General features: G+C 46.6%; 1 protein-coding gene across 1 annotated transcript; it reads left to right on the top strand.

Annotated features, from left to right (window-relative positions):
- The first annotated feature begins 5,874 nt into the window (after positions 1-5,874).
- LOC144133874 (uncharacterized) lies at positions 5,875-111,290 on the top strand. The gene is made up of 21 exons (XM_077666942.1): positions 5,875-6,165; positions 9,195-9,251; positions 13,620-13,723; positions 23,405-23,443; positions 26,065-26,139; positions 37,934-38,104; positions 41,513-41,602; positions 46,404-46,430; positions 48,462-48,658; positions 60,315-60,491; positions 61,611-61,712; positions 65,600-65,733; positions 88,394-88,585; positions 91,983-92,028; positions 93,232-93,366; positions 98,507-98,575; positions 100,484-100,611; positions 104,393-104,448; positions 104,552-104,600; positions 105,132-105,199; positions 111,148-111,290. Exons 1-21 carry the CDS (start codon positions 5,894-5,896, stop codon positions 111,288-111,290), a joined length of 2,331 nt encoding a protein of 776 aa, XP_077523068.1. The 5' UTR covers positions 5,875-5,893.
- Positions 111,291-119,423: the final 8,133 nt, after the last annotated feature.

Below are 119,423 nucleotides of genomic sequence, written 5' to 3' on the forward strand. Positions count from 1 at the left end.
GTTTTTTTGTCACTTGCGCATATGAGGGTCCCCCTTGCCGTGGAGTCTGGCTGTGATCCGGCCGCTCAGGAACATGGACACTTTTTGCTGGAGGTCGAACAGCCGACTCGCGCGCACTGGGCCTTGGCGTCTTGCTGGACTCAGGTCTCTTAGGGAAATTGTTTGGCAACGCAACAACATCAGACTCCAACACTGGGAACTCGTCTAATCCTGGGGCAGGCGTCTCAGTCAGTGGGGTTTTTGGACCAGCAATAAAGGATATCCGACGGTGCAGAGCACTCACACGGAAGGGGCAGGCTCCGAAACTCGCCGGATGATCGCTACTGCACTTGGCGCAAGCCAAATCTGCCTTGCAGGTTTTAAAGTCGTGGTCGCTTCCACACCGCTTACAGCGTCGATCCTTTGTGCAAACTTTGGCCACGTGCCCAAACCGTTGGTATCTAAAACACCGTGGAGGAGCTTCAGTGAAATCTGCAACTGCGTGTTTTGTGAATCCTAGATCAATTTTTTTCGGGGCGCTCTGAGTTGGGAGTGAACGTCAACACGATAGAGCTGGTAGGTTTCGCAGCCGATTCTTTTCCTGGAGACTCCACACGACGCACAAGTCGTTTCACGTGCAATACACCTTGTGGTTTCAGATAATCAAGTAGGTCGCGTTCTGAATACCACTTTGGTACACCCTTGATAACACAGGTGTTCTTCATGTAGGAATGTGGCAACCGCACGTTAACTTTGATGCCAAAAATCTGAGAGCTCTGCAGTAGCTTGTCAACCTGCTCTTCCGTCGAGACACCCAGCTGAAGATCCCCGGGCATGGTGAACCGACTTCGAATCGGAGCTGATCCCCATGGTGATTGAATGGCCGCGAAAAGTATGATTGGATTATTCTCTCTCAAATCAACCCCCTTTTCTGCGGGCTCAACCACTACCGGGATCCCTACCGTTCGTTGCTTGCGTTGACTCACCAACTTGAAGCCCTCGTTGCGCACGTCAGCCATATCGGCCACTGACTCGTCGCCGCCCACGATCGTTGACTCAGCTCCACTAAGCGAAGAGGTCTCGCTGGACGGGTGGTCGTGTACATGTTCTGGTCGTTCTACAGCCTGGGAAGCCATGGCCGCCTCTTCCGAGCCAGCATCCTTTGAATGGCGTGGTCCCTTTAGGCTAGCCGGCGCTGGAGCATCCGTACTCTTCCCGTAAGGACAGTACCGCCTTGAAGATGCTGTCGTCCTCGAAATTTCAAATAAAACTAGGTAAATTAGGGAAAATTAGGTAAATAAACAGAGCTGAGGCGACAGGCAATCGAACAACCTCAGCGAATAACAACAACATCGAACAACAGCAGCGTCCCGGCTCCTCCAATGGCCGGCTACAAAACAACAGTGGCCTCCTGAATCGCTGCTAAAAAAAATGCTGACCAATTACAACGTACTTGCGGTTCTTCATTCCTTCCGTATTGTACAGCGAACATGAATGTTGGCGGCCTTCCGGTCTTCGCGATTGACGGTTACAGAAAATGGCAGCCACCGGTCTTCCCCCCTCCTCGCCTGCGCAGCAACAGGTTGCCCGCAATAGCGGTAAACTGTGTAGTTCCACTATTCTTAGCGACCTCCTCAACCGGCTGAAATCGAGGCGTCTCAAAACACAACCTCGCTAATTTTCACAAGAACACTCTTCACGCGTCTAAGAAACGCCGTTGATGAACGCACTCACTCGCTTTTCAAAGCTTCAGTACTCCGGGCGAACGCAGCCTTTTGGAAGCGGCCCGGTCTTCAATAGCGACGCAGGAGGGGGCAAGCAGACGCCGGTTCAACGATGAAGAAATTGCATTTGCCGCTGGAAATAGGACGCGAAGAAAATAACTGAAGACGACGAAACGTCGTCATATTTAAACTAATTCATGACGGTCAACACAAGTTAAGGCAGTGGGCCTAATAAATCCCGTACTCGTCTGCAATGTGATGTCGGCCTAGACGGCCGCAAGAAGGGAGTCGAGACTCAGCAAAAGTTGACGAATGACGTTTTATTAATGGCGGGATGAGTTTTTATATGGAACGATCACATGACAATCGGATGCACAGATGCACAAAGACAGGGCCAAATCCAATACAAGTAGAACTAAACTGAAACCCAGGACACACCAACCACCGAGACCACATCCAAGCCAGTGAAGAAGGTAATGCAGTCATGAGTCAGCCCACTAGGTCCAGAAGAAGAGGAAGCTCACCGAAGCTTTCTTAAGACCACAGCGGATCTTTTGCTTCCTGCAGGTGTCATCACCGCCTGACTACAGCACACCAAGATCTGTGATCTCAACGTCGACGTAGAACTGCCCCTAGGTAAAGTGCCTTGCTCGCCGCCTTTCGGTGCGTGCATACGCCGGTCGAATTTCAAGTGCCACATCATATTAATACCTTTCTTATCTATGCTCGCTTTTATAGGTAGCTCACAAAGCCTGGTTTTAGTAAATTTTTTATTAAGGAATGGCTGTAAAGAAATCAGTGGCCATGGTCTTCAAGGAACGAAGTGTCCGTTCAGCAGAATTCCCAGTTTCCATTCCAGACTTCTTACCGACGAAAAATTTGGTGTCTCCTAAAGAGGAGTTCTAGCTGTATGTACGTTTCTCGCAGTGATCTCCTTGAAACGTATACGCAGAACTGCTGAGACGTTAACGATGCACTGCAGAAGCACGCGGCACTTAGTGAATTTTATCTGTGACGCTGTGTTGCCTGACAGAGCATGTGCGCGCTTTGGAGATCCTGTAATATCACATATCAACGGCAATATTTTATTGACTGCCTGTTTTAGGATGGGCAACGTACGTATATTCTTGAGCACTAAAGCTTAAGTCAGTGATTATGCAACAGGGATATGACTGTTTAAATTTAAAATGACTGAAGTGGCTGTTACGTCAGGTAGGTAAAAGGGTACGAAACAGGTGCAATGCGGAGATGATAAATGCGAAACTTTCTCATGCTCGTCGATGCCATTTAGCTCGTACGTTTTGTATTCTAGTGGTATTTTGTGAAATTGTTGGCAACAAGATGAACTGTATGAATCACTGCAGCAGCTATTGCCCTCAGTATGCATCCCTGCTCACCAGTACGAACCCTGCCTGTCCTCGTGTTGCTACGAAGTAAAGTAGCAATAGAGTAGTTTCAAAACACGATGCAGAAACAGGGCGCTTAAGAAGTGATCGAGCAAATTCTATACTAGCCCGCTGCTGGTCAAATCAGCAGAAATTAACTAATGGAGAATCCTCATATCTACATTCGATTGAATTGTGATTACGAAGTTGGGCTTAACTGAAAAATTAGTATGCCTAGTTCTCAAATAATTTGACGGCGAAAGCATTTACTGGCTCATCGTTGCCCGTCCGTCCGTCCGCGAAATATGTCACACTATAGCTTTCAATCAAATAACGTCAACTCGATAAGCAAAAAATCCTTGTGCACGGCGGAATTCGAACCCCCATCCCTCCGTTCTGCGACCGAGCTAACGACTACGCTACTTCGCGCCAACGCATATGTAATTCTCCTTGTGATGCAACTTCCTCACGTGCGCGGGGGTGTGCAAGTCTGGCAGCCGACGCGCCGGTGTGGCGCCGCCAGTCTGGCGGCTGACCGCGGAGCCGTTGGGGTCATTGCGGGAAGCCGTGATAGGGAGGGGGGGGGGGGGGGGCGTAGCACAACTAGTGCGAAAACCGTCGATGTTGTGGAGTACCAATGAAGTAGGCCCGGGTCATCTCACCCTAAGCTATGTTCTTGGTTTGTGGCCCGATCAGCCCAGCCTTGAACACTCTCTCCTCAATAGGCGCGGAGCAAGCTAGGGGAGAAAATAAGTGCATGGTTGGTTGGTTAGAAGCGCAGGTGGTTAGGTCATGGTTCCGAGGGCTGATGGCCGATAGGCTGACAACCTAAGCTTCTATTGGCCGGATCACACCACACATATTTCCGGTGTCTGAAAAACCGCGAAAAGCACTCGACGGTTAGTAGCTCGTAGGTTGGAAACAAACACTGAAAGTCGTGGAGGGGCCGAGGTAGCTGACCACGGGTAAATTTCTTCTGTCTCCGGTGGTCGGAGCCCGTTGGGTTTGGTGGGTGGTCGGGTATCCCGTGAGCGGGGCCGCACCATTTGGCACTCTTGACGCCCTCGCTGTCCTGGCCAGGCAGGCCAGCAATAGAGTCAAAACATTAGAAGAATCAGAGCAAAAAACTCGCTGTCCCATTCCCATTCCTATGCCCATAACCCCTTTCCGGACAGCCATACAACCTATCCATTTCACCCATCCTCTCCGCTACGTCTTAGGGGAGATCAGGGGGTCTCCCCGGGTCCGCTCCCCAGGCTGTGGGTCGCCATGTAGCTTACCGCCTCTCATTTTTTCATTTTTCCCACACATGAGGGGGGGGGGGGGGTAAAATTACCAGTGCCCTCGGGCCTTTTCTTTCATCTTCAAATTGGATTTAGCCTGTTATAGTGGTGCAGGCAGGGGCTTATTATTTTTCAATTTTTTTAGGTGGCCCCAACATATATATGTGAAGAGCACGTACACTTTATTTTTTGTTCTCTTTATTGTCCCATTATAATGTTCGTCTAGAGGGCTGGGCAACATTGTTTTCCTTTCTTTTTACTGTGCACGCTAACATATGTCTAGCATATATTATAATGGCGCTGGAGAGGCGTCCGTCTAATGACGCTGGAGAGTCATCAGATTGCGTGCCTTCCAAACGGCCTCCAGTCTCCCCAGCATTTATATTTAACAAACAGTTGTGGAATCAATCAATCTCTTAACCACACATCAGGGACACAAGCAGCAACACCGCACTAAAGGCTTCCGCCTCACCGCAGTTTAGGACAACAAAGTGCCCCCTGAATTGTTTCCTCTGCAACATTACCTAAACTGTCTTGCTTTCACAGTCAGCTTGAAGCTGACCAAATAATGACTACTAACTTTTAAATAAAAAAAAATGCGAACACCACCACCGTTGCCAACTATAAAAAATTCAATTCACAGGGATTGGTAGAGAAAAAAACTGACCAGACGGTTAGCATCATGCAAGTCATAATTGAGCAATATGGTACACTTTTTGAGGCGATTTCATGGGGCAATATTTTGAGGTGAGGAGATTTAGAGCGACCTGCATAGGTGCAGAGTAATAAGCCAATAATTTTATTTTTCAGGCATAGTTGTTCTTCAAATAGCACTTCTTTTCCATTTCTTCATAGTTGCAAAGGAAGCCTTGGGATATGGTGAGTGCACGAGACGTTTGCGCCGGGGCGGATCGATGTTCGATAATGGAGGACGATGTGATAGAGGTTGTCACATAAGTGGGAAGATTTGCGCTGTCTTCTGGACGTTACTGGTTTGAGACCACTCACCGCGGAGCGTTGCAATGATTCGTGCCACGGATCTCATGAGTTACGTCATTGCAACTGTCCACTTTCCACAATAGGTACCCGAGGAATGTTTGCCATGGTAACCACCCTCCGGTTACGCTGCCTACTAGTGTTATTCTACTAACATTACTATCACTACTACAACACCACCGCTGGAATGTAACTACGAAAACCACCCTCTGGTTACGCTGACTGCTAGTATTCTACTTCTACTACGAAAACACCGAGTCTCAACACAGTGGTTGGTCCATTAAAAGATTTTGCTGCAAAGACAGCAAATTCCACTTTATTCATTACGACTTAGCACAACAATTTCAGGGGAACGTTTTCATATGTGATGATTTTAAAGCATTAGATGCATGCAGCGTAATGTAGATTTCAAATACCATCATAAGGTACAATGAAACAGGCCTGGTACTACCTTTTTAACGGCACCACTGCATTGAAAACACGCAGCGGCTTTCCAGCTCACAAAACCACTTTCAAGGAAGGAATTATGCACGGTGGAATGAAGCAGGTAAAGTCCCCAGATGATGGCACCACATCGGGCACAGGCTCAGGAGCGGGTTCACGTGCACCTTCCGCTCCGCCTTCCGGTGCTACTTCGGGCACTGCGTCATCTACTGTGACGTCACCACCCGAACGCCAAGCGCCTGCAGCAGCCGCAGCAGCAGCAGCAGCAGCAGCAGACTCGGCAGCCCCAGCGGCCACTAGCTCTGCTTCAAGCATTGATGAGGGGACGAAGAAGCGAAAGCGGGAAACTGCAGAGTGAGTGGCTTATATTTCTCGATAAGCGGTTGCAGCAGCGTCGTTTTGGTCACAGCACAAAAAGAACGGGACGGAAGATGAAACACTAACCCGAACAAGCGCTGACTATCGGCTGGTTTTTTATTGAAGAACGAAAGGCGTATGTATACAGACATTGAAAGACTTATCAAGACCACAAAATTATCTCGAAGGCAAGTGGGAGGTCAGATGACTCAGTTCCCTCTCGGATAACGCAATGGAATGGCTGCTGATACACATTCTGCCCTTGTGGTGGACACAGAAAGCCTCCATTACCTCGCGTGTTTATCGCTGTGTCGGAACATGACGCGCGTTTTCTTTCCAACTGGCTCAAATTTCCGCCTTGAACTAAGTAGCGTCTCACCTTTGGAAGGCCTGGATGCTTCAGTGAGATTCTACTTGCCCGTCTAACATGGCCGTCAGGGCAAGCTCTTAACAACTCTGAGATGCCATTACTACGGCTCCGCTATCTCTCTTGGCTAGCTAGCAATTTGAAAAGAGTATTTACTTGCCGTAGCAGCGAAGCGAAAAAGTTATGTAGAATGAGTTTTATCGGTACGGCGTTGCAGAACACTGAACTGCGAACAGGCTGAGCGAAGTTCTTTGCTTGTTGCAACATTGGCTGAGGATTTAGCGCGGTTAGGCGAAAGGCGGATTAGGAGCGCCAAGACTCCGCTTTTCACTTCGGTTTGGTTTGAGGCTCGGTGCTCATGGCCAAGCACGATTCAGATAAAGATCGGCAAAATCAGACTTCAGCTCAACCTTCAGGATAAATTACGGCAGCTTAAATTCATTAACGCTCATATATACTCAACTAGTAATTCACTTCCTTACATTCATGATTGCTGGGAGCCCTTAAACAACTACAGCTGCAGTACTTCTGCAGTTAATCGATCTTCCAACACTGATCTGCGATGGCAAGTGCTAACACCGGTAGGGCTTGCTAGACCCAGCCAGCTTTTTCCGAGCAACCTGAGGATCACGGAGAGAGGCTTCCCACAAACATGGGCGAAATTTGATACTATGGGTTTTAATGCTAGCGTAATAAAAACAACGACGATTAATAGACGTTGAAATGCACACTACAGATAAAGTAGTTAACCACTACTGCATGCCGTTTTCTGCCGCCGGATTGGCATTCAAAAATATTTTTAGCCTGATCCTCACCATGCAGAACTCGTTAACTATTTAAGCTGTGGAGTGCATATAAGTGCCTAAGACTAATAGTTTAGTGCGCTGGCACTAAATCGTCGTTTTTAGTGCGCACTTCCACTCAGCCACATTGCCGCTCTCTGCTCAGTACATTTGTCTGGACAGGCTCTGATATGTCAAGGCTGGCCGACCGCCCACCTAGATTGATTTCCCGAGAATGTTAGTGCGCTAGAGCCCCCTCTCGCCGATTTCAACGATATGTGTGCGCTCCCTCTGCTACCTTGAGGAGACGAGCGGCACGCTGCTACGCGCCTGAGAGGCAGGTCAGACACCTAGGTCACGTCACCTTGTGACGTCATGACAAACTGCTTACCAAATTGTCAGGCAACTCTCCGGCGCGTCAGGTAGCTGTGAATTAATAGTTAGTCGCGAGAGGTTGCTCGGTAAAAGAAATCTTGATCTCACAATCCCCAACGGGGACAGGACCTGTTATCGCAGGGCAGTGCGCATAACTTACCTGCTGCGCCACTGCATCGGAAGTGGTATGAGGCCTGCAAGGGATCTATGAATGTAAGATAGGGAATGACAACTGATAGAATGAAACTCATAATGACATAGCTCCTATTTCTCATCTGACCTGACCACGCTAAATCGTCCGTCATGTTTCAGTGCGGTAGCATTACTAAAACTGGAAAATAGGTTTTTGAGGAAAGGAAATGGCGCAGTAATTGCTCACATGTTGCTGGGCACCCGAGCCGCGCTGCAAGAGAAAGGAGGACAGTGAGAGTGATGGAAGAAAGAAAGAGGCGACATATTGGAGGGCGCCGGAATAATTTTGACTACCGCGACCCTGGACTCCGTATCGCTACGGCTCCTTATTCCTTCTTTCTTCTTTCACTTCCACTTTTCTCTCTTCCCTCACGGCACGGTTGAGGTGTCTACCAAAAAAAACAACCCATAAATGGCTGACTTCGTAGGTGGGAACTTCGAACCACGCACTGAGAAATAGCTGGATTTCACTCTCTCCTAACTCTTCACTGTCGCGGCCAGACTTCCTCCTTTCCCCAGTGTAACAAGCGATGACTGCGTGATGTGACATTACCCCGCCGCTGTACCCTTTCTGTGTGGCTCTTTTACTATGCTCTTACAGCTATCGCTGTAAAAACATTCCTTACAACACATTTAACAGGCATGGCTAGTGAGAAGCTCCTAAATGCTGCGGCAAGTGTTGCAGTGACGTAGTAAAGTTCCCACGGGAAGGGCCACGGACCGGGTTGCTAGCTGCACCGTCGTGCGTCCTATTTGGCAATATGGCGCAGTTAGGGACGCTTCACATTTGAGTCCTCGTTACATTTCTAAGAAGAACAGTTGCCGGTTGTAGGCGCGCTGGTGGGGCTCTCCATGCTGCAGTTCAATCATTGCTCGGCATCATGCCGACCGCACCACTTTTCTACGAGTGCTGCGCTATCGTCTTCAATGCTCTGACTCCATTTTTTAAAGGTAAATCACAAATACAGCTTGAGAATGTGACAAACTCGCTTGTTCACGCCAAGCTCAAGAAACACACGATGTTCAGTCAGCGCCCTGTTTTTGAATCATACTCTGAAAGCTGCAAGAGTTAGCGTGACTAACCACACGATCGCCAAGTTTAACGCTATGTACGATGAAGCCAAATAAAAGCCACTTTGTGTCTACTGTTCTGTTCTCTATGTTAAGTCTTTCATCAGCCTTTTTCGCTGTAACTTATGTACACTCTGGATCGACTACTTTCCGTAAACAAGCACCAGTTCGCAAAATATGAAAAACTTGCTTTACGTGAATTTGTACGCTGAAGCTTCAATTTGTTCTGCTTCTTCCAGTCAAGCCGTTCTGCCGACTTTGGTCCATATCATCCAGAGGAAGTTGAGAAAGCGCTTGTAAGTTGACATCTCTATTATTGGCCATCCTTCTTTTGTCAGGATGCAGAGCCAATGAATTTGAGAGTTATCTGGCTCGTCCAATCCTTCAAACCTTGGGGAGTTACTTTTTCAGTCGTGATCGTCGTATATGAAACACATATATGAAAGTGCATCAAAATTAAATAACAGATGTTCCCAGCAAACGTCCAAAAACCAAATGAGGCTCTCTTTTTTTCGGGGCAATACATCACGCGTTCAAGAACGGCAACTTTTTTCCTTTGAATATTCTCGAAACTGCAAAGCTGTAGGCATTGCCTGTGTCAATCGCTTACTAGAAATTCCCGTCGAAGCTACACCTACCGCCGTCCTATAAGGACGAGATAAAAGAGTACGTAAAATGAAAAAGCGCGCCTTACAAACTAGTAACTGGAGGGCACGCTTCGACTTATTACCGCTTTTCTTCTTGCCGCGAACGTGCGCACGTAGTGCAAATGCGCCGGGCATGGCGCATCGGCGTGAACGGCAAGTGGACGCGACTTTACGCTGTATGTTTGAGAAATCGAAATGTTCCAGCAAATATGCCGCCGCCACAGTAGTCTTCATGAAATAACGTCTCGATGGTACCAATTTCGCTGTACACAACCCGTGCTTTGTTAAAAACCCTGGTTTGGGAACACTATCTGCGACGCAAGGAGGAAGCTATAACAACGCACCCATCGAGCATGTGCCAATATGCAGCTGTCTTCCATTCAAAGAGTTCAAAACAAGCTTATGTCACGCGCATAGCATTTTGTAACGCTTTCTCTCCTTACGCCCCTCGTCTCGCAAAAGTGCCTTTTTGCATGCTGACCCCCCGTTACTACACCATTAGTAGACTCTTTTTTCCGGTGCACCACTTGTTCAGATTGCTGCGAATTGAAATCCTTATGCGAGCGTATTACTGATGTCATACTTATAAATTAGACACAATTAATCAATCAATCAATCAATCAACCAATCCATCAATAAACGTGCTATGAGTCTTCAGGAAGAACTCCAGCGCGACATGTCAGTGGAGTCAAAGAAAGCGGTCGCTAAACCTTAAGCATGCTCGCATATGCAGCTGCCTCGAAAACCAAACTAAAGAGGCTATAAATGCGGGCGCATTCTGAGAGGGCCAATGCTTACCTCTGATTAATTTGTGGCGTCATATATCAGAGACATCACTTAAAGTTGATGCCGATAAAGCTCTAGCCGTGTGCTCTGAACGAGAATTGGAACGGACATTTAATCTTCATCTTAGGCCTATGAAGAGACAGCGTAATTGGCTAATTTTGCTTTTAATTTGTTTGTAATTGGTTTTTCAAGTTCCTATGCCTGCACTTCTTCCTGTTTTTTTTTACATCTATTTCGGCCTTTCCTGTAGCAGCCTTTCGTAAGGCTAACGGTATGATCTAAAAATAAATAAAGGAAACAAATGAAAATTTACATCTATGCAGAAAGTCATTCGCAACATTACATTGCTAGATCCATGGGAGTCCTCGAAATTCTCCTGGCACAGCAGTGCAGCGGCTAACCAATGCGCAAATAACATGCGATGGCAGGTACTCCCAGTCATGGGTCGCATGCGGCCCAAGTTGCTCTTCCTGAGCGACCAGTCATTAATTTACCAGCCACCTGCCACTGTGAACAGTCTGATCGCTCTCCGGTGGGCAGGTTGTGACGAAGCGTCACATGACATAGGTCGCCCACCATACTGCTAGGTTGCTGTCTGGGCACCATCTGCCAGAGACATGTTCGTGACTTCTGGCTCACAGCGCCGGCGCCGGATTTTCTGAGTAACGAAGTTTTTAAAGCTGTCGCGTTAAAAGTGTCGACTCGAATTGCACCTTGCCCAAACCTGTCAGAGGGTAGCAGATTTAAAAGGTTCCTTTCAGCATGTGCCATTAAAATCAACTTCATCATCATCATCATCATAATCAGCTTTACTACACCCACTGCAGGACAAAGGCCTCTCCCATGTCTCTCCAATTACACATGTAATTTGCCATCGGTGGCCACCGTATCTCCGCGAACTTAATCTCATACGCACACCTAATTTTCGGCCGTCCCTTGCTATGATTACCTTCTCTTGGAATCTACTCCGGTTACCCGTAATGACCAGCTGTTATCATGCCTTCGTGTTGCATGCCATGCCCAACACCATTTCTTCCTCTTGATTTCGACTAGGATTCCAGTATCCCGCTTTTTTTCCCTCACCCGCTCTGCCCGAGCATGAATTTAGGAATGAAGTTTTCTGAGCGGTACCTCAAGAGGCCAATCGATACATCTTGAAAACTGTTGTGAGGATTCCCTGCCAAATGGTTATCAGTTTTTTCTCTTTATTACAAAAAAATCAGAGTTCAAGCACTGCTGCTGGCGCCCCATATTGATTATTGCAGAACACAAAGTTCGCGGGCGTTATTGCGCAAGAGTGATGTCAGAGCACCACAAAGCATGGTCAGAGGAACTACTAGATCGAGGTTTTGAAATCACGGTGATCTGCTTGCCTTGCGCTCGTGAACGCTGTTTAACCGTTGCAGCATTGACCAAAGAGAGCTCTCCTCGACCTGGACTCTGTGGCGTTTGCAGCAGGCCTCTATTTTTCTATCGAGCGCAATTCGTACACAGGCACCCAAAGCACTACAAAGAGATTGTATCGCACGTCGAACGTATTGTTCGCAGCTTCACGCAGTCCTGGCTCTGAATGCCGGGTTGCACAAAAGACCCTTCGGTTCTTCTCAGCGCGCCAATTCTTATTTCATGTTCATATTCTTAAGCGCATAGTCACGCTAAGCATTTTCATACGCTACGTAGAGAACTGTAGACAGATAGCTGAAAAATTTTCATGACGGTGTCATACAGGTAGCAGTGATTACATTGTTCTAGAGGAACTTGTTACCCCGATGTCAAAAGTGTTTAGTTTATGTCCCCTAGCGACCTGACGCCATAATATTTAGCTTAGCATCACAACATATGACGTAGTTCTGTTCTCATATTTCGTATCATGTGATGTTAATATCTTACGCTCGGCACGGCATTTTCAATTTAAATGAATAAATAAATAATTTACCTGCAAAGAGTGTTATTATAGCATACCGAGATTCTTATTGCTTAAAAGGTTCTTGTGCTTTAAGGTTGCAGTTTCCACCCATTAGGTAAGGTCGTCTAAAATTTGTGCTGCCATGTCTTGACCTAGAATTTTATGTATTGCGTTGCTAAACCGATTAGGTTTATTCAAGTCTGCATGTGGCGTTTAGGTTGAGCCGATTCTAAATTTTCTGTGCAAAAAAGCATGACTTCAAATTGAACGGGCCCTGTAGACGTGAATATTTTTTACATTGTGTTGCTACTATTACGAGGGCAGTACTGCAAAATTGTTGACATGCAGGCCCCCAGAAAGCCTGAGCATTAAATGTGGCAAATAAACCATTTTTTTATGTTTTTGCGTGAAAGTTCGACTTATATGTATGTCAGTGTAAAATTGTGCTTGTATGTGAACAACAATTAAGTTAGGTAGATATCCTCCACTTATCGAGTTATAGTAAGCAATGCCTTCAGAACGTAATTGAAATTTTGATAGATTCATGAATCAAGCTTCTTAGTGTATCTTTATGTATTTGTCTTCACAAAGGAACCATCTGTGTTATTAACCCGTTAGATACTTTTTCCCCCTAAATAGCCTTGCAAAAGGATGAAAGAAATCTTATTCCGCATGTTGGCCCGATATTCTTTCCTACAAAAAATAAGTAGGAAAGTAGTGTAGTAGTTTAAAGACCCACAGTTACCTTCAATTGCGATCCCTACAGCCTCAAGGCCCATTTTAAGTCGATAGGCGAACTTTATTTTCAACCATTCATCAACATTCGAGCGCTTTTAAAACAAAAACAGACGCCGACCTATAACAATGATCATTGAGGTTCCGGGGCCCAGCGCGGGGTCCTTGATCACAATAAAAGCATCACCAGGAGTGTGTCGTTTCTAAATAGGCTTGAATAAGAGCTTCAATCAGAGTGCGTATATCAAGTTTATATTTCTTTATTCTTATTCAAAGTGTGCAACGTGGTCCGTATGATTAGAGATTATCGATGCGACCGTGATGCGGTCAATTTTTTGTTGCGACAATGTTCGCCTTCTCCAGGTTAGTCTTGTGGCCCTTCATGGCCACGTGCTCTGCTAAAGCGTTATTACGATAGCTTTCATTTTTTACATCCCGAGAGTTTCGGCGTTTAACGTTCCGGGTGGTCGCCGAAACGTTATTACTAGGCGTCTCTGTTTTCGTTTCAAAAGTGCCCACCTGGGCAGACGGGATTCCGCCACACTCTTAACTTCATCGTTTCCTCTCCACCTACTTTGCTCTTCACCCAGCAAAGAAACCAGAGACTTCGTCATGTTCCTCGTGGTCGTCGTCTGTGCCATAATCTACCTCATCATCTCCTCCAAGTTGATACTCGACTACCTGGAGCTACCAGGTGAGATCTGGCTCCACCACTATAGAGAAAGAAGAGTGTTGCATCGCAGCTGCCACTTATATTTGGTTCTTCACGCGGAAGAACGGTCAAGTTTCCTATGTTGTTGTACTGCTTCCTTAGCACAGACAGGTCGCTGTTATCCCTTTCAGATAAGCATTATGTTCTACTATCGCGAATAACGTGAAAATCTATGTGTACAATTAAAACACGGTGTTTCACAAACGTAACATGGATGGCTCAAAAACTTTCCCAATTCAGACATATTTCACCCTTCCGCGCTTACGAAAGAGTGGCCTCGTTCTTCAGCGAAACATATTTGTGCCCGATTCCTAATTTTCTGCTATATTTGATGATGCTTTAACAATAAAAACTCAGCTAAATTACCCTGTACATTGCACCGCATGAGAGATACATGAAATTTAATCACGAGAAAGCACTGCCTAGGTGCACCGTAAAACTTCGAGCTTCTTTAAATCTTCCTTTTCAAGAACGAACCTTTTTTCAGTGCATGAATTTGCCCTACCATTGGGTCCAGCAGGGATATCAAATGTAGGCGGCATTATTGACTTCCTGAAAGCATGCATAGACGTTTCAAAAACTAATTGGAGAAGTCGAATGCACAAATGCGGAGGCTTTGCAGCAGGGGGGTCGTATAAATGCAGCAATAACTGGCAGGGTGTCGGTAACATAACTAATACAAACGCTAAAGAGGGACTAAGAAAATTAAATATAAGTGCCAGCACCCGTGCCACTAAGTATACCAAATTTGAAAAGTAACATTTATTAAAGCATTCTGTGTAGCAGAAACGAAGGGGACAAGAAAAGATATAAAGTTATTGGTACTGTGCGAGCCGAAGCCATTGCAACGGCTGTAAAGGAGATTTATTGTACTAGGAAGGTAAATAATGTTCTTTTTTTGCTAGGATGGCTTAGCTAGCGAAAATAAAAAGGTGCTATAAGCATGATTAGAAGCTTGGACTTCTGTCTGTTCGCTCCTGTTGGGCTGATGAGGAAGAATTTTAAAAAGATGGAGACAAAATGATAGTTGAGAATCTGCAGTGTTGCTTCCGTCTCTTGCGACATTGGTCATATATATTAGTTAAGGTTGATCCGAACAAGCACATTTAAGGTAATAAGGGCTCCCCCTTCCCCGTTGTGTAATGATTATGGTTGCATGAGCGCAAGAAAGGCGAATACTACAGAGAAAACGACAACTCGACACAAGCGCTCACTCGCAACTGAGCGTTTATTCGGAAAACAGTTATCGCACCCGGGACACCGTAATGTGGAGGTCGCTTTAAGGCCTCCGCGGCCACATTTTTCAAAAGACCTGCCAAATAAGAGATAGCGGCAGAGCGGCAGCAACAGCGTCCGCCCGAGACCAACGCCTCACATAAGCCTACATGACAAGCCTCACGGCGTGCTCATTCCCCTACCTCCGCCTAAAGTGGAAGGAGCGGGGCTGCATCAACGCGCTTCCCATGAGCTGCACGAAAGTAGCCCTCTGCCTGCCCCCCAGTACCTCTATTGCACCTCGGACCTCCTGGGACCGTCTCCTTGGACCGTCTGGGACCTGATGGAAGTTACAGAGCGTCGGGGTTCCCTTCAGCGGCCCTCTCAAGTCTATGCTAAACGCTTGTAAGTTCCTTCAGGTCCCAGACGACCAGCAATAGGTGCCAGCGTTAAAAAAAGAACGGTTTCTGTAATCCCGTACATTGATAGAACTTCACATTTGCTGAAAAACGTAGGCGTACGTTAGAATTTTGGCGCCGTTTTCTCTGCCACCGCCAAGCTATGTCGTCTGGGCGCGGCCGTCCTAAAGCGGGCGGACGTAACACCCTATTCCGTCAGTAATGTATGCTGCGTCAAGCATGTTAACAAATATTTTGGATGCTGTAAAATTGTAGTCTGCAAAATTGCTCTGACCTGCGACCATGCGCACATCGGTCAAACCAGCCGCTGCTTCAACATATGCTTTATGGAGCATAAGAATTATTTTAGCAAAGACTGCCCTAACCTAGCAGATCACTGCCGGTAATGTCATCGGCTAGGAAAACGTTAGCGATGGCGCCTAAATTTCAGAACAGCACTCTTCGTTTTACACACCATACCCAATTCACATGCGAGTTAAAGGAAGCGTGTTACAATAAAGGCTACTGAAACGTGCATCGCCACTATTCGGTCATCCTGACATGACATAAAATAGCTGTCAGAATCAGAATCAGTTCATTGGGATAGAAAAAATAAAATACAAGGTCACAATTTATGCAGAACGAGGTCCCGCAGTCAGTGACTGTAGTGGGACCTACTATATCAACAAGTAAAGCAATATTAAGTAATGAAACAGAGCAACTGCAATAAAAACTCATTGAACAGTTGTGCAGTTGTACAGTCTATAAAAAAAGGTGTGCAAATAAACATATGCTTATACAAGTAGAACATAGCTGAACAAGTTATACAAAACTTGAAACAACGGCGAGGAAAAATTAATCGGTAAACTTGCGCTTGGAACTTGTAATTAAACGTTCACAAGAGTTTTATTCGCTCCTATGCAGTTGATTTAAAAATTGTATGATCTGTTAAAGGGGATTAGTAATATAATGAAGAGTTAGGTTTTTTACGTCGTTTTTGAATTTATATAGCGTATTTGTATTTTTCGATTACACTGGCAAGTTATTCTAGAAAGAAATTGATGACGAATGAATTGTTTTCTTCGCCTAAATGGTGCGTACTTTAGGCAGAATTAGATTTCTCTTAATCGTAAATGTTGCGGCATTAGCGTTTGTAAGCTCTGGTTGTGGAAAGGAAGGAAATCAGATTTATCTCTTAGTTAGCTCGTAAATAAATATACAAGATTTTGTCTCATGCATTTCTTCTTTTTCACCGATGTTTACTGTTTTTTTTAGGTTTTTTGTTCATCCGCGTGTAACCCATTCCTGATTAGCATACCTGGTGCGGCTTCATTGAATTTTAACTTCGTGTTATCTTTGTTTTCGAGTTTTTTACGGATATATTGCATTTTGTAAATAAACGTTAAATTGTATGCGAACATTTGTGCCGTGTTATTGTCTTCTCTGCCGTCTCGGCTTTCTGCGCTCGTTAACCGTGAATCATTACCAACTATCCCTACCTCACCAGTGATTTTAATGATTCGTGTTACGAATACTAGGTTTTAGCTGGCTGTAAAGTTGGAGTGAGTGATGCTCGGCTTAATCTCTATATGGATGCTTGCAGCTTCGAGACAAGTTTTAAGCGTTATACACACGAAGCACCACAAGGTGGTCTAAAATTTCGGAGGTAATTTTCACTGGAAAATGTGTTAAGGATATAGTAGTGAGTATTTTAAAAAGGAGCGTATTTGCTAGTTTTATTCGGAATTATGTAATGAATATTTGTGCGGGTTGTCATTTGTTTGACGGTTTGAGATGTATGGCGCCCAAATTTAAGAATGAAAGGAGTGAGAATAAAAGCGCAATTCATACGGGACTTCGGATGAACACGATTGTTAGGATAGGTGCTTAAGTGAATGCGTTGCGCAATGCTTGCAGTTAAAGGAGTCCGATTCGCTTACTGGTGAAATGGGCTTTATTAATTGGTAGGCGAGTTTTACACGCATGCGCGCACGCACACCCGCACACACCCACAAAGTGATTGTAAAGTCACTTTCTTACTGTGGGCGGTGTTAGCTAAGCTTTCATTTTCTGGTGAGAAGGTGCGATGCAAGAAGAGAAGAGGAATATTATTATGGACACAATTTCAGAAAGATAGGCGATTATGAGCCACTGTTCATCCGATGTGCTTCGGAATTTACTCTTGAATGCCATTGACGATCTTTAGTTTCGCGTGGCTTGCAAACCTGGTCAGAGAAACACTATGAAGCGCCTCTTCTGGCCGAATGGATTTGTGAGGACGGTACCCCAGCCGGTTTAAGTGAGTCTTGAGGGGTTCCAGCCAATGTAATGGTGAGGCCTCGGCAGGATAGGTGGTGGTCCTACGGTCTGGGGTTGTTCCCCCGACTTGTCAGAAACCTGCCCCCATGCTTGTTGTTAGTGCAAGCATGAGGAACTTTTTTAAGAATGGCATTCCGGTCGAGGCCGCCCCTCTAGCTGCAACCTTAAACAACGAAACTGTTTCCCTGAAGCAGATGACTTGATGCCTAAAAGGTACCAGTTGTGTGTTGTGCGTCACTTAGGTAATTGTGCCGACAGATAAGCAAAACGGAGTGGCTTCCGTGAACCTTCCACTTTTTACACCTGTCTTGGTGCCGGAGCTTCTTGAAACATATGAACATAAGCATGAAACATTGTGGGCATGTAAGAGTGTGACCTTCGCTTCCTGGCTAACTTTTGGGTTCTTGTTGTGGGTGCTGTTTCATTTTCGTGGAGGTATTATAAATAGAAAGCGTTGATAAATGTCTCACTGCCGGCCGCCACAGTGTTCTTTCTGTTACCCATACCAGGAAATTATAAAAGTGCATGCGTTATTTTTATTGTTGCCAATACCTTTCCTGGCAAAAATAATGATCAATCGATGAGTATAAAAGCACGGAAAAAGCGAGCGGATTTGTAAGCAAAAGAAACTAGAACTTGTGAAAAAATTCTACCGCAACAACGCTTGGGTCAAGCTGTTCCTGCACCATAGGTCAACGTTCAGCGGTGACAATGCCAATGAAGGTCTCTACAAAAACCACTCCTGTCCATACGCAGAGCACTAAGCCGAGGTAATAATTTACGTTCCTTTCGGACTTGCCACCCGTCGCTATAAAGTATAAAGACTGCTGTGTTATTTCTCACGAAGCATAGCGGAGAAGATAACACCGAGGCAACAAGGAAAGTTAAATGTGGCTTAGCCATTCGCAGGTGCGAAAAATATTGGTTTCCTTGATTTTTGATCAGCAAATGGCACACGCGTCTTGCGAAAATCAATTTCAAGCAGCAGAAATAACCGAAGCTGCAAACAACAAACATTTCAACAGATGAAAACATAATCGTTGAATGGGTGAGTTAAATGACACATGTTAGATTTGAACCAGTCACACTTCAGTTTTGCTTGTTGCCGCTGTTTCATTGCCTTTCTCTACTCTCTAAACCATTCTCAAGTGGACACTAGGCCGGCAGGTCAGCTCTAAGAAGTCGAAAAAAGGGGGAGGATGTCATGCTCATGAAAACTCTCTGGGCCGCCTGCCGCTTTGCTTTACTCCACAAAGAGAGCTCAGAAAAGGTCCATTGCTATTAGGCGCAACAAAGAACAGTATGATATAAAAATAATATTAGAGATATACATTTCACTCATCATAAAGCTTCTGCGTAATCTTTATTTGTAAATTCCGCGGTCTGTGACATGACTCTGTAGGGGTGAGTAAAAAGAGCAATGCATGGGAAGACCGGATATCAGCATATATTAAAAGACTATAGATAGAGAAATTCTCGAGGCGCAAACTACGCAAAGAAAAGTAAAGGCCATTCAAAGAATTAGTGACCATAAAAAACGAAGTACTTGAAGCAGTCTAAACACGACGATAAATATAAAGGAAGAGCATAGTAAGATTAGGGATGTGCCGTGCACGGTGCAAAATGCGGCCGTCATTGGTAGCGAAGTGACGCACTAATAACGTGTCGGATTGACAGCTAGTATCTACAGTCCGCTTTGCACCGCTGTTCTAGAGTATTGCTAGGTGTTATCTTGGCGATGGAGGCCGCTGATTCCTTGCGTGCTCCGTCAGCTCTTAGGGTACGGAGGGATATGTGTCATTGTTCTCACTGCCCAATAACTGCGAACGCTGCGTGAGCTAGAAATGGTCTGCGCATTGCACGAACCCAGATGCTTTCCCTTCGAATCCCGGATTGTTCTGCCAAGAGCATTTTTACGTGATTACCACTGGTTGGGGCATCCATGTTTGTTGTGCGTGCTCTGTGAAGGGTGCACGCCCTGCAGCAGCGTGGACGCAACTGAGCATGATGAGCATAAACGTGTGCACTAGAATGAAGCGGGTAAACAAATATCAACTATCTGGCGGTAGAGAGTTGCTTGAAGCCTGTGCTTGCCGAGGCTACCGCCGTCTTCTCCGTCTTTGACAGCAGACATAACGTCTAATTTCCGTTACCAGTACAGCCTTAAAAGAAGTACGGATCGTCGACCGTGCCTCGTGACCCGTACTCGGCCTGTATAGTGGAAGGAGCCTTTGAGTTGAGGCGTCCTTGTTCTGGGTGTAGTCACATTATAATGTTGTAGACTCGCCGGTGGCCGCTCACTCACGACGAGGTGTTGCAACGGTGCCTCCCCAGTGAGTCGGTTTATGAAGGCGTCGTGTCTCCGGTAAGCAATGCGCCTCCGAGAGGGCAGGTCTTAATTCTCCTGGTTGGAACGGAACCAGCTTGCGCCGGTTCCACAGCAGGATAACTGGTCTTTCTCGTTCGACTGCGAAACACTTAAAATGTTGGGACGAACTGAGGACTGTTGTGATCTTTTCAAGTTGTATTCAAACCTTGGTACCTTCCATAAGCACTGAGAGGTCGCGATGTCGGCGATTAAAGTTAATCGTTTTTTCTTTCGCACCCACACTGTGTTGCGGTGCTCTTGATGGTGTCATTGCTTTCTTCTCCTTGAGGAGCCTTTGTTTGAAGTATTCTGAATATCGGAAGTTGCGCAAGACTGAACCCTGCGACCCCGACAGTATGCCTCTATTTCATTAAAGCAAAATAGGAGTCTGTTGCCTTGAGAACCAAGGTCTTCACGTGCGCACATTGAACTCATCTTCGCTGCAGGATTTAGGGTAGTATGGGTTTCTTGTGACGTGTGCGATTTCATATGATGTTATGATGTTTGCAAGTCCCTAGGACGGCAACGGAGACCTCCTGTCGGATCGGAACGTTTTCGAGATCCCCTTCTGTGATTTGATACTTTTACAGATTTAAATGGATCGCCAAGCTTTTGTCTTAAGGGTGATTGCCTAAGGCTACCGAGTATAACAGACGGCTTCAAGAGGGGAGGCCTGCGCATTCAGACGAAAAACGTACGTTTCAGCAACTTCCCTGGGAGTATTAAGAAACGGCGCACTGCAGGAGCGCTCTGGCAGATTCAAAAGACACGAAGCATACTGCTCACACCTTGAGACTATAGCCTGGATGTCTGCACGGAAGCCTTTCCGCCACACCAACCTACGTGCTTAGGACCTGCATCTTATTGATGTCTTGATGACCTTCATGGATCCACACCAGCACGCTTGGCCATAAGGTGGCTGGGACAACCATGCAAATTCTTTCAGAAGAAGGCCATTGCTGACAGACAGCTTGTTGAGAATAGCATCGTGCACCACGAAGTGCAAAAGAGTGTTATGTTTCCCTGGGAAGCCGCCGCGGTGGCTCATTGGTTATGGAGCTCGGCTGCTGACCCGAAAGACGCGGGTTCGGGTTCGATGCCGGCCGCGGCTGTTAAACTTCGACGGAGGCATAATGCAGGAGGGCTGCGTACTATGAGATGTCAATGCACCTTAAAGATTCCCGAAGCCCTTCAATATGGCACCCCTCAGAGACTGAGTCACTTTTGGACGTTAAACCCCCATAAACCACGAACCATATATTTGGGAAGCCCCTCTTACAGCGAGAAATCGCTCTACTGCACTCGCCATCATTGGCTTGTATCGCCTTGACCTCATCTGGAGGTAGCGCAGCTACTGTTTCCGAAACTTGCGAAACGTGTGCGCATAATGTACCATTCGTGACTGCGGGGTGAGGTAGTGCTTCGGGCTCCGTAGGGAAACCATAAGTTGTGTCTACTGGGGCACGCAGCATTTTTGGCATGTCCAGTATGCGGCAATGGTATCTTATCGTTTTCAGTCTCTAACGTTGGATGCGAGGTGACAATGCGTACAGATCGAAATTCCTAAATAGCACTACTAATGTAGCGATCTGTTCCAACCTCAAAAGGCATGCCCCGCAGAAACTCGTCAAGCCTCTGAATATACCACGCAGCAACTAAGATCGTTTCTGCTTGGCTGTACCTCGCTCTGCTGCTGTCAAGGAGAGGGAAGTAAAGGAAATGGGATTTTTCTCTCTTGAAGGTTTCATTAGAGAAGTGCCTCGCGGAGCGATAGCAGGCAGAAGACGCGGCTTTTTATGGAACGCAACACAACTCAAACAGACGTTGTTCTGGTGATGTATTCCAATGCCATGCGGCCACTTTCGCAAAGTCGAAAATGAGGCCTCAGCCGTTGTGTGACAACCCGAAAAAACGCCTACGAAAACCTTGAGGAGAGGGGCAAAAATAGACCCAGTCCTGCGCTACTACCCCTCCAGCACACCTGGTGTAAACGGCGGCAAGTATCAAAAGATCTACAGCTGCTCTCTTCGTTACCTCTTTTCTCATTTATTTATGAAAATTACGTGTATGACAGGGGCCTCCCTGGGCTTCAGTCTTTATAATGCTGAAGTCTCTAGGGCTTTTTTTTTTCCTCAAAAGGCACAGCAAAATATTTTTTCTGCACACACGTCCTGCCTATAAAGGCATGGTGAGAGCATTAAACATAGCTAGATGTGCGCAGTGTGGTGTTTTAAACCAGAGGATTATGCCACAGCTCTGTGCTGTAGCCGTTTCCTAGCCCCTAGAGTCGTAGCTGCACGCTTAGCAGCCGCTTCTCTCCTTATATCAAAGTTTCTTTGAAGCTGCAGAGCAGTAAAAAGATGTGGAACGACTCGAGTGGTATTTTGGTCTTGTGCGCTAACCCTGGCCATGCCTCTTGTTGCGAACACACAAATATACGAAACTGGTATGCAATTGTCCCAAAAGGTATGACATTTGACCTTTATGAGAAGCCTTCTGCGACCACAAAAATCAATATTTTCCCAGTGGTGCAATTTTATGCAAAATAAAAGTCAAATTCGAGCCATGGTATAACGTTCTTAGCGTTGCTAGTTTAGTTACAGCGTCGACAAGAAACAAGATCTATGCCACCCTAAAAGCGCTGTGGTGTGCTCCGGCATATAAATGCTGCACCGCATTCTCAAATGGGGCATGCAATTTCCGGTACATGTAATGAATTGGTGTCGGTATTGGCTATCATCTGGAGAAAGATTTTACATCGTTTGTGTCGAACAGCCGGGTGAAATCAGTAGTTATAAAACATTTGCATGGTTGCTTGTTTACAGCTTTAAATTATTAGTTTTGCGCTTCAAAAACAAAGCATTAAAGCGGGATTAATCGAGGTAAAATAAAGAAATGTCGTTTAATAGAAATCTCCTCTAGAAAAGACCGCACACTTTCCACCAACAGAGACCGCCCGTATGTAACTTTCATGGTTTTTAAAAGAAATAACTGTGTGAAAAAACTTCATGTTGGCAGCAGGAAAGCTTAGTGGTCATTTTTGTCCCAGCTGTTTGCATAGCATGCCCATATTTGCACCGCTGAAGCCTTTAATAAAAAGCGTGGTCATGCAGCATTTTCAGTATTTGGAGGCCTTCGCGTGCTCCTTCTGGACCTAATTCTCGTAGAATTTACTTCCCGTTTTTTTTTTTTACTCTCGACTGTTGTGCTCGCCGCGTTGCGGAATAGTCAGGTGCTGTATTCTTCCGGCTTGGGAATTCCTGTAGTCACCCTAGTGTGGAGATATGTACGCGAATTGTGATTTGATTTCCTGCTCTCGCGAAACCATGCGCTCTTCCTTTTCTTTTAAATCTGCAATATCAGATGACGAGAAAGGCTCCCTGCTAAACATCACCTCGACAGGTAAGTAGCAAAATTCACTGGCAATGCATCCTTGTCGAACTAAAAACATATTTTTTAGGCGGATAAAAAAAAGTTGTTGATAGCCAAGCGGGCAAAATAGTCATGCCGCTATTGGCAATGGTCTCGAGGCAATATTTCGATAAAATAAAAAAAGGAAAATTCTTTTTCGGGAGATGCATACTTTTTCGGCAGTTCGGAGGGGCAGAATAAAGTGAATGTTATGATTGTTACTTTGAAGATAGGAAAGCAAAATTGAAATTATTAAGCAGAAAAATAATCATCCTGATAGACCCTAAACAACCACAAATTGAAAGTTATTTATTGGAACCTTTTCAAAGAACTATTTTCTAGATTTGTTTCTTTACTCACGCCCCGGTTACCGGTATGTTCTAGTGATTCTTAGTTTTAAGAGCGTTAGCGCTCATTTATCACGTTTGTCGATTTCTTGAGGTCTGTTACCACCTCCCTTCGGCATGAAATTCTCCAAGTCCGAGGAATTCAAGATGGCGGCCCCCATAGTAAATCGATATAGCAACCCAACTGGTGATTGATTGCTGACTTCATTAGTATATCGAATTGGTGATTTATTGGTGATGTCACTTATTTTGTGACGTCATATTTAACTATTCACGTGACTATGTTTAATCGATTACAACTCTGTAATAAAGATTTCATAATAACACGAATTAGAAATTCGGAATCCTCTTGAATAGTAGAACACGGTAGACACCAAAACTAACCAATGAAGTTAATATTTATACATGGTTAGCCTTACATTTATTCGCTTATAATTAACAACTTGATAGCATTATGATATAACCACGATGGAAGGATATAACTAACGGGATATTCGTAACAAGCTCGACGAGTAGAACATGCTAGAAACAAATATACCCGAATTAGGTAATATTTAGTGATCGTTACGCTTAGCATGACCGCCGTGACTTTACATCGCATACTTGGTAATACATCGCAAGGACGATAGATGGCGCTACCAAACATGTAATGATCCATACTTCAACGTCTTCAAGACGGTAGCGGTACATTTTTTTTATGAATGCCGAGATTGGTACAACGTCGTAAACTGCTCGTTCAGGAACACACAATAAAAAAGAGATTTTACTGTCCCAGGGTGCACCGTTTAAAAAACTTAGAGCACAATAGCTAAGAAAAATGCTTGGTAGGGCATTTAACAAGGGCTCCAGCTATTTTGAATGCGTGACAGTCTGGTCGACTCTCATGATAACTACACGCAATGCTGACAGTACCGATTACTTGTACATTTCAACTTCAAAATCATCGTATCTTCGAAAATCGGATAAAGGTTAGCTCGGTCATTCCTAAAAGCGGATGCTTTCGGTTAAAAAAGAATTTTCTCCTTCGAATAATTCAGAATTGATCAAAATACCTCTAGTCTTCATAATAAAGTCAGAATGACTACTGAGCCGTAACTTGCCTCAAGTCTTATTCTTACCTCCGTAGACGCGGTTTTACAGCTGAAGCACGTTGCCCGATCGGAAAAGGAGAAATAGACCTCGTAGGCGAGGATTAAGAAAATGCGCAAGATGCGTCATTCGCCTTATTATAGAATATGTTCGGTACTACATTACTTAAATATGTTATTCACTTCAGCATTGCTAGAAAGCTAAAATAACTTAAGGTATATAACACGCGAATAAAACATTTTCTTTATTAACGTAAGACTTTATTAAATTCGTGGGCGGGACTCAGATATTTCTCTAGTACCTGCGCCACGTTTTGTAACGTATCACTTTTTAGTTCAGCATGAAGCCGAGTTTACAGCACATGTTTTCTGTTCATTATCAAGGTGTTGTAATCACCTTGTGTCTTACCTTGCTAGCGATATTTTCTCTCACTAGAGAACGCCACTCAAATTGAATTTATAATTGTGCTCAAAAAACCAGCTTTACCTTAGTTTAGATCATTTTGGTGTGGAGTAAACACCTGAATAAATTGGCAAATTACTTCTGTTTTACTGTTCTGAAAGTTGTGTAATTGCATGTGCTGTTTTTTTTTTACACTCAGCCTTTCCAAGTGAGTTTTCCAACTTTGCCGGTGCAGGTAAATATTAAAGGATGGAGACGAATAGCAACTCGTAACGGAATATGACCGTTGCATAAGAGCAAGATTTTTTCTGTATTTCTCCATTTCCCACAAAAGCGCACAGGATTTTTTCCTGTAGCTGATAGCACCAGAGCAGTGTCATACAAATCGTGCAGTTTATTTTGCTGTTTCTGCATCACGTGTTTCTTAAAGTCTTCGTGCTGAACAGGTCATCCTGCAGCTTTGATAAAAACTTTTCGCCTCATACTTTGTTTTGGAGAATTGTGTAGAACGTCTACGGCACTGCAGAAGTTTGAAATATCCAAAGGTTGAAGAAGCTCCTTGCGCTCTTTTATTCGGGCCTTTCGATAATTTGGGTGTTTCCTTGGTGCTCCGTTGTATTTCTCTGTATCTAGCTTTCTAACCTGGGTATTTTTTACCCATGCTGTGCATGCATATTGTAGTGACTTAGCCTGCGGGTAGCCGTTTGTCGGCTCCAGGCAATCCGGTCAGAACAGAAATCATGCTCTGCAGTAGTATTTCCCGCGATATTTCAGGTCCCACAGTAGTCGCCGTGACGTATCCACCGAGTTGCATCGGAAGCGATGGCACAATCGCCTGTCTCCCCGAGGGTGAGTTGACACGTGGGCCACGAAAATTGATTTCTGTGTTTCTTAACGCAGCCTCTCAACTGAAACTGAGGCCAACTTGTAAGCATGGGCGTTATTTCGATTTCTCTCATATCAGCTGTTATTGCACGCCTTTAAACACAGTCGTATACAAATGCACAAACGGAGGGAAATTATCCCCGGAAAAAAATTCATGAATGTTGACGGATTCCGTCCCGCAACTTGATGTTTCATGGGCGAGCAGAAGTAATTAACAGAAACAAGTTCTGACTTTACCTGCACTTTTTCTACTTGTTAAACAGCGGTGAGGTACTGGCGAATACTTGTGATGTTTTTCCTGGAGTAATACCCTCTCCACGGTATTTAACGAATAACCGCAAAATTGTTTGTCATTCGTTTTTTTATTTCGAGGACCTTTGATGCAGGGCGATTTTGCGTAAGAAGTGCAGTGTGTATAATCAATGAGCAGTTTCCTTCACGTAGTATATTATACAACAGATGTCTATACTCCTTGATTATGTCCCTGCTTTGATATCTGCCATATGCGCTGACGAGAAACTGTCTAGATGTGGTGCATGAAGTTCGCATCGGCTACGCTGTAACTTGTGCTATCTTGAGCCGCTGGAGGCACTATATGTCCCGACGCTTGAAGCCACAAAAGCACAGTTGCAGCTCTCCACATGTACAACTGGGGACAAAAGTTTCTGGGGCGAACCTTGAGAGAAAAAACAGTTCGGCTGGATTATCCTTATCTGTGCTCAAACCGGTCTGACCGACTGTTGTGCGAGCGAGGACCGCTCTTGGGAGAAGGAATAGTACAGGCACTAACGCGCTCTAAAACCCGCCAGCTCGCCGCTCAGTTAACACAGGACCTGGGACAGGGAGAGGCGGAAATCGGAGCAGGACTTGAAATCATGTAGCCAAACCTAGTGGCTGAACAAGGGGCCGAGGTTGTCCCTAGAGCAGGCGACATCAACGCAGCTGCGGCGCCAAGGGAACCGCCGGAAATAGCGCCCGCCGGAGAGTCAGTACTGCCCCCCCCCCCCCCTTCGCTCAGCTTTGTGCGACTTTTCGAGCTAGACAGAAAGATGCTGAAGGCAGAGCAAAAGAACGACCCTAGTTTGAGGCGCATGCATGCTACCGCGGAAAAGGGCGTGGCTAGGCGTAACATCACGATACTCGAAAAAGGCGGACTGCTGTACAGGCACTACAGAGGTGGCAATGGCAACACATTTGTTCAGCTAGTAATTCCGGAGAAATGCCGGGCTGACCTCCTGAGCTTGTGTCATGGGAACAGCTGGTCGAGACAATTGGGAATTAGCAAAACGAAAGAGCGACTTTTAATAGAGTACTACTGGCCAGGGTGCTTCAAAGACGTGGAGCGGTACGTGAAGTGGTGGGACGCATGTCAACGAGTCGGGAAACCAGGAGAAAAATAGAAAGCTCCACTGAAATTGATTCCACTGATCACCGAGCCTATTCGGTGGTTAGTGATCGATACTGTAGGGCCCCTACCTCAGTCGAAATCGGGATACAAAAATCTCCCTACCATGCTGTGTCCAGCAACACAATTCCCCGAAGCAGTCTCCCTCAAAGAACAGGGCTCTTCAGAAATAGTGGACGCTTTGCTCAGCACCATTGCACGAAGCGGTTTTCCTGCGGAGATTCAGGCGGATCAGAGGACCGTGTTCACCAGCGCCTTAACAACAACCTTTTCGAAGAAGTGCGGTATCAAGCTAATACACAGTTCGGTGCATCATCCCCAGTCTAACAGTGTCACAAATAATGCACACCGTGCTCAAAAGGGGTTCCTCCCGCGTTGTGCTATGAACGGAAAAAATAGTGGGAGAGCTACTTGCCATCAATGCTTTTCGCGCTCAGAACGATTCCCCATGAAGCGACCGGATACACTCCGGCTGAGCTTGTGTATGGGAGAGCTCTACGTTCTCCTCTCCAGATTTTGCGAGAATTATGGGAGGGAGCAGAAGAAAGCCAAACAGTTACATGTTCTAATGGCTAGACTGATAAAGTTCTACGCGTGCTCTAGTGGAAGAAAACTTTAAAGCGTCACAGCAGTGGCAAACGTCTATTATGACCGAAACGCAAGGCAACGCACATTTCAGACGGCCGATAAGGTAATGATTTTGCGACCATCCAGGAAAAACAAGATGGAAGTGCAGTAGGAGGGGCCGGTGGAAGTTCAGCACAGGCTGTCAGAAAAAAACTAAGTCCTGAAAATACCCGGCAAGAGAAATGAGGTTACAATCTACCACTGCAGTTTGATGAACCCTTATGTAGGCAGAGAGGAGGTTGTAAACATGATGTTAAAGTACCCGAGGAAGTACAGGCTGATCTATCCAAGTTAGGGATAGACAGCGATACGGACTGCAGCATCCAGGACATTCTTGCCTTCTCTGCGAGGACCGATGTTATGAAAGAAGGACAGGTACGTAGATGAACTTAACGGACATTTGTGTGAATTCAAGGAGATGTTTAGCAGTTCCCAAGGAAAAACTGACCTGATCACTCACGAGATCGAGCTGACCTCCTCCGAACCAATCAGGTCAAAAGCTTATCGAGTGTCACCACGTCAATAGCAGATCATGGAGGCAGAAATTAAATGAATGCTAGAAATCGGGGGTAATCTAACCAACTGAAAGTGATTAAACTTCTCCTACGATCCTCGTCGAAGTGCCAGGTGAAGAGCCTCGTCCATGCGTGGACTACCAAAAACTCAACGCAAGCGGCAGAGACCAGCTCTATCCGATTCCGAATATTGAAGAGAGAGTGGAGCGGGTAAGTGGGTACAGTTCATCTCTACGTCATATCTGGTGAGGGGGTACTGGCAGGTCCCTCTGTCCGACGCCTCGAGCCGCTATGCCGCCTTCATTTTATCCATTGGGACGTTCAGACCTCTCGTTTTAAGCTTCGGCCTCAAGAACGCACCGTATAGCTTCTAAAAATTAATGGATATTTTACCTAAAGCCAAGCAAAGCTATGCAGTCCCCTAATTGGACAATATAGCCATTTTTTCGAACATCTGGGAAGAGCATATCGTGCACCTGAGGAGCGTGTTGGCAAGGTTGCGTGACGCTTGACTTTCGCTGAAGTCTGAAAAATGCAATTTTTGTTGTTCCCAAGTGACCTACCTGGAACACATTGTAGGTCGTGGACCTAAGCAGCCTTCAGAACTAAAAATTGAGCCCATAGCTGACTTTCCAACGCCTTGAACAAAGAACGACATCCGCTCTTCTCTGGGGCTTGTTGTGTATTACCAGAGGTACATTCCTCGCTATTCTCAACGGGCAAGCCCATTGACAGATTCGCTCCGAAAGGGAGGGCCCGAAAAGGTTTTTTCGGATGAGTCAAAGGAGAGCGCCTTTCAAGAGCGAAAGAAAGTGCTCATTTCACGGCCCGTACTGCGGACGCCTGACTACACAGAAGACTTTGTAGTTAAGTGCGACGCTAGTAATAGGGAGATGGGTGTTGTATTGAGTCAGGTCGGAACACACACCGAAGAGCATCCCATCCTGTACGCAAGCCGGAAACTGACGCTAAGGGAGGAAGCTTACAGCGCCTCAGAAAAAGTATCCGCATGCTTAGTCTCGGCAGCACAAGAACTGTCACGCTACCTATATGGATCAAAATTCATTTTTGAGACGGATCACTTCCCGCTCACGAGGCTGCGGCAGATGTCTCGAAAGAACGGACGCTTGCTGCGGTGGAGCCTCATCCTTCAGGAATACAACTCCTCTGTGAGGTATAAGAAAAAGCGAAAATGGATGGCAATGCGGGTGGATTGAGGAGGCTATTCTGAAGGGCTAAAATAAACGTCCTCTAGCTTGTATGAGTGTGTGTATGTATTACTAGCGGACCTATGTATGTTTTTTATGTGTTTCACTACTCCGTCCATTTCATGCACGGCTCTGACATGGCTGTTGCGCAAAGGTCAGCGATACGTTACATAAATAGCTGAACAACTCTTGATCTAAATTTGTTATGTTATTGCCGTGTTTGTGGGGATAAGCCTGGTGAGTCAGTGGCAGAGACAGAGTGCCGCGTCGTGTGGATCCTTGTTGCTGGGGCCGAACTGTCCGCTGTTTGCATTGTGAGAGCTTTGGGGGTTGATTTAGTGCTCCCAGAAAAGAGCCGGTCTTCCCACTCCCAAGACAAGCCCCTCTCTTTTCGGCAAGGAATTGCTACCACATGCCGACCGATATTTTCATGGCCGCGGAGGAGTACATCCATTGGTTACCCTTTCTAATAATTTTCTCACTGATCCAATACGATGCTTCACTTCTACACTTTATGCAGGTATCTGGTTTTCTGTGTATTTCAGCTTCTGGTTCCCCCCTCTTCTTGGACTATCTCTGTTCCCTGGATGCTTCCTGACGTTTCTCTATGGCCTCCTTGACATCCTCATCCCAGCAAAACATGAGTTTTCGCCTTCTTTTCTTTTTTGGCTTGACTCGCAGTCTTGTCTAGCTCTAGCTCAAGTAATCGAGTTAATTTCGTGTAAGTTTGTTCTGTTTAATTGTCCTCCAAAATTACTTTCTACATTTGTTCGGCTGCTGCTTACATTTGCTTTTCTTAGAAAAAGTTCCCTTCTGTATGTTAATCTTTCTTCAGCCTTACATTGCTTTTTCGGCTGAAACTCAACTTGATGTTTTAGTGGTCATTACCTAGACTTTTGGAGCCATGTTCATCTATGCTCATTCCCCCATTCCCCCTAACCTATCATACATCTTATGTGACATAAGTGCATTAACTATCGTCGAGTGCAGACACCTTGCCTCCAATGTTATCAGCCCTTCACACTTTTCGGTACTGTTACATACAACTAAAGAATTCCTGTCACACATATCCAGCACCATACTTTCTGTGGAATCTGTGTACCCATCCAGGTCTTCTCTGTGTGCATTCATGTCGCCTAATATGATTATCTCGCCCTGTCCTTCTAGCTCATCAATGTCGCTTGCGATACATTCTATCATTTTCCCTTTTTCCTCTTTGGCAATAGGTCCTGTCTATTGATATACACAGCCAAGGAGTGTTTGCTCCCCTGCCATTTTTACTTTTAGCCATAAATGTTCCTTGCATTCCTGTTCAACTTTTTGAAAATTCATACTTTAATGAATAAATGCCCCAATTCTACAAGCCCTTTCTGCTGCCCTTTGCTCTATTGCAAGATTATCATGCGTATTTGGGTTACAGGTAGGTTGCTCCATGCCTCTAAGATGTGTTTCTACTAACCCATATACCATTATTCCTCCTGCCTTAACTTAACTTCTATTTCCTCCCATTGAAGCCTATTCCCACAATATAGCATATTAATGTACCTGATATCTGAATTCACTGGGCCCTGGCGCTTATGTCTATTTCACCTCCTATGGTTTCATAGTTTCTTTCACCTTGGTTCTTCCATTGGTTCATCCTTGTCTACACTGGTCTCTCAGAGCTCTGGGTCCCCCAAAAAAAGCTGTGTCCAGGCGACCTATCCTACTACCCACCCTCTTGCCAGTGGCACCACCGTAGTGAATGCCATCCTGTGCAAAAGGGTGGGGCCTCGCCTCGTACACGTCCCTGTTAACTTCGACCACCCCGTATCCAAGTCGTCGACTCATTAACCTAATTAAAAGGTTAGCTTCAACGACTCTCCTTTCCGTCCCACTAGACTGCCTCTGAACCTCTGAAATTGTCTTAAGGTAACATGCAGTCTACCAGAGGCCTCTCTAAGCCTACGCATCCCCACTTTAACTGCTTCTCGAGATTCTGGCTCCTACCCTTCAGCACCTCGTTGAGACCAGCATGGATAACGACAAGTGTTTGTAATCCATGTAGTCCCCCATCACCTCCTGTGCTTTGGCCATTGCATCTACTATGCACTTCCCTGACTGGGCCTCCACCTACACCCGCCTGTCCGCCTTCACTGCCGTTAAAATGGCTTCCTGAACTCTCGCCAGGCTCGAGTCACCGACTACCACAACCTTTCTGCGCTCCAACCGTTCGCTTCCTGCTTGCGAGTCTTGCCCTCCGGGTGATGCTACCTATCTCTCCAGCCTCTGTACGCTACTGTCGCGCGTCGCCATGCCCGTTATTACCTTTCCGTCTTCCCCACTCAAAGCCTGCTGCGCTGCCGCGCTGTAGGATCGGCGAGCCTCCTTGTTACTGCTATGTAGTTCTGCCTGAGGGCCAACGGTCTTAAGGTGCACCGCGCGGTTCTCACCCCCCACCTGACCCTGCCCCGAACCGTGGTGACCTGCCGGCCCCGACTTGAGCGCTTCCACCCGCTCTTCTAGCTGGGCCCGCTTTTACCGCTCTTCGTTAAGCTCGCCCACATTTCGCTCCGACAGGTCGCACTCAGCCTCCTCTCTCTTAAGCGACTCGGCGACCTGCGTTGCTAGTTTAATCCTTTCCTCTACCTCCACCTTCAGGTAATTTTTGATTTCCTTAATGCTAGCTGCCCATCCCCCTTCCAGCCGCCGAACGGCCTCCTCAAAACGCTTACATAATATGCACGCGAAGCTAGCCCCCTCTGCCTCGGCTGTGCTCCCGAATACCGTCTCTTGCAAGTAACACCACCGCTCATACTTCTCGCACTGCCATAGCTTCCCGTTCTCGCTGGCTTTCCAAGCTCGCCGACCTATCGTGCGGACTACTACGTAACGTAAAATCCCGACAAAATTCCTGCACAGAGCCCTACAGCACACAAGCCTACGCTAGCCTTCCTACCCGCAACACGGTTAAAAAATACCACCCCTACAGCATGTACAAAAACAAATACCAAAAGCACTTAGCTCTACGCGCACTTAAGCGCTTACGCGCGCCGCATCTGCTGGACCAGCGCCGCGCATTGCAAGGGAGGGGGGGGGGGGTATTCAGTTGGTGCTAGGTGATGGCGCTACGAGTGCACTCCAAGCACGGAGAAATTTACGGGAAACGTACATCTGTAATTTAGATGCTCATAATTACTCATCTACGCCTCGCTACAAATCTCAAACATACGTTGCTGACACATCTGTCGGGTAACTAGACTTTATTTTTGTTAATGAGTTCGTTTGCACACGCTCTGGCCACAACTTCCGTCCACAGCGCCTGTCCCCAGCTTCCGGTGACGCCAATCATGAACCGAGAAAAGCTTTTGGAATAATATGCCTTGCGGCAGCTATATTATGCTGACAGCATATCCTCCATAACCAGCCGTCAATACTGCATCCCTCTGTTAATGAACATGAGGGGCGCTCTTATGTCGCTCTTCGCTTTCGCATTGCCTGCAGCAACAATGCCCTCACGCCATCTTCATTCTCTAAACATTTCCTTACTATCTAACTTCGAGGAACACCTTACCTTGTTAAAGATTTAGTTTCATCACAATTTGGTGCCTCTTAGACACCAAAATTTAGCCTACTTTTTTCGAATAGAAAAGCTTTATAGGACACCGCCGCGTTTTTTGATTCCGCTAGTCAACCGATTTATTCACTAGCGGTGCTATTATCGTACTCCCACAAAAAATGTTTAAGTTGACACATTGCTGCGTAAATCGCGGAACTCGGCAAGAGCACACTTCACAGTGCATATAAATAGTTTTAATGCGAGAGCACTACTTGGCTAGTCATGCGTAAACCTCGCCGTCGCCACAAAGCTGTGGCCGAAACGCGTGGCAGAAACGCGGCCTGCGAATGACGTCATCAGACCTCTTGGAGCAAGAAGCCATCATAAGGCAGGGGTGGGCCGATAAAGACAAAACGACTTCCGCGGTGAATAGAAACAGGTTCGGAGGCGCCCCTCCTCATCCCGCAGTGGCTACGCTATACCCTTTCAGTGGGATGACAAGCATACCCCGCTCAATTTAGCAGCGGCTGGGGCTGTACCCCTTCCTCGCATTCACTGTGCGATGTGTCACCGTCAAGGTAGACTTTATGTGGTACATGCACAAGGTGACGTGTCGGCACCGCGACATACACTAGGTAGTACGACGCCTACTGTCGTATTTATGTGAACGCGCTTGCGTCTGTTGAATCCCTTGCATCTACATAACCAGGCAAGGAGCAAAGCGTGGCAGTAGCCTTGTCCTGTGTATTTTCGTGCCTCTCTTTTGTGCTTGCTGCTTTGCGCTGCCGCTTTCCATGATGATTCACCAACAAGCCTGCACCAAATTGTTAACCGGAGGTGGTAGTTTACTGCCGGTAAAATACGGGACCATCGCAACGCAGCGAAACGTTCGAAGCGGAACTGCTGCAGCGAAACAACGCTCACCCCCAAGTACCCGGCCACAACTCAGCGATTTTTTACACATCGTAACAATTGCTAGGAGTCCCCATAATTTTATTAAATTTCTGTCCGCTTTCATTCCTCCATCAATCCCTTTCTTCTTCGTACGACCCGGTGTCGACCAACTGAAAAAGTGTTACAAAGACCTACAATCAGCCATAGATATTACGTCGACTTTTGCTTCTTCAATTGGTTTGCAGCTTTCAGTGAGCAAAACCACATTCGTGTCAGTCGCCAACCGCTGGGGCGCCGTAAACTGGCTGCAACACCAATTTGTCTCCATCTATCCGGAGCTCCAGTTCAAGAAAGTACGACCGTAAAAATATTGGGCTTGACAATACACAAGTCAGGAACAGGTATTGCTTGGCTTTATCGGGCTAAAAAGCAAGCAATTCAGGCGTTGGGTCTGATTAGAAGCATTTCTCCTAAAACAGGCGGAGCCTGCTCTCATGTTGCACGACAGTTGGTGCGGGCGGTTGTGCAACCGCGCCTCGTTTCCCCAGCCTAATTTAAGCATTTGACGAGGGCTCAGTGGGATCGTCTAGAAGCTATTAATCGAGAGGCAATGAGGGTCATCACTTGCCTTCCCCGCATTACCCCCGTCGTGGCGCTCCAAGAACATGCGCAGATGAATACACTAGATGAGCTGGTGCAGCAAAGACGCGATGCTCGCCGCCTAAAGTGAAGCCTTACGCACACCACGCATATGCTTCATCGCACTCCATTCTACAGCCGCCCCCGCCAGTTCTTCCTCCCTGGCGTTTTTTGCAGCTAAGCGACAACACGCCAACTGATCTACGTCGGACATCATCTACCCGCGCGGCATCGTCGTTTCGCGACCGAATTACAGAGCAAGACGCCAATCTTCCGCGTGGCTCTATCGTTATGTACGTTGACGCAAGCTTTCAGGCCTGCGAAATAACAACAGCGGTTTACTGTCCCTGCAAGTCTGCTCTGAACAAAACCTCCTTCCTCCTTCTGTGCGGAGATGCTTGCGGTTCAAGAGGCACTTAGCTCTGTGGCCGCCGTTCCCATGCTACCCACGGCCTGCATTGTCATTCGCACCGACGCCCTTCATGTCATGCGCCTACTACGACGAGTCAGACGCAGCCCAGAATTCTGCCAAGACACCCATTGTCTAGCGGCACGCATCCCGCAACAAATCCGTATTGAGTGGGTCCCGCGTGACCTCCTGAGCGCACAAAGCCGCGCCGATTTTGCGACCCGCCTTTCGACCCCAACCTCGTCTTTGCCTCGAGTCCTCTCTCTGCATGACACCACCCTCTTTTTGACAAGAAAAGAACACCTCCGGCGTCGCACACGTGCTCTAATCCCTCCGTGTGCGGTAACCCTCCCCCGTGGTCTTAATGCGCCTCGGAGGTAACGGGTCGGGGTTGCCCTAACTCCAGCTGTGACACGCAAGTGGCCGCATTTCAAAGATTTATATCCCCGCCCCGGGTGCCCAGTCTGCAAGAACAGAGACTGTGAGGCGGATATCCACCACCTGTTGTGGGACTGCCCGGCGCTGAAGCCGAGGAGAATTCGGCACCTGGCGTCAGCCGGACTCTCACCGGACAATCCAGATTCATATATTCATATATTGCATGGACGCAGGGTCTATATCATCGTTCACTTCTTGATTTCATCAGATCAGCTCAACTTTTTTCATTTATTTAAGCATCTTACTCATCTCTCACTTCATAGTTTTTATGCCCTGAGGCAATAAACATCGCTTCAAAAAAAACTTAAAAAGTGTTCTACGCCTTTCCTTATGGCTACTGCAATCGCTGAGTCGCCGCGGTGGTTCATTGCTTGTGATGCTCGGCTGTTGTCAAAAAAGACGCGAGTTCGATCCAGGTCGCGGCTGTCGCATTTCAATGAAGGCGCAGTTCTAGAGGCCCATGTATTGTGCGATGTTATTGCACGTTAAAGAACCTCAGGCTGTTGAAGTTATCCAGAGCTCTCCACTACCGCGTCTCTCAGAGCCTGAGTCCCTTTTGGACGTTAATAACCATAACCCAATTCATATCTCAACACAGACGCGCAGAGAGCTTTGAGTGGTGCTTCAGGAAGATTAGTGGAGCCGTAAGACTGCGCGTCCTCCCCGAAAACAACGATAACACTCGAGGCGAGGCACGGTCTGCTCGCACTGCGTGGTCACAAGGTGGGGGCCGTCACTTGATCGTGGTCAAATTTGGCTTCGCAGCATGTCGCAGATACAGCTCTCGTTGTAAAATGATCAGGCTTGAGGGCAGAGGCGTGAGCATCTAGATGCCAGGGCAACCGTTCGACGACCGACTTCAGTAGGCACAATTCAATTAACAAGTTTGCGGGAAAGCTGGAGCGGCACTTAAACTTCGCCTTCAGGTTATGACGCGGTATAGTTTATGGGTGAATTCCCATACATGCTTAACTGCTAAATCTCCACTTTACATTCATCGATCGCAAGGAGTCCTCATACCACTCCTGGTGCCATGGTGCAGCGGTTAAGCGATACGCCACTGGACTGCAATGCCCTGCTGCTACCTGTGGGGCTTGTGATACCCAGGTCGCTCTTCCCGAGCAAACTGTCGCGACCAGTCACTAAAATACCTGCCATTTGTCACAGTCGCCAGGTTGCTCACAATACAACGGGCGGGTTGTGAAGACGCGACATAGTCACGTGACCTAGTTGGCCCACCTATGTCGCCAGAGCCGCTTGATGTTCCGGTCTCTCCGGATGCGAGGCTTCAGGTGGTCGCTACCGCCGAAGCCAACGCCGGACGACTTTACCGCGAGAGCGTTCAGGAGCTCGTGTCGCGGAAAATTTGTCGTCGACGTCGTTGACCGTGAGTGACAAAACTACAAAAAATACCCAGAGAAGCTGCCTATAGGAGGCAGGTGGGCCACCTAGGTCACGTGACTTTGTGAAGTCATCGAAACTTTTCCAGCGTATTTTGAGCAAGCTGCGCATCGTGGCAGGTGGCTGTAAAATTACAGAGTGGTCGTAAGGGCTAGCTCGGGAAGACCAACCTGGCTCGCACATGAGCCACCCGTGGCAGCGGCTGCCATCGAAGAGCAGTGGTGCATCGCTCAACCGCTGCACAACTGCGGCAGGACTGGTTTTAGAACTCCCTGGGATCTAGAAAGGTTAAGTAGAGAGGAATCATTCTGCATATATGGGCGTTAACCCCTTTCGCTATGGCGTCATATTCTTAAGAACTGTCCTTTCTGATTTTTTGCCCAACAGGGGGTACTTACACTCACGCGTTAGAAGATTATCTGAGCTGATTTTTTTTTCTGGCGCCGCTACTCGGTCTTTCAGGTAGGAAAATGCGCTTCGCATGCAAGCCAGATTTGCCTGAAACCGCGCCTAATTTTTCCTCTGCCGAACGCGACACGCTGTCACTTGTAACGTAATGTGCCCACCATGCATTTCGCTTCAAAACATTTCTGAGATTAGGTTTCAGCTTTCAAACCTAGCATGCTCTCCAAACTTTGGCAGTCAAAGTCAGTGGGCCTCTGCGCACTTATCATGACTCTACAGCCCAGTACATGGACGACCACCTGTCGAAGATGACACTGTGCTCCAACCCGTATGGCTCGGTCTGCAACGAGAACTACTTCCACAGTGGTGAGCGGAGAAACCCCAGCCTGTGGCCGTACCGTTACGCCAGCCTACAGTACATCTACGAAACCATCTGGCGAGCCATTATAGGTGCGCACATGTCTTTCATTCGAAAATGTTTGTGAGCTCTTTCTGAAGACAAATTTACTTTGCACTTGTCGTTTCCATCAACGTAAAAGCCAAAGCGCACAACTTCGCCTCATAGGTCACTCTTGGTTGAATATTAATTACCCTTATTTTCGGCATACAGTCAGCACTAAAGGTAAGTCCACAGGGTTAAGTTTTTTTCGGAAAAAAATTATTTTTCTTGTTTTTCCGGACTCTACGTATAATGTTTGCCAAAATGAACCAAGCACAGGTTGCTTGTTTCTTAACCGTGTTGCGAAGCATTTATGGCAGCCCTTAAGCTATGAATCTGCGTAAAGAAAGGTGAGTCCTCGTTATCACATTTTGACACATTTTGGTATTTAGCGGCGCCGCATGGCTCCGTTAAATGGTTGAGAAGCAAAAACATTTTGCCTCGCTACTTTTGGCAAATGTATTACATGGCGAGCAATAAAAATGTGGGCCAAGAAGTCGTGTAAATGTTTAAGCACGACAAAAGCATCACAAAACTTCGTAAGGAGATTCGAGGAGGTGTTTTTGTTAGAACGATAAGAACTGCAGTGTCCCTTATCCCGTCATTGACGCGCCGATGGGGCTGTCAAAACAACGCAGAACCCAGTACGTGCACGAAGTATTCCACGCCGAACCCTTAGGTGGATGTTTACCACTTGCAGTAGATTTGCGCAGGAAGAAGGCCTTCATGTACATGTACATTGCAACAAGTGCGACCTACGGCCAGAACAGAGAAAGGCTTCTCGAAATGGCTGGCGAACAAATATAACATATAATATAATATATTATATAGCTTGCTCTGGTTTTCGCTCGAAAACAGCCTACAAGATTTTATATTGAACCGCGCGCACCCAAATTAAGCCTAATTGGAAGTTTTACAGCTTTAAAACACGTAATATAATAATCGTTGTGAATTTCACGACATTTAGGAGGTTATTAAAACAAGTTGAGGAGGACAAGCGCTTAAATTGCGCCTTAAGAGTGGATGCGGTAGAACATTCTCATTCTTTATTTCTTTTTATTTAGTTTCTTTCTCATTTCTCATTCATTCCCTATCCAATATGACATAACCGATCACGGTTACCGATTACAATCCCTATTTCTGATGACATTATCGATTACCATCCACCAATCACAATTATCGGTAATCGAATGACAACTCATTATCACGGTTACACTGCGGAGCACACTGCGGCATATCTGCAAAGATGCAACGCATTCCAGGGCGATTCATACGTGGTGCTAGCCGTACTCCTGCACGGCCTGGTTTGCTGGCTGCTGAACGTGTCCGCAACTTCAACCGCTTCTGTTTTCTGAGCTATAGCTTTATGTGAAATGATATCTGTCAAGACTGCACAGCTGCCATAGTCGTTCATAAAGACTCAATAAAAGTCAAATAAGGAAGGGTGTCAGGCAGGGATACACGCTTTCGCCAATGCCGTTTACTGCCCTTTTACAGCAGATGTTGCGATGCCTGAATTGGGAACAGTTGGGGATAAGAGTTAATTTAAATTCCTAAGTAAGAATTGGATTCGCTGATGACATTGACGTGGAGATTTTGTTTTGAGCATTTATATTGCTTTTTTGTTTTGATTGTGATGCTAATTTTTGAAATGCTGTATTTAATCCTTTTTGATACTTTAGTTTTTGTTTCGACTGCCTCACCTGTAGCTGTCTTGTGAAAAACTGAGGCAATATGCTGCCTTGGCAATGCGGGCACAGGGTGCCTCTCAAGCTGCATCCAAGCAACTTTTTTCCATGCGTCCTCTCTCCCCTGTAATACCTGTACCACTAAGAGCGAGAAATAAACTTCAACTTCAACTACAAATCATGATCAATAACTTAGGCAGGAAGAGCAGAATGGTGGGTCTAAACATTAACATGCAGAAAACAATAGTAATGTTCAACAGTCTAGCAAGAAAACCACAGTTCACACTTGGAAGCCAGGTACTGGAAGTGGTAAAGGAATATGCCTACTTAGGCCAGGTAGTGACAGCTGATCCTGATTATGAAAGGAAAATCACTAGAGATGAATTGCAAGCCATGATTAATGAGTTAGACAATGAGAGCAAAACGGTGGGCCAAAAAATTAACATGCAGAAATCCTAAGTAATGTTCAGCAGTCTCACAAGGAAACGGCAGTTTACAATTGGCATCGAGAGGCTGCCAGTGGTAAGGGAATGCGTCTACTTAGGGCAGGTAGTAGCCGCTGATCCGGATCACGAGAGTGAAATAAATGGAAAAATAAGAATATGGTGGAGCGCATTTGCAGTTTCTCTCAGATAAAGAATGGCAGTTCACCAGTATTCCTCAAGAGAAGAGTATGCAACAGATAAATCTTACCGGTACTCACCAAGGTGCAGAAATGTGGAGTCTAATGGAAAGGGTTCAGTTTAAGACTGCGAGCTATGGAAAGCACAATAATATGTGTAACATTAAGACACAAGAGGGGGCAGAGTGGGTCATAGAATAAACGTGGGTTAATGACAATACACCGAAATCAAGAAAAGAAATGAGCTTAAGCAGGGCATGCAATGCGAAGGCATGATAACCGCTGGTCATTAGGGTAACGGAGGGGATTCCAAGAGGAGGCAATCATAGCAGAGGTGGCAGAAATTTATGTCGGGGGTTGAGATTAAAAAGTGTGCGGGGATACGGCGGCTGAAGTTGGCAAAGGACCAGGTTAATTAGAGAGACATGGGAGTGGCATTTGCCCTGCAGTGGGCCTAGTCTTGCTAATGGTGAAGGTGACTTCATTAGATAATTGGTTCGATTTGTGGCTCATGGGGGTTTAACATACCAAAGCGACTCAGGCTATGAGGGCGCCGTAGTGAAGGGCTCCGGAAATTTCGACCACCTGAGGTTTTTTAACGTGCACTGGCATAGCAAAGTACACGGGCCTCTAGAATTTCGCCTTCATCGAAATTAGACCGTCGAGGCCAGGACTGAACCCGCGTAATTCAGGTGAGCAGCAGAGCGCCACAAACACTGAGTAAGCGCATAATTATATACCCGATTAGGATGCACTTTGGTGTAAGTGACATCTGCCGCGGATGGAATTTTGTTACTGAAAGTGCTTTATTACTATTTCTAACTGTAACTATTTTGAGGGGCTTTTCAAAGTTGTTCCTGTAACACCAAGTAGACGACAGTGAAAACAAAGACGCATGTGTGCTTAGACATCAGTCCTTTTTATAGTGCTCCGATTGGTTGTGCCAAACTTTTGTCGACGTTATAATGTCCACCAAATAACACGTCTTGTCTTTCAATTGTACCTTTCTTAAACGTCGCTGTTGTCAAGAATGCGACACACTGCTTAGCAAGAAGCGTGTGCCGCCTAATCAATGCCACAATAATAGAGAAATGCAATCTATTTTTCAGTGGATTTCAACAATTTTACGCAACCAGTAGACCCGGCTAATGAAACACCGGTATATAAGACACTGTACTTCATCAAGAACTGCACATCCGGTGAGTACCGTAACGAAAATAGCGTGGGAAAAGACCGATTACAAAATGATCCTCAGGTAGCTTTTATGAATGGCAGCTGTTCTTGAGCATGTTTTTCACGAGCTTGCTCTTGCAGTTTTCTTCCCTGAATGGTTAATAGGTTTTGCATACTGGCAGTTCATGCAGATGAAGAGATGAACACAGTGGTAAAGCATACTTTTGACAGATATTTAAACAACGTTGAATGGTGAAAGGAGAGAGAATCCAAACCCAGCTGGTGAAGAAAAACTTAGTATGGAACAGTAAGGAGGCATTTGTTTATGGTATTCAAGCCGTCTAAGGAACATTGAAAAAAAATTTATGATTGCCGATATATACCTCTTCCATACGTAGAACACTCGTTTTTGACCACTCAGACACAGTATTTGTCGTTGGAATGAAAACAAACATTTAAAATTAATTTTTATTAGCCGAAATTTGTAAATTTCGCTGGCGATTGTTCAGCGCGCAGTGAAGGTTTGTGGAAGAGCTTTCTGCATTTCGTGCGCCACGAGTACCGGTGATGATGTGAGTGACAGGGAGCCCGGCGCTGCCATTAGATGCGAACATTGTATCACGGCTGCACTTCCAGCAGGGCAGAGCCTTGTGGAGTTGAGTTGAGTTGAGGTGTTGAATTCTACATGGGGGGTTAGCCTTGCTTTATCTTCCGGCAATTGCTCCACCATAACGTCCCTTCTATATTAACAATGTCCTAAAGCCTGTCGCATCTAACCCGCTATGCGCACAGTCTCTTGTAATAGCACACATTCTCTAACACGGTCACCATCTTTGTACACAATCAATCCATACAGTTCATATCACAGTCCACCCCAGATGTCACCATCTATGTACATATTCAGTCACAGTAGAACATAGGCCATTGTTGTGCCACAACCCATACACACATTCACTCCCAGTGTAACGTACTCCACTCCGGAAGACACCATCTACGCCACCATATTCAATCACAGTAGGCCATAGTCCGTTCCTGCTGTCACCATTTAGAAACAAGATCCGTGTCCTGCAGAAATGTTAAAACAAGGTGTGCAGCCTCCCTTCTGCATGTCTGGTTCCCACTCGGGTAGGCAATGCCCTGAAGTGTACTTTGACGGGTTCCTGTCTTCTTGAAGGAAGCGAACATCGCATATCTTTCCGCGTTGTACTCTGTGCAGTACACAATATAATGTTCGATATCCCCGCACACACCACATAAAGAGCAGAGCGGAGACGATGCTATGCTGGTCTTATGCATCCATGCAGGAGTGCGAGCAGAGGCCGTGCGAATTCGATGTATAAAAGTCGCCTGAGGTCTTCTCAGTCCCTTGGTCCCACATGGCTTGTGGGACGCACTGCACAGGGTACTGAAATGATCGACCACCGTTTTCCTGTAGTGGCATTTCCCATCTTGAGATACTTTTTCTGACGGAATCCTTGAGAGAGCTTTATGGGCGAAATTGTCTGCCACCTCATTAGCGTTGACTCCTATGTGAGAGGGCACCCATTGGAAATATAGAGTAAAGCCTCTGCTGTGCAGATTCTGCACTAAGCACAGAGAGCTTATAGACAAGGCATCATTAGGAAATCCGTGCTCTAACCTCTGAAATGCAGATTTTGAATCAGTTAGGATGGCAACCGGTTGAGCCGGGCAAGACCCTAACTTCCGTAAAGCGGCTTCAATAGCAACACATTCAGCCGTTGTGGAGGATACGACAGCAGTAAAGCGTACGGACCACTTACAGTCCAAAGAAGGAATGTAAAAAGCCGCTGCGCTATCTTGTTCGGCCTTGTCCACAGAGCCGTCCGTGAAAATTTGAAGATGGCGGGCATACTCTGTTTCCAAATGTTCAAGTGAAAGTACAGGAGCCTTGTGGAATCATCTCTACCGTCGTGCGTAGGCGCAATAAAGTTGAAGGACGCAGTGCGCTGCTACCTCCAGTCGACGATTCCCCCGATCTGGCACGTGCTTTTGCGGCCGTCGCCAGCGTTCAGAAGCGGCTTTCTACGCGTGGCGCATAAGTTGGGTTCGAAGTTCATCGCGGTGATCACTAGCAGATACGATGCCTTCACGACCCGGGTAAATGATGCGCTTGCAATGAAAGCCTGGACGGCACACAATCGATTGCGTCCAGGGGGGAGGAAGCCGATCCTGCCATCGGAATTAAAGAAACCGTGTGACAACGCATGTCGGATGAATTGACAGGCGCTGTCCAAATCGGTTTGCCTAATTTTAAATGCGACAGCATTCAGGTTCTCATCTCACAGAAAAATTCCGCTTTCCCTGAACGAAATTTCCTGATTGGTAAAGAAAAGTGACGGGGTCTTGCGACGTCATCACAACCTTAGCAACTTCGCCACCGGGTTGTGAGCTAACTGCCCACCCTGACAGCTGTAAGCAAATATCATTATGTTCGAGAAAAAGATCACGTGATCTTGCAATGCTATTCCAACCGGGCCACCATGAAAAGTGGCAACCTGCCCACCGTGTTGTGAGATACCTGCCTTCTGTGGCACGTGGCGGTGAAATTAATTCAAATAAATTAAATAAAACGTCAACCTGCCCCCTGTGGCGCTGCGCATCAGCCTTACGAAATCTCGGGAAGACCAACCTAGGTCTTACAAGCCCTACAGGTGGCTTTGTATCCAACAGGCTCCTGCCGGGGCACCGGTGCATTGCTTAACCGCTGTGCCACTGTGCCAGAAGTGGTATGAGGACTCCCCGCGATGTATGACTGCCGTTGAGGCAGTCGTGACGTCATCAGCACCGCGTGATCAACAGCGAACCGCGAACAGGGCACCGCCAAATTTGAAAATGTGAAGATCCCAAAATGTGAAAGTTGGGCCACCCCCGTATTCTAAAGGACTCCAAAAATTTTGAAAGCAGGCCAGCTCCAGAAAATGAATTAAGGTGAATTACGGAGACTAGTGCATGGGTTAGTGTAATTTGGCGGGTTGAATTACTATAATCACATGTAATATGTGGAACCCAAAGGAAGGTACTGAAAAATTATTGGATGTGATGTCTTATGCATTCCATACACAGGCAATGGAACCGGTTCTAAGCGGAGTTCTGGTGTAAGAATCGTAAGACATTAGACACGTATCGTAGGCACCATAGCAGGCAACCTAAATGCTTTCGCATCATTTTGCGAAGAAAACGGCTAAGAAGGCCCCAAACTTTTTTTTCCTTGCGAGTCAGAGTTTATAAGTTGAGAAAGGGGAGGAGTAGCGTGAGATTTTATCGCTGATACCTTCGGATTTAATGAAGCTAGCTGAAAAACATTTACGATGGGTTGATGAGTGGTACAATGTTTACCGGTCGTCCACTTTGCTTATCGTCTGTAAATATATTTCATTGTCATTTAAGATGTTGAATCTAACCCTGGCAGAACACATTGGTGATAGAGGACATCAACAGCGGAGCGATGAATTTCGGTAGTTTGTGATCAGTGGTTGGCGGCTGTAGAAGAGAAATAAGGGTAGACCGTTCGGTGAGGCCTGTCTCATGCAAAGGAGAACACATTGAGTCCCACTTGAAGGAACATCACTTGAACGAACCTTTCAGTTAAACAAACTTTGCTGATATCCTCGCATAGATCATATTGTACCGAAGGCAAATGTCTGCAACTTAACTGATGCGCAGTTCAGCAAGCAGGGTTTTCCGCGAATCACGTATGACCTCGAAAAAACGGATCAGCATATTATTGAGGAACTGCAATGCACTAATGCACATCTGCTGCTTGATCCTTTCAATATACGTTTTCTGTTGTTGTCCAAACCATGACTCCTGTCCCCTCAGCCTTCACTGTGCTACTAGCGAGATGTCCGCCTCTATGCGTGGTTAGCTGCGATGTGCAGGCATTGCTACCGGCTGAATTTTTAATCTGCCCCAGTGAAGGAACTTCCGTCCACTGCAACTTTAAGTTCGGTGAACATTGAGAGAAGCTCTAATGGACTGCTTTTAGGGAAGTATGCATAGTCCAGGCAAGCATGCAGGAAATTGCCGAAACTTCGGACACTGATACTAGAAAGGGCGCGGCTCTCATTACTAACCTATGTTAGTATGTTATGTATCTGGGCTATGTTGGTTTTTGTTTTTGAAAAAAATGGCGCTACAAGTACAGCACAAAAAGACGAGTCGAATGGCACATACCTTCACTATTTCAACTTTTGGGTGACATACCTGCCTCAGTGAAAAAGCTTGCAGCCTTTTCATTAGGCAAACGTATAGGACAGTGCACTCGCCTTTCAGCCAGTTTTAGCCAGAAATGAAAGAAGAATCCGTAATCAACGTATTTGTAAGGAGAATGTCAGCAAGAGAGCCAATAGCGTGTCATTGGAAGTTAAAAGGCTTTGTCTTTTAGCCGGTATTTCTATGCTACAAAAACGCATTGATGCGCAGACGTCCTCTGAAGTTTAAAAGGTTTACAAATAGTTAATAAAACATTCAAGTACGCAATATATGCTTGGGGTACGCGGTATTGAAAATAAATGCCTTAGGAATTATTACAGTTTTTGGAATTTACTATGGTTTCCCTAAATAAATTGTCGGCGTGCTCAATGTATTCAAAGATATTTCACTTAGGCGAATACTTCTTCAAGATCTTAGGAAGTTCAGTTAAGGGTATTCATTACATTTGGCGAAACATGGTGAACGTGCATAATTCTTGACTTGGGCGTCCTGTTATGAACTAAAGCTTAGTTTGGACGCTTTTGCACAAAATGACAGCTTCAATATGTGTTCGTATCAGCACATCTGACACAATTTTATGACTGATTTATACAGAGCAAGACCGAGCGAAGATACACGCAGGTAAGTGCGCACGTATGAAACTACTATTTACGGTCTTAATCTGTTGCCATTCATGTACACCGTTTGGCAGCAGAACGCACAAAGGGCTACACATGCTGTGCTAGAGATTTGTTCTGCATTTTCACCCAACTTATCAATCGTGCATGCGGGTGCTAAAATTTGCAATAGTCGCCATTCGTATAACTTGTATGCAAACTTAAAATATAAGCCAAACAGCGTACCATGCGCTATGAATTGAAGAAAGGAACCAAAGAGCTTCGTAAATTATGACAGAGGCTTTAAGTTTATCACTAACCTTGATATTCTATCGTTGATGACCGCGGATGATGCCTCCGCCGCACGGTAGGCAGATAATATTAATGAAGGCTATGACGCGCGTAAGGACCTATTCATTTTATTCAAAATGAAATGCGAAAGATTCGCCACAAGTTATAAGTACTGCAATAAGTCTCTTCGTCCAATCTTCCTAATGTGTCTACTGCTTTTTTATTCATTGAGTCAGCTGATACGTAATACCTAAACTTGGCGGTATTATGTTGCATGTAAACTGTTTCGTGCTGTCTTGGGAGGCGGATATACGTACATGTATGTGCACACATTTTATCTTGAGCCTATAAATTGTTGTGGTATAAGTTAAAATATTTTGCTTTAATTGCTGCCGTGTACAAAAGCACGTTTTTAGCCATGTGTTTCATTGGGTTTTGAATATTTGTTTTTCCTGTATACGGCATCACTTGGCAGGTATGTATGCGGAGTTTAACGTATCAGAGTAGCATATAGGCTTCATAGGAAGGATAGGCATAGGAGGGCTTCAGATTTATTTAGAGAATCTGGGGTTCCTTAGCGTCGGCGAGATCACGCAGATCAAAAAGTGTCTCACTAAGAACACAGTTATCCTAAATTTATGTCTATGACAAACAGATTCAGTGCGCTTCGAATAATGAGGTGGACGGTAGGGTACCAATTATTGGAGTAACCTCGGCGATATTTGAGGGTAGCCCTTAAGACATTTCGAAAAATCACAGCATCATCATCAGAAGTAGCAGCCTGAATACGCCCACTGCAGGGCGCTAAGGGGATAATCGAGTATCACGCTTTCTCTGTGCGCTAGTCATAACACTCGAAATAGCACATCGCTAATGCATTACGTATGACAGTCCAAAGAATGGCATAGTTTGGGAAACCTTTGGGAAAGATTTGGGAAACCTTTGCGCCACTCGTGTTTCTACGCCACTTCTTTTGAGGCCTCGGTCTCTGTGGTAACCGTTAATCAGCTAACCTGGAAGTGCCTACTTGTTAATATTTACAATGTGTGCGTTCACTGTGAGGCCTGTCCCGATGGACACGTTCAAAAACCTGCTTATAGACTCGAATAGATAAACCTAAGGCAAGCGAGAGAGAAAAAAACTTATTTTACTATCAGCTTTGGTTGGAGGCAGGCCGCCGTAAGGTGGTGCCCTTAGTACAGGGCCCTATTTGTCGTGGCTTTTTTGGTGGCCTGGACTAGAACGTCATTCTGGCTGTCCAGGGCTGCGCTATGACAAAATCATAAAATCACGAATAGCAGCTACGAACAGCCGCTCCCTGAGCTGAGCTACTCTATGTAACGTCACTAAGTTTGAATGTGTCACTATGAAATCTGTACTCGGTAATGTGCTTAGTATGCTTTGTTCTCGAGTTTAATTATTTAGAAAATTACAAGTACTTATTTTTATCTATTCTTAAAGCATTAAGTATTCTCTAGCTTTTTTAGTTTCTTTGTTCCTTTTGTAAGCTAATATACATTGCGTGTCGTCAATAAAATTTTTATCATAGCTTGCGTCATGTTCCTTTGCTATGTCTTTCGTCGGAGCTGGTAGTTTAAAATGTACCATTAAGGCGCACGTGCTGTGATTGTGGCAAAATTCCAAAATTTGCGTCAGGAGCCTTCCGAAGCGTGGCAACGCAGAACTTTGAAGAAAAATTAACACGGACTAGGTATAGCTTCGCCCTTTGCCATCACTAGCTTTGTACGCATGGGGCCCCTCACAGGTCACATCAAGCGTGTGCTCGCGAAGGTGGGCCTCCCCAGTAGCCCATACAGCTCCGAGCACAACGAGACATTTTTGGACGTGGCCGTCGCCCTCGGCCAGGTCATGAGAAGCCTCGGCCTGAAGCTGTTCTTCGTCGTCGACTTCGTCGCTGAGGCGAATTCGCCGGACGATGCCCCGTTCGGTAAAAAAGTGTTGGTACGTATTGAGCAACATGCACCCTCATTGAATGTGCTACGCATTCCCGGGCCGGTGTGATATATCGTTTCCATTCTGATTAGGCTGCTTCTGTTCTGCTTCCTATTGCTGGCAGCAGCGACGCCACGCCCTCACCATCGCAGTGCTTCACCCATTATCGGGAAGGTGAACACATGCGCGTGACGTAACTCTTCTCAAAGTGGAAAAGCGAGAAAAATGAAAATAGGAAGAAAATTGGAATGAAATGAAAATAAATCGGATTATTTTCCTTACACTGCAACGATTATAGCAGCAAGTTGGACAAGTTGGTTTAGGTGCATGGTGGAAAAAGCGCGTAAAGACGAAGACAGATCGAAGAAACAAGGACGAGCGCTGCTCGTCCTTGTTGCTTCGTGCCGGCTTCGTCTTAACGCGGTTTTCCACCACTTACCTTACATCGTTCGTAATGCTGTATCGCAGCTTCGACGACCGCAGGAACGCTGACGTGGATGGCAAAACATAAGGCCAGCGTTAAATTTGGCCTGTATATTTGGCGATCCTGTGCATGCAACCAAAACAACACTCCGCCGGCAATAGCAACAGCTGCGCTCTGCGGTGCCGAAGATCACGATGGGCGTCGCCCTCGGCTGTGTTCGTTTTAGTGCTTACAATGAACGTTTAACGTAAGGCACTAAAGCCATCGACAATTATCGAAAACGTTGTACAAACTATCGCACGTTGTTGCTACCATTTCATAGGAATCTCTTCTCTTCTCGCACTGCAGACAAAGTGATAAAGTTACATGCCGGCGGCTAAGATTAAAAGACATAAAAATGATCATTATAAAACTTCGTTTCTCAAAAACGACGGTGGTGTAATCTAGGAACGGTCAATGATGGAACATAGGTATCGCCATTACCAGCCGCTTTGTATGTGGGTAACTGAGGCTAGGGTACATCACCATTTCCTCCAAAATGGCGACTGCGATGTCCTTATCACTGTGTAATAAATACTATTGCCTTAGGGGAAAACACCGGCATGAGACTCTGCGTGGCCGTGGAGTGAAGCTTCCCGCGCGTGCAGTTAGCCAAGCGTGAGAAGCTCCCCCTGAAAAAATACCAATAAGAAAATCTGCGGATGGGGAGATTCATGTAATTACTGTACAGGCTGCTTAAAAAGCCAAAGTAGCGATCATGACCGCAGTATTTTTCTGTCAACCATTGAAGTAAAGGGAGAAAGTAATGATGCATGCTTCGTGCAGTAGTTACTGCTGGTGCACTCTGAAGCCGTTCACTTGTGGCTGATGAACTTGCTTTACTGTCGCACAAACGCTCCTTTAGTTGATAAGAGAGTTTTTAGTAATGCATTGGCTTCACCAAGACTTGCCTACATCAGTTACCAACAGCATACCCGCTTAATGGATGGACCGAAGACAGGAGCGCACCTTTGAAACGGGGTGGTAGCAGTTGCCACTATATTCGGCTTTTTACTTATAATTGTTTTGTTTAATTTTATGGGGTATAACATCCTAAACGAACTCAGGTTATGACGAATGCCGTAGTTGAGAGCTTTAGAAATTTCGAATACTTGGCGGTCCTTTAACGTTGCCTGACAATGCATATTACACGAGCATGAAACATTTCTCCTCCATCGAAATGCCCCACCAGCGGCTGTGATCGAACCCGTGTCTTCTGGGTCAGGAGCCGATTTTCATAACCACTGTACAACTGCGGCGGCTTAATATTTATTTAACGCTTTTTTTAAATTGTTCAATAAATTCACCATTTCCTTTAAATACCCTAGTCTTCCAACTTTTGTCACATGTCTGCTTTTGAGCCACAAATCTTCCAATCGCTTTATGCAAACTTCAACCGCAGATTCATTCACATCACCACTGTTACCGCTAAACCTTAGGTCTTGAGAGAGTGGGACTGTTCCTGCATCGACATCCGAATAGACATCACCACAATCGAATAAAACATGCTGAATTGTTTCTACGGATTTACCACGCACTGCAAATATGTCATCGTCGTGGTTAAATTTCTTTATGTACGTTCCCGTTGTCAGACAGATTGAGCTAGCTTCAAAGAATAGGGCACTGCCTATTGAGTTATAAGAGAACGATTCCTTCTTGACCACCCTTTTCCAGTTTCGATGCAGTTCTACACTCCGCTTCTTTTAAATTGAAGTAATACAGTTTTTACCATAAGCATTCTGAACAGTGAAGCTTTTTACTTCTCCATTATGGTGCCCTGCATAATTCCTCGTTAGTTTCCTATTCCTATTCTACCACTGTGAGTAAACGCCCTTTGTGTATAAGTATTTAAATAAAGTATAAGTATTCACCTGCGCAACTGGTATCGTTCGATTTCCTCAGGCATTATTTATATAATATTTTACTCTGAGCATCGCATGGTTCGCCCGATGCCCAGCCCATATCCCCTGTACTGCCTCGTTTGTGGTTTTCCCGTGGGTACCTAGTGCTAAACTTCGAACAGCTCTCTGATTCATTTCAAATATTGACTGAACTCCCGCCCTTAGGCACAAAACTTCATTCCAGAAACTAAGCCCCGGAACCATTATTCTTTTCCTAATACCTCTCAATACTTCATACTTGCTTTGCCTTCCTACTTCCCTATGCTTCATTATCGCGGCTTCTCTTCGCCCTTTCGCCAGTCTGTTCCAGCTTTTTCATGTATATCTGTCCTTCATTTACCCACAAACCGAGATGTTTGTACTCGGCCACTCTGGGTATTTTATGCCCTTGTAATGTAAGCACCTGATCAGTTGAACTGTTGAAAATCATCAGACCTGACTTCATTGCTCTAGAATTTAAGCTTAGAGCATCTCATCCGTCTTCACAAGAATTAACCAGTGTTTGTAAATCTTCCTTACTATCACCTAACAGTACAATATACCACTCTGCTTCTTCTGCGGACAACCTGGCCATGTGTATCGGTGCTGCCGCTACCGCCAAGAGGGGCAGGGGTTTCCGCCTGGTTCGGCTCGCCGCCATTTCGACGCTGGCCATGCCCGAATCGAGGACAAACAGCTCAGAGGGGAAGCCAACTCAACGGGCTTCCGCCGCCGCTCCCTATCTCCACAGCGTTATTCTTCGCCGACGCGTCGCACCGATGCTGACGTCAGCGGACGGCGGACGCCGAGACATAGCCGGGGAAACTAAAAGCAGCAACCTCGCGAGGGGGTGTTGCAGTCAGTCTAAGAGTTTCAAGGCCCTCACTACTTCCGCAACTGCCGACCGCAACCCGTGACTCTGACGCCGCTGTTCACATTGACACTGCCGCACTACCGCCAAAAATACCGCCTACATTACCGCCGAACATGTCGCACCTGATGAGCAGCCCCGACGACGAAACTGACAGCGCCGACCTTACTGCACTTTCGCCGCAAATTCCGAAAGAGACGAGCAACCCAGACGACGTTGTTAGCGCTGACCTCGCCGTTTGCATTGATGGGCTGGAAGTACACGCTCTGGTGGATACCGGGTCCGATTTTTCAATTAGCAAAAAACTGACTGACAGGCTGCGCACAGGAAAAACCGAATGGACTGGGCCAGTAATAAGAAGCGCTGAGGGTCAGCTACTGACACCGACTGGGAAGTGCACTGCCTGGATAGGAATAGGAAACTCAGTGTTCGTTGGCAGCTTCGTTATTCTCTCTGACTGTTGCAAAGACCTCATCTTGGGCATAGACTTTCTGTTCCTTCATGGGGCTGTAATCAGCTTTCGGGACAACGTCGTTGCCTTCACCAAAAATCATGGAGAACTTCGTTGTGCAAAAGTACCAATGATGCCCTTACGCGTCGCCAATGAGGCGGTGACATTACCTCCGCGATCATGCTCTCTTGTTCAAGTGAACTGCGACGTGGCGCATTCCAGCGATGGCGTCGCCGAACGAGCAGTCACCGTGATACTCATCCGAGGTGTTTCTATAGCTCGAGGGCTAGTCAGTTTGTCCAATGGGCACACCGAAGTGCTGCTGACAAACTTCAGCGACGAGCGTCAGCAAATTCCGAAAGCCACACCTGTGGCCTTTTTCGACAGCCTCCCAAATGCACAGGACTGTTTCTTGCTGCAACAGGAAGGATCCGTAAGCAAGGCGCCCGCACCCACCGTCGATATGAGCCCAAATTTGTCGTATTCAGAACGGGAACGACTTTTGAATCTGAGATCACTTTCGAGACTGTTTTGCTTCAGAATCGCGGATCGGCTAAACGCCTTCGACCAAACATCAAATTATCACGGATGACGCGATTCGCCCGATTCGACAAAATCATTACCGCGCGGCTCCGAAAGAGCGCGAAGCCATTTAACCTCAGGTGGCAGGAATCCTTAGAGGCGACGATATCCAGCCGTCACAAAATCCGTGGGCTTCCCCCGAGGTAATTGGCAAGAAAAGGACGGCAGCTTACATTTTGCATTGACTACCGCAAGCTCAACCAAGTGACCAAAAAAGACGTGTACTCTCTCTCTCTCGCATCGATGATTACCTTGATCAGCTACGAACTGCACGTTACTTCTCTTCGATGAATTTGAAAATTGGATATTGGCAAATTGAAGTAGATGAGAGGGATCGGCAGAAGACAGCATTCGTCACTCCCGACGGATTGAATGAGTTTAAGGTTCTTCCATTTCGTTTATGCTTGGAACTAGCATCATTTCAGAGGCTGACGGACACTGTACTCTCAGGACTAAGTGGTCAACATTCCTGGTGTATCCTGACGGCGTGACCGTGTTTTCGGCAACCTTCAAGGTGCATCTACGCCATTTGCTAGCTGTCTTTCAGGCCATACGATCTGCGGGCCTCACACTAAAGCCCGAGAAGCGCAACTTCGGTTACGAGAAGCTGCAATTCTTCGGACACGTCGTTAGCCAACAAGGTGTCCGGCCGGATTTCCAAAAGCTCGCCGCAGCCGCCAAGTTCGCTACACCTACGCACAAAAAGACGTTGCAGCGTTTCCTGGGGATTGGCACCTATTACTATCGATTATTGCTGGTTTCTCACGAATTGCCTGGCCATTAACTTCACTGACACGTGACAACGATGTCTTTCGCTGGGGTGAAGAAGAGCACCAAGCTTTTAATGAACTCCAGAGACGTCTACTGACGCCACCTGTCCTGGCGCACTTTGATGACGACACCCCCAAACTGCTTCATACCGATGCGTGCAATGTGGGTTCAGGCGCTGTATTGGAGCAGCGCCAGGATGGCGTAGAAAAAGTGATTGCTTATGCCAGCAGGACTCTGTCTAAAGCAGAAGCGAACTACTCGGCCGCAGAAAAAGAACACCTTGAGGTGGAATGGGTGGTTATGAAATTCCGCCCTTACTTTTACGCCCGCCCCTTTCAAGTCATTAGCGACCATCACTCTCTCTATGTTGGCTGACGAGCTTGAAGGACCCTTCACGGAGACTCGCGCGTTGGAGCATTCAGTGACAAGAGTTCGACGTGACGGTTATTTACAAATCCGGAAAGAAGCATGCGAGTGCTGACTGCCTTTCGCGAGCACCGGTCGAACCCTCCACCATGACCGATGAAGACACTGCTTTTTTAGGAGTCATCGATGACGCCGCTCTTTCCCAAGAGGACTAGGAATTGCTCCCTCTTATTGATTTCTAGGAGAAGCGAACTACGGCTGTGTCTAAGATTCTCGCACGCAGCCTCTCTTTGTTCTTTCTTCGCAACGACGTACTTTACAAGAACTTGCGTCGTGAGGGGAGAAGTCATCTACTCGTCGTTCCAGCAGCTCTCCGCACGGAAGTCATGCAAGCCTGCAATGACGAGCTAACCGCCGGCCACCTAGGCTACACCAGCTCGTTGGCTACAGTACAACGCGGATACTGCTGGCCCAAAGTGCCGGTGACAGTGAAGCACTTTGTACCGACGTGCGTAGACTGCCAACGTCGTAACTCACCCTCTGAAAAACCAGCCGGCCTACTCCACCCTCTTCAAGTGCCAAAGACCCCTTTCGAGCAAATTGGCATGGACCTCCTCGGACCATTTACGACGTCTAATGCCGGGAATAAATGAATAATTGTCGCCACCAGTTATCTAACTCGCTACGCGGAGATTAAGGCTCTGCCCAGGGGTACCGCCGCCGAAACAGCTGCTCGGTTCTACGTTGAGAACATTGTACTCAGGCATGGCACTCCAGCACTAATTATAACTGACCGAGGAACTGCCTTTACGGCCGAGCTTTTGGAAACCGTTCTCCGCCTCAGCGGTACCAGTCCTCGTAAAACGATGGCTTATCACCCTCAAACCAATGGACTGACGGAACGCCTCAATAAGACCATCGCATGCATGCTCTGTATGTACTTCGACGTGGACCACAAGAATTGGGACGAAAATCTTCCCTACGTCACGTTCACCCACAATACGGCAAAACAAGAAACCAATCGCATGACGCCTTTCAGCCTTCTTTATGGGTGACCAGTGACAACTATGCTGGGTGCCATGTTGCTCCCGAATGCCGACGGCGACGATGTCGATCAGGACGCCGAGGAATTCGCACAGCGCGCAGAGGAAGCTCGCCAACTCGAGCGTGTGCGCATCAAAACTCAGCAGGAGTATGTTGCACGACGCTGCAATCTTCGCCAAAGGCATGTAATGTATGATCCTGGCGACAAAGTGTGGGTCTGGACGCCTATTCGCCGCCGTTGACTCTCCGAAAAACTATTACGGCGTTACTTCGGGCCCTATGTTGTGCTGAGACGTTTAACCGACGTAACGTACGAGGTGGTGCCAGACGGGTTATCGACATCCAAGCGACGCCAGCAACAAGTCGACGTCGCCCGTGTTGTACGTATGAAGCCGTACTACTCGGGCCGATCTTAACCTCCTACTTCCTTTTTTCACCATCAAGACGATGCTTCCTGAGGAGGGGGGGGGGGGGGGGGGACACCGCATGCAAGAAGACGCCAAAGATTACGACTGGGTCTCTGAGCGCAAGGCTTGAAGAGGAAGAAGCTGAAATGCGCAGGGACACTTTCTGGTTGACCAGTTAACCGTTTTATCTTGAGCTCTTCTCGGAGTTCTACCGAGTCGTTACAACATCGCCTGGCTGCATTAAGTGAAGCAGCAGCTGCTCTATGACCTTCTGGCAAAATCTGCTTAACATTTTATGACCTAGATTACTTTCTTGCATCCTCCTCTCCGTATTTATTGTGTTAAGCATGAAAAACAGCGATGATAGAGGACTACCTTGCCTTCATCCTTTGCCTACCTCAAAAGTTGTACTTCTTATCCCTTCCAGTGTAACTTCAACTTAAATATCTGGCTACATTTCATGTAAAAATCAATTATCAAATGGCCGATACCTTCATCTTTGAGTATGCTCACACAGAACTTCCCTTTTCACGGTGTCGTACGCACCCCTTGTCCAGGAAAGCTAAACACAGAGGTCTGTTTTCCGCCCTAGCTACTGTTATGTATCGCGTCACCGCGTACAGGCTGTCATCTGAGCGCCTACCACTTATGAACTTGTTCTGAAATTCTTGAATATCTGTTTACTTTTCACCGATTACATCATTTTTAATATCACCAGCTACATTGCCAACCTGTATAACATTTGTTATCGCAATCGTTCTCAAGAGTTTTATATGCATTGTATTTTCTTTCTGTTTATAAAACAAATCAACCGTACTCTGTCGCCAGCTGTCCGGAATTTGCTTATTTGTTAGGCCTGCTTGCTTATTCTACCAAGTTGTTCCATCAGGTTGATTAGAATTTCGTTCATCCCAGTGGACGAGCATTTACGAATACTTGCTTCATTTTTTTCTGTTAAGACTGGTCAATTCGAAGCTGCTTTCTATTTTGCTGTCCGGAGTTGCTCCCTCATGAGGGGAGTTTACCCTATTGTCGCTCCTCTTGTCGATACTTTTATCAGCACCCTGGGACTTTCCCCTCTCTTGTTCACTTTGACAGTGTCGAGAAACCACCTGCCTACCCTTTCTGTACTATGGACTCGCCGCTATAACTAATCAAACGAACGTAATTAACAGAAATTTTCCCTTTACATCTTGAATCTACTGCGGCTTTCTTTGATTCTTTTTACCTAGCCAACTTATATAGGCTAAGAATATTCTCGACCCAGGTTTAGATGCATCACGAACTTCAGCTAACCGACGATCAGTGGAATGCTTTGTTTATCCTGGACGAGGGCCTGTGCTTCCTGTTCCTTTTGTCCATGAGATTCCCATCTTGAGATAACTGCACCTTCTTTGCATCCCTGTCTTCCCATGGGTGCCGCCATCTGTTGTAAACATGGTAAGGCACATGCGCTTTTGATTAATGCGAAAGCACTGATACGATCGCGACAGCAAACCAAAAATCTTCCTTGTGCATCTCGCTAGTGCATTTTGCTCGTGCAGCACTCGTTGCGAGAGTAACTGCGGCGCCAAGTGGCATGAATTTGGCCCATGGCACCCCCGAAAGTTTACCCTTGCCGATTTGTACCAAAATAGATGTCCAACCATAACTGGGCATTCCCAACACGAGGTCGCCTCTAAATTTTCCCTGGTTATTTCCAAAATCTAGCCCGGGCCACCGCTAAAATATGACCTTGGGCGATTTCAACCAAAATCGATGTCGAACCTAAATTAACCGTGCCCGACACGATGCTACCTCTAAATTTGGCTCCGGTCATTTCCAGAAATTTGGCCCGTGGCAACCTCCAAAATTTTACTTCGCGCGATATAATAAAATTCGTGTCGAGTCATAATTTAGCCTGTCCCAGACAATGACGACATCCAAATTTGGGCCGAGTAATGTCCAAAAATTTAGTCCGGGCGAAAATTGAAAATTGGTTCTCAGGAAAGAAAACGGCGCAGTAACTGTCTTATATATCTCGATAGACACCCGAATTGCGTAGTAAGAGAAGAGATAAAAGAGGGAGTGGAAGAAGAAAGGAAGGAAACAGGTGCCGTAGTGGAGGCAGGATTAATTTCTTCGCCCCATGGATCTTTATCGTGTACTGACATCGCACAGCACACGGGCGCCTTCCAAAATTTGGACTCGGGCTGTTTGAACCAAAATCGATGTCCAATCATACGTTTTCATGCCCAACACGAGGAGGAATTTCAACTCCTAAACGACACATGGATGTCTGTGTTTCCGGCGTGCACGGAAGTTTTTCAGCCATCTGAACGCTTTTGGCCAAGAGAGGCGTGATCGCCGCAGGCAAAAAAAAAAAACAAGAAACTCTTACTTCCGTACTAACTGTAGACAGCCGGGTGCACCGAAGTCCCCAGCTGAGGGCAAGCGGCGCCAAAAGTGAGCGCACGTGGCCGGATCACGTCGGCAAGCGCGCGTCAACGACTGATCCAACGCGGCGCTCAAAGTAACAGCATATGTACATAATGCCGCAAATGTAAAAACGTAGAAAGATCGTTATCAGGCTATCATGCCAGCCAAAGTAATGCAGAGTGCAAATGGTCAGATGTTTAGAAAAAGCCCCCCCCCCCCCCCGGAGGGGGGTAAATTTGTAATATGGGAGTAATTACTCGTCATCCACCCAAGCCCACCTATGCGGCAACAAAGAAAAGCTATCGAGCTTTCTGAGAACCTTCGCAGATAAAGAAAAATTCGTCCTGGTGCGGGGTTCGAGCCCGCGACCACCACTTCACCAGAGCAGGCACTCTGCCAACTGAGCTAACCCTAATGTCAAGCTTAGGGTAGAGGGAGAACGAATTGATCAATAACTCGAAGTGGGAACAGGCTGACGTTCCGTTTAGCTCTGTTCGTAGAGCGACTGCTCCGTTGAAGCGGTGGTCTCGGGTTCAAACCCCAGACCAGGACGAATTTTTCTTTACCTGCAAAGTTCCTGAGAGAGTTGTACCGCTTTCCTTTGTAGCCGTATGGCTGCGCTTGAGAGGATGCCAATGAATAATTACTCCTTTATTACAGAGTGCAAATGCTACAAATGTCAAGCATAAATTCAATAGTTAGCTTTAAAATTTAGGCAAAGTAAAGCGAAAGTAATGAGCGCATCATTCAGGCAATTGAATGCGGCAAAAGGAAAATCAATAAATGAAAAATGCATCGCACAGGGAGCAGATTCTGCTTGCGCATTTCACCGCATGACACCATATGCGTATCTTCTAATTACAAGTGCATCTTGCATTAGTGCTTCAGCATATATGAGTGCATTTGAGTGTATTTGTGAGTTTATTTTTCTAGCGTCCTATGCACAAGAGCGTACATAATGTGTATTATAATGGGTGCATTTACCGCTGTATAAAGGCTCTTCGTTTACTGTAATGATGAGGTACTTAGGTTCTGATTTCTTTTTTTTTTTTTGCGAACGATATTTCTAGCCTAACTGCCCGGTCCGCTCACAAGTCAACTTTGATTCGTTAAGCGGGCTGGAAGTAAATGTAAAATACTTAAGATTGAAGCACTATTATTATTGTTTCTTTAACTGCCATACAGCAATTTCTAATCGAGAGGTGGACTAAAGTGTTAATTTAATTCTCAAAAAAGAAGTGAGTTTTTAAATTTTAGATAAACTGAACACTTTACTCATAAAGTATTAAAAATATCAGAATAAAGGAATGAGAGCCGATGCGGCGATCATCTGCAAGAGACATTATTGGTACTAAAAATTTGCACTCATTTAAGTCCGGTGCGATTAGAATATGAGGAACTGGCAGGTTCAGTAACTATATGACTCTAGGAGAATGGTGAGTTGGGCGAGATGGATGTAGTTCATTTTTGCGGTAAAATTCAGCGCGAACGGACGAAGGACACAGAAAAGGGGAAAAAACAAGCGCTGTCTCGTAACCTTGGAGAACCGATCTCTGAATGTTTCAACAAACAGTTATAGTTTGCGTGGCTGGTACCTCGTGCCGCGCGGCTGAGGTTGTGGAAAAAACATTGCGGAAACCTTGAATTTCTGTAACACGCCACTGGTGTTCTACAGCCTTCAGTACAAGTCGGTGTGGGCGCAAGATTCGATTTATAGGCATGATTCTGCAGCTTGCGAGAAAAATCAACCGTCACTGCTAACATGTCTGCGCAGCATATCAGCACATTTTGAAATTTCCTGAAACAATCCGAACTGAAACGCACTGAGTTTGATACTGGCGGTCGACAGATAGCGCTAGCAGATGTCGGTATTGTCTGCCACAGGACATGAGACAGGAGTCAGGAAGAAATGCAGGTGCACTTGCTATGCAAGGTCTATGGCATGCCTCCTCGTTTGAGTCATCAGCAGGACTTTTCTGTAGGTTGGGACACACCGCTTATTTAGGAACAAGACTATAAGTAAAAGCAAACTAGACTGCTATTAACATGCGCTCTTACTCAAACTGTAAATATCGAACTAAAATTCTGCAAAATTTTCGACACCAATTTGCGAAAAAGTGGAGTAAATCCTGAGGTTTTATTGGCCCTAATTCGCATCGCAGAGTGCACACAAAGTGTTACAATTCACTCGCCACCATCCGATACTCGTCTTGCTTACCGCCAGTATATGTATCAAAGGGTTGCATTCGCCTAAAGAAAAGACAACACCAAGGTAACCGGGCACTACTGAGAAAGTTTCCACTACTATTTTCTTCCAGTACGCACGCAGTTTATGGAATGAGAGCCTTAACACTCTGTGGAGGTTATTGGCGTTGCATAACAGAATGTAATGTTCGCTGCGCTTCCTCCCAGCTGCGCAAGGTTCCGTACCACATCCCTACGGGGGAGCGTCGCCGCGACAACGAAGCCACCGAGGAGAGCGAGTACGTGTACACAATGTTGAAGACGCCTCATCTGCTGCGGAGAGACGAGCACCTCTACGACTACATCACCGAGGCGTTCTACTGGTTCGCCAAAACTGTCGCCCAGGTGCGATGTTTTCATTTACTACCTTCGTTTGCGCAAGCGAGCACTGCGCTTGACGCGGCTTTCAAGAACTTAATTGCAGGTTGGGCTGATTATGAACAGCTCGTAAGGATGGCTTAGGGCTGACAAGAGCCTCAGACAACTAGGTGTCCTCAAAAACTAAGAGGAGCAGATTTTAGGTGTTAACCTCGTCATGCGTGCCGCTATGTATACCTGCCTTGTCTAATTGAAGAGGTCACCAGTGATTATCACCTTAGTTCTTGCCTACATGAGCACCAAAATCCGAGATACTTTCGTGCAGCCGTCGTCTTCCTGGGCAGCGAAGGGGCGTGCCCCCCCCCCCTCCCCCGTCGAAAAAAGCTATGGAAATTCTATGCCCCCAAAGTGGCGTATGCAATACTGATATCGCTTTCTTAACAGGTGACGAGTAGGTCAATGACGTAGAGTGATCACAGACTGTACAGCCTTTAAAAAAATGGACGTTATTTCATTGCTGCTCGTAGTTGGACATTAAGGGTCTTTGAATTGAAAGCATTGGTTCGTCTTAGTTGGACACCTCGTACTGCGCCTTTATTCCATACAGCCCACGTTTCGTCCACTGTGTTGTGCATCTCTACTCTTTTCGGGGCTGTTCGTCGTGGCCGAAACTCAGCCGAAGGCATGAGTACATTTGACATTGTTTGCTTTTAGTCAAACACTGTCATCGCGCAACTTCGCAAGGAAAAATAAATATTTCCGCCAGAGATTTTACAGAATATGTTGCAAGAGAAGAACCAGCTGTTTGCAACCTTGTGCAAAGGAACCTCCTTTCTTATATACTAATGCATTCAATATCGCATTTAGCTATCAAATTCCTCACGAAACGTGCCGTTTGTTGCTTTCCGTCGCTGTCTAATCGCTCTGTCCTGCAGATCCAATAAATATGAGAGATAAGCTAGTCAAACGAGAAAGTGAGATCAGCGAGCTCTCTTTAATGCAATTAGAGGGCTGCTATAGCTGCTGTTATTGCAGTAGTAACCTTTTTCTCGGGCATGATGACGTAACCGACCAACATTATAACATTTTTCCTCACTGTGGTGGTGCAACTACTCCTTAAGCGAGATTTTTTGGGCATTTTTTCAGGAAAGACATAAATGGACAGAGGACGAAGAGAAGAAGAGCGTCACACTTGCAGAGCTCACAGATGCCACCGCGATCAAAGAGCAAGGCACCGTAATATACAAGGTAAGAGCAAGTGATGCTAAAGACATTTCATTTATTATTTTTATAATTTCGGAATACTATCAATCATTTTTATGGATTGTTACAGTCAAGGACAAGGACATACGGTATTCACAAGTACAGTTTCATTATATAAAGTTCGTAGCTTAACGATGCGATGACACACGTGCAACACGTTGCATGGACAAAGAAGCAATCCAATCATAAAACAAGAATGGAACTTGAATATCAAAAAAATTAGAAGAAAGCACAGGAGTAAAAAAATGGGAAAAAATCAGATTCATGCGGAAATAACTTTATCAAGCGAGCTCTCAGCTAGCTTGAAAAGTTTGTCCACGGTTGACTGCACTGCATTTTATGGGTGCAACATGTTCCAATCTCGGACTACTAGCGTGACATAAGCAAGAAGTTTCGTATGACTTTTGTAACGTCGCAGGGCCGTTTTAAGGAACGAATTTTAGTCAGAAGTGAGCAGAACACCCAAGTAAGGATAATCAGTTATGTCTTAAATATTTGTATTATTCACCGAGTGCGCATAATCTAATTCAAATTTTTCCTTGAAATAGACATACAAACAGTTTTGTGTAATTTAACCGCCGTCCGCCATTTTTCCACCACATTGCGATTTTTCCTAAGGCGTTTTTTACTGTTCCCTGGTCATTAGTGCCCTTTATTTCATGGCATAGCACGCAATCGTAAGCGAAGAGCCGCATTTTCACTTCACTTTTGTTTGGTATGTCGTGCATAAAGAGTAGGAACAACAGCGGAGCAAAAAATTAACCTTGAGGAACTCCTGAAATGACAGGAACTAATTTCGACAATGCATGATGATTATATTGCACAAATTGATTGAGATCACAGAGATAAATATATATCCAACGTACCAGCGCTTTTTTAAAGGAAAAAATACAGCGCGAACATAGACGACGGACGAAGAAGAGGTGCACAACACAAGCGCTGTCTCGCAACTCTTAGTGCTCGTAGGCAACTCTTACGAGTGCTTCATCGCCAAATATATTTATGAGCTTAAAACGGAGTCTCTTACTAGAGACAGGAACGAAGTCCTTAGATAGACATAATAAAATTGCATCAATTTGGGATTAAATATTGAGACATTGCAGGGCATGTACTGCGAAGGCAAGATAACCGCTGCTCCTTAGGGGTAACGGAGTGGATTCCAAGTGAAGGCAAGCGTAGCAGGGGGCAGCAGAAGGTTAGGTGGGCGGATGAGATTAGGAAGTTCGCAGGCATAGGGTGGGCATAGCTGGCAAAGGACTGGGTTAACTAGAGAGACATGGGAAAGGCCTTTGCCCTGCAGTGGGTGTAGCCAGGCTGATGATGATGATGATTGAGACATTGTGCAAAATCATGAACAATTTCTACTAGTTGTGTAGTCGTCGACAAACCACTACGAAATCCGTTTTGGATTCTGTATTTACTGTCCTGAACAAGATTCCTCATAAGCTTTAAAATAATATTTTTTGAGTAATCTGCAACATCTACATGTCAGTGATATGGGCCGATAATTTGCTGCAGATAAAATATTGTCCGAGTTGTGCACTGCAATAAATTTTCCGACTTTCCACTAAGCCGGAAGGCGACACTCTTCGAGTGACTTTTGATATATTAGGCAGAGGTATTTACTGATAGGCTCGGCATAGCATTTAAAAATAGGTTGGGAATGCCATTAGGTCCGTCATCTTGTCATTAATGTTTACCAACATCGTAAGCACTCCCACTTCGGATACTGTGGGAGTGAGTGAATGTTTATATACACTTAATGAGGCGATCTTAGTAGAGACACTGCCACGTGTAAACACTGACTTGAAGTGTCTGCTAAAGGTGTCTGCGTGTATTTCTTAAGTGCATTAAGTCTTGCCGCTACATCGTTGGGAACTTTTAGTATCTGCAGAACTTTTTAGGCGAGGTTTTAATTATCCCACTAAACGTGGTACTACAGTAGTGTTCTTTAGCAGCCTTTACTCTTTAATGACTGGATGAGAGTATTCAGACGACAACGATTGTCCAGAATTGAGTGTGTCTTGTTCGATTGCTTTTAGCATTTGATTTTACCTTTTAGGTGAAGGGCATCGCATGTAATCAATCAATTCTGCTTCTTAGCGTATTTTGTTGCGATAGGATTACAGTTATCGATGAAATGTTTGGTATGAGCCTAAAACTGCACCCATATTTTATCAATCTTTGACTATTCACCATAACACATTTCAAATAAGCTAGGGTATTAATGAACAGGTTCTGTCATAATGGCCTCGTCATTTCCCTTCCCAAATGATAGTATCTGTGTTCTGTCACGTTTTGTTTCTAAACGTGCATTGAAAAGCACGGTGCACAGCACAACTTTATCGACCTAAAAAACTTGGAGTATTTGAATACCTGTTGGAGTTGTAGAAAATAATCACTAACAAAAATCAGATCAAGTATCCAGCTGGAGGACCTTGAGGATGACTAGGCGTGCGACCGAGTTAATAAGGTGAAATGTGAATATAATGCCCGGTTGAGCGTTGTTATAAAGTACTTTCATGATTTGGGAGTTCCTGTCAAGCTCCGGAAAATAATGTCGCCAGCACAAAGAATTTACACATTAAGAGGAATAGCTGCGCTCAATGTGTAAGGGCCACTGGCGCTAGCACAAGTCTCTGATTATTGCGGCACGTAAACAGCCTGTTTATGAGCATGTTTACAAATACTAGCCTGTTTATGAATACTGCCGAGTACTTTCCTAAATGATAGGCGTAAGTGCAACCGATGCAAGCAAAACCCTGCTCATCTGTACAATCGGCATTGAACCCCCAGACACCTTTGGAGGCATGACAACGCAACGCAAGCCAAAAGTTCAAACACGCGTTACTAGAAGCGCACTACAAAAGACACAACGAAAGAGCGGCAGCAGCAAAAACAAAGGATAGAAGCTGGAAATATACAAAGGAATTTTCAGCTGAGCTGCAAAAGTGCAGGAGAAACTTTCAGAGGTGGTCTACGAAGTTGCCGCTGCTGCCAAAATAATTCAGGCGAAGACACGTCGCCCTATTTTCCAATTGCATAAAGGGGCCCTGAAACGGGCTGTAACAAGATTGCCGTAGGCGTGCAAAGTTAAATCAAGCCGCTTCACGTAGATCATCCAGCGAGAATTATTTTCATGCGCTTTGTAGATGCTAAGTTATATGTAGTCAAAATTTTAATATCAGCGTCTTCGCGCCTTTCCCTCTCCTCTCATTACTTTTTGCACGCTGAAAGGTCGGCGATCCTGCACCGCTTCACCACCGGTGGCGGAGCTTCCTGACCCACCGAAGCTACGCCGCCTATTGGCCGCGGCTATGGTAGCATGCTTACGTCAGAAAGAATCTAACCAATAGCCATATTTGAATTCGTATACGCAGGAGTGGTGCGACGGTGGAGGATGTCAGCATGAAAAAGTCGCCAGAAGTACTGGGCAGCTTTCGCGCCTGATTGTGGGTTCTGTGATGCGTGTAGAAGTCAGTTATTTCGCTTAGGTGTTCATGACAACAAAATGCAGATAACATTCAGCAAGTTGATGTGCTCTCCTTTTAACTGTCTCCTATCTGAACCAATTTCCCTAGTACCGTTCTTCTCTAAAAAATAACTGCATGCTCTACTTGGTTTCAAAGAATGTCGCCTTCAGTGTATACATGTGGGATACTATTGGGAGGTCTCATGGTTGCAAGGCTGTAGTGTGACTGCCGTTGTCTTTCCGTGGCCGTGATGAAGGACAAGTGCCAGTTTTTACAATAGACTGACCAGGACATTCAATTTTTCAGAGTATCAGCCGGAGACCACGTCTGTCTTTCGCAAGAGCACCTAAACTTTTCTGACTGCATGGCGTGTTTATTGCCTTTTTCTTCTTTTTTCAGGGCTTCAACTGGACATTGTTTTTCAACACGTTGCTGTACAACACATCTTTCGTGTTCAAAGGTTCTACAAAAGTGAATGTAGAAGACTATGATTCCATCATCAGTATAATGAAAATGGTGCAAAACAGCTCAGCGTGAGTAAAAGTTTGTCTATGATTTTGGTCTTTAATAGTATTTCACACACCTTCATGTAACCTTTCCTGAATAAAACTCTATAGTGTTCAGACGAGAGAAGACAAACACGGCCAAGCACACAACACTATAGAATGAAGGCTGTTGCAGCGATCTTCCCGATTAAGACAAAGCGGCAAACAGTGATCAGCAGCGCTTTGGAACTTGAAACGAGAGTTGGTGCGCCTAAAGCCTCAATTACTGGCCTTGGAGCAATCGTTATACACAAAGGAAATTAGTGATTTTAATAATGGTCTGCGGATAGTCGGTCAAAATTTTTGAATAGCCAGTCAGAAGTTCTGCTGTTCGGCAAATATTGCATGATGGAAGTTAGCTGAAACGAATCGAATTTGGCTTCAAGATTCTGGGATATCTTTCGATAATTGGCACCGAGTTCGAATTATGTAAAGCGTAGTTTTCTTCCCCGACTAAATCATAAACAGGGCCCACTGCGACGCCTCAGAGCATGCTGCTGGGGTATCTCCACGCGGAATGGAGAAGTGAACTCCATGACGTGGTCCGTTCTTGTGGTGGGGTTCATAGGGCTCAAACACGGCCTCCAAAACTGGGCGATGCGAGAGGGCTCTGTGAGGCTTATCAGAGACTGCATGTACGCCCAAAGCCTGATTTCACGGCTCATACGTGGCTATCACCCCTCTCATCTACGGTGGCGCTACATTATTCATTATCGTCGTCAGGAGCAAAATGTAGTTTTACCTCTAAGTACAACATGATGGTAATGAAGTAAACATAGGGACGTTGTTTAGTGAACCCCCAAGTAAAGATCAGTGTTGCGCCTTTTGGCAGTTGTTGATATAACTCCATAAGTTTTAGCGCAGCAATGCAGCGCAGCCGATACCGCTTCGCTCTTACGTACGGTAATAATTTTCGAAGAATATTTCCTTGATTTCGCGAATATTCCTGGAAATATTCTATTCGTTTTCTTTTTGGTAGTGACACTACTTGATTCATACTCGAATTAGTTTGTATTCTATGAAGGGAACAACAATTTACAATTGGCAGCTAGGTGGTGCAAGTGTTAAGGCAATACGTCTACTCAGGGCAGGTAGGGGCCGCTGATCCCATAGAGTTTTTTACTATTACCAAGAGGGAAAGCTGACGCCGCGCCTATGGGAGTTTGCATGGAGCTTCCTCCAGACCACCTCAGCTACCATGGGCGCTCTGAGCATTATGGGGAGGATAGCTACCGACTGCAGAACCAAAACTTTTGGACAAAAAATACTTAAAAACAAACGTTGTCCGATAATCAAGAATGTCCTAACATTCAATATGCTGTCTATAAATTGCAACAAACGAGCAGAAAACATGTATATTGAAAAGGGGTTTAATAGCCCTGAGAACACCAGGCACTGAACGGGGTTCTTCTAAGCGTCGGCGGTTGTTCTAGAGCTAGCCAGCAGCACGCGCTCAGCGATAGCACTGCCGCTACCACGTTGACACATCTTCGTCGTTACAATTGCCCCGGGGACGAAATTAGCCGTCTTGGCGTCTGAAGGCGTTGTGCAAATCAAGGGTTCATGGTAATGCTTCAGACGACTGATATGCACCGTTTCACGGCCACGACAGGGAAAGCAGAGGAGGGTGTCAATGATTCGACGACATAGTTCACAGGGGAAGGTTGAGACAGAACACAATAAGGCCCTTGACATTTGGCTTGGAATTTTAACGACGGGCCAGGACAGCCAGCAGGGATCCAGAGCCATACAAGTGAGCCGGTTGGAAGGGGTACGTGAGTCTGACCACCAGAACCGGCGCTCTATTGTCGATTCTGTTCATCGGACGTGAGGGAACGGGCAAGCTGGCGGCCATCCTCGGCATACTTGGCAATTTGAGGAGCAGTTGCGCAGTCGGATGCGTCAGGATGGTAGGGAAGAATAGAGTCAAGCATACTTGTAGGTTCGGGGCCATAAAGAAGAAAGTACGGAGAATATCCGGTAGTGGACTGCACACCGGTGTTACATGCATAGGTGGCGAACGGAAGCACAAAGTCCCAGTTGGAATGGTCGGGACTGATATACGTGGTGAGCATGTCACCGAGTGTCCAATTAAACTGTTCGGTGAGGTCGTTGGTCTGAGGATGGCATGCTGTGCAAGGTTCTGTGAACGATGCGGCATTCTGTGAGAAGCGCCTGTACAACCTCTGATAAAAACACACGGCCGCGGTCGCTCAGAAGCTCACGAGGAGTGCCGTGGCAGAGAATGAGCTGGCGGAGAATTAAGAAAGCCATGTCTCGCGCTGTAGCCGCCAGAAGAGCCGCCATTTCAGCATAGCGCGTGAGATGGTCTATGGCGACTATAACCCAACGGTTACCAGAAGGGGAAGAGGCCCGGGGCCCGTAAAGGTTGATGCCGAAGCAATCAAAGGGATGGGCCGGGCAAGGTAATAGCTGCGACGGGCCACAAAGACGCTGTGCTGGGGACTTGCGGCGTTGGCAGTCAAGGCATGAGTGAATGTACTTGCGTAAAAAGCTGTACATTCCGGGCCAGTAGTACCGGTGCCGAAGTCGAGTGTAGGTTTTCAAAACAGCCGCATGAGCAGTCTGGGGTCGGCATTGAAAGAGGCGCCGACTTCAGCTCGTAGTTGGCGAGGAATGACGAGGAGCCATTTGTGACCGTCGGGCATGTAATTGCGACGATAGAGGAGAACGTCATGCAGAGTGAAGTGGCCGGCTTGTCGCCGAAGGGAGAGAGAGGCTGCCGCTGTAGAGCGCCCAGACAGATGGTGCACGAGAGATGTAAGCTAGGGGTCCTTACGCTGTTCCACAAGCATGTTTGGTGGGCGCAACGAGGAAAGCACTTAGTCAATGCTGGAGATGGTCGCAGTGTCGGAAGGCAGCGGAGGCCGAGAGAGGGCGTCAGCCTGAGAGTGCTTGCGGCCAGAGCGGTAGACGACTCTAATGTCGTACTCCTGACGGCGCAAAGCCCAGCGGCTAAGGCTACCCGATTGATCCTTCAACGATGACAGCCAGCACAAAGCGTGATGATCGGTGACTACGTCGAAAAGGTGACCGTAGAGGTATGGACGAAATTTGGTTATCGCCTACAGAATGGCCAAGCATTCCTTTTCTGTGACGGAGTAATTGATCTCGGCCATGCATAGCATGCGGCTTGCATAGGCGCGCAACGTATTCTTGAAATCCAGGTATTCGCTGGGTGAACAGAGCACCAATGCCCACGCCGCTAGCATCCGTGTGTATCTCTGTCGTGGCGTTAGGGTGGTAATGGCGAAGGATGGCGGGTGAAGTAAGGAGTGGACGTAAGGTAACAAAAACTTCATCGCACTCATAGGACCATGACGACAAAGAGCTCTGGGCTTGAATCCGCGTATAATGCGAAATTATGGTAGCGAAATTTCGCATGAAGCGCCGAAAGTAGGAAGAGAGGCCAATGAAACTCCGCACTTCTTTTAGAGTAGAGGGCTTTGCAAACTCGGCAACCGCGCGAAACTTTGCCGGATCCAGAAGGATACCCGCTTTGGATATGACATGGCCGAGTATCGTCAATTGGCGAGCTCCGAAGTGGCATTTCTTCAAATTTAATTGCAGGCCGGCGGTGGTGAGGCAGGTCAACACTGGGCGCAGGCGAGTCAGGTGTGTGGAGAAGTCGGCTGAGAAAACGACGATTCGTCGAGGTAGCAAAGACACGTCTTCCGGCGCAAGCCACGCAAGACGTTATCCATCATGCGTTCGAATGTTGCGAGGGCATTGAAACGACGAAATGGCATCACGTTAAATTCGTATAATCCGTCGGGCGTGACGAAAGCATTTGTTTTCACGGTCGCATTCGGCTATCGGGATTTTCCAGTATCCAGAACGCAGATCCCGGGAAGAAAATAAGTCCACACCTTGCAGGCAATCGAGGGCGTCATCGATGCGTGGCAGAGGATAAACGACTTTTCTAGTTATTGTGTTCAGGCGGCCATAATCCACACAAAATCTTATGGAGCCATCTTTCTTTCGAACCGGCTCGACCGGGATGACCAAGGGTTGTGCGACAGCTTTAAAATCCCACGCTCGAGCATATCATCCCCTTCCTCGGTGAGGACTCGACGCTCTGTCGTTGACAAGCGATATGGGCGCTGTCGCAGAGGTGGATGGGAGCCATTATAGATGGTACGGTGGACATCTGAAGAACACCCGAGGGGAGACTGGCACGCGTCAAGTGATGAACGAAATTGGTGCAACAGGTGGAACAGCTGGTCACGGTAGGGAGAAGTGAGATCTTGATCGATGGCGCTACACAGGATGTCAGACGGCGGTTGGGGTGACAGGGGAACAGGAGTAAGAGTGTCCAGCGATGGAGCAAAGAACAGTTTCTCGTTCGTCCACGACCTGCAGGAGTACAGCCGGTTCGACGCACACAAGGCATTCACCATGAATCAGGGTTACTGGAAATGACAGAGGGTTGCTAACGAGCATAACTGTCGTTCCGGAGGTCACTGTGGGGATAGCGAAGGGAAGCGGCATGTTCTTGCGGCGAAGAAATAACTAGAAGGGAGTAAAGAGTACAGGTACGGCGGGTTGGTCGCGTGGTGAGGAGCACGAAAGGGATACAAGGAGCGAAGAGTTTCCAGCGACTTCGTCATCGTGAGCCAGGTGTACTTTGGCTGGCTATTCAGGAGACGGTGTGGCCGTGAAGGCGTTGGGCAAGGCAAAGAAAGAACTTCAGTGTGGGCATAGTCGACGACGGCGGAGTTCTCAGCAAGAAAGTCCCATCCTAGTATTACGTCATGGGAGCAAGAGGAGAGGATCAGGAATTGAATGATGTATAAGACGTCTTGAGAAACGACTCGCGCGGTGCATGTTGCGACCGGCTCGACCTATTCGGCGGAAGCAGTGCGAAGAGAAACTCCTGAAAATGGTGCCATAACTTCCTTCAGTTTTCGACAAAATTTCGCGTCCATAATTGAGACTGCAGCTCCGGTGTCCACGAGAGCATAGGTTGCAACACCTTCGATAAAACACATCAATAACGTTGGTTGGGGACATCAGAGGCCATGTAGAGTCCACAGGGGACGCAGCTCTTGCCTCGGGAACTGCGCTCATTAGTTTTCCGCAGCGGGAAGGCTGGCCCGACGGCACAATGGAGAGATGGAACGGCGCCGCGGAGAAGAGGAGCGGCGAGAGGTGGCAGCCTGGCGGTCGGTGGAGATGGCAGGAGGCAATGGGTTCGCATGCACGTGGGGTGGCGGTGTATAAGACCCATACGCAGATGGCGGCAGGACGTCCGAAGGCGAAGAAGGACGACTGCGGCAGTGGCGGGCTACATGGCCGGCGAAGCCGCAGGCAAAGCAAATGGGCCTGTTGTCGCGCGTACCCCATGGACGACCGTAGTGAGAGACAGCCGGCGCGAAGCGAGGCGACGCTTGTGCCACCCGAGCCCGATACGAGAAAAGAGGCGGGGCGTCTAAGGTATAGCGGCGCTTGAGTGGCGTCTTGGAAAGGGCCCATGGGTTGGGATGGTGGTCGGGCCAGAACGGCGGCGTACGTAAAAGGGGCAGCCACAGGTTGCTGAGGCAGGGGTGGCGGGGCCTCCGCGACCTGGGCTCGGATCGTCTGCTTAAGGGTGGGAGTAAGCGCTGGGGGGGGGGGGGGGGGTCTCTAACTCCAGAGATGAGCGCGAGTTGACGTGCGATCTCTTCTCTGATGAACAGCTGAATATCGTGCCTGAGCTGCTGCCCTCCTGCGGTCACGCGTCAGCGGACAGGACCTCGGCATGCTGTGCGGTGTGACGAGTGAGGACGCGTTTCTTGCGGAGGTCCTCGTAGCTCGGGCACAAGCTGATGACGGAGGCCACGGTGTCGGGCTGCTTGGCCAGAAGCATTTGGACCGCATCTTCATCGATACCCTTGATGATATTTTTCATCTTATCAGCCTCGGACATATCACTGTTCACGGGCTTGCAAAGATCCACCACGTATTCAATATAGCTAGTGAATGTCTCGCCGGGCTGCGGAGCCCGCTCTTGTAAGCGCTGTTCGGCGCGAAGTTTGCGCACGCCAGGACGGCCAAATACCTCAGTGAAGGTTGTATTGAACGTGGACCATGTGGAGATATCCGCTTCGTGGTAACGGAAGCAGAGATTTGAGACATCAGCCAGGTAAAAGATGACGCTGTTAAGTTTCATAGCGTCCTCCTAGCGGTTGTGCGTGCTGATCCGCTCGTAGGAAGCCAGCCAGTCTTCGACGTCAGTCGCCGAACCCACTGAAGACAGCCGGGTCCCGTTGTCGAGGCGTGCTGGAGCAGACAAGTGGAGCAGGCGGTGGCTGGGCAGCCAGTACAGCGTTATTTGGCATTTCTGATGTTACGGTGCCGCTGCGCAGCTCCAGGACGGGACCAGGGGCAACCTCCACTACTTGAAAAGGTGTTTATTAGCCCTGAGAAACCCAAGCGCTGAACGGGGTTCTTCTAGGCGTCGGCAGTTGTTCTAGAGATAGCCAGCAGCACGCGCTCAGCGATAGCACTGCCGCTACCGCGTTGACACATCTTTGTCGTTACAATATCAATAAAGTTTGCCCATAATCTTCGAAGGCTTGCTCCCCTATCGGTCAAGTATTGCAGACCACAAAAGCCAATATTTCGCGCTTAACAGGCACTCTTTTAAAAGAAATATCATTCCAAAAAAATGTCGCTTCAGCAGTTTAAGAGGATTTTTCATGGAATTTCGGAAAACAAAAACCTTTTATTGGCGTCCTGTGCTGTTGAGTTTTCGCTACTGCGGGTTTTGCGCACTGCGTTCGCGCCAAAGTCGTATGCGCGTGGGGCGCGCCGCGGACGGAATAGGAAATGTCAGTAACGTCACTCTGTTAGTGAGCTTCAGTCACTCTGTGATCCTGCAAAAAAGCGACTGTCCCACGCGAAATGCTCATCGCCCAATGATGCTTTGAGCGCCCATGGTTGCTGAGGTGCAGGGCCGCCAGCTTTCTCTCTAATTAATAGTAAGAACCTGTACGGCTTATACTGATCATGAGAGGGAAAAACTATAAAAATAGGAATGGAGCGGAATGCATACGACAGGTTTTCTCGGATGATGAATGGCAATTCACACCAATATCCCTCGAGAAAGAAGTATACAACAGCTAAATCTCACCGGTACTTACCATGGGGCAGAAACGTGGAGGCTAACGAAAAGTGTTCAGATTACGTTAAGCATAACACAGCGAGCTATGGAAAGCAGAATAATATGTTTAACGTTAAGACACATGAAGAGGGCAGAGTGGGTCAGGGATAACACACGGCTTAATGACATCTTAGTCTATACGAAGTGAATGTAATGACCTTGGGCAAGGCATGTAATGCGAAGTCAGGATAACCGATGCTCCTTAAGGGCAACATACTGGATTTCAATAGAAGGGAATTGTAGCAGGGACGGCAGAAGGTTAGGTGGGCAGATGAGATTAAGAAGTATGCTTGTGTAGGGTGGATGCAGCAGGCACAGGACTGGGTTATTTGAAGAGATATGGGAGAGGCCTTTGTACTGTCGTGGGCTTATTAAGGTTTATGACGATGATGATAATTATTCGTATTCAGAATAGATGAAAGCTACGCTCTTGGTAATCGATTTTGTTTCAAACTTGTATTATTCTTGCACCCCTGGACTTTTTACACCATAAACGTGCTTGTAAAAGCCACCGGTCCAAAACGTCGTAGCTCATGTGGCCTTCCTGGCGCGCATGAGGAACATGCGACATTTTGATCGCGTGATCCAAACATACCTGGTATTTGACTCTCTGAGAGAGACTCTCTAAGAGAGCAAGAGGAGGGGGGATGTGCAGCACAGGCACTCGTGCTTCCAAAATTTTTAATAGCCAATGAATGTCTGATCTCGAGCATTCAGTCGTCTTTACGAATAATTGCGGTGGCCCTTGATCAGAACGACTAAAAGACAGTCACTCTGGTCTGTCATTTCCAATTCATCAGGCATTTGGGGTCGAAAGACGCTCTGTGATGAGAAGAGTGGGCCAGTTGGTCGTAAAACATAACGGCGCAAAACACGCAGGGGCAAGAAAGGGCATAATACAAGCGTTAACTTGGCTCTAGATTTTTACCTTTTTCTCCTGTCAGGTAACATGCCCTAATATAAGTTAGATTCTTGACTTTATTATCAGAGATTTGGCGTCTAACGACAAAGCACGCTTACGCAGCCTCCCCACTAGCTTTCTCGTCACCATTGGTGTAGCTTGCTCTTGCAATTGATTGTGCTCTCATATCGCCGCTCATATAGCCTTGTTTTCGATCCCTTGAGAAACAAGAGTTCTCGCTCTCTCTTCAACACCTGCACAGGTGCCTTTGCGCGTTTGAAGCAATGCGCAGCTGTCGTGGCGGGTGCTCAGCTGACAGGTCACACAAGATTCACAAGCTGCACAAGGAGGAGGAATATTTTTTATTAGGTCTTTTTTGTTCTCGTTAGGCCACTGTCAACCCAGGCGGCCTCCAAGAAGAGGAGACCTCGAGGATCCAATCTGCGATGTTCACTTGCACTTTCTTGTTTTCGTTGCATATAACCTTCCCCAGGATCAGATCTGGAGAAAGCAATGCTCTCTGAAGAGGCGAAGAGACGCGTAACGCCCAGGGGTTTTGAACTTGTGGTAACAAGTGAACGTCAGCTTCGTCGGTGCCCTCACGGTGCACGTAGACGCAGTGCGTCAAGGCAGGTGGTTCGGGCACTTCTCACTGAGTATTTCTCTATACACTCTCGAGTTGAGATGAAAATTAGATATGCATGTAGGTGATATTGTTCAAATTGCTTGCTGGCAAAAAATTTAGCAGCGCCGGCGTATGCACCCGCCGGACCCACCACGCTACACCCATTAAAACCCCTCGGGTACCCACAATTGCACACTACTAAAGAGCATTCCACACAACCTCCATAACACTTTGCCCGCCCCCCCCACCCTTTCCAAGAGCGCAATTCCAGACACACTCCTTCCTATTAAACCAGATTGTCCACTCCATATACACTACCCTCTTTGCACTCAACTGCACCATCTGCGGAGCTACGTCTCCAACTCCTTACGACTACTTCTGAGGATGCCCCCACCAGCTACAACGAGAACCTCCAATACCTAATCTCGATCGTTTCTCCCGAGGGGCATGCTTTCTGCCCACGCGGCCCCGCGAAATTCTCCGATTAAGTGCGCCGTACTGGAAGAGACAGTCAGAGGACTCCTGGACTGAGGAACTCTACCTTGCGAAAGCCCATCACTTAGGCTGCTACATTGCAGTTCTCCTCTTTTTCAATACCGTCTCTCGAAATTACATTTCGATACCAATCCGTAGAAGCATCTTACAAGCCCATACATCCGGCAAGAGGTACCGCTCTCAATCGGAGCACAATTCGGGTGATTGTCTTCTTTCTTTCAACCTTTGTACATGCACATTTCTCAAACATAAATATTAAAAGGACCTATATAAGCCCATAATTTCGTTACTTATAAACTTTAAGTATCCGCTTGAGGTCAGAGTTACGCCAGACAGAGCCGTCTTGGCCAAATACTCCTATATATATATATATATATATATATATATATATATATATATATATATATATATATATATGTTACGAACGTAGGTTGCGTTGGCTCCGCAGAATAAAGATTTAAGAGAAGTGGGCACTTCTACAAAGACACTTTTATTTATCAAAGTTTCGACCGCGGTGCGGTCTTCTTCAGGACTGTAGTGGTCTCGCGTCAGATGGACGTTGTAAGTTTGTGAGCTCAAGAGGAGGGAGAAAGGAGTGTAACACTCAAATAGCAACAACGGTTCAAAAAACTGAAAAAAAGAAAATAAAGATGGGGGTGCGGGGAGCAGACCGGGACAATATTGGGGGAGGAAGCAAAAAAATAGAAAAAAAAGAAAAAAAGGGGGGAAAACTAGTATAGTAAGGAAGGGTGGGGTACAAAAGGAGATGGCGAAACGAGAGAAAGGGAGAGGAAGACGGTGCGGGGGACATGGGCAGCACGGCAACAAAACACACAAACAAAATGCACAAACACAAAGGGCGCCGCTGCAGATGCGTGGCCAAAGGGGAGCCGCTGCGCAAATGACACTGGCAGTGACGAACAGGCCAAACCTTTTGGGGGTCTCACTAATTTCCGGTGAGCCGAGGGCTAGAACGTTAAGGAAGGAGTGGGCTACGTTAACGAGCACATGTCTAAGAACTTACTCACGGGGTCTGGGTTTCACTGAACGGTGCACCCCTCTCCGTGGGTAGGTCGTTGAACCGGCCTCGCCGGGAATACTTGTTTGTAGGGGAGGAGGGCTGGGCTAGCTGTGTGCAAAGATTTCAGATTGTCGGAAAATGTAAGGAAAGAACGTCAAAAACTTATCAATACTGCACGAGGCAGGATAGTGTAAGTAAGGAGGGGTATGATTGCCTGGGATATACACTAGGAGTTATAAAAGGTATATCTGAGTTAGCCAATTGACCATTTGCGGAAAAGCGAGCGCCGCCTGTCGTGCAAACAGAGAAGCTCCGCCGGTACCTTTGGTTGGAAAGGGGCTCTCGAGCAAGCATGCGCAAGGCAGCGTTCAGCAGCTCACGTGCGCTTGTTTTGTTGTTTTAGTATTGTTTATTTGCCGGAAACGTGTGTCACCTAACGAAAGAGTATGATGGAAGAGGAGAACATCCCATTTCCGTTTTTATAAACGGGGTGGGGCGAAGAGTTTGCGCGCTGTAGCCTGAAAAACGACCATGTGTGGCATTACCTGCACTCTGCTACCTCAACGGAGCGCCGAATGACAAAGTGAAAATGTGCGTGAATGTGCGCCAATGCGCGGGCGAGTGTGACAGTATAATGGGATGCAGTTTCCTAATGCGCACAGACGTTTACGTTTGCGCTTCCTTGATAGGGCAGGAGTTTCTGCTAACTTAACACAACACATTTCGCCTCAGGGCACACTTAGCTGATTATTAAAGGACCCGTTGTACTATCTCAATCCCGGCTCGTGCTGATACGGCAGAGCGTTGCTTTGCGTGCTAAAGGGCCGCGGGAGCGTTAGAATGCGCGGATATACGCGAGGCTGCGCTCGGCCGTGCTCCCGCTGTTCAGGAAGCACATTGTAGCATTAATGGTGAATGTTCATACTAGTATATATCATTCGGTTTTCCTGCGTCGGTGGCAAAACTCTTCTAGAACGACCCAGCAGTGTGTACTCGGCAGTAAGCGCGAAATAAAGCAGCAACACCCGTTTCGAAACGTGCTGGATGTGCGCATTACTGGCCCCATCAACGGGTTCGTCTTTTGCGCCTTGTATGTCGTCGCGGCCTTTATTACGTACAAGTCTCGCTGTTGCAAAACACGTGGTTAGCTTAGATAAATCGCGTTGCAGTTACATGTCAGTTACGTGGAAGTTGCAGCTCACATCAGTCGTCGCACTACAGCGCAGGAATGCACGGCTGGCTCATGTTTTCCAACCAAAAACCAAACCGCCCATAGAGGTCGCTGCCTGCGCCTTCACCACGCATGCGCAGAAACTTTTCCGCAAATGGTCAATTAACGAGAAGTGTAGTATTATTTTGTTTGGAGGTCGTGAATAAAAGAAAGGGTACCAGGCTTTTCGTTAAGACCTTCTTGAATAGTATTAAACTTGTGGATAAAATAGGATTCACGCTGTTCACGTTCTCGCCTGTTTTTGAAGCCCCCTTGAATAATTGTTACTTTTAGTTGGTCAAATGGGTGTCCTTCTGCGTTTACATGCTTGGATAGGGGAAGGTTTGGGAGAGACTTGGCGTGTGCGCGGTGATTGTTAAATCGAATGCGGAATGCAGTGTTTGTCTTTCCTATGTATTGCTGGTTACACAAAGTGCATTCAAGAAGGTAAATAATGTTTGATGAGTCGCAGTCAAAGTTACCGTTGATTGAATGCTGGAAAACTGACCTCGTACTAGTTGCGGAACACGTAGTCTGCATGTGCTTGCAAACTTTGCAGCGACCCTTACCACAGGGCTGGCATCCATATTTTGGGGTTTTGTGTTCCTTGGAGTAGACTAGGTGGTTCTGAATGTTTTTGGCACGCCTGTAAATCACGCGGGGTGCGCATGTAAATATTTTCGATAATCGTTGACTTTGCTGGAGAATGTTAAAGTGCTTATTAAGAATTCTGTTTATGTTCGGTGCGTTACTGTTAAATGTGAGGATAAGGTTTGTAGTGTAATCATTTCGGTTATCTATTTGGTGCCCCTGGAGTATTTGACTACGGTTAAGATTTGAAGCTCTGCTTATGGCGTCATCAATAAGGGAACGTGGATAGCGCTGTGTTAAGAGCACGTTGCGCATGTGTTCGGAGTTTTCATGAAAGTCTAGGTCGTTAGAGCAGATTCTTCGAAAACGATGGGCCTGCGAATAAGGGATGCTGGTTTTGCAGTGACGGGGATGGGCGCTTTGAAAATGTAGATATTTTTGTGAGTCGGTTGGTTTTCTATAAACGGTTGTACGAACTGACCCCTTGTCCACCAGAATGTCAACATCAAGAAAATTGATTTGACTGGCTGAGTAGGTGTGCGTAAACTTTATGTTTGGGTGCACGGAGTTGAAACTGTCAATGAAATGGATAAGTTGTTGTTCTGTGTTTGTCCATATTATAAAAATATCATCCAAATAGCGCTTGTAAAAGTACGGCTGAATTGTACAAGAAGAAAGAAATTTTGACTCTATTTCCCGGTCAGTTTTTTGAACCGTTGTTGCTATTTGAGTGTTACACTCCTTTCTCCCTCCTCTTGAGCTCACAAACTTACAACGTCCATCTGACGCGAGACCACTACAGTCCTGAAGAAGACCGCACCGCGGTCGAAACTTTGATAAATAAAAGTGTCTTTGTAGAAGTGCCCACTTCTCTTATATATATATATATATATATATATATATATATATATATATATATATATATATGTGTATATATATATATATATATATATATATATATATATATATATATATATATATATATATATATATATATATGTATATATATATATATATATATATATATATATATATATATATATATATATATATATATATATATATATATATATATATATATATATATATATATATATATATATATATCCGTGGCATCGGGTAGACATAGTTGCGGGTAATTTTGTTAAGTGCACGATAATACACACATAGTCGTACTGATCATTCTTTTTTTTTCATATAACACTACTGGGAAGGACGATCGGCTTGTTTAGTGACGAATAATATTGCGGTGGAGCATAACATGGAAATTTTATTCAATGAATTTTAGCTCGCAGACAGAAACCGGATAAGGTCGTCGCCGTACGATAGATTTTCCTTCCGTAAAGATGCGGTGGACAGCAACAGTGGCGGGGAAGTGATATCAAAAATGGCTTAGTGATTGCGAAGCAATGTGAGCAATTCTCGGGCTTTGATTTGGCTGAGGTTTGAATTAATAGTCTTTGACAGAACAGTAAGAGGAACATCTGATGAGACAGGTTCGCAGGCAGACGTGCGGTGAGCACCATGAGGGACATACGTTGAGCATCCACTACTCAAGTGGGGAAGTATATTTAGGCAGCACGAGGAATTCGCATGAAGTGTTCATAGCCGCTATGATCGCTGAGCCGCTGCAGAACCGGACCAGACATGACAGGAAGGTGATTACAGTCGAAAATGACGATTGGATGGTGCGATGAGCACGTCCCCATCAGTGATGCAGTTAGAAACAACGGTAAGTAGCTTTTCGCACTGAAGAGGCAAAACAGTATCAGCTTCGGCAGTGAGGGGTTGATGTCGGTGAGAAAAATCAGATGAAAAATCACTATCTGTCATATGGATGACACTGTCGCCACAAGAAAATAACGCGGAAGCTGTTGACAAGAAATCCCATCCGGAGATCATCAGATGCGCTCAAGGTGAGAGCACTGCAAACTGCACATGGTTGTGGTCAGTGTCGATAACAACGGAGACAGTGCACTTCGCGGAAGGGCGCAGTGTGACATCATTTGTTCTACGATGTTCAGGCCCAGCGTATGGTGTCGTAAATTTCTGGAAACGGTAGGACGAATCAGCGTGAATAACAGAAATTGGTGCCTCTGTGTCAATCAAAGCATCGAATGGTAGTCCTTCAGCTAAATCAATTATCATATTTGACGGACGATAAGGAGGACTTTGAGTTAGTTCGCAAAGTGTAGTTTTACCGCCGGAAACAGCATCGCCTTCTTTTCCGAATGGTGGATAGGTAGAACTGTTGAGGGTCGGAGTGGGGACACTGAGCGGCGATACGGAGACGGGGACCAGTGTAGGAATACATCGGCTCCACTAGGTGCAGATGAGGGGTCCGGCTGCAGAGAGGTTCGGTGAGGCGGGCAGGAAGAAGGCCGGCATTGATAACAAGCAGTAGAGCCACAGGCGTAGCCGTGGGATTATGATGGTGGTATGTTCAAGTGAAAGAAGATGATCGATGGAAGGCGGCTGCGATATACTCGTATATACACTGCCAGAAAATATCTCCGGCGCAGTACAATTCCAAACTTGCACAGAAGAATTAACACTTTTTTTATTACTCTCAAAGCAACCTTCTATCTTTGTTTACCAGTGCTGCAAGGTCGCTTATGATTTGTGGTGTTCATTGCCACTGTGCGCTTTCATCAGTGAATACCGCCCGATATGCGGCGCAGGTAGACAATGCAGTTTTAAAAAATTCCCACGCAAGGAAGTGTGCACAAAAACAAAAGGGAGTGCACCTCGTTATTTCTAGTACGCTGTTGGATAAATGGCGTAGGACGAGTAACCCAACACCAGCGTGCTGGAATCAGAGCAGAGCTTATGCGTACCACTTTCCTATAGACTAACACCGATCTGTGACGTTTTGGCGCGGTTGTCGAAGGCTGGGACGACTGGAGTAAAACTTGGGGGTGAAAATTAGTCATAGCGCCCATAGTTCTACATGGATTCAAAAGTTTCCAAAGCAGTTGTCTGATTTTACAGTGTGCTTGGGATGTCATCCCTTTGTGACGAACAACCAAGTTCATCTTAGAACAAATTCTGAAAGTATAAAGTGCTATTTTGAAGGCGATGTAGATTTAAAACGTTGTATTAGCGCACGTGCGGGTGATCCCCGGTGGGGGGAACGGAACGGGAGCACGGCCCATTGAAACACGAGCAAGCAAAATTTCCTAAAATATTTTTCTCGTTTCACAGAGTATCCATGGAGGCGGCTGTTCTTTAATAGCTGGCACGTGCTTTAAAGAAGTAGACTGTGAGAAAGTATGCTACGTCATGTGTGTTGTGAAGCCGGGCGTAACCCAGAAAGACATGCTCTATCTTCTTGATGTTTCACAGAATCGCGCAAGCTTCTCGTTTATTTCCATATGCTGCCGCGTGCGCTGTATTTGCTCACTAATGCAGTTGTTAAAACTGGACGGCCCAGGCAGCATTGCCTGAAAAAGCAGTTCTCAACCGCCATGACAAGCGCAAGAAAACGAACCACGCGCTGTAGCAGACGGCGCCGCAGATTATACCCCCGGGTCGCCTCCGGCGTCTGCTAGCGCCACCTGTGTGCGATAACGGTACTAGTTGTCCGCTACAGTGCGCGGTTCGTTTGTCGGGCTGTTTTAGGACTGCCTTCAATGTCAACCTCGTTATCATCTGGACGGCAGTATTTGCGAGGGAATATAGCGTGCCCGGTATAAATGTCACACTACACGAGAACGTTGCGTGATTCGGGGAAACTACCAGCGGACAGAGAGCCTTTTGGCAGCATGTCCGGCTTCACAACGCACGGATACTGCGGCGTTTTAAAAAGACAACTTCTGAGTAATGTATCGTACTTTCGCACACTACTCTCCTTCAAAGCATTCGCAAACTGTTAGCAATCAGCTGCCTCATTTTGTACCCCTTGAAAACAGAGATATTTCTGCAAGTTTTACTCGCACGTGTTCCTAAGAGCCGCTCTGCCGCCTCGTACACCCAGCAGGCAGTCTCCCTCACGTGCACGTAACTTGGTGTTTTAAAAATACATCACCTTCGAAATGACTGTTCACACTTTCAGTACCTGTACTAGGATGAGTTTGGTCATTCTTCATGAAAGGACATCATAGGTGCACGCGAAATCAGAAAACTGCGTTGAAAATTTTTGCTTCCATGTGCCGCTTCATTCTTCCAGAGCCTCTTCAAGATGAGTTAGGTTGTTCTACACGAAAGGACACGATACGTGCACTGTTTTTTCTTGTGCGCAAAAATTCAAAAGATTAGGAACAGTACTTCGAGTTCGCCATCTCCTCTGCTTTTGGCTGCCTATTTCAGCGCGAAGCGACTTTACACTTGGTTTGTGCAGCCACAGAATTTTAATTTCATAACACCCTAGTCTCAAGTTCAGCGAATGATCTGTAACGCATTAAATTACCCCTTATACGTCACAAGTTGTAAGTGGACATTTATAACTTCTAATTGTAAGACTGGACAAGGGCTTTAGAATCTTCAGAGGCTGGTGCTCAACGAAGAAGACGACCAGAAGCGCCGAACATTGCGAAGCTCGAGCGCCGAACACTCCGAAGCTCGAGCGCCGAACGCTCGGTCGCTCGTGCGTGCTCTGGACTGAACGCGGTCTCTGTTCTGTGCCTGGACGGTTCGGCTGGTTGTTCGTGACTCTGTGCTTATTACTGTGCTGTGCTCTTATTACTGTGCGGTGCTGTGGTGTGCTGTGTGTGCTGTATTAGTAGTGTGCTGTGTTTTTATTACAAGTGGTGGAGGTGCCAACGATCCCTCGCCCTGGAGCTTCGCACCCGCGCATTGACTACCACCTCTGCAATGCCTGAGGCCGTCACCCAAACCGCTTCACCGCTTCCGTCGGCTGTCTTCTGTTCCGGCGCCGCGCGGCAGCGTGACCCGACCATCTTCAGCGGCACAGACGACACGGATGTGGAGGATTGGTTGGCCTCCTGTGAACGCGTAAGCGCATACAAGTGGGACGATAGCGTCAAGTTCACCAACGTTATCTTTTATCTGAGCGACGTAGCCAATCTCTGGTTTCGAAACCACGAGGCTCACATCTCAAGCTGAGCAGCTCTAAAAACCAGTCTGACAGAAGTCTTTGGCCGTCCCGCCGTGCGAAAGCTTCGCGCCGAGAAACGCTTGCGAAGTCGGGCCCAGCAAACCGGTGAAAACTTCACCAGTTATATAGAAGATGTCGTCGACCTCTGCAAGCGTGTCAACCCTTATATGAGTGAGGCCGACAAGATCAGACACATTTAGAAAGGCATTGAGGATGATGCCTTCCAGATGCTCGTCGCCAAAGATCCCCAGACTGTCTCCGGTGTCATCGGCTACTGCCAAAGCTTCGATGAGCTGCGCTAACAACGCCTTTCTACCCGGCGGGCAGGCTTACAGGAGGCCGCACTTTGCAGCTTGGCTCTGCCAGGGGACGGGGCTCTGGACCAACAGTCGCTCCTCCAGAGCATCCAGCAGTTTTTGCGTGAGGAAGTCGCATGCCAGCTATCTTTGTCTACCTGCCCGCCTACGCCTGCGCCGTTGCTCACTCCCAACCTACAGCGTGTTATTGAGGAGCAGGTCGCTGAAGCCCTGCCACCTCCTTCTCAGCCACCCCTGATCGCGGCTCCTCTTACGTACGCCGATGCCGTGGTGCGGTCGCGGCCCTCACCTGCTGCCCTTGTCTACAGGCCACCTACCCGGCAGTTAGAACCCCAGCGACCTGCAACCCCACCTTACCGTCCGGTTGCCCGCCCCCGATCACAGCCGCAGCCACTCAACCCCTGGCGCACACAAGACAACCGCCCTATTTACTACGCCTGTGGCGTCGTTGGTCACGTTGCTCGTTTGTGCCGCAGTCGTGACCACCATCCCTACGATTATAGGCGTGAGCCGACGTACGACCTTCCGCCGTCGTCCTCGCCTGCGTCACACTTGCCGCCTCCAGATTCTTCTTCTCATAGTTACCATCCCCGCTCCCACCGCTCGTAGTCTCCTGGCCGTCGTTCCCGTTCCCCAATGCTCCGTCGGCAACCCGCCGTCCACGCGGAAAACTAACCACCGCAGTTCCGGAGGCAAGAACTGCGTCACCAGCGGCTTACTCAAGACCTGTTTCTGCGCCTGCCAATATTATTACCGTTTTCGTTCAAGGAGTCGCCGTTGAAGCACTTGCTGACACTGGCGCAGCCGTTTCGGTTCTCAGTCACACCCTCTGTCAAAGACTCAAAAAAGTGACGAGGCCCCTTCCTCCCGTTTCTCTCCGGACGGCCAGCGCTCAGGACATTCGACCGTTAGCCGCCTGCACCGACCGCCTGCTCATCGGGAACGTTCCCTACACAATCGAGTTCATCGTCCTCGTCCGTTACTCTCACGACGTTATCCTTGGCTGGGACTTCCTCTCCTCACATCACGCCGTTATTGATTGCGCCCGTGCTCAGCTTGACTTGTCGCCCTACAGTGACGCCCCCTTGGACGTAACCGGTGCTGCTGCCGCTACTGTGGTCGTCTCAGAGGACACAGACATTCCACCTTTCTCTGCAGTGCTGGTGCCTCTTTCTTGTGCTGCGCTCTCAGATGCAACAGTGACTTATACCCCCTCTTTACGATGCGCTGACCAGAAGTCTGTTTTGCTGCCTCATGCTGTGCTGACAATTGTTCGTGGCTCCAGCGCTATTTATGTGGCCAACCCGTTCTCCTGCCCTACCACTTTACTCCGTGGCCAATCGCTTGGTAGCGTTGCCGTTCTCGATCCCGCCTCCGCATACCCCCTCGTCGATAGCGCGGCCGGCCTTCACGTCAGCGCCATTACTCCTGTTCCCTTTACGAATCAGTCGTCTGTAGATATTTTTCACCGTTCCGTCGACGCCGCCCTGACGTCTACCCAACGAGACCAGCTTGTAGCCGTTCTGCAGCGTTTTAAAACTTTGTTTGACTACCAGCAACCTTCCTTGGGCCGCACCACCACCGTTACCCACCGTATTGACACTGGAACCCATGCCCCTTTGCGCCAACGTCCGTACCGCGTGTCAGCCGCTGAGCGCAGCATCATTGACACCCCGGTGACCGACATGCTCCAGCGTCACGTGATACAACCGTCGCACAGTCCGTGGGCATCGCCAGTGGTTCTGGTCAAGAAAAAAGACGGCTCCATCCGTTTCTGCGTGGACTACCGTCGTCTGGATAAGATTACACGCAAGGACGTTTACCCTCTCCCCCGTATCGACGACGCCTTTGACTGCCTGCAGGGCTCTGAGTTCTTATCTTCATTGGACTTGCGCTCCGGTTACTGGCAGGTGCCGATGGCGGAAGCTGATCGCCCAAAAACTGCATTCGTTATACGCGACGGGCTCTATGAATTTAATGTCATACCTTTCGGCCTCTGCAATGCACCCGCCACATTCGAGCGCATGATGGACAACATACTCCGAGGGCTCAAATGGCACACATGTCTTTGCTATCTAGACGACGTTGTAATCTTTTCCCCGGACTTTCCGTCTCACCTCCAGCGCCTCGAGACTGTTCTTCGCTGCCTGGCCGACGCTGGCCACCAACTTAATTTGAAAAAGTGCCGCTTCGGAGCTCGGCAGCTCACCATCCTCGGTCATGTCGTATCGAAGGATGGCGTTCTCCCGGACCTGGCCAAGTTGCGAGCTGTGGCCGAATTTCCAAAGCCCACTTCTGTAAAAGACCTCCGCAGCTTCGTCGGCCTCTGCTCCTACTTCCGCCGCTTTGTCCGCAATTTTGCCGCTATCGTCGACCCCCTGAACAAGCTCCTTTCCACCCAGGACCTTTCGGCCTCGTCGCTAGCCTGTGATGAAGCGTTTACGACACTCCGTCACCTCCTCACCACTCCACCAATTCTGCGTCACTTCGACCCTCGTTCTCCGACGGAACTCCACACCGATGCCAGTGGCGTCGGCCTCGGTGCCGTACTCGCTCAACGCAAGCAAGGCTTTGACGAATACGTTGTTGCTTACGCTAGCCGGACACTCACAAAAGCTGAAGCCAACTATTCTGTCACCGAGTAGGAGTGTTTAGCCATCCTTTGGGCGATCGTCAAATTTCGCCCCTACCTGTATGGGCGCCCTTTTGACGTTGTCACCGATCACCACGCCCTCTGCTGGCTGTCCTCTTTGAAAGATCCCTCTGGCCGACTGGCGCGATGGGCTCTGCGACTCCAAGAGTACGACATTCGCGTTATCTATCGTTCCGGCCGCAAACATGCCGATGCTGATGCCCTCTCACGTTCCCCTGTACCATCTGAGGCAGCGCCTTGTATATCCGCCCTGTCTTCTTTCAAGTTTGAGTTCGCTGATATGGCTTCCGAGAAAAGCAAAGACCCGTGGATCACTTGCCTTTTTGATCTCCTATCTGGCCAATCGTCTCGACCTCCTTCCCGTGCTCTCCGTCGTTAGTCCCACCATTTTGCCATCCGAGACGAGCTCCTTTACCGCCGCAACTATCTCCCGGATGGTCGCAAGTGGCTTCTCGTCATTCCAACACATCTGCGCTCCTTCATTTGCTCTTCCTACCACAATGATCCCCAGTGTGCCCATGCCGGATTCTTGAAGACTTTCACCCGTCTACGACAGCGGTACTACTGGCGTGGGATGGCCCGTTACGTCCGCCAGTTAGTTCAATCCTGCACCACATGCCAGCGACGAAAGCATCCACCTCGCCGACCCTCCGCTCCTATGCAGCCGCTGCCTTGCCCAGTACAGCCCTTCGAGAGTGTTGGCATCGACCTCTACGGCCCTCTTCCCAGCACATCAACCGGGAACCGCTGGATCATCGTTGCCATCGACCACCTTACACGTTACGCTGAAACATCGCCTTTACCATCTGCTACAGCCCACGACATTGCATCCTTCATTCTCCATCTCATCATTCTTCGCCATGGTGCGCCCAAAGAGTTGCTCAGTGATAGAGGTCCGGCCTTCCTCTCAAAAGTTGTAGAAGCTCTCCTTCAGGACTGCAACGTTGTTCACCGCACCAGCTCCGCCTACCATCCCCAGACAAATGGCATGGTTGAGCGTTTTAATCGCACCCTCGGCGACATGCTGGCCATGTATGTTGCTTCCGACCATTGTAACCGGGACCGCGTTCTCACTTTTGTCACATACGCTTATAACTCCGCTGCTCAAGCCACCACCGGATTCTCTCCGTACTTTCTTCTGTACGGCCGTGAGCCTTGTTGCACAATGGTCACCATTCTACCTTACCGCCTGATGCTTCCAAATTTATAACTTTTTCTCAAGCCGCAACATATGCCGAAGATTGCCGACAGCTTGCCCGGTCCTTCACTCCTCACGCCCAGCAGCAGCAGAAAAGCGCCCGTGATCCCCCTGCACTTCCTCCTGCTTACCTTCCTGACTCTTTGGTCTGGCTCTGGGTACCCTCCTCAGGTCCCGGCCTTTCCTCCAAACTTGTTAGCAAGTACCAGGGACCCTACCGTATTCTTCAGCAGACATCCCCCGTAAATTACCTCATCGAACCCCTTACGCCATCCTCTGATCATCGCCGCCGAGGCCGCGAAATTGTCCACACGACCCGCCTCAAACCTTACTACGACCCCGCCGTCGTCACATCGCCCTAGGCCGCCAGGATGGCGCCCTTTCGCCCGGGATGAATTGTAAGATTGGACACGGGCTTTAGAATCTTCAGACGCTAGCGCTCAACGAAGAAGACTACGAGAAGCGCCGAACATTGCGAAGCTTGAGCGCCGAACACTCCGAAGCTCGAGCGCCGAACGCTCGGTCGCTCGTGCGTGCTCTGGACTGAACGCGGTCTCTGTTCTGTGCCTGGATGGTTCGGCTGGTTGTTCGTGACGCTGTGCTTATTACTGTGCTGTGCTCTTATTACCGTGCGGTGCTGTGGTGCGCTGTGTGTGCTATATTAGTAGTGTGCTGTGTTCTTAATACATGATGACTGAAATCGCTGACCCCCCCCTTTTAAATTTTGCTCTGTTCGCGAACATCCGAGTGCCATAGCTTGACGTGCGAGACTTCATGACATCCCATACGCTTCATGTTGGCATGACTAACTGGCTTATAATCTTAAAGGAGCAGTATGTTGCCTCGGCTGCACTTGTCTAAGATGTGCTGATAGCTTAAAAATTTCCCAGTTTTTTTAGCCACCGATTTACTTAGAAAAGTTGAAAGCTTTTGTTGTCCAGAAAGCATTTGTACAACAAAAGCTGTAGAGGCGCTTATAATAACTCATTCAGCTTAACGCAGTGACAATTCTGAATGCCGAAATTCAGTATAATACTTCTTAATGTTAACAACACTTCCGTGCAATGAGGCTCCCAATTAAAACACCGCTATTAATAACTGTCAATGCTTCGTACTCAGTTGATCAAAAATAGGTCAGTTATCAGTACATCGTCATTTTAGTTAAGTGACCTTGGCTTACAGTGAACAATCTCTCATGGCTCCCTTTATTATCTACATGTGATTTTAGAGTGTAGTCAGACATTTACGGCCAAAAACACCATGAATGACGGCAGGACGTCATTAAACACTAGCAAATGATAAATGTCTCAGGAAAACTGGAAAGTGCTTATAATTTTTGTAATTGTTTACCGAATCGAATAAGTCAATCAAATGAGGAAAAGTAAGAACCCTCGGCGCTTCTCGTCTATAATGCAGAGTCACCGTGCTCAATTACATCACGTTGGCGGCGTGGTCCCTGGTAACACCGCTTCTTCCCAAGGAATACGTGCACAAGCTGCTGTACCTTCCGGGTAGTGATTACGTTGCGCTGGGAACGCCTCACATTCGCTCCCCTTGCTTCAAGCTGGCTGAACAGTTCTGTCCAGAAGGAATGGCGGCAGTAATCTGGTAAGTGCCCCTTCAGTTCCTGTGTTGTCCGAGTCGGACTAAGCGTCACTTCAGACGGCGAATGAATGGTGGTAGCCAAATATCTTGATACATGGACCTCCTGCACTTCCCAGGGAACGCCGAGGAAAACACTGCTATGAACGCTTTTTTTACGCGCTTTTCAGGTAGTACAATGCAATGATGTCTCCTTCCGAATGCATGCAACCGCTGTTAACCCATAGCTCTGTGCCGTGCTGCGGACGGCGTGCAAAGAACTTAAGACGCTGAGGCACTTTTTATGGTTGATATGGAACTTTAAGGTGGCTAATCACTGAACGCTAATTGCGTATACAACTTAGTAAAAATCAGTGGAGAAGGTCTGCGCAGTGTCAATCGGGCGAATATTATACGAGTAGTGCTCTTCAAAAGCTTTACACGGGACTAGGTTGTGTCGTTGGAACACACCGAAATGTTTCCGTACAGAAAACGCCAACAGCGTGTGTAAATGAAAATACTCTTGTCAGGAGGAAGTGGTGGTGCGCTAACGCACATGCCTTCCCAGCGGCCGCACTGGGTATTTCGCTGGCTACGTGGCACTGAAGTTTATTCTCCACCCCGCTGGTGTTTGCAGGCTGCATGCCGCTGAATGATTTCCGATGCGCACTGTATTTGGAGATGCTAAGTGCTTTTGAGGTTTTAGCGAGTGAAAGTACATCAGCGCATCTGAGCATTCGTGAACGTCCGAATCCACCGCAGCACAAGTTCTGGCTATAATCGCATAAATGGGGCGGTGGAACATGGACTTGGGAAAATATACATGTATTAATATAAAAGTGTGGCACAATGATGTATGGAGCAGACATACGGCGAATAATAATTTCATGCACAGTCCCGCTCACAGTCGTCTCAAAAGTGCATTAGTTTAGCTCTAAAGTCGTGAACAAAAATGGTGTACAACAGGCAGCTGGGGGGCAGCTTGGAAACACTAAAGGCATTGGAACGGGATATGTACCGCATTCGTTTTCTCTCGCCGCAGCGCCGCCGCGCCAGCGCGCGCGCACTCCTGATTCGTTCTCCGCGGTCACGTGCTCATTCCCTGCCATAAATGGTCCACTCGCTTCTTTCTCGCGGCCGCTGACACGCAGATTGTCTGGAGCATTAGGCAGCACATGCTCTTATGGGCCGAGATTAGCATGCACAGCATTTCCAATCGCGTATTGACGCTCGTGCATTTGATGCCTGCATAAAGACAGATGAATGTCCGGGTACTGCGCTTTTGGGTGCAGCAATCGGCGGGAATCTGGCAAAGCGCTGTTTTCAATTCCCAGCGAAAACAAAAAAAAAAAAAACTTCAAGCGACAGAGCTATATGGCTGCACAAAATTCACAGTTCATGTGAGCAATTTTGGGCGCACGGTCTTTCTATAACTTCTGTCCAGGCCACTCATGAGGCAAGAAAGGCTTTCGCCTTAGTAAATGGGAAGAGTGGAACGCGCACGCTTTTCGCATGTTTTTTTTTTCGCGACAGTATGCGTGATGCATACGCAAGCAAAAATTTAGGGGAACAGTTAGGTCTCCTTCCGTGCGATAATGCGAAAGCATTTGCGCCTTCCTATGCGTTCTTTGTGATTCTTTTAAGCGGCCCGGGCCAAATTTTCTGCGCAACGGCACACAGCCGAAGAAAGGAAGAAAGAGGGGAAGAAGGACGAACACAGCGCTGACTGAAAACTACTTATTCAGAGACGCGCACACAGCTTAAATACTCTCAGACCAGCGCAGGCGCACATCGTGAAAGAAAAAAAAATAAAAAGCAAAAGTAGGAAAAAAGAATCTCATCACTTCTTTATCGCAAAAACTTTGAAAGGAACACCTTTTCTGCATTATACAAAAAGACCGAAGCGTCGCTGACACATTCTGATCCCGCTCTTTGAATATAGTATGCCTCTATCGTTTCACGGGTTGTTTCTAACTTGCTTCTGCTCAGAATCTTCACTCCCGAAAACATCGGTGTGCAATCCTTGCAAGTTGCGCAGTGCTCGACAAGGTTAGCACCTTCCATATTCTTTAGGCCTCTTGCGGTCGTTGACGCAGCGCCCCGGTTGCGCGATGTAGGACCTGCCACACATCAAGGGGATTTCGTACACAACGCCTGTGGCGCATGCCGCAAAGCGGCTCCCGTGCCTAAAAGCGCTAAAGGCTTTCGCCTCACAGCGTTTTAGGTTAACAAATTGCCCCCTGAATTTTTAAATAGGGTCTTCACTAGAAGGGCGGCCCACTGAAAAGAAGGACGGTGTGAAGTGGGAAGGGTGTTAGAATGGGGAGGGTTAATCCTGTCCAGGCATAATGACTGCTCTACATATTTCCCAGCTGATCTGCAAAACAGTGAAAAGCGCCAGCTCGCCAAAAAGGAATCAGGGGGTGGGGTGGAGCGTGACGAGACGGCGAACATGAGCTTTCAATTGAAAGGCTGTATGTCTAACAACGACAGGTGGCTTGGTATAACTCGGCGCATTAACTTGGAAATATCAGATAAATGAATTAGGCAGCATGGCGTAAACACCGAAAAAAGAAGGAAAAACGAAAAATGACGGCGAGTTCAGAGAAAGCGCTAAAGGAAATAGGGGAAGGAATGCTGAAACCAAGGTTCCTGAAAAATGATAGGAAGAGATGCAGGGCACAAGCAAGAGATAAATCGAACAAAGAGAGAAAGAGAAAAGAAAAAAAGGAAAAGGGGGATTCAGGGGGAAAGCAAGGGTCGAGGCTGAAGGGTAGGGCGAAAGAAACTATAAAGTGGCGTTATTAAGTACTGGGAAATGCTCTGGACATATGCAAGACCTTTTTAAAGAATCACGCCCGTGTCGGGATGTACCTGACAGATCCTAAGTTTACTCTGGATATATTGTAAGGTTTTATATTTTCGGATTACGAAGGCCTGTCTGTGCTTTCTTTTCTTTGCATATTTTAACCCTGACTGAATAGTTTAATGTCATAGAATTTGTGACCCCGTTGATTAAATTGTTCCTACAGTACTTTTTGTACATTTCTTACTGTGTCACCTCGATGATCATTTAGTCTGGTACTCACTGGTTGCTTCGTTTCTCCGATACGTTGCTTCTGCCAAGAGGAGCATTGAAGCATGTAGAAAACCTTACACAATGAGCAGTTAGCGCTAGTATTTATATTGAAGATGAATTCGCATGCTGAAGAACACTTTTTAGTCATGTATTTTGGACCCGAGAAGTAATGGCTTCTTTGCACATCAGCAAGAGCTACGCATGCTTGATAATTTGCCGCACTAGTAAACAAAGAATAATAATAAATATTAGCTCTTCATTAAAGAAGCACAAGAATTTCATAGCATTTTTTTTAAATTTTGCTTCATTTTACTTATACTGTTAATTATGCTGTTTCCACCGCAGGGAAAAAGTGCTCAAATTTCCAGACAAGCAAGCAGTGACAGATTGGGTAATTCTTCCTAACTTCCTTCAGGCTTCGCTACATCGCAGGAGGGGCATGTATATTTTGCGGTAACTCTATACAACTTTTTGATAGTGCAGAATGGAATGTGCGCTGCAGCTAGACAGACTAAGTGCACTGTCTAAGTTGCTCGGGAGACATTATCATGGCGGCGAGCAGAACTCTCAATGAAGTAATGTACTGCCGTACTCAACGAAGCCATAATATTGACAAACCCATCATGCTGGAAAGCTCCACAGTCACTGTCATTGTTCTTAAATCATGCAGATTACAGTAGACGCAACGTTCTGACTTTCCGGAAGTTAGGAGGGCTATCTTCTTGGTTCCTTCGTATTCTTGTATGTTTGGGCTGCCAAAACAGCTGAAGATCCTATTTAGCCTATGAACCTCTGGCTCAGTGACTGGGGGATAAGCGTGTACCATTAGCAATGGCTTCAAGCAGGTGCTCAAGTTGATGTTATATCGTACAATCACGATGTATAGTACAGTATCCTTAACTAAACGATTTCTTTAAGACAGAAGCGATTTCGTCAGCAGATAAGATTTAATGGTAGTTTTAGTGAAGTTTAAGCGGTTCAGAACTTGCCCGGCTTTACGGTGAATTGATATGTGCAAAACAACTAAGGCTGGCGTATAAATACAAACTTTGCCTTTATAACACGCCCCGCCGCGGTGGCTCAGTGGTTAGGGCGCTCGACTACTGATCCGGAGTTCCCGGGTTCGAACCCGACCGCGGCGGCTGCGTTTGTATGGAGGAAAAACGCTAAGGCGCCTGTGTGCTGTGCGATGTCAGTGTACGTTAAAGATCCCCAGGTGGTCGAAATTATTCCGGAGCCCCCCCACTACGGCACCTCTTCTTCCATTCTTCTTTCACTCCCTCCTTTATCCCTTCCTTGACGGCGCGGTTCAGGTGTCCAACGATATATGAGACAGATACTGCGCCATTTCCTTTCCCCCAGAACCAATTGTTATTATTATTATTATTATTATTATTATTATTATTATTATTATTATTATTATTATTATTATTATTATTATTATTATTATTATAATTATTATTATTATTATTATAACACCAGTTAGCAACAAAGACTACTTTAAAAACACAGGAAACGGCCGATTTGAAGGTGATTCTCTACAAAGGTGGTGCAGTGAGGTTCCTGACAAGGTTGTCTCCATCCTTCTATGTAGCAAAAGGAAATCGCCGACATTTACCGCCACTACATCAAGCGTTTTCTCCAAGGCCTAAGCGACATCATAATCCCGGGAAATGCGACCAGTGTGCCGGACAAGAACAAGTATTTTAAAACTCAGATTGACATCTTTGTAAGTATCAAAATAACGCATATGTTTCTAAAGAAAGGTCTTTAAATCTTTGCAAAACAGTAGTGTACGTTGCGCATGAACCCAATGTGAACATGTTAGGAATAAAGCAAGATGCTTTTTTATACGAGCTAATATATTTGTAGCACGAAAGGCTACCTCTAACAAGCAAATTTTGACTTTTTCGGTCTGTTGTGACGCAGCAGTTATCTTTGCTTTGGAATTACAGAATCACATTCGCATCGTACAATATTTTAAGTACAGCATTTGAAAAGCTGCAATCTTTTCTTGTAAATATTTAAGTGCACATGTTCCACATGAGGTTTTTAGATGGTAGCAATGGGCACATTTGGCTGGAAAGTGTGCTTTCCCTAGGCAGTCTTTAGTGCGCCATAAGGGAATAGGAGTGGAAGATAACTTTTTCGAAGTAGGAAATAACTTTCTTTTTACTTTGGGGACTTCCTTGAAAACAATAAAATAATACGTTACCATTCTCGTAGCGAGCAATGTGGTTAACAGCGAGATAGTTTTTAGGACGCAGCTGAAGAGAGACTGAACGCTAGAGGTGCAGCTGCAACTAAGGCAACATGACAGACACGAAGCCATTGGTATCATTCACAGGGGACGTACAGCTATCTGCACTATTTAAGCACAGAATGTGTCTACATTAAAAGCCCACTGTATCTCTTCGCGTTGAGTTTACGTTCAAAGTACGATACGTTACGGCATCGTTCAAAGGGGATGTACAGACAGCTGAACTATTAGAGCCCAGATTGAGTCTACATTAAAAGAACACTGTATCTCGTCGCGTTTGCTTAAGTCCGGAAGCAAGCAGAGCGAACTTCATGGAGGTCAGCTATGGACACACACACCTACCATGGCATCTTGTGCTTTGGGTAGCTAACAGAATGCATGACTGATTTTTTTCGGCCCGGCAAAAAAAGAATAAATGTAGTTGCCAAAAACTAAAAGCAGTAGTTAGTTTTACTTCACCGAAGTGCACCGAAATCAGTAGCTGCACGTGGCGACTCCTCAGTGCACTACCACCATGACTGCAAAGTGAGCAACTCTGACAAAAGTGTAAAGAATAACAGCGAAGTGTATGCGGAAAAAATGGAAGGTACATCTTCAAGACAAGCCGCAGTAGTTACATGTTATGAAGGGGTGAGGGCGCAAACTAGACGAGGCACAAACAAAAAGAGAAAAAAGACATTCATCAGAGCTACTACGAAATGTTTAATCAAGATTTTCGTACACACCGTGCATATAGAGAAAGCCGAGCATGCATGGAGAGGGGCATTTGGGGACCACATGTCATTCAACCGCAGTTTTGGACCGAAAGAGTTTCACAATGCACATTTAGCAGAATACAGGTGTAAAGAGGCATCACTCAGACAGAGCGGCCGCCCAACTATTTCTTTCATAAGCCTCTAGCAGCAGCTTCTCGTTTTCAGTAGCCCTCGTGCCCAGATATCCTGAAATCTTTCCTTATAAAAGCGGACACAGGAAGCCAAATGCAGCAAAGTATTTGCGCTGGGGCTACAAAAATGTAGCCGTGGCTCAACTCGGCTGAACCACGATATTTAGTAAGGCAGAAACTTGGGCTAGTTGGATATTGTTTGAACACATATTTTCTAGCGCTTAGTGAACACAAGGGACAAGAACACAAATACACAGGACGTACGCTAGTCTTCAACTGCCGTTTAATCGAAAAAACATTCAATATAAGACATCTCAAATGCTGATATTCAAACACGCGCAGTAGCAACGCCACGTTTCAAGAACAACAATTCTTTTTTTGATAGATAAACAGATGGGGTGCTGACACATTTTGAACCTTCGTTATCAATGCACATAGCTTCGAAAATTTCCCGTTCCGATTGCGTTTTTAGTGTTCCTAGAATGCTTGTTTCATGCAAGATTGGTGTGCAGGGTACAGGGTCAGGGTCGCCAGGGTACCGTTCGATGAGACAGCGTAGTAGTGGACAATGAAGTAGTGGACTATTTCAAGAACCACGAAGATTCTAGGCACGTTAATTTTGCCTTTTCAGTAGATGTAAAAGAGCTTTTTACTCGATGCCGCAGGGGGAAATCTTCATTGCGTTGCGCGACTGTATTGAAAGCGGAAACCCTGTGTCATTTCAGAATTCTACTGGCATGTCAATTGAAAGCTTTTTAAACCTTGTTTCATTTTACCTGTCATCAACTGTCATAAAGCATGAAGGTGCAGAATATGTACAGAAGGATGGCATTTGCATCGGGTCCTGCATCGCCCCCGTTCTTAGTTCTGTCTTTTTAGCATACATTGACCAACGCATTGTCGCGCGGATTAACACTGACAAAGTTAAACGCATTTTTAGATATGTTGATGACTACCTTGTAGTAATGAATCTAACACAGTCTGACAAACCGAACAATGTGGTGAAAAATGTGCTTGATGTTTTTAATTCCTGTAGCCTGGGTCTAGCCTTTACAACCGAAATGCCAAACGACGAGAGGCTGCAGTTCCTTGATATATGCATTAGGTTTGAAAAGGCACGTGTTTGCTGGATGTATCAGCCGAGAACAAAAAAAGAAATTCTCAGTTATCAATCGGCGCACTCTAAACTTGTAAAAAGGGGTATTACCATGAATGCCTTCCGCGCTGCTCTCAACAAGTCGTGCGAGCATTGCATCACAGAAAGTGTGAGACTGCAAAAGCTTCGCCTAGAGAACGCCGGGTTTCCAGAGGAAACTCTGACATCTGTTGCGGAAAAGCTGCTGAAGGAAGTGAGAACTGGGAAGCAACTTAACCGTGACGATCCCCAGCGGCGGACTCAGCTTGTGGCTATGCCGTATGTTCACGACATGTCGCACCGTCTAAAAAAGGTGGCGAAAAAGTGTGGCGTCGATCTTGTTTTGACTGCCCCAAAGAAACTAGTGCGCCTGTGCCCACTCGTGAACAGCGAGGCAAGGAAGCCAATATGCACTAAGAACCACCAAAGGAAGTTCGTACCATGCAAAATGGGTGTTGTCTATAAAATCCCGCTCACTTGTGGCAAAGCTTATATCGGGCAATCAGGAAGATGCGTTAATGAAAGGCTGAGAGAGCACCGCTTGGCAACAGAATCCATGTCGGCGGTGGGGAATCTCGCGGTGCACTGCAAACGCTGTCTCATCGAACGGTACCCTGGCGACCCTGACCCTGTACCCTGCACAGCAATCTTGCATGAAACAAGCATTCTAGGAACACTAAAAACGCAATCGGAACGGGAAATTTTCGAAGCTATGTGCATTGATAAAGAAGGTTCAAAATGTGTCAGCACCCCATCTGTTTATCTATCAAAAAAAGAATTGTTGTTCTTGAAACGTGGCGTTGCTACTGCGCGTGTTTGAATATCAGCATTTGAGATGTCTTATATTGAATTTTTTTTCGATTAAACGACAGTTGAAGACTAGCGGCGTACGTCCTGTGTATTTGTGTTCTTGTCCCTTGTGTTCACTAAGCGCTAGAAAATATGTGTTCGAACCACGATATACATAGCGAAAGCTCTGTTAAGCATGGTTAGACACGGTTCAGCTTTGGTTCATCATTATTGTTTCAATAATTCAGCGAGAACAAATTGTTTCCGCGAGAGCAAATCACACGATGCTTCACGTGCCACAAGTGCAAGAGCGAGCGGCCGGAGCGCTGGCCGGCGCAGTGGCAGAGGAAACTGCCAAGCGCGCAGCTGTGGCAACGAAGGTGAAGATCAAGATCGAGGCACCTGCCACGCGCGATTTTGCACATGCGGCGCACTTTCCGTTAGAGGTCAAATTTAAGAGCCAGTTGACCTTTAGGCTCAATATAGTAGGAGTAGAGCTTTTTCCTCTAAAAAAATCCATACGCGAGCTGCGCCAGCGGAGAAATATGCAGTATCACTCTTTCACGCGGGACTTCATATGCAGGTCAAACTGGCCTCTGTATTAAGGAACAGCTACGGTGTCACGGCAAAAATTCAGAAAACTAGAACAAAAACGCAAAGGCTCTGCTGCATTTTGCTTCATCCGTCAGCGCATCTAGGGTAAGATAAGACTCGACAATATGAAGTTCCAGAGCAGGAGCGGGATTTAAAAGACTATGAATCTTCTCGAGGCTTCTCAGATAAACATTTCTGTTATCGCTGCGTGAATGGTAACTCTCTACATACGTATTATGCGCAAAGTGCATTTTTAACTTCTTTTTTTTTCAAAATTGTGGGTCAGTGATCTGTGTGCCCCAGCTGCCCCTCCTCCGCGCATGCTTGCCCTTCACAGTATATAATGCTTTTTTACTCAAAGCCTCAGCAAACAGTGCGCAGCAGCGCGCGTGGATGTCTTCACCATCTTTGGGTCTGTACCGCAAAGCATCAATTTTTCCGTCAACATGCTCTTCTAACCTGTAGTAGCACAAAGGAAAGCGCTCTTTATGAAAATACGAACAGATACACAATCGGAATTAATAGGCACCATAGGTAGTAGCAATGGATTAAGCACGTTTACAACTCTTCTGCATGAAGACGTTGAATAATTAGTCGTAGGGTCAGAATGATTACCGGCATCATGAGCTTCACCCGAGTTCGTGCTTTAAAAAGGCGTGGACTACCAAAACCGTCCAAAGCGTACCGCTATCCCATACAGCAAGTCGATGTGCTAGCCTGAATTCAATATCATCATCATCATAAGCGTGACTCTATTTGCTGCGAGAGAAAGAGCTCTTTCATGTCCCTCCAAATAACTGTACCCTCGGCTTCAATTAATTTTATTCAAATGCCCCAGCATGCGTACAACTTGGACACAGCCAGCAACCCGAGAACCCGGACGATGCAGAGAGAGCTTAAGCTACTGATAGTCGGGGTACGGATGATGATTACGAAAACTATTGCTCAAATTTCTTCTTGCATTACGACCGCCTCAAAAATGAACCAATTTGTTTGTTGTCACCTCCAAACCAAGGACCGCTTTTCGACATCATTCATCCATTCTTCTAATTAACCGCATTAGCTTAACATACTCCGTCTTAAAGGCGCTAAAGGTGGAGAAGGCGCTTCTCTTTGCTTCTCAAAAGACCTAATTACCTCTAGACTGTGGCCTTATTCTGCCTTGCAACATTTTAAAAGAGAATTTATTTTCGGTGTTCTTTCAGGCCCAGAGGAATATTCGTGTCGCTATTCCAGAAAAGCACGATAAAGACGTGAGCGAGCTGAAGTGCGAGGTAAGTACGTTAACTAAGAAAAAATATCTCGTTTTGAGAGCTTACTCAGTGCTCATACATAAAAACAAAATTTTACTGTAGCAAAAAAAAATTCTGTCTTATTGTTTAGCCTTCTTCCTCCTTTTGCATTGCATGTAGGCGAGAAAATGAAACACAGTCTGGCTCCAAACCGGTACTACTGTGCACATTAAAATTTATTGATTACGATAGTTTTTAGCAGAGACGAGCGAATGTGGCTGCGTTCTCTATAGTCTGATATAGCCAGTAGAGATAAAGAAAAAAATTGGCAAAAAGGGCTGCATGAGGACAAAACAGCGCCGATGACGCCGCTCGAACGGCGACTGCAGTTAGCCTATGTGTAGAGGAAAAATAAGTTATTGAAAGAATCATTCATTGGCTGATTTCCCACGAGATGTCTCATTCGTCGCTTAACAGAGTTTGCTGAAAAACATTCCTTAAGCATAAAACCCAACCCATTGCTATTGGCTTAGAGCTTTCCCGAAATTTATCGCCATCGCCATCGCCTCTGCTTCTTCTGTTTTTCTTTTATGTCAACTGGCACCGCCCTTCTGGTGACACGACAGTTTACCGCTGACGGTTCGCCACCCGTGCTGTGACGAGCAACCAGTCAATTTTAGTGGACCTCAATGAACTCGTCACGTGATTTGGTGTGTGACAGTTTGCGATTCGCATGCTTGATGTTGAATACATGCGCTACCTATTGCGAATTACGCCCCCTGTAGACTTCGTGCGCTTGGCGGAGGCAGTGTGAACTGCTATGACCACTTACTGGACGCCATTTCTGCCTTGTTTTCTGATGTCACTGCAGCATATATGACACAAACGCAAAAAGTCAGCAGTTGGTGATGGTTTAAGAGATATAGGCAGGAACAGAAATGGCAGCCATCATTAGCTATATGTCGATGGACAAAGAGAGCGCATGTATCTTTTAAACGGATGTATAGCATTACTGAAGGAGCATTACTTTTCATAGCGTAACAAGTTTTTCGCAACTCAACGTTTGCGCTGCGAGCAGCACATGTGTCCGGCGGAAATACAAATTGAGAACTGTCATCCAAAGGATATCTGGCTAATAAATTTCAAGGTCAGAATACTTGGGGAAGACTCCACCAGAGTTCCATAAACTGGTGAATAATTCCACAATGCCCTAGAACATCGCTTCTCTGGGCAGTCACAGGCTAATATAACGTCATAAAACTAGGACTCATATTTGCACAGCGCAATAAAACAACGGAACACAACGAAGAATGGACACCTCAAGCGCTGTGTTGTGTTCCGTTCTTCGTTGTGTCCCGTTGTTTTATTGCGCTGTTCAATTATGAATCAGTACCAACTCTCCCAGCTCGCAGCCTTAATAAAGCTATGAGCAGAATGTGCCCGTAGAGGCATAATATATGTTGCACGTGCTCTGGAAATGTGGCGCCTGTACAACACAGTAGTGCTTCTATAGGTCAGTGGCGCCTCCGAATTTATACCGGACCAGCGTTGCAAACGGCGAACGATGTAGAGATGGTACTCTTATGCAGCTTGAACGCTCTCACTTACCCTGCTACCTTCTTTTTCTTGCCCGTTTAATTCGGTTCGAAGAGCACGAACTGCAGAAACTACGTGTCCGTTCCCAGTGCGCGAAAACGACACCGGTTTGTTCATGCTGAAATTGCGAGGGTGGTCATGTTGATTCGGGTTTCAATATATAAACCGGGGTTACTCTGAATTGTCATTTCTGTCCATTTAGCTTTGTCACTTCCCTGCCGAGGAGATTAAAAGAACGTCACCCTGCTTCTTTCGGACACTTGTGCGTATATAAATGTTTGAACTTTAAGGAAGAGCCGAGTAAGCACCGTCTTCGTCTGCCACCAATTTACGTTCTAGTTTCTTTGCTTACAGGTGCCAATAAAAACCTCCATTAACATGTCGGCGGATGATGTTGTCCTCTACTATTTTGTGGATGCGGTGAAGAAACACACGTCGGCAGCGTGGAACGCCCGCTTCACGCAAGTGTCGACTGATAACGAGTACGTGTCCTGGTGATAAGATCTAAGCATCTACAGTTCCTGCTTTTGCACCCTATCAAGCTTTTGCAGAACTTCACCCAACCTCAAGTTCCAGCATTTGCCTGGGCTGATTGATCGCGATGATTTACAATATATCCTAACAATTCCATGTTTTTACGTAACCGCTTTAAAACCATAAGAAATTATAGCAAAGGCAACTTCGCGTAAATCAATATATAAATGGCATCATTGGTTCATACTTACATCCCAAATTTTTTTATGAACGATCAGTGCATGACAAGGAGAACTTATTTAAAAGCGAAATTCAATACTTAAGTAATAAATACATTCAAACTAGCCGTTGTTTTCACAACCACAATGCCACGCGGTATATCAGACAACTCAGTAGATTATGTAACAAAAAAACGACTCTTTCGAGCTGCCAAACGCGCTTTCAAACGTAGAGGTCCGTTAGCATACAAGACACCTTCCTCTCCTACTCATCAACTCTTCATACTGCTACGCTTTGTTTCTTAACACTACCCTTTTAAGCATGTTAAAAACTGGCCCTAACACCTTTTTCGTACACAGTGAAGAAACAAGAAAAAGAAACAATATCACTAAAGTCAACATCAGGTGATATGGTGCCCAGCCAGCAATGGGCTTCTCTAGTTAATACCGCTTTCATTCAATCGTTTTCATTGCCTTCATCAAGTGAGCTGCGTGTTGCAAATCCACATCCACATTACTATGAAATGAATGCCATTGTATTCGATTTTGCTGCATGAAATCTAAAATCACAAAACTAAAGCCGAATTCTTCCTGCGCAGTAGATATAACTAATACAAAGCTTTTAAACATACTAGTGAGTACTGCTCTATCATTCTTCAAAGCATTTTCTTCCAGCCTTTAAATTCTGCATCATTACCCAACCGATATCCCTCCAGAGAAAAGTGTACAACAGCTGTATCTTACCGGCACTTACCTACGGGGCAGAAACGTGGAGGCTGGCGAAAAGGGTACAGCTTAAGCTAAGGACAACGCAGCGAGCCATGGAAAAAAATGATAGGTTTAACGTTAAGAGACCGGAAGCGGGCAGAGTGGGTGAGGGAACAAACGCGGAATATTGACATCGTAGCCGAAACGAAGAGGAAGAAATGGGCTTGGGCAGGGCGTGTAATGCGAAGGCAAGATAACCGCTGGTCCTTAAGGGTAACGGACTAGATTGCAAGAGAAGGCAAGCGTATCAGGGGGCGGCAGAAGGTTACATGGGCGGATGATATTAAGAAGTTTGCAGGCATAGGTTGGGCGCAGCTGGCAAAGGACAGGGTTAATTGGAGAGGCATGGGAGAAGCCTTTGCCCTGGAGTGGGTGTAGTCAGGATGATGATGATGACGACCCGACGATTGGATGGCCGGAAAGGTAATTTCTATTTTTATATCTGGTGAAATACATGAGTTCAATTACAGATTCATATCACGTCAGTCCCGTGCAAAATAATGGAACATACCGTATTCACTCACCCTGTTAACTTTATCGAAGATATCAACTTTTTTTTTCCTCATTTCGACTTTGCTTTCGCAAATCATTCTGATGCAAAAAAAAACTTTTTCATTTACTCACAACGTGAAAATGCTTTTGGATTCAGGTTTTCTAACTGATTGCATTTTTCTTGATTTCTCAAAAGCATTTGACAAAATTAACCGCTCTCTTCTCCATAAACTCTGCTCTTTAAACAATAACCGAAAAGTGTTTTACTCTATCCAGGCCTTGCTTACTAACTGTGTACAATATGTTACTGCTAATGACACTGACTCTCCACTAGTATCTGTCATATCGGGGGTACCACAAGGATCGGTACTTGGCCCTCTTTTGCTCCTCATTTATATCAACGATTTACCTTATGTAGTTTCTTCACAGATATGCTTGTTTGCTGATAACTGTGTTATATTCCAAGAAATAACTAACGATAACGACAATGTTCATTTCCTTCAATTCGACCCGAATGACGTGATTGTGATGCCGTACATGGCAAATCAAGCATGGCGATAAAAAATGTTAATCGATACGCTTTTCCCGTTCTCACACAGTGTGTTCCATATACATACTGAACAACCTGCGTTTAGAATCCTTCGCATCATCTCGCTACCTTGTTGTCCACATAACTAACGCAGTCTCCAGGAAATCACACGTAGAATTCATAACAGCGAATAGGGCTCTGTTATCTGAAAATTAAATTTTATCTTGCACCATCCACAATAAAATTGCAGCTATACACAACCTTTTTTTCGACCACAGTTAGCATATGCCTCGTCAATATGAGATCCACATCACACATCTTTATTTAAGCCACTTAGAGCAATACAGAATCAATCAGTCGGTTTTATATTAGCTGATTGTGACCGTACCCCCCGTGTCACTGAAGTGGTGGCCGCTGTAAACATCCACGCACTCGCTACCCGCAGGAAAGTATCACGCATCAGTCTTTTTCACAAAACCTGTTATCATAACGCGTCACTTTGAATTCAGGTAGCACCATTTTTTTCTGCTCGACATGACCAGCATCACAAATTTTACATACCGCAACTCAAAACTGTGTCCTTCTCCAATTCATTTGTCCCCAAAACTTCAACTCACTGAAACAAATTGCCTGCAACGTTAGTAAACGAGGGTGTTGTTGCGGGCTAGTCGGTTTAACATCGCTTAAAAGGTAACAGCGCAAACACAGGACGAAGAGAGGAAATGTACAACACAGCAGCGCCTGTGTTCTACGTTCCTCTCCTCGTCCTGTGTTTGCGCTGTTCCCTTTTAAACAATCGCCAGTAAACGTTAATCACCCCGTTTTCTTCAAATCTGCCCTAACCGATCTGGTAAGCTGTTATTAAATGCCGTCGGCTTCGTTTTGTTTGCTGTTCCCCTTAGTCGTAGTTCCCGTTCAGTTTTTATTTTTTCTTGTTTTTTTTTCTTTTTCGCTTTTATTGCCAGTCTAACTTTTTGGTATTGTGACACCTTTCCATTCATTACTGCCACGTTGTATGTAGGGTGTTATGACTCTGTGCCTTTGATTTATTTTTTTGCCCCTCCCCTCTATATTGTATTTATACAATGACGGCATTTCAAATAAATAAGTAAATAAATTAAGAAAGCCATTTTAGGTATTGTCATCGTCGCCTACGTGGTAACTGGCTGTGATGGTCTTGTACGCACAAAGTTGTGGCGACTTTCATTTGAGAAACTAACTACTAGGACAGGATTGTGGCTAGCACGCTTCACTGCCCAAACAGCCTGCTTCTGTCCGACTCCCCAAGCATCTCAGAGTAAAGATGATGTAATCCTTAATGTCCCTGGACTCCCTGTCCGCTTCATTGTTGAAGGCAAAGAACATACCCAACCGGGGCCACCAGTCCTACTGCGCGCTACGCAGTGTCAGCCGGCTTCTAGCGTTGTTTATATTGGCACGATCACGATGTCACTTTGTAGTTTTAAATACACCCTCCACCCTCCCTCACGGTCTCCAGTACGCGTTCGCAGAAGACGGAGGTGGGTTTGAGGGGCGACTGCACTGTTTTCTGCACTGTCATTGTGTTGAATCAGTTGCAAAAAGGTGTTGTCACTTCGCGAACGGCTAACCTGACCACCATGCGAATTTTCATAATTTGCAATTTTGCTGCTTTTCTCGAATGGTTTCGTTCGCTTACAGTGTGCAGGCGCGTGTGTCTGCCGTACAAGATTTGTGCGTAATTATGTGTGTCTTGTGGTTTCATTTCTGATATTTGTGTTTATCTTGATTCTTTTTCCAAAGCAAGTCGACAGCAAGCAGCTTTGTGTTCAACATACACTATTTTGACGATCACATTTGTGAGTATATTGAATTTCTTTGGATTAGTACACGAACACATTCTGAACTGCAGCAATGACCGTTCATGTTGGCAATGAACCTTCACGTTGATGCATGTTACAGTTGTGCCTTTGGTTTACGCCGCCAGTATCCTCAAGTACCCGTCTTTCAAGTGAGTTTTCTGGCATAGCGAACTTATAGTAGTGCCTTGAGGCAATACGTGATAAATACGTAACTTTAAAAGCCCCATATCTTTGATGCGAGAGGAATATTCTAACAATGGTCTCGGGAACCTAGACATCGTTTGTAGGTTTCGTAGCTTTTCTGTGGATGTTAACTGGAATGATATTTGAGTGCTCTAAGGTTTTAAAGGGCTAAAGTGTTCAAACAAAAAATAATTGTCCTTGCAATGCCTCAATGTTTTTATGATGCATGCACGAATCGTGCCGATCTCGATTCTTTCTCCTACACTGGCATGCGATGTCATACAGCATCAGTTCTTGCATTCAGCTGTCAAAACCACTGAATTTTACAAAAAACTTTTTGTCCGAAAATATGTACACAAAAGATTTGATTGGCAATGTGAAGGTTTCCATATCGTAGCGTATATCAAGCCATTGCCATGGGTTCATCGTTTGAGTTATACAAAGAAATTCCTCTGTGTTCAAAAATATTACAGTAATTGTGCTGGTATTGCTCGCAGAGAAACGTTTGTAATGATGTCTCTCGGAGATGCACTCAAAGGCCTAATGCGGCACTTGTTTGATCAACGTGAGTACATTTTATGAGCATGACTACGTGAATAAACCATTCGTGAACCAGACGAGCTCCACTCGAACAGAATTAGTTGCATAATTCAGGTGGCACTTCAAGTGGGCCACTCGGTGCACTGTTGAAGGGCGTTTATGTTTTGCACATGTTTAAAATTAGAGGCGGAACTGCGTTGTACATAATTTATGGGAAAAGTGGGAAACAAAGACAGCAGCTACGTAGTATCATTCATAAAATTCACTGTTTCCTTTAACCAATGGCACACTAGTGAAGAGAAATATTCGATATTTCTAACTGCAAGAACTTAAATCTCATAATTAATTTGAATTGTGTGTTGAGCAGTATCAGTTTCACTGACCCAAATAAATAGGACCTATTAGGCGTACGGCAAGCATTTTCCCATTAGACATCCACAAAATGCTCCTGCCAGTTTGCAAAACACCTGACACTAGAAATATTTGGCAATATTTTTCTAAATGATTACGGTACAAATGGCACAGGTGACCTTCTAGGACTGCATATGAGATGTTCTGCGTCGTGCCAACCTTTACAAGAGCTCAGAACTGATGTTTAAAAATTATATGCTTTTGCGTAAGAGCTAAAAAATAAGAACGCACCACATACAAGAAACACTACAATTCAGGAGCTACTAACATACGCCTAATAAGTGTCCTCGGAATACGGTCTTGCTCCCGCCCATACACCTCATTAATGAGACTCATGTTGGGGCCACCCGCCGTGGTGGCTCAGTGGTTATGGCGCTCGGCTGCTGACCCGAAAGACGCGGGTTCGATTCCGGCAGTGGCGGCTGAATTTCGATGGAGGCGAAATTCTACAGGCCCGGAGCCGTTCACTACGGCGTCCCTCATAGCCTCAGTTGTTTTGGGACGTTAAGCACCCATAACCAATTAACTTCATGTTCAGGCCAGTGATGCTTGCACATGGAGCGCAGTTGCTGCTGATAATTTAAAGGACAGAGATAGCGCAACGATTGAACAAAAGTTAGCACCTTCAACTAACTTCAAATAACTTCAAATACGGAAATCTGGTAGGTATTAACCAGCTTATTCGAGAGGAATAGTAGTAACGTCCCACGCGGGAGACCTCTTCCAGCGCGTACAGCAATATTCATCAACTTCAATGAGAGCTGCAGTGCGTGCACACATTACAGGTTGTATCCCTGTTGTGGTTACCGTGCAGCGATCTTTTAGAAAGTTGTGTAATCTTATAAAATTCGCATGATACATTCGAGTCAGTTAGATAGAGCAATCGGGTGCAGTTGGTAGGCACCATTTGACAGAGCAGTGCGAAAGGGGGTCGAGTTGGAAGCAGTGCTGAACTGAAACGCCAATTGGGCTCTCCACTTGCAACGGCCGAACCAACATAGACTTACTTGAAATATGACCCACCAATTGCACTACTGCTATGTCCAGATTAAAGTCCATTTCTTTCTACTTTTTCGATGATAATATCAGCCCTTTTAAGAGGCCATTATAACAGTGGAAACAAAACAGAAAACAAGATATACCAAAAAAGCTAATGACGACAAGCGGCATGCATATAAATTAACAATCGATTACACCGGAAAAAAAGACATTTATGCAGTGCATATTATAGTTTTCAGTACCAGAAAATTCGATCTCAAGCCCATTTGAAGACATGCGAAGAGACTATAAAAAGACGCTATTTAAAAGCGTAAAGCGCCAATTAGAACACAGCGGTTCCAGATTAGATAAGTGTAAATTATTAAAAGAATAAGGGAAGTAGACTGCACTGCATAATCGGGATGCATGATCCACTCCTTCATCGCTCTAGAGGCTTATGCTATACTTAAATACACCGTTACAGGTTACTGGAGGCAGAATATACATGCTTGACGGTGTATCTAGGGTTCATTTAGGAGTCTCTAAATAGTTGATCCTTTTTAATTTTTCTTTATTACTCAAATGAGGAAAATCAAATTTAAACACGGCGTACTTGGTTCTTAATTGTAAATTTGGGAGGCTTGCAAGCGGACATTATTCTGAAGCGGAATGGAAACGACCGTATTTGCGGAAGGTGCACCAAGAAGCAAACTTTTGAACCCATTCCATTTCCGGTTTCTCATTGTAAGGATCCCAGACAATTTATGCGTACTTCATAAAATGTTTAAGCTGTGTTCTATAACTAGAATTTCTAATACCAGGACAAATATATATTTCCTCTGCGTGCCTGTTGCATTTCAAGTCGATTTAAGTATTAACCCCGATATCTGCGCTTCTTTACCTTTCCGAGATCATTGCCATGTAAACTGCACTGAACTTGCAGGAATTTCTTCTTTCGAGCAGTAGACATGCACACTAAATTTAGGAGACTCATTATCATTCTGCCAACCATCGAACCATTTATTGTTTTCTAGGCTGCATTAAAGTTTATTGATCGCTAAGAGATTCACTCTCACTATACACAACACAGCTGTCGGCGAATAATCTTGCTGGAAAGAACAGAGGCTTGGAAGGATATTATTCAAAATAATAAATACAAGATGTCCTTGCACACTCCCCTGAGGTACACCAGATAACACCGGTTGCAAGCTGTACGTCTGCGCATACTGCTGAATGCACTGTAGGCGTACCAGATGGACCACTTCGCGAGGCTGGGTTTCTTAAATACTATTAGATTTCCAGCGAAAATTTCGGGCCCGAAGTTTTGTCAAATATTTAGAAAAATGAAGATAATTAAGGACTTTCTGCCTGCGGAACTTGTTTCTTAAGCGTCACATGCTCAATTTGCTCACATTTTGATTGTAAGTGGACCTTTGCGAAAAGTGTTTAAACGGTAATAGCAAGTTATACCTTTCAAAGTTCTTAGACAAGTGTTTGGGCATACGTGTTCTATAAGTATAAACGAAGTACTCTGGAGATAACTTGGCCTGTAATTGGTAACACCTGAAGTGCTACCAGATAGATGACGGGTAATAATCTGGCTAATTTTCATGCAGTAGGGAAAGAACCATTCGAAACAGACGAATTAAATAGTTTCGTTAGAAACTTGGACTTCCATTCAGCATATTTGACGAATTTATTAGAAACACCGTCTCCTCCGGGGCTTTTTTGTGTTAATAATCAGCAAAAGTTGGCGGACACCGTCCTCGTTTACCGTAATACTCGAAATCACGGCATGCAGAACAGTCGGAAAGGCTTGGCTTTGTACCACAATTCTTAAATAAAGTGGCGAAGGAGAAAAGAATAAAATTTTCGGTTCTTTCTTCAGTAATAATTTCAGCATTAGAAGAGCGCTGCTTTCTTGATGCATTTGCATACAACCAACATTTAGCGGGTGCTTCGAAAAGGTACTTTACTTACGTTACATTGCAAAAGCGGCCTTTTACAATTAGGCTCTTCAAATCGTGCCTGATGCTGCTATACTCATTTTGTCATCTATACTGCTTTTTCAGAATGTTATTTCTGTTTTCTTTTAATTTTAAATTTTGCATGAACTATTTCGCGGTACTGTACGATGCCAGCATACGTTAAAAAGCGCCAGATGACCACGATTTTTCGGAGCCCTCCACTGCCGTCTCCCTCATAAGCCTGAGTGGCTTCGGGACGTACGACCTCATAAAGCAAACAAGCCAAATCATGGAATTCCTTTCCTAGACCTCTTATTCTTTTTAAGAATGAATTGGTCTATGCAAGCAATGGGTTCCGACTTTATGATTGTTAGGAGTACTTGAATTCATCACAGAAACTTTCACAAATATTGGAGTGTCTTGATCTCATACTTCGTCTCTAACATGACTGTCATTCAATAGCCTTATCATACCAGGTGGCACTAGAAATTTGTGAAAAAAATAGAAGTTTTATCACACAGCCTTGTGTATTCGGCTACTGTTTGGACTAAGTTATAACAGAACGCCAGGTCCAAAACGCTCTTCAAAGCTAACCCCATCCGCCTCCCAGTGTGGGTATGTGCTGCAATTATACCCACTGAATTGAACATACCCCAAGCAACTTATATTGAAACTCACGAATATTGTTTTCCAAAAAGCCCCTTAAGCTGGCAATCACGCCCGGTGAAGAAGTAGGATTCTGTACACCTCTACAATGCAAACTGTTCGACCGGTAAGGTTCGTTTTGATACATACCGCTTCAAATTCGTCGATAGTTGAAGAACAGCACGTGGAATGATTTGCTTTACCTGTATGGCTACACCACCACCTCTTCTCTGCGGTTCTAGCTGAATTCTTTATAACCAACTGCCACAACTTCATTATCTTCTTGTTTTGTATCCACTTCTCCGTTAGACAGTAACGCCAGGTTAGGGCTCCATCACCATAACTTCCAGTGCATCGGCTTTGTTTATTATGCTCGTACGATTTTAATTGCCTTAAAATAATTTTTCTAATTTGTCTCAGCTGCCGATTTCAGTGGCGCTGGTAATTAGGCACGTCATGTGTTCATCCACGTTCCAGCGATAAAACACATTATTCATTTATTGCTTATCAAAAAAAGTTAGACTCAACGGCTTTCTTTTATGTCTTCTGCACATGAATTCCTAATTTCTTCATAATCTCCATTGCTCGCTTGGAGTAATCCTCACCAGGGCTCATCACTGTAAATTTAAGGTTTTGAAAAGTGCTTAGAACTCTTAGTGTTTCTTTAAAATACGCTGCCCTCAAAATAATCGGGCAATTTCTTCCAGGCGTTTTCTTACGGAGCCTATGAATTTTATGAAGGATGTCATTACACACTTCTCTAGACACTTTCATCGTTATTATCACCTCAGTTTCATGCGTGTCTTCACTCACGACTCTGATTTTTAAATTATTTCTATGTTTATGGGAGTTTAACGTCCCAAAGCGACTCAGGCTATCAGGGACGCCGTAGTGAGTGGCTCCGGAAATTTCTGCCACCTGGGGTTCCTTAACGTCCACTGACATCGCACAATACATGGGCCTCTAGAATTTCGCCTCCATCGAAATTCGAACGCCGCGTCCGGGATCGAACCCGCGTCTTTCGGGTCATCAGCCGAGAGCCATAACCACTGAGCCACAGCGGAGGCAAGTCTGCCTACCTCTTAAACCTGTCTAGCGAGGCTCGACATTTCATCAACCCACCTATCAGCAAGCGCTTCAAAGTTAAACTCTTCTATTGAAGCAATAATTCCCGCTGAGACCAATTGCAATACGCCTGAGTACCATCGGGTCCAGTTGGAAACTGAATTAGTCCTGTACACAGTCCATTTGGCTATCGACTTAGAACGTCGTTTCAGTTCGGATCAGATTTCTTCCCTTTGAAATGCATTGACATGAGATAGAAATCAAATCGTTGGTTTCTGCTGTTTTTTTTTTGTCGGCGCTGCAGACAGATTGAAAGTACGGTCTTGGGTACTTCACTACTTCTCATACTGTTTATAATAAGTGGACTTCTAGAGCATCTTGCATTTAGTTCTCTGTTCTCCCAAGGAAGACTGCTCGTGGACGAGGAGGTTTATTTTGCGCTATCTCTGCTACGCACTGCCTCGTGTTCCATGCGGGTACTGTAAAAGCAACAAAAAACTGACAAGACAGCAAATTGAGGAAGCATGCTGGACACGCTAGAGGAAGCACAGACAAGAGCTGATTCTTCTTTTGTGCACTGCGTCCTTTTTAATTTGCCATTTTTGGAACGTGATGTTGTGCCAGATACTTTATTTTAATATATATTTGCTGTATATATGTCTCCTCTATTTTATGTGATTGCTCTGTGGCCAGCGTTCTTTTTCGCACTCTGAGCTTTTAAAGTGATGATGAATTCACGGAAGTCACGCAAAGTGCTAGCTGTCACATTCGCACAACCGTGTTGCTTCGCAATGAACATGCGGAATCGGATTATACAAGATGCGGTGCCGCAATGGCGAATCGCTGAGCGATGGCTGGTATTCATTTTCCCGCTCCATGCTGCTACACCTTTATTTCATTCTTGCAGGCGGAAACGCCGACACTACGAGGATTCGTCGTGGCGTGCCCATCGTCGACATTGTGTGGCAGAATGCAACGGCAGTGGAAGGGGAATACCGAAACGCTCTTAATTTGACTGACAATCCGATTGGAGCAGTGAGTCTCATCTAATATTGTCTACGACAAACGGGCGAAGCACTGAAACTAGGTTTAATTAGACGTGCTGGGAGAGCAAGACAGCAGGGAGCTCGAGCGAGGAAGAAGAATCCCCTAGCCCGTCGAGAGCGCAAGGCATGGCAAGTCCCATATAAAACAGTTCGGCCGCGGTATGGCGCCACTGGATTGCTTGGTACTGTGGCATTACTCCCCCTCTCTGAAGGGCAACGACTCGGTGCCGCAACAATGAGAAGCAGGAAGGCAAGGAACGGCGAATGTTCCGGCGGCTGGTGTAGACACGCCTGAAGCGCTAGCGTGCGTGGTAAGGCTTTATCCGTGCGACATGGATGACTTCGGGGGTCGGTCGTCTAGAGGAGCGAACTGTTCCCAGGGGGAGAACTTCATAGTTCACCTCAGTGACTTGGCGGAGTACCTCGTAGGCGCCAAAATATCGGCGCAGTAGTTTTTCGGAACGCCCACGCATGCGGATTGGGCTCCAAACCCAGACTTGTTCGCCGGGCTGGTAACTAACATCTCATTGGCGGAGGTTATAGCGGCGAGTGTCGTGGGCTTGCTGGTGTCGGATGTGCTGTCGGGCGAGTTGGCGGGCGGCCTCGGTGTGACGAATTGGGCAGCACCCATAACAGATAAGGTACTACTAGTCGGAAGCAACATGGCGTCCAGCATGGTTGTGGCTTCGCGACCATGCACTAAACGAAATGGAGTGAATCGTGTCGTTTCTTGTAGAGCAGTGTTGTAGGCAAATGTGATGTAAGAGAGTATGGCATCCCAGTTGCGGTGGTTTGCGTCAACATACATGGAAATTATGTCGGCGATCGTCTTGTTGAGCCGCTCGGTGAGTCCGTTCGTTTGAGGGTGGTAAGCTGTTGTTTTTCGGTGACTTGTGCCGCTCAGGCGCATAACTTCCTGCGTAAGGGCCAAGGTGAACGCCGTTCCCCTGTCAGTTACAACGATGATGGGTGCACCGTGACGAAGCACAATATTTTGAACGAAAAAGTTCGCAATTTCGTCAGCGGTACAACGAGGGAGAGCATTAGTTTCACAGTACCGGCTGAGGTAGTCGGTGGCGACCACAATGTAGCGGATACCCAGCGAGGACTCCGGAAATGGGCCGAGTAAATCCATGCCGACTTGGTGGAAGGGGACTTGTGGCGGATCAATAGGCTGCAGTAGTCCCTCTGGCTTAGTCGGCGGCGTCTTGCGACGTTGGCACTCGCGGCAAGTTCTGACGTAACGCTGGACAATTGCAGCAACCCTGGGCCAGTAGTACTTTTGGCGTATCCGCGCCAAAGTGCGGGAAAAACCCAGGTGACCAGAGGATGGGTCATCATGGCTCGCCTGCAGGACTTCGTCGCGCAAGGCCGCAGGTACGACAAGCAGATAGGCAGCTTCCGTCGGGTTGTAGTTTTTCTTATACAGAACGCCATCGCGCAAACAGAATGATGACAGTTCACGTGAAAAGATTCGCGGGGGCGACGCAGCGCTTCCTTATAGATACTCAATGAGAGGCCGTAGTTCACGGTCGTCCCTTTGGTGTTGAGTGAGGACGGACGTGGAGATGGCGCCGAGAAAAGTAGAATCGTCGCCGGAATCAGCCCGGTTATCCTCGATAGGAGCACGAGACAAACAGTCGCCATCACTGTGCTTCTTACCAGACTTATAAACGATGGTGACATCGAACTCTTGAAGGCGAAGGCTACAGCGTGCAAGCCGTCCCGAGGGATCTTTGAGGTTCGCAAGCCAACAAAGCGAATGGTGATCACTGACGGCTCTAAAAGGGCGGCAGTATAAATACGGGCGAAATTTGGTCACTGTCCACAGAATTGCCAGGCATTCTTTTTCAGTAGTGGAATAGTTCGCCTCCGAGCGTGACAAGGTGCGGCTTGCGTATGCGATGACACGTTCGATACCATCCTTCCTCTGCACAAGGAGCGCACCGAGGCCGATGTTGCTGGCGTCGGTGCGCAGTTCAATGTCGGCAGACTCATCGAACTGGCCAAGGATGGGCGGACTCTAGAGACGAGTGCGGAGGTCTTCGAAGGCCTGTTGTTGCTCCTGGCCCCAGAGGAACGGTTCGGCATCTTTCGTGAGGCGGGTGAGGCTCTCAGCGGTCTGGGAGAAATTCGGCACAAAACGGCGATAATAGGCGCAGAGACCCACAAAGCGGCGCACACTGAGCTTATCGGTTGGCAAGGGAAAAGCAGCGACAGCGGCTGTCTTATCGGGGTCAGGGCTGACTCCCTTAGCGCTCACGATGTGGCCGAGAAACTTCAACTCCTGGAAGGCAAAGTGGCACTTTTCGAGCTTGAGGGAAAGACCGGCCGAACGAAGTGCTGCGAACATGGTGCGCAGACGCCTCAGGCGCTCTTCGAACGTGGCGGAGAAGATGACTACGTCATCTAGGTACACTAGGCAGGACTGCCATTTTAGATCGACAAGCACGGTGTCCATCATCCGCTGAAAGGTAGCAGGAGCCGAGCACAGGCCGAAAGGAAGCACCCGGAATTCGTACAGACCATCCGGTGTAATAAAGGCGGTCTTTTCTCGGTCGCGTTCGTCAATCTCGATTTGCCAATAGCCACTGCGTAAATCCAGTGACAAGAAGTACGTGGCGTGGCGTAACCGGTCCAGGGAGTCATCGATGCGTGGCAGAGGATAAACAGCTCTTTTGGTGACTTTGTTGAGACGCCTGTAATCAACACAGCACCGTAGGGTTCTATCTTTCTTCGCCACTAGAACAACAGGCGATTTTCACGGGCTCGTCGACGGTTGTATCACGTCGGCTTGGAGCATTTCTTGAACTTGTCAGCGAATGGCATCCCGTTCCTTCGAAGATATCTGATAAGGCGGCTGGCATAACGGTCGCTGGTTTGCGTCAACTATAATGCGGTGCTTTATGAGCGGAGTCTGCCCAACCTTGTAGGTGGAGGCAAAACAGTCGCGGAAAGATTCGATAATGCTCTCGAGGCAGCGTTTCTGATTAGACGGGAGGTTCGGGTTCACGTCGGTTTTTATGGGAGTGGTCGGTGCCTCCACTGATGCCGGGATTTCGGACAATGAGTGCTGTCCCGCGAATTTGCTAAGTTCTTTAAAATACGCTATTGCTGTTTTTCCAGGCAAACATTGGGGTTCAGAACCAAAATTGGTCACTAAAAATTCGGTTTGCCCACTGTTCAATTCAATAATTCCGCGAGCTACACAGACTTGCCGGCCCAGGAGCAGTGAGATGTTGGTTTCAGCGATGCAACGAGTGCTGGGACTGTTATCACACTCGACGGTAAAAAACATGCTGGCTCTGGACGGGATCAATATATGGTCGTCACAGACGTATAACTTAGCCATGCGTGCCTCAGTATCGTCGTCGACGGGGCCTTGGGTGGAAAACGACACTATTAGCTCCTGGAGGTTGATAACGGCACCGTACTCATAAAGGAAATCCAAACCTAGTATGAGGTCTTTGGAGCACTCGGGTAACACAGCAAAGCAACCAGGGAAAGTAACACCACGGATCTGGATTCCCGAAGTGCAGACACCGATCGGAGTTAGCACGTGGCCACCAGCTGTCCGGATCTGCGGCCCAGACCAAGGGGTCAGAACCGTCCTCAAGGCCGTGGCTAACCGTCTGCTCATTAAAGAAAAATCGGCGCCGGTATCCACGAGTGCGGTAACGTCGTGGTTGTCGGCGGGATACCGGTATTTTGGCGGAGATCAGTCGGTCGCAGCGCGTCGTCGAGGTCATCGGCTCAAGTCGTCGTCGGTCGGAGCGTCGCGGCGAATCGTCTGGTGGAGGCTCTTGACTCGGTCCTGTAGCGGCAGCCCTACCCGCGGAAGACGCCGTGTTCAGTTTTCCCGACGTGGGGACGTGCCTCTGAACTGGCCAGAGGATGACGGGAGGCCGAGCGAAGAGAACCGCCTTAGGGGTGGCGATTGGGACTGGCGTCGCTGTGAGGTCGAAGATTGCACGTTATCAGCCAAGTACTGTTCGATATCCCGTGGTCTTTCACCGTAGCGTGGTCGAGGTGCGTCAGGTAAAAACCACCTTAAACCCATTCTGCGGTAGGGGCAGTGGCGGCGGATGTGGCCCGGCTCCCCGCAGTGGTAACATAGTGGCCGATTGTTTGGCGTACGCCAAACGTGCGCTTTGCTCACGGGTGGCCTGAACACCTGCGGTACGGAGGGTACAGTTGCGACTGGCCCCTGCAGGTATAGCACAGGAGCGACGGGGGAAAAGGCTCGCATTGCTGGCCCGGGACTTCGTAGCGCCTCGCTGTGCGTCATAACAGAGGGCGCCGGGTGTGGAGCGGGGGGTGGCTGCACAACTCGTCGGATTTCTTCGCGGACCACGTCCGTTACGGCAGCGACGCTGACCTGTGGAGCCTCAAAGCGAAGTTTCGCCAGTTCCTCGCGCACAAGGCTTCTTACAAGCTCCCAAAGATCCTCGGCGGGCAGCGACGTAGGCGTGTACTGGAATTGGATTGGATTGGAGCAAACTTTATTTGTGCCTGCAGTTGGGCGCTCGCGCGCCCCGACGAGGGCCTACGTCGTCTACGAGGTTGCCGTTACTCGGCGCGGGTCTCCGCTCGCCGTTGCCGGCTCGCTGGGTCCCTGCCTTTCGAGCGCCCCGAGGACCTCCTGGACGGCCCATAGCTGTTGGTCGTTGGTCGTGTACTGGGAAGCGGCTGCTACAGTAGCCTGACGCCGGTAGTGGGCGCCCCGTTCCTGCAGAGAGCGCTCGATACCCATTGCCTCCTTGGTGAAGTCGCACACTGTTCGTGGCGGGTCACGGACCAGTCCGGCAAATAGCTGCTCTTTTACGCCACACATTAAGTGGCGTACCTTCTGGGCTTCGGCATAGCAGGGTCTGCCCGATTAAACAGTCGCGTCATGTCCTCTATGAACATCGCAACGCTTTCATTCGGCTGCTGTGATCTTGAGCGCAGGGCGCCTTCAGCCTAGTCTTTCCTTTCGCTGCTGGTAAATGTCGCTATCAGCTCTCGACGAAAAGCCTCCCAGGTGGTAAAAGAAGCTTCGTGGTTCTCAAACCACGTTTTGGCCGAGTCCTGCAGCGCAAAGTAGACGTTGCGCAGCTTGCGCTCGCCGTTCACTCGTTGAAACCCGCCACTCGGTCAAAACTGGCCAACCAGTCTTCGACGTCCTCAAACCTCTCACCATGGAATGATGGAGGCGACCGAGGCGTGTGAAGGACGATTTGCGGGGCATTCCCGGAATGCTGACTTGTCTGGCTAGCCTTAGCGGACGTCATGGCCCTTGCTGGTTTTTGAGTTGGCCGAACTCTGGCTGTAGGCGTCGCAGGCGGCGGCTCGCCTTGTGGACTGGTGTTGTAGCCACGCGTTGAGAATTGACGTCAAGAGTGTCCTCAAGGTCAGCGTACATGGACCGTTACCCAGCACCTCCACCAAATATGTCACCGACAAACGGGCGAAGCACCCAAACCAGGTTTAATTAGACGTGCTGGGAGTGCAAGACAGCAGGGAGCTCGAGCGAGGAAGACGAATCCCCTAGCCCCTCGAGTGCGCAAGGCATGGCAAGTCCAATCTAAAACAGTTCGGCCGCGGTATGGCGCCACTGGATTGCTTGGTACTGTGGCAATATTGCTGCACTGAATACAAACAAATAACACTGGTGAAGCCGGTAGAAATACTTCACTTACCGTTTTTTCATGAACAGTTTCTTCTTGAACAATGAAGTCGACATTGCTGCAAATTATAGCCCGAGTAAAGTGTAAGTAATTCTTTTGTGGACATTAACTTAACTGACTTTCAGAAGCATGATCACGAAGAAGTTGAAACAGTTAGGTGCTGACAGGTCCCCGCTACGGAAATATTGCCTTAACGTGTAATCAACTTCAGTATGCGTTTCGCAGTGGCGTGTTGACGAAGGCTGTAATAAAAGGAGAGTTATCAAGACATTGATACGTAAAGAATAAATTAGGATCTAGACAGGTCGTCACAGTTCGGTATGTAAGAGCGAAAGACGGAAAGAAAGTTTTAGTATCGGTACGGTCGATTCGTGCCATAAAAAGCGACAAGAGAAGTAGAGTGCCATTCCTGAGTAGAGCATATATGTAGGGGGATTATTGAATGCGAGTCGATTAAAGTTTCGATGATAGTTTACAGAAGTTCGAAGTTGGCAGGGAGAATAAATAGGCACGCAGTATTTTTTATCATTCCAGTCAAATGATTTTCATTACGGCTTTAACAGCAATTACACTAGCAATGGAAATATGTCGTTTAAAAAATGAAAATAAATTACGCACTGAAGTCGGCTCCACATCCATGCAGCATTTTGGAGAGACCACGCCGCCATGTCATCATTAAATTGCTCAGTTTGCTTTTAAATAATTACCAAGGAGGGAGTCAAGTGGAGCATAATTATATATTGCATAAAGATCAGAGGGCCCCGTTACAAAATGTGCAGCGGGCTTGCCTACGGCGGACGATAGGCGGAATTCTAGTATGATCGAGTGCTGAAACAGGCTTTAATTAACTGCTGCCTGGCCGGGATTGGTGTCGGGCATTAGCAAGAACACACGGGTGCCCCAGCATAAGCGCGTCTTATTCTTCACTGGCGCGGCATGAAGATGATGTCATTGATTCAACGCTTTCCTCGCCATGAAGCGATGTCAACTGTTCACTCTAGAGGCACAACAATCTGTATTGCTCCGATACAGAGCATTTTCGTATTTCAGTCTGGTTTGAACACCCGGAGTGGTAAGTTTCATGGTAGGCTACAGAATCTTGCGTGAGTACTGCATGTCAAGGCGCGCACAGTTAGGCAGGGATTGAACATATTCCAGGAATGATACGCAGCCTAGTACTGTGCCTTCAAGCACTGCGGCAAGAGCAGGGCATGTGCGACAGAGGAGGTTTTCTTTTTTTCTCATACTTAAAAATAAATAGCGCACAAAAGAAGGCAGGATGAACGAGAAGACAAGGAGAATTATCAACAGTGAATTTATTGCATGATCAGGAGCATACATATATGAGTGTCCGATAAATGCAAGAAAAATAACGGCGACAACGTCATCTACAACACACAACCCGTGCCAGTACCAGTTCTTCACACCACCAAAATCTCAAGTTCCCTCATGGATAAAGTTATCGATGGCCTGCTGACACACTCAGGTATAGTTCGCACATTCTGGGAAGCTTCAACGATCTCTCTTGTTAGTTTATCGCAGTGATAATACACAGCAACTGCACCCTCTTACAGTGGTCGGCAACGTGGGTCACTGCACACGCTTTGTAATGTATCGCCAAAGGCTGTCTACGCCCCCGTACTTTGTGTTCGTGCTCCTTTAGGCGGACATTTACACATGTTCCCTTCCGCCGATCTAGAACATACCACATGCAAGTGAACGTTTGCACACCACCCCCTTCCGACAGGGGACATATGTCTTGTTGCGTCTGAGAGTACATCTTGGCTTTCGCTTCTTGACCGGGCAATTTATCCTGCGCATACTCAGGAATCTTTTAGGTGCCGTTAACACACTGTTCACGCGTGACCGCTGGCTCTCGTTCTTGAAATTGTGTGGCACTTTATACATGTAGTGTGTTACCACTGCAATTCTTCCATTTTTATTTCTCCTTTCCCCTGTCTTCCATCCTTTGTTCATTGTTCAAGCATGACGCTTTCTTTCGTTTGCAATGTTGGGTTTCACCAGTTGTAGCTCTCACGTGCCTCGGATGGCCGTAACTACCAAGCGTGCCACCTGCATCTCTACTTTATTCAATTACATGCCGGCATGACTTGTCGAGAGCATTGGACAAGAAAAAATCACGATATTTCTATTGAGAATCTTCGAGTGTGTGGAGCAGTATGACAAGCAAGGTTTCCTGACTCTCGGTTCACACACTCAACACGCACGATCATTCTTAAACCGCTGTCGCAAGTCTAAAAACCGAATGCTATACTACTCAGGCATCTCAAAAGAGAAAGTTAAAGAGCTAAGACGCCAAGCATAGATAGCTGGGCTAGTTGATTCTGAAATGCATTATGAAACATCGTTTCGGCAAGCAAAAACACCGACGAGGAAAGAACAGGCACCACAAAGGGTGCTTGTGTTGTCTGCTCTCTCCTCCCCTGTTTATGCGCAATGAAGGGATG

The sequence above is a fragment of the Amblyomma americanum genome, chromosome 5, assembly GCF_052857255.1.
Source record: "Amblyomma americanum isolate KBUSLIRL-KWMA chromosome 5, ASM5285725v1, whole genome shotgun sequence".
NCBI lineage: Eukaryota > Metazoa > Arthropoda > Arachnida > Ixodida > Ixodidae > Amblyomma > Amblyomma americanum.

Coding starts and splice junctions, on each gene's coding strand:
- LOC144133874 (XM_077666942.1), top strand. CDS start 5,894: ATGCACGGTGGAATGAAGCAGGTAAAGTCCCCAGATGATGGCACCACA. Junction 9,252..13,619: donor AGGAAGTTGAGAAAGCGCTT/GTAAGTTGACAT, acceptor CTCTTCACCCAG/CAAAGAAACCAGAGACTTCG. Junction 100,612..104,392: donor CAAGTGTCGACTGATAACGA/GTACGTGTCCTG, acceptor CTTTTTCCAAAG/CAAGTCGACAGCAAGCAGCT.